Source organism: Callorhinus ursinus, unplaced genomic scaffold (genome assembly GCF_003265705.2).
Source record: "Callorhinus ursinus isolate GAN/ISIS: 27379988/994484 unplaced genomic scaffold, GSC_fseal_2.0 scaffold4, whole genome shotgun sequence".
In the NCBI taxonomy this organism is placed as follows: Eukaryota; Metazoa; Chordata; class Mammalia; order Carnivora; family Otariidae; genus Callorhinus; species Callorhinus ursinus.
The window spans coordinates 20,210,136-20,353,145 of NW_027397066.1; the positions used below are offsets into that span (position 1 = coordinate 20,210,136).

Below are 143,010 nucleotides of genomic sequence, written 5' to 3' on the forward strand. Positions count from 1 at the left end.
GCAAAAGAAGAAAACACTGTGACACCATCTTCGCTAAAATTAGGTGGTAAGTAACGCTGTGAATCCCAGAATCTGAGCAGTTCGGGCTAAAACCATCAATAGCAGTAAGATCACAGGGGAACAGAGGTTTTAGAGGAGCGAGCAGAGGCAAAGTAAGGGGACTAGCGGTGTGGTTCCAAAACCACAGCCGAAACAGACAGGGCTGTTGAGCATTCGACTGGCAGCTGGGAGTAGGAGCCCGCAGAACAGGCCGAGACTGCTAGGCCCACCTGGTCTGCAGAGTTCGCAGAAGTAGCCCCGGGGAGCATGTGGGTCAGGCCTGAGGGAAATGATGGGTGTGGAGCACACATTGGCAAAGGAAGGACTGCGCGGGGATGGGTAAAGGAGAGAAGGTTCGGACGCGGATGGAAGAGGGCACCCAAGGAGACTGAATATGGAGAGTACTAACGCGGTACACAGAAAACCATGTTCTCCAACTCTGCTTAGTAACTGCAGCAGAGAGAACCCCTGAACCACAAAGTTAGGAAACTATTCTGGCCCACCTCACCTCCTACACAGGAATCTTCTAAAAAGACAGGGAAATCCTTCTCACTTAACACCACCACATCTTACACTGTGCTCTAAGAGAAGGATAACGACCTGTATGACATACCTACAGAAAGCGAAGATACCCAAAAACATTGGCAAAGCAGAGGAAACCTGTGATCTAATATTTTTAAAAATTATGAAGAAATTCAAGGAATGATAGAAGCTTAAGAAAGAAGGCTAACATCAATATTGGAAAAGCTCAGATTAGATAGCAAGCAACAGGAGGAAATAAAATGAGAGCTGACAGGGCTCAGAGCAAATACTAGAGTTAAAAATACACTTCAGAAATAAACTGGAAGGAATACAAAAGCAAATAGACAACAAATCCACAAAAACCCTATGGCAAACATCATACTGTCGGAAAGTCTCAAGGATCTGTGTTAGTTTTCTATTGCTGCTGTAATAAATGGGCACAAACTTTAGTGACTCAAAACCAATACAGATCCTTTATCTTAAAGTTCTGCAGGTTGGAAGTCTGATGCAGGTTTCTCAGGGCTAGAATCACCCCGGGCTAGAATCACGGGGTGAGCAGGACCGCATTCCTTTCTGGAGGCTCTAGGGGAGGGAGTCTGTTTTCCTACCATTGCCAGTTTCTAGAGGCCTCACACATTCCTTGACTTAAAGCCCTCTTCCTCCCATCTACAAAGCCAGCGACAAGAGGTTGAATTCTTTTCTCATCACATAGCTCTGACACTGACTTCTGCATCCCTCTTGCATTTTTAAGGACCCTTGTGATTACATTGGGTCCACCCAGATGACCTAGGTTTTCTCCCTTTTTTAAGGCCTGCTGATAAACAACCTAAATCCATGAGCAACTTTAACCTCCCTTGGCCATACAACATGTTCCCAAGTTCTGGAGAGCAGGACGTGGGCATTTCGGGGACGCTATTATTCTGCCTTCTGTACTTTCCCTCAGATCGGTTGTGTGACAAGGGTGCCTGCTCTCGGTGCTCTTGCTCAGTATTGTACTGGAGAGCCTATAACCAGCGCAGCCAAGGCCGGAAAGAGGCAAAAGGTAGGAGGATCAGAAATTAAGAAATGAAACAAGGAAACAGATTTCCTTGAGTTGGGATCCAATCAAGTTTTATTCATTGCATTTGTTTGTTCCATCTTCTAATCTAGAACAGTTCTTTCACTTGCCCACAACAGTAACTTTTGGAACATCCTCCCTTCTGAATTTGTCTAATTATTTCCTCTTACTGTTTAGCTTCATCTTCTATTCCCTACGTTTTCTATAAACTGGAGGTGAGATCGGAAAGCTTGATGCAGTTCAGGTTAAACATTTTGACAAGACTTATTTCGTAGATGACTCTGCACATTTCATACTGCATTTACATCAAGAGTTAGATAAAAGAGATCTCATTTTTATTGAAGAATTCATCATGGTAGGGGAGGAAGTCCCAAAGGAGCCAGAGAGCTATGGCAGTAGGAACTCTGTTCACAAATCAAAAAATATTCTTGTCTGTGCAGAGGGTGGTTAGATTCCCCCCGCCCATTTCTTTGAAAACTTAATTTTTGTCCCATCTTCTTTATCAATGACTTTTTCTAAATTAGCTCTCTTTTTCGATGATGATGATGATGATGATGAAGGATGGATGATAATGATGAGTTGGTTTTCATCAAGCAAATGTGCTAATCTGTCACAATATCAAAAGAATATTGTCATGAGTGATATTCATTAAGCCTAAAATCTCAAGAATAAAATTCATAACTTACAACAAAGCTGTATTTCACTTCTGTGAGCTTTCATTCTTTGCTGTGAGCTATTTTGCTATTACTCGATGCTTTTCATAGGAAGACCCCTAAATATTAAGTGGGCTCATGGATTGAACAATGTAAGTATATAACAAAAATGAATTTATCTAAGCAAACTGCATTATTAATCAGAATCATTTTATTCAGTAAGTTTTTAGCCTGTTTCAAAATCCATGTAAAGAGTTCTTTGAGAAAGTAAATCCTTGAGCTTTAGAGTTTTTATTCTAACACCAAGTAATGCAATAGATTTGACTTTTGTCATTTCAAAATACTGTAAACTTATGTTCTAATGTTGCTTATCTTCAATAAATGAAAAGTCTGCCACGATTCTCTTTTGACTAAGAATTTTAAATTGGAATAGACTTGTGTTTAAGTCCTGGCTCTGCCCCTTATTAGCTCTGTGTCCTTGGACAGAACTTGCAAATTTCCCAAACCAGCTTTCTCGCCACATGTAAAATACACAAGCTAATGGTAACTTCAGAGGTTTGTAACAAGGACATTTAAGACACATTTGTGAAAAGTGTGGTACAAATTCTGGTAGTTAGCGGCGCCTGGGTGGCTCAGTTTTGGTTAAGCAGCTGCCTTCGGCTCAGGTCATGATCTCTGGGTCCTGGGATGGAGCCCCACGTCGGGCTCCCTGCTCAGCGGCGAGCCTGCTTCTCCCTCTCCCTCTGCCTCTCCTCTGCTTATGTGCTTTCACTCTCTCTCTGTCAAATAAATAAATAAAATCTTAAAAAAAATTCTGATAGTTATGCATTAGGTTTCTATCCAAGCATCTGCCTGTATGCATTAATGGCATTTTTGGATTTTTGGCTTTAGATGATGAAATAAGGCTATATCTGTGTTTATGGGTTTGGATTATTGCATAAAGAGAGTATGTGCACGTGCAAATATATGGATTTGAAAAACATCTTTCCTGGAGCATTGGCCACAGATTTGGATTCAAAGGGCTATCTTCAAGCTCTCCGTGGTGTGTGAGAGGGAAAGGCACCTGAGGTCACTGGATGAAAGTAAGCAATTTCTCCAAACCTGATCCTCTAAGAAACTAAATGACATCTCCAAAGGTTATTTGTTTCAAATCCTGACGCCAAGTTCCAGCCAGTTAAATGCTCACGTGGCCGTCGATGGCTGTTACTTCTGCCTGTGGGTTTTTTAGACCTGAAAATTGAAAGCATGTGAAATCAAAAAGAAGCAGTGAGTCTACTCTGTATACAAAGAGGCGTTCATTTTTCCTTTGACTCCGAGAAGCCTGGCTGCTCCTTGGCTCTGTTACACAGTTCCACCTGACAGTTCAGGCTTCTGAAACCATGGAGGCTTGCGGAAAGAGTGGGAAAAGCAGATAGCCCTGCCTTTCCCAAGAGTCAGACAGTCGTCCACACATTCAGGGCTGATCCCTTGGCTGCCAGGGAACCGGTTTAACCGGATTCAGAGACGCTCATGCCTGAATGCCTGTCAGGACAAATACGAAGGCCTTTTATCTCAGTGGGGCTTTGGGACCAATCCAGAGAGCTATTCTATCCTTCAAGTGCTTGTTTTTAAATTGCACTACTTAAAGGTAATCAGGAACTGTATTTAAACCAAGGTACTGGTTTAAACCAAGGTCGCCACTGCCCTAGCATAGGTTGTGTGTGTGTGTGTGTGTGTGTGTGTTTAAGATGTTTATTTATTGGAGAGAGAGAGAGAGCATAAGCCAGGGGAGGGGCAGAGGGAAAGGGAGAAGCAGGCTCCAGGCTGAGCAGGGAGCGCAACGCTGAGCTGATCCCAGGACCCTGAGATTATGACCAGAGCTGAAGGCAGACGCTTAACCGACTGACCCGCTTAACCCCAGGCACCCCCAGCATAGTTTCTAAGCAAGTTAAAATCTATAGCTACACTATCTATCCGTGCTGCGCGAGAGGAGTTGGAAATGCCTAATTCCGGAATCACTAGCTAAAATGCTGCTCGTTTTTCCGGATAGCATCCCCTTTGATACGTTTCAAGGATAAATATTATTAAGTTTCAAACACCCGTGGTTCGGAGAGGGCAAGTTTCATTGTTGATACAGAAATTTAGCATAATCTGTAGAAGAATGCAGTTAAAAAAAGAAAAAGCCTTTGACTCGGACTTGGAAACGTGTTTCATATGTAAATGCTTAGTATGACCTCATTGTTACATTATAACAAAGTAGTCAGATGGCACATGCTTTCTTACAATGAGTACACTTAGATTTAAGATACGTAAGGTTAAGATAAGTAAGGTTGAAAGGTAGCAGAATAGGCCACTCCCAAATATGGCACTTTGGCATAAGGGTGATCTTGAGCTGAAGGCAATTGAGAGGACGCAGATCTAAGAAGAGCCCTCTGCCTTCCCCCTATATTTGCCTAAAAGCAGGACATAATATGTAAAGATGCCACCCCCTCCACCCCCCATACACACACACCTACAAGGACAGAACTTACTGCAGACAATTCTAGACCCTTCCTTACCATTGTTTCCCCATATCCTTGCCTTCCCCCAGTTTGGGAAGTTCAAAATCCTCTTCCTTTGTTTTGTCATGTCTCTAAAAATACACTGTTCTTTTGTGAAGGTGCTATCTAAGCCCCATTTCTAACCAGCCCTTTGAGACACTCATCTCTAAGCTCCCCTGTGTATGCTGGACACACCTGCTAATGAACTTCTGCATGTTTTTTCTCTTGTTAATCTGTCTTTTGTTAGTCTAATGTTGGGGCTTCAGCCAGAGAACCCAAGATGGGTAGAAGAAAAAGATTTTTTTCCTTCCCCTCCAAGGTCAACTAGATTCTAGTGGAGGTTCTATTCATAATTTGGGGTGGTATTTGAGTTTCCCATGCATGTATGTTATGTGTGTATGTGTGAGTGTTCATCTAACAGCGCTACCACTTATAAAGTCCTTACTTTGCCATGGGCTGTGTTGAGTGTTTTTCATGCTGGACATCTTCTAATTGCCCATCCAGATCTGCTTTCCACTTTTCCCCTCCTGCTCTGTGCTCTGGCAGGCTGACCTCCACGGACGCCGTCAACAGGCACCCCACATCTCATCTCTGCTGATTTTTGGCAGTAGGAACCACTGACAGATGAAAGCTCTGGGGTCCAAAGGGGGAGACTGAGGTTGGAGTATATACCCCCCAGCTTCTTCCCTGTGGGCTTGTCATGGTTGACTGAGGTCCTGTGCTGAAGGTCATGGCTCTTGTAGGCCTGCCCCTTCCATGTCTCCCCTCGGCCCTGGAGACCCAGGGGTGGGAATGGCACCTGCTGCTAATAGCCCTAAGAGAATGCACAGTCCCTGGGGAGCTGAACAGAACTTAGCCCCCAAGCTGGTGAACAGCCCCCTTATAAAACACCCCTCCACTTCCCCACTGGAGCATGTCCTCTGTTTCCTGCCAGGATCCTGAATGTCCCACACATGATCTCATTCCATTCTTCCGCCAAGCCAGAAGATTTGTATTATTATCCCCATAGTATGCTGGAGAAAGTCTCGGAGATGTTAAACAGCCTGTCTGAACTTACATAATTCGTTTGTGGATGACGGGGCAGGACTCACAGGAAGGTCTTTGTGACTCAGTCGTACTGCCTGCTCCTCGCCCAGCTGGACGGTATTGCATTACGTCTGTGGTCCCAACCGTCTCCCTTTGTCCTCTTTCTGTAAAGAACGCTTTGTAGACCCCCTTGATTGCCGTAAAATGGAAATTCATACATAATAGATCTACCTCAAGGCCTAATTTTAAATAAAATATATAAAATTTTTTTCTTTGGTTCTTTTCTTTTTTTAAGTAGGCCCCACACCCAGTGCAGAGCCCAACATGGGACTTGAATTCGCGACCCTGAGATCAAGACCTGAGCTGAAATCAAGAGTTGGACGCCTAACCGACTGAGCCACCAAGGCACCCCTGTAAAATATTTTAAAATAAGAGGACAGTTACTCTTATTTTAAACACATATGGAAACGTGTTTCATATGTAAATGCTTAGCATGCCCTCATTGTTACATTGTGACAAAGTAGTTAGACGCACATGCTTTCTTATAATGAGTACACTTAGATTTAAGATAAGTAAGGAAAAACTGAATTTTTTACTTATACACGACATTTTTATTAAGACTTTATTTATGTGAGACAGAGTGTGTGAGAGAAAGAGAGCATGAGTGGAGGGTGGGGGCGGGGGTAGGGGCAGAGCGAGTGGAAGAAGCAGGCTCTCCGCTGAACAGGGAGCCCGATGCGGGACTCAATCCCAGAACCCTGGAATCAGGGCCCAAGCTGAAAGCAGGCGCCCAACCGGCTGAGCCACCCAGGTGCCCCTATATAGGACATTTTAAAATCAGAGCTAAATTAGGAGATTCGTGTAGGATCACTCCTAAGCTGGAATCGATTTTTTTGTTCAAAAATATTCACTCTATCCCTCCACCTCCAAGGCCGAAGAATACTTTTAGTTTTCCAACCCTTGATTTTTGGGCTTGCCAATGTGGCCTACTTTGACCAAGTGGCATAATAGCAGGCAAGACAGGAATAAGGCTTGAAAGGTGCTGTGCAGTGGGACTTGCCCTCTTGTACCTCTGCTCTGATCATGAGAAGAGCTCCTCCCAGCTATCTGCTGGCCCTGCAGCCTGGGCCCATGGTGAGACACCTGGGGCAGACCTGAGCCCGACCCAAGTGCAGAGCTGAGCCCAGCAGACTGAGTCTGAAGCAGAACCGCCCAGCTGAGCCCAGCCTAGATCAGCCAACCCCCAGCCAACCTGAGATGCATGGGGGAGAATGACTGCTCTTTTTAGCCCTTTGCTTTGGACTGGCTTGTTCCCCAGAAGTTGCTGACAGATATAATATGATAACTGTAACAGCTATAAAGGCAGGTACAGAGGGATTGTTTGGGGGGCACTCAGATAACATGAGCCATGTGGCTATCGTTCATGCGAGTTTTCCACAATGGTGAACGATTCTTTTTTTCTATCTGGACAAAAGCAGAGTATAATTTCCCCTTTGATAGGCACAGCAGTTGCATTCCTGGCATATTCAGGTATGTTAAAATGGTACAAAAATATTTTGTGTTTGTGTAAATCAAAGTTAGATTCTAGGTTCAAATAAGTAGAAATATGTTATTTGCCTACATACATGTCTTTCCAGATTCTAAAAAAAAGTTGTGCAAGACTTAGTATAATTCATTCTTAGTGGCATGGGACTGTCCCAACTGTTACAAATCATTTGGCACCTAACCCCTAACCTTCCAAATTCCAGTAGGGCTCCCCCAAACCCATGACAACCAAAAACACCTCTGCACATTTCCAAAATGCTCCCTGGGAGATGGCATGGCCCTTGTTGGAATCACTAGATGAAGAGACTCAGTGGTCCCTTCTGAGTCTGATTTTAGTTGCCATTTAATTGGTAAATATGTATTAAATGTCTGTTATGTGTCAGTACCGTGGATAGACGAAGAATATACAACCACTGCTGTCAAAGGGCTTACAGTGTAGAGGGAAACACAAGCCAGCAATCAGACAATTTTAATGTGGAGTGATAATTAAAACCACTGAGGTACATTTGGGCTGCTGCAGGAGCACCTAGGAGGAGCACCCAACCTAATCTTGGGGGCTCGGGGCTAAATAAAATCTTAAAAAAAACAAAACACACAAGTAGCTTAAATAAATGAGGGTTTATTCTCACATAAAAGAATTGTAGTCAGACCAGTTCCTCCTATCTTTTTGCCTTCTGTCTCTCGGTTACCTCAAGGTCCAAAATGGCTGCTGGAGCTTCAGTCATCACATCTGCATTCCACCAGAAGGAAGGAAAAGCGGCGAAGAATAAGGAGATAAATCTCCCAGTGGAGTCAGTTCCTTTAAGGGTCTTACAGGGGACGTCTTCTTAGTCTGGAGTTGGGATTGACTGATGGTGGGGTACAGTAGGGCTCGCCTGAAAGCAGGCAGTGCCACGGGGCTGGTCACACACCAAAGCTCCCTGTGCATCAGGCTGAGGATCGACTCCGGCTGCAACGACATCTCTGCCTCAGCACTACCCTTGCCCTTTCCAGCTCCCCTCACTTCGTTGCAGGGTTTTTCCTTCCAAAGGCCACTTGCAAAAGAATCTACAATCCAGGGTCTGCGTGCAGGAAGTCCATGTTCATTTTTAGCCTAAATCTGCCTTCTTATAATCTCACCTGGGATCTGGAATACATGGAATTCTCTTCCTTATAGTGGGTCCCTCAAACATTTGAGCACAGCCACAAAACACTAGTGTAATAACTAACGTGTACATATCGCTGGGCTGTTGACAGAGTGCTCCATGTTCTTTTTGTCATGTCCTCCAATGCGCCCAGTCCTTGATGGTAGTCATGGTTATTTTTACAGGCGAGGGCACTGACATTCAGATAGCGACCTCCCCAAAGTCACTTGGAAGATAAACGGCAGAGCTGGGCTCTCTGGGAGGAGGACTTAAGGCACCCGACGAGGTATATTACTTTGCTAGGGCTACCGTCACAAAGTGCCACAAACTGGGGGGCTTTAAACAACAGAAATGCATTCTCTCAAAGCTCTAGGGCTGTCAGCCGTGCCATGCTCCCTCCCAAGGCTCTAGGGGATGATCCTTTCCTGCCTCTTCCTAGATTCTAGCCACCCCAGGCGTCACCTGGCTGGTGGCTGCAGGACTCCCATCTGTGCCTCCCTCTGTCTTCATGTGGCTTTCTCTGCATGTCTCTCTGTGTCCTTTCTGCTCCTCAAAAGGACACTTTTGTCAGATTTAGGGCTCACTGGAATCCAGGAGGATCTCACCTCTATCCTTAACCCATTACATCTGCAAAGACCCTATTTCAAGGTCACATTCCAAGGTTCTGGGTGGGTACAAATCTTTGGGGGAACACTACTTAACCCACCACCCATGGAGCTTTGCTTTTCATAGATTTATTTATTTTTAAGTTTCATTTCTTTTCTTTTTTAAGATTTTATTTATTTAAGAGAGAGAGGGTGAGTGAGAGAGCACAAGCAGGGGGAGCAGCCAAAGGAGAGGGAGAAGCAGGCACCCCGCTGAGCAGGGAGCCGGACACAGGGCTCTTCCCAGGACCCTGAGATCATGACTTGAGCTGAAGGCAGACACTTAACCAACTGAGCCACCCAGGTGCCCCTTAAGTTTAATTTCTCTGTGTTCCCAGGACCAGTCACTGTCACGCACATTAAGCGCACATTCTCTCCTGCCCCTTGTTCTCAGCTCTCATGCTAGAGGGGCGAGCGCAGGCAGGAAGAGACGAGTTGGTACATCCCCTTCCGAGCTCCTGGAGTGGTTCCCAGGGGCTCCTTGTCTCTGCTGTTCTCTGAGGCCCCTTCCCCCTGGGGCTCCTGTCTGTCTGGCCCCAGGATGCTGGCCAAGCCCGGCACATCAGAAATGACTAGCGAGGCTCAGTAGCTTATCCAAGTGTTCTTACTTTCAGGGTGTTTGGTGTCCTTGCTGTTTCTCAGAGATCTGAGGAAAACCGCATGAAGTCCCTTTGGATCGAAGACCTTCCCCAACCAGGTTGTCAGAGTTCATGCTTTCCAGGGGTGGGGAGAGGTTTGGTGAGATTTTCCCTCAGAAATAAAAGCAGAGAGGGAAAGTCAAGGGGATGCATGACTCTCTTGGTCAAGGGGTTGCCACAACAGCACCACAGACCCGTGGCTTAAGCAGCAAAAAGTTATTTCTCATAGTTCTAGAGGCTGAGAAGCCCAAGATCAAGGTGCTGGTAGATTCAGTCCCTGCTGAGAGCCTGCTTCCTGGCCTGTGGGTGGTCTGCTTCTTCCTGTGTTCTCACAGGGCAGGGGGAGAGAGAGAGAGAGAGAGAGAGAGAGAGAGAGAGAGCCAGAGAGAGAAAGAGAGAGGGAGGGAAGAAAAGGGAGGGGGAGAGGTATGGAGGGCGAGCAAACTCTGGTGTCTCATCCTCTTCTTATAAAGGGCATCACTCCTATTTGGGGGCTCACCCTCATGACTTCATCTAAACCTAATTATATTTCAAAGACCTCACACCATAACATTGGTGGTTAGAGTTTCAACATATGAGTTTGGCGGGGTTTGGGGTGGGGGGGACACAATTCAATCCATAGCAATGACCCTGTGAGCAGGGAAGTTAGGATCCATAACCAGAGAGCAGAGACAGCCACGGTGAAGTCTTTGTAGATTTCCTTTGTTTCTGATGGTCTCCCCCGACAGTTTTCCCTTTAAAAAGAGATAGGTCTGTGGGGTGCCTGGCTGGCTCAGTCTGTAGAGCATGCGACTCTTGATATCAGGTTCGTGAATTGGTGTAGAACTTTAATAATAATAATAATAAAATAGGTCTGTGTACTTGCTTTGGGGCAGCAAGAAGAAGGGCAGGTGGGGAGACAGGGTTCCATGACAAGGGCCAGAAAAGATAGCTGCGGAGGGGGGTAGGCAGACTGACAGGGGGTGTGGCAGGGAGAATGGAGAGCAGGGTTGGCTGGTCTTGACTGGCAAAGGGTCTTGAGGCATATTAATACACAGATACATCCATCCCATATAATGGCTACAGCCATAGAGCCATAGAGTTGGCATTCTTGGGTGGTGATTGATAGAACCAGCCCCATCTCAAACTGGCTTAAGGAGACAGAGGAATTTATGACCCATATAAGTGAAAATTTCAGGCATGGCTGGATCTAGGTGCTCACATGGCATCCTCACACATTCTTATTTCCTAGTTCTGCTCTGGCCTTTCTGCCAAGGCAGGTGCCCCTTAAGTGGTGGGAAACCACAACAACCATAACTACCATAAAGACAACAGCCACGTGGTTGCTTCAGTGAAAGGTGCTTCAGGGAGGGATTGTACCACTGGCTCCACCTCTTCACCCCCTTCTGACCCACGCCCTTTGCCAGGCTTGCAGCGCTTGGCCACGTGACTCGCCTGACCCAAAAGCATATGACGGAAGTGATGGGGGAGCTCCAAGCCTAGGCCTCCTGATGCTTGTCCCTTTCTCTTAACTCTTTTTTTTTTTTTTTTAAGATTTTATTTATTTAATTGACAGAGAGAGAGAGACAGAGAGAGAGGGAACACAAGCGGGGGGTGTGGGAGAGGGAGAAGTAGGCTTCCCGCCGAGCAGGGAGCCCAATGCAGGGCTCGATCCCAGGACCCTGGGATCATGACCTGGGCCAAAGGCCATCGCTTAACCAACTGAGCCACCCAGGCGCCCCCCTTCCTCTTAACTCTTGTGCTCTGGCCATTCCCATGAGAAAGACGTTTCCAGGCTGGCCCACCGGTTCCAGGAGGGGGATGAGAGACACATCAGGCAGAGATGAATTACCCCTGCCAAGGCAACCCTAGACAAGCCAGTCACCTGGCCCAGCCAAGATGGGAAGGCTGAACCTGTGTAACACGTGACCAATCAACATGACAGATGCCACTAAGATGACAAAATTTAACTATTGTAGTTTCCTTCCCAACCATTCCAGCAGAGGCCCCCAGTCATCTGCCCAAACCCAAGCCAGCCCCTCTGGCCCTTTGTATTTCTCCCACTACATGGGCTAAAATTGGGGAGGGTTGGATTTCCAAAGGGAAACTGGGGGTCAGTTACAGAATACAGAGAAGTCGCTCAGCTGTTACTTGCCAAATACTCCTTGGGCTTGAACCATTTTCTCTGCAGTAGCTTTGGAGTTGGGAGTGCTTCTACCCCACTTACCAAGTAAGGAGTGAGTCTTCCTGGTCTCTGTGGGAAGCTCAGGGGTTTGTCCACATCCTCCAGGGGGGAGTCGCTGAATCCGAGCTCATTTTAGCGGCTTCAGAGATTTTGCTCTGTGAGACGGCGTGTACCCAGGGTATGTCTCTGCGCTCCTCAGGGACCCATTTCCAGCTCTGCCACTGGTTTCCTTTGAACCTCCTGCTGATGTCCCTCAGCTATCCTCTGCTCAAGGATTTTCGTGTACAAGTAGACAATAAAAAGAAACATTCCCAACTTACTCTTGTGAGCTCCTATTTATGCCCCTCTCAGCAGATATTCAGAGTACATGACTTTTACCATATATGTCTGAATATAAGGTGAGGTGGTGTTTGGTTTTTTTTCTTACCAAAATTATGCCCCAGAAAAGAGGGAACTGCCTCATTTTTGAAACCTTCACATTCTTTCACACTAAGTGGTACTCTCTCATTTGCCTTATTTGGGTCAACCCTTGTCGTACTTTTACTGTTTGGGGAAGGTTACCTGTAAAGCCTGCAAATCCATACTGGTTTGGCCTGCTTCTATAGGTCACCCCACAGAATCAGAGTTATTTAAGAAAGATTCAGAAAATATAGATTCAGTGACTATTTTTGGTGGTGTGATTTCATGAACTCAACTACAAATTTTGTAAAGAAGTCTTTCAATGATCACAAATCTGTACCTACAAGAATTTTTTTTTTAAAGATTTTATTTATTTGAAAGAGAGCAAGAGTAAGAGCGATCACAGAGGGAGAGGGAGAAGCAGACTTCCCACCGAGCAGGGAGCCCAATGTGGGGCTCCATTCCAGGACCCCAGGATCATGCATGACCTGAGCTGAAGGCAGAGGCTTAACCAACTGAGCCACAGGCACCCCTGAAATTGTATTAAACTTGTACATGCACTAAACCTGCGGAGAACTGACATCTTCACTATGTTGAGTATTCTTAATGTAGTAACACAGTCTCTACATTTATTTAGATCGTTGATTTTTTTCATTAACATTTTGTTAATTTTTCATTAACATTTTATTGTGTTCTGCATACAAGTCCTGTACATATTTTGTTAGATTTACACCTAAGTATTTCATTTATCTGAGCAGTTGTAAGTGGTGTTTTATTTCTAGTTTCGGTGTTCATTGCATCATTCCTAGTACATGGAAGTATGATTGAGTTTTGTATGTTTGTTTACCCTTGCAACCTTGCTGAACTCAATTTCAGCTGGAATTCTTTTTGCAGATTCCTTAGCATTTTCTAAGGAGACAATCATGTCATATGCAAAGAGGGAGTTTTATTTCTCTCTCTCTCTGATGTATAAATGTTGATGAATATGCAACTATAACGTGCAACGGGTAGCGTGGCCCAAGAGGTAGAAGAGAACAGTGTGACTCTGACTTTGGGAAAAAAAAGAAGAGGATGTTTTCCTCAAACGCGGTTGCTGCAGCCATCTCTGTTGTCAGGTGCTGGTGGTGGTGATGCTGCCTTTTGGTCTTAAAACCCTACCAAATCTTTGCTCCAAAGAGTCATCTCATCTTCTGGCTGTATTCTTATGAGAGGAAGGTACTTGAGGTGCTGAGGGTAAAGCAGAAAATAGGTGAGCTTATTGCACAGATCCAGTAAATTGCCTGCAAACACCCCCACCCCCGGCCCCTACTACCAAAACCCCTACCCCTGCCCGCCCGCCAGGGATCCCATAGTCGCAGCCAGGGCAGAAGGGACTGCTTTTCGGGGCTCAGTTCCTCCTAGGCGCGCGGGGGCGCTGTGAGTCCTCGCGCGGCGCGGCGGCACTCTTTCTCAGCCTCCTCGGTATGGACTGAGGCTTTCGGGACGGTGGCGGGAAGATGGCGGCCCCCAGGGATGGGCTGGCAACAGTGGAGGCTGAGGGGATCGCGGGGCGCCAGGCGAGCTCAGGAGTGGAGGCGGTATTTCCTTCCGATCCCGCCACACCCGCCCCGCTGTGTCCTCACGGTGGGTGTGCGTCTGGGCTCAGCCGAGCTGTCGGGCGCGAAGGGCGGAGGTTAGCCTGAAGGTGCCTTGGGCTTCTTAGGGCTTCCAGATTTGTATCTTCCTCGGTTTCACCATGTGTGATGCCAAAAAACGCCCTTTCCTGGGGACGTAGTGTTTTCAGTTTACTTAAGAAACTGTCATAGAAAGTCCTCACTGTGGTGGTTTTTGCTCCGTGGCTGTGAACATTTTTTTTTTTTTTCCCTCTCAAGGGAAGAGGCAGAGTCTAGGCGAAGGGGATGCATGTTAGTAAATCCATTGCCAAGTACTTGGGGATTTCATTGGTTGTTTTGCTGTCTTTTTATTTTAAAAAGTTAGGAGGAAGGATAGCATGAATTATCGCTCGGAAACCAGACCCAGTTTTTCTCTTAATTTGTGGAGAGAGGATGTGCCCACATCCGACTCCAAAAGCTCAGATTTTCACTGAAAGGATAACTGGGTGGAGGTGGCAAAGTGCTCCGTTCTCTGGATCCCTTCCATATTTTTCGTCTCAGGACCCAGATCATTCACCGTGTAGACAGCAACTGACAATGGCATTTTCTTTCTGCAGAGACTAGTTTTCAAGAGTTATGCCTCAAGTAATCAGTGCCTAAATGTGATAGGGGGAAAAAAAGTAAACAGTGGGCTTAATTATGACAAATTGTGCATAAAACCAAATCAAATTTTATTTAAGGGCAGTGAAAACTAGGAACTCGATATAGATGACTATTGTTTGACATGTTTTTTTCCCCATTCTGGAACTAGGACCTACTCTTCTGTTTGTAAAGGTGAACCAAGGGAAAGAAGAAACACGGAGATTTTATGCCTGCTCAGCCTGTAGAGATAGAAAAGACTGTAATTTTTTTCAGTGGGAAGATGAAAAGGTATATCAACTTTTTAGACATTTTAAAAAATTTTTGATGTATGTGACAATTTGAGAATGTCTAAACCAATAAAAACATGCAACTTGAGCATTAAATGACGTAAATCTCTTCAGATAGATGAAGATACTATGCTTTTTGATTCGACAGACTGGAGTTTTTACTTACTCTAAACTTACTCTGAGTGCTGATGTTGTAAACGACTGTCTCAAAGACCGTTCCCTTTTAAGACTCTGAGGTGTCAGTACTGGGTGGCTGATCTTTTATTTGCAAATACAAATTTCTCCCTAAAGAGTTTAGGTTGTGATCATTCCAGGCAGTGTTTTAGAAAAACATTTTTTTTTAAACATTTGCATTGAGCATCCATTACAGCTACTGTATAACCGAAGAAGGCACTTAGAGATATAGTTATGAGCTTGGTATCCTCTAGGACTCAGCTCCAGTTCAAGTTTCTGAAAGTTTTGTCTTGAAAAATTTCAGCTTTGTTAGGTTTATTAGAAAACCGTCTTGTTTACAACTCTTCTGCACACCTGTTAAAATCACCATGTGTAAGATAATCTCTCAGTGCTTTAATATGTTAGGTATTGCTTCATACTACTCTAGAACTTTCCCAGTTTAATGTGTTTTGTTTTTGTTTTCCCCTGAAACAGATGCTTGTTTACAACATTGAGCTGCTTTAATTGGCTTCTTGATGTCAGAATGTGATACCAGTTTTTCTAGGATGATAGCAAGTTTGATAGTTTATTAAATGGTGCTTTTATTCCTTTTCAGTTGTCAGGAGCTAGACTTGCTGCCCGAGAAGCTCATAACCGAAAATGTCAGCCTCCTCTGTCCCGAACGCAGTGTGTGGAAAGGTGCTGATGTGTTGTCATTTTTATTTATTATTTTTGTTTTGTTTTGTTTTTCCCTGTGCCTTTGCACTTACTTTCATTTAAAAAAATTTATTTAAAAAATAATAAAATAAAATAAAAAAATTTATTGTGGTAAAATATATGTAACATAAAATTTGCCATTTTAATATTAAGTATACAGTTCAGTGGCGTTAATTATATCCACAGTGTTGTGCAATTTCTACCATTACCTATTTCCAAAACCTTTTCATCACCCCAAAGAGAAACTCTGTTACTATTAAGCAGTGACTCCCCATTCCAATTCTTCCCAAATCCTGGTAACCTCTATTATACTCCATGGATTTGACTATTCTAGCTACCTCATGTAAGTGGAATCATATATTTGTCTTTTTATGCCTGGCTTATTTTACTTACCATGTTTTCAGGGTTCATCCATGTTGTAGTATGTGTCAGAACCTCCTTCGTCTTATGGCTGAATAATATTCCGTTATACACACACACCCATCTTGTTGATCTGTTCATCTATCAGTGAACACTTGGGTTGTTTTCCTCTTTTGGTTGTTGTGAATAATGCTCCAGTGAACATTGGCATACAAATATCTGTTTGAGTCTCTGTTTTCATTTCTTTTGTGTATATACCTAGGAGTGGAATTATTGGATCATATCATAATTCTGTGTGTAGTTTTTCAGGGAACCACCAAACTCTTTTCCACAGTGGCTACACCATTTTACATTTCCCACCAGCAGTGTACGAGGGTTCCACTTTTTCCACATCCTTGTCAACACTTATTATTTTCTGTTTTTTTGGTTGTCTTAGTAGTTGTGAAGTGTTGTGTCATTGTGGTGTTGAATTTTGGGTCTCTAATGAGTAATGATGTTGATTATATTCATGTGCTTATTGGCCATTTATGTATCTTCTTTGGAGAAATGTCTATTCAAGTCCTTTGTTCATTTTTTTTTTTTTTTTTAAGATTTTACATTATTTGAGATAGAGAGTGAGAGAGCACAAGCAGGGGGAGCAGCAGGCAGAGGGAGAAGCAGGACTCGATCCCAGGACCCTGGGATCACGACCCGAGCCAAAGGCAGACGTTTAACTGACTGAGCCACCCAGGCATCCCCCTTTGTTCATTTTTAATAGGATTGTAATTTTTGTTGATGAATAGTGGGACTTCTTTATATGTTAAGGGATGTTATGCCCTTAACAGATACGTGATTTGTACAAACTCTCCTATTCTGTAGATCGCCTTTTCACTTTCTTGATGATGTCCTTTGATGCACCAGAGTTTTTAAATTTGATGAAGTCCAATTTATCAGATTTTTGCTTTTGTTTTCTTTGCTTTTGATGATATAGCTAGGAATCCATTGTCATATCCACTGTTAGGAAGATTTACCATGTTTCTTTTTTGAAATACTAAAAGAACTAAAACATTTTTGGAAGTTGTGAACATCTCTTTTTAAAAAAGCTTCATTGTTGAAATGCTTTATTGGGTGACTGGAATTGAATCCTAGATTTAATTCTTTGGAGACCTGTGAAAAGCCACCTTCTCCTGTGTCGTAGGCCTTGTTCGTAAATGCTGGGAGAAGCTCCTTAAGAAGGCCCTGGTCTGGGTTGCTGGTAACAAATAGGTTTTTACTCTCAAGGCAACTCCTTTAGTTACCTGGGCTGCTATGTTCAGAAGGATTCTGAGGTCTTATCTATGTTAAGTGGAAAGGAGAACTGGGCTCTCTTAAAAATACCTTTCTTGAACTTGTTACATTATGAAGTCTTTTGATGGAGGAGGCTGTTTCTTAAGATAACTTGATCACTCCTAACCAAAGTACTTAATCAGTGATAACTACTTACTACATGGAAATTCAATCAACAACAAAAAATATTTACAAGGGACTTAATGTAAATTGAGCACTACTGTGAGCTGGCTAGTGTGCTGTGTTTGACAGGAGAATTATGTAATCTTGCTAAGGTGGTTCACTTAGATGGGAAAATTAAGACCTGGTGAAGTTGAGTGACTTCATTAAGCTCTCACTATTAGAATGACTTAGCAGTGACTCCGACTTATGCCTCTGATTTTAAAATGTTGTTTTTAAACATAAAAGCAGGTCGTAATTAACATATGTGTAATGATTTAAGGAGATTTAAGAAGATAAAACGTGAGTTATATAGAGATAAATGAGATTATCATAATGACATAAAATAGAATAATCAAAGTTGCACAAAGTAGAAAGTAGAAAAACATCACCCATTGTTTCTCCCTTTGAACCCATCATCTTGTTCATTTTGTAGTATTTTCTCCTGGCCTTTTTTTTTTTTTACCTGTGCCAAAGTTTGTTTTACAAGATCGTAGCCATAATGTATACATAGTCTCTTGTACTTTGCCTTATGGATTTTATCTGATAAGCCTTTTTTTATGTTGTTTTTTTTTTAAAGGTTTTATTTATTTATTCATGAGAAAGAGAGAGAGAGAGGCAGAGGGAGAAGCAGGCTCCCAAGGAGCAGGGAGCCTGATGCGGGACTCGATCCCAGGACCCTGGGATCATGACCTGAGCCGAAGGCAGACGCTGAACCATCTGAGCCACCCAGGCACCCAAGCCTTTTTTTATGTTATGTTACCAAGGATATTGGTAATTCAGTTAAACTCTATAAGAAAATCTAGGTGATCTTGTTTCCTTGTGTAATAAAATTTTAGTCTGGAGCTAAACCACTGTTCTGTCTTTGTACTGCCAGGGTGTGTTTTTTGATAATAATTTTGGAAATTCATATTTCATGTTAATTAGAAAATAAAAACACTGGCTAAAATGTGAAGTATTAAGGAATTTTCAAAAGGTCATTTCTTGGAGGTCATACTTTTCATCTGTAATCTAGTGCTGATTCTTGAGAGCAGGTCTTAATAAAATAATTCTCAACATTTTAAATCATCTGTAACCCATAACCTTGGATTTTGTTGCCCAAGCTTGCTTGCTTACTTGCTTCCTTCCTTCTTTCCTTCCATCCATGTATTCATTCCTTATTGAGGGCTCAAAAAGAACTTAAAATGCTGGTAGTGGAGTTGAGATATGCAAAGATAATGCAATGCTAAGAAGAGTGTGCTAAATGTAGAAAATATTGATAGGAAAAACTGAGTGCTCTGGAAAGTCAGCAATGACGCAGCTACCTCATGCCATCGCCGATCAATACAGTTTAAGGACTTGAACAGGTTTTGAAGGGTGGGGAGAGGTTGAAGCTTTTTGAAATGTATCATTGATTTCGCTGCCTCACTTTGGGATTGATGCTGTCATGCTTGTGTAGGGGCCTTCTGTGGAGTAAGACATTTGAAAGCAGGCTTTCCTCTAAAAATTTAAACTTGCAGCTTTTTAAAATCAAAAGTTTACTAACTTACTCTATGTTATTAACTTCTCTTAGATGAGAAAATTGAGACTAGCCGTTTATCATTGTGTGTAAGTGAACCTAAGGATGATGTACTATTACTTGAGATTGTAACCGTTTTCGAAGGTAACTTTCTACAACTCAGTCATAAATCATCTTATGAAATCCGTAGTCCATTTGAAAGTATCAAAATGCATTTAAACATGATTCTTGTTCTATAATGCAAACCTTCATCTGTCGCTCTTGAAGTCACAATAGCTTTTCATTGATAATTTCTTCTCCAAATTGTTAGAAAGGAACTGTGGTAGCTAGTAAGATAAATTGGCCCGCGTTACTTGATTTTTATTATGGAGCTGGCAGTGCTCCGCAGATGTCTGGGTGCGCTACAGAACAGGATTTGATACTCTTTTTTTTAATCTCACTCTTTGAACCATGCTTTATATTTCATGTGTTCAGTTGACAGATTTACATCTTGTGTCTGAGATTTGACTTCCTGATAGTTTTTAGCTGCCTCTTAACGCCCTGAAATGTCATTCTATTATGTAGTATGTTGGCACCTTATTGTGACCTATGAAGTCTTAGAGAAGATATATTTTAATGCTAAAATAAGCATTAATTTATGTGCATCCATATAGTTTTGTTTAGTTGATATTTCATTTGGTTATGTTTTTTCAGAGCTCATTTAAACTCAGATTTTCAAGGTCTGCTATTAGGGAAATGCCATAAACATAATTCGTCTACTCCAGGAAAGGCAAATGGAACATCAAACAGAGATCAATAAAAATGACATTTCAAAATGCTAGCCTGCAAATTGTGAATCATGCTGAGCCATGCAGTGGAATGAATTTCTTCTGCCTGCTGGGTATGTGTAGAAAGTACAATGAGAAGAGAGCGCTGAGTAAGCCTCAGCCCTTACGCGCTCTCATGTTCTTCCTACCATACTTCTAAAAAACCTTGTTTCTGAATGTTAAATTTAAAGCAGTATACTTGAATGATTATGATGTGCTTTTGAATAGAAAGAAGTATGCCAGAGATCTCCCTTTATCTTTTGTCAAGAAAAGGTTAATAAACTAGCAGAAAAGCTTTCTGAGAAACGGTTTTGACAAGGCACAAAGATATATAAGTGGAGGTTCATTTAACAGTATTCTTCTTTTCCTTTGTTTCAAAGTAATTAAACTTGGTGTCCTAAGCACCGTCAGAGAGTCCTGTGTATGAGCGAATTGTACCCCGGTCCTTCATGGTTTCAAACCGTCTTTCATCTCTTCCTGGTGATTTGGCAGCTTCTCCTGCCCTCAGTGGGCATCACTTGGTGAGAGATAGGCAGTCCTTCTGATTGTGTTTAAGTAACAGAACCTGACACAGCTTTACCTATGGGGATCTTCCTTCTCTTTTTTCCTTTAAGGCCCTTGATTGTTGTTGTCATTCTTTCAAGAATGAGTATTTGCTTCCCTAATATGAAACGTACGCTCTGTTGCTCCGTTTTAGTTCCTGACTACGTGTATAATACTTTTGCGTTTTGGGGACTGAAATTGTAGGTGATGGCAGTGACCCTCGCGTGTAGTTCCAGCAGTGCACCATGCTGAGTTGAGGAGATGACAGCATGAAGGGCTGGGACAGGTTTGCACGTGGGGGGACCATCCCAGCTACGTCATGACCTCTGTCTGGCTGATGGCATTACATACCATATCTCAATGTCATAGATGCTAAAATGTGAAAGCATATGCGTCTTAGAAGCGATGAAATGGAGGGACACCTGGGTGGCTCAGTTGGTTAAGAGGCTGCCTTTGGCTCAGGTCATGATCTCAGGGCCCTGGGATTGAGTCCCGCATCGGGCTCCTTGCTCAGCAGAGATCCTGCTTCTCCCTCTGCCTGCAGCTCCCCCTGCTTGTACTCTTGCTCACTCTCTCTTGCCCATGCTCTCTCTCTCTCTAGCAAATAAATAAATAAAAAATCTTAAAAAAAAAAAAAAAGAAGCAGCGATGAAATGGGATGGCTGGATCTTGCTCTGTGATCCAGTCTGATGGGCTTTCTTTTCGTGGGTAGATTTAGCTCATTTGCAGAGTGGATATAACAGGCATGCTTGATCTTGGTTTTGCTGTATTATTTTATGCTTTCTGGTTTTCTTCTCTGCTCTCTTTCACTATGTGGCATATGTTCTCTTTTTTTTAATGTGTATTTCTTCTATTTTTTTGTTCTTATGGTTGCCTTTGTAGCTTTTTATGCTATATTTAATCCTTCTGTTTTTTTTTTAGATTGTCTTCATACATCTAAAAATGAGAAATGATGAACTTGTATATTTCATCTTCTCATCTCTTTCTCTACAGTCACCATCCAGTTTTGGTTGATTATTTCTTTTTAGGGATAACCTTTATGCCTTTCAATATTGCTTACAGCTTTTACTTGATTTTTCAGTTTTAAATGTTATCATTTGGCCTCTGACTCTTAACACATGAGAAAATCAGTATACTTACATGATCTCCCACTTTCTCTGCGACTTACCCCACCTCTTATATTTGGATTTATATTATTTTCATTTTATACTGTAACTATAATACTCATATTGTTCTGTTTTTATTCTGTGGTTAAATGGATTCGGTGCTTACTGACAGCCCCTTCGCTGTGGTTCCTTCATTTATCTCCTATTTGGCTAAAATTCGTCCTCTACTGTTTTTTTCTTTTTAAATAAAAGCCTTAAAGTAATCAGAAATTGTATTTATTTATTTATTTTTAAAGATTTTATTTATTTTTTGACAGAGAGAGACAGCAAGAGAGGGAACGCCAGCAGGGGGAGTGGAAGAGGGAGAAGCAGCCTTCTTGCTGAACAGGGAGCCCGACGTGGGGCTTGATCCCAGGACCCTGGGATCATGACCTGAGCCGAAGGCAGATGCTTAACAACTGAGCCACCCAGGCGCTCCTAATCAGAAATTTTAAATCAAAATCCCTATGTGGCTATTGTATGGTTCCGTTGACATGAAATATCCTAAACAGGCAAATCTGTTGAGACAGAAAGTAGATTCATGGTTGCTAGAGGCTGGGGGTTGGGGAATGGGGAGTGACTGCTGATGGGTACAGGGTTTCTTTTTGAGGTGATGAGATTGTTCTGGAATAAGATTGTGGTGATTACTCCATGAACGTTCTCCATGAACATTCTAAAAACCACTGAATTGTACACTTTAAAAGGGAGATTGTATGGTACATGAATTAAATTTCAGTAAAAAAATAAAATATGTGGCAATGGAATCAAATGGCTCAAAAACCAAATAGAGGCTTTACAAAGAACAACACCCCTGCCTCCACCTGTGCATTTCCCCTTCCCCAGAAGCAACTATAGTCAGCTCTTTTGGCTAATTATTTTAGAACTTACCTTCCTGTCTCTGAAATATAAAACATGCTCATACTGCTGCTTCTTGATTTATCAAGTTTTGAAATTATCTATTTCCTGTGAAAGTTGAGCGTTTGTCTTTCTCTCCTGCCGTCTCCCCTCCACCTACCCCCCCATCCATACCTTTTTCCTACCCCATTTGAATATGGTTATATCACAATTTTGGTTAGATTCATGTTTTAGTGTTTGCATTATTATAACCATATAAGTGCTGCTCAGAGTTAAACCGTGTAATAAATCAAAATAAGTTTTTTCTTTTCTACACAGCTTTTTGTTTTCTTTGGAGTTAATGATAGTCTTGGTTTTTTTTATTATTGTAGCTGCTGTTGGCTTATTTATGTGCTTATCACTGCTTCAACTGCAAACTCTCTGCCAGTTGTCTAAATCCTTTAAGAACATTCAGATATAGCATAATCCATTGGTTTCATCTTCTTAGAGAAATCTGTCCGAGGGCTTTCAGAAATGCTCTAGTCTGGAATGTCCCCTTTACCTGGCATCCACCTGTCCGTCAGGTTCTTCAGTAAGGACCCAAATTATATGATTACCTAACCTGCGTTCTTCCAAGTCCCAAAATATTTGTTTACTTCCTTTATTCTTAAATGGCACTGATCCAACTATAAAATTATTCAGATTGCATGTTTTCCTTGGGACATTTGCGGGGTTGCTTCACATCCTCCAGAGCAGTACTTCTTAAATGATCTCTGTGAAAGGATCAGTCTTTTGTTTGTTTGCTTGTTTTATGTTCTTGTTTTTATTCTCTACCCATTGGGATCAGATACTTCTGTAAATATAATGAAAATAAATTACTAGGAAAGAAAATGAAAAGAAGAGAAGACATATTACTAAGCCCACATTTTTTTATTAGTTTGAACAGACATAAAAGTGCTCTAATTGGTACAAAAATTTCTAAACATACTCTTGATATCTGTCTTTGTCTCATCAGGAACTGGTAACAGTTGACTGCCAGCACCGGTGCATGGCCAGTCTGTGAGGAACACTGTTCTAGAGTTAAATTTGGTATTGTACAAGTCTGATTTTTACCACCCAACAATTTTGAAATCTGCATTTCTGAAGATACCTTTATCTATGCTGATACTTGGTTGATCCTATGCAGATGATGGAATTCTAGGTTGGAAATATTTTTCCCTCAGGATTTGGAAGGCAATGTTCCATTTACTTTTGTCTTCATTACAGTTGTTGAGAAGTTCAAGTTCAGAAAGTTCATTCCTGATCTCATAAATGATCTGTGAGCCATTTGATCCCTTTGTCTTTTTTTTTTTTTTTTTAGAATCATACTATTCCTACAGGTGTGACATTTCATGATAACCTATCTTGATGTGAGTCTGTTATATCCTATTTTGCTGGGGATTAGGTAAATCCTTTCAAACTGGAAACTCGTGTTGTTCAGTTCTGAGAAATCTCCCAGATTATATTCCTGTTGCCAAAGAATGAAAAACCAAATCGCATGTGATTTAGGGCTGAGTACAACCCATTTCTTGCTTAGTATTTTCTGGGGTCATCTTTGCTTGTTTTCTTTGAGTTTAATTCTTGCCTTTTCATTAAAGCACTTTTAAAGATCTTTTATTATGGAAAATTTCAGGCATATACAAAAGCAGAGAGAATGGTATGAAGAATCTCCCACACCCACACACAGCTTCATCAGTCATCAGTATGTGGCTAATTTTATTTCACTTGTACCTTCTACTCTGACCTTCAGTGTAGATATTATATAATTTTACCCATAAATACGTTTCTATGTATCTCAAGAAATAAGGCCTTTGAAAAAAACATAATCACAATACTGTTAAAATACCTAAAAAAATGAACAATTCTTTAATGTTACATAACATGCAGTTAGTATTCACATTTCTCGGATTAGCCTGTAAATGCCATTTTATAATTGGTTTTACAAATCAGGATCCAGACAGGGTTTATGCGTTGTAATTGTTGATATCTTTAATCATTTGTTGAAGAAACAGAGTAATTTGTCCTATAGAATTCCTCACATTCTGGATTTGTTGATTGCATGCTGTAATGTTTAACTTTCATTCTATCCCTGTATTTCTTGTAGTGCTATTATCAGACTCAAGTTCAGTTTTAGGGGGCAATACTCTTTTGTAAGTAATGGGGTATATTTCCTTTTGTATTACATAGATGATGTCTGGTTATTCACTTTGTGTGATTTTTGAGATTGATCATGTGCACATTAGCCAGTCTATAAGCAGTACAATTGATTTTGTATATTAATCTTTTATCCTGTAATCTTGATGAGTTTACTTACTAGTTGTAGCAACTTTATTTATTTATTTATTTATTTATTTATTTATTTATTTGACAGAGAGACATAGCGAGAGAGGGAACACAAGCAGGGGGAGTGGAAAAAGGAGAAGCAAGCTTCCTGCTGAGCAGGGAGCCCGATGCGGGGCTCGATCCCAGAACCTTGGGATCATGACCTGAAATGAAGGCAGACGCTTAATGACTGAGCCACCCAGGTGCCCCATCAACTTTTTAAAAAATATTTCCTCAGGACTTTCTACATATATGATCATGTTATCTGTGAATAAAATTTTTATGTTTCCTTTCCAGTCTGTGCCTTTTATTTCTTTTTCTTGTCTCATCAAAGTGGTTGGAATCCCAGTCAGTGTTGAATAGAAATGGTAAAAGTAGACATCTTTGCTTGTGTCCCAGTCTTGGGAGGAATGTGTTCAGTCTTTTACCAATATGGTGTTAAGCTATAGGTTTTTCTTAGATGCCTTTTATCAGGTTGTGGAAGTTCTCTTCTGTTCCTAGTTTTCTGAGAATCTTTCTCGTAGATGAGAAAGTGCTTTTTTTCTGCATTTAATGAAATGATATATATATATTTTTAAGATTGTTAATATGGTGAATTGCATTGATCAAATGCAAACATTGAAACAGCCTGGTATTCCTGGGCTAACCTGTACTTAGTCATGCTCTGTTACCTTCTTTATATATTGTGGCTTTGACTTGCTCAAATTCCGTTAATTTTCGAGTTTGTGTTTATGAGGTTTATTGTTCTTTGGTTTTCTGACAACTTTTCTTTTGTTCTTGTTTGGCATTGGGGTCATGCTGGCCTAATGAAAGGAATTGGGAACTGTACTTTCCTCTTCAGTCTCCTGGAAGAATTTGTGTAGAATTGGTATTGCCTCACTGTCTTCTTTTTGGCATTGTTTCCAGTGAGAAATCTGATATTATTCTTAATCTTTGTTCTTCTGTACATGTCTTTTTTCTTCTGATTTTAAGATTTTCTCTTTTTCACTGATTTTGAATAATTTTATTATGATGCATCTTATAGTTTTCTTTGTGTTTCTTGTACTTGAGGTTCTCTGAGTGTCTTGAATCTTTTGATGTAATTTTTGGAAAATTTCAGCCATAATTTTTTCAAAATTTTTTCTGCCCACCTCCCTTGGGGGTCCATTTTCATGTATTTTGGTCCCTTGGTGTTTCATTTTGGATAATTTCTAAGGCTGTGCCTTCATATACACTGTTCTTTTTTCTGTGATGTCTGAATTGCTGTTAATCCCATCTAGGGTATTTTTCAGCTCAGACAATTAGAAAATATCTTTAAAGTTCAATTTGGGTCTTTTTAATATTTTCTATGTTTTTACTTAACAGGCTCATGCTTTTTTCTACCGCTTGAACGTGTGGAGTATAGTTACAGTAAATTGTCCTGATGTCTCTGTCTACTGATTATAGGTAGCATCTCTGTCATTTCTGACTCAGTATGAACTGATTGGTTTTGTTGGTTTTTATTTTGCCCCTAGTCATGGGTCATGTTTTCCCGTTTCTTATATCCCTGGTACTACTTGATTCAGTGCTGGCCCAGTGTCCATTTTACCTTCTTGTATCCTGTGTAGTTTTTATTCCTTTACATATTTTTGAGCTTTGTTCTGGAACACAGTTGTTACTTGGCTATAGTTTGATACTCTTGAGCAGGATTTGGCACACTACAGGGCACAGGCCAACTCTAGTCATACCTGTTCATTTACATTGGGTTTGTAGTTCCTTTTGTGCTACAATCACAGAGTAGGTGTAACAGAGAAACCAGATGGCCTGGTAATAAATAGTGAGCTGATCCTGTACAGAAAAGGTTTGTTGTTCCTTGCTTTTGAAGGCTCACCTTTAGGCTTTTTGGCAAGACTAGAGCACCTTGAGGGGTAGAGCTAATTGCCCCCCCACCCCCACCCCCGAGTTAGTTACCCTCTTCAGCACCGTACCTGATGCTTGTGCTTTCTGAGGCTTCTCACTCGGGCACTTTGGTAGACAACCATTCTGTATCCTGTTGAGTGTCTGGCGATTGTCCTACCTGCTCCTTTCCAGTGCTTCTCTCCCTCGCTCTGGGTTCTTTCTTCACATGCACGTGCTGCTCAGTCGTCAGCGACCGACATGAGGGGAATCATGGCAAACCATGCAGCTCTTTCTCAGTGTCCTGTCCAGAAAGGCCTGTGGGCCGCATGTATGTATTCTCCAGTACTCGGCCCTGTGAATTCTAGCCGCCCTTGCCTCCACCACTTCTCAGCTCTGCCTCATCAGATCGTTGAGCTGTGTTTGGGTTCTCCGAGCCCTGGTAACTGGCTCTCCACAGGCAGTAAACTGGGCAGGTGTAGACTCCCTCATCTGGTCCCTTCTCTCATTCACTGTTGGGCTTCTGGTTGTCCATTATGTTACTTTGTCTGTTTAAAAAAATTTTTGAGGGCCAGGATGGTAAATCTAGTCTCTGTGACTCTATCATGGCTGGATATGGAGGTCTTCGACCCTTAGCATTTAATAACGAAAGGTAAATTCGGTATTTCTGTTGCTGGAGAATGTCCTGGTTCTTTCTACTGCATTTCATGTCTCCTAAGACATGAAATGTCTTAGGCCCTTTTCTCTACTGACATTCTTACTTTGAATTACTATAAAATTTCCCCTGATACCGCTTTCCCTTTTCTTCCCAGCCATAGATAAAGCTGTCAGAAGCACAGTTATCATGGAAATAGAAACATTTAAATTACTGGCACGATAAGCTTATTTCTTGCTGTAGCCATTCAGAATATCGATTTGTCACTGCCTTGGGTGCTTTGAAGTGAAGCTGTGCTTAGATATAAAAAGTTTTAAAACCCACTTTGATTCTCTGTGAAGTTCACAGTTTTTACAGTGCAGTTCTAGAGGTTAGTTCAGTTGAAACTCTGTGACTCTTCTTAAACTGTTAAGAATCCTTTAGTGCACTATTTGACATGCTTAGATTTAGACATTGCCGACCTGCTGTAGGCCTCAATATTGTTGTTTGTTTTTCTTTGGTTTTCTTACTCTGATTTCATATCTGGTACAGCATATACAATATCAGCAGTTTTAAAATAACGTACCTTGATTATTTTTTGTCTCTAATTATCTCTAATAAAATGAAAGGAGAAAAAAAAACCAAAGTGGTAACTTTGAAATCAGATAGGAGGATGACTTGAAAGAGATCAAATGGGCTCAGTATGGTTTTTTTTTTAAGGCTTTGGATATTGTCTTGCTTTTTTGGGGATGAGCTTTTTCAGAACTGCTTTCCTCAGTGCTGCTAAGAATAGAGGAACTTTGTAGGAACAGTTTTTCTTTTAGGAGGTAATTTCTTGCTAAGTATGCCATAAAAAATTGAAGAATGACCTTAATTTCTCATTTGAAAATGACTGTCACATTGAGCCAGACTATTTAACACTTCAAAGTTAGAAACACATGGATTTGTCAATAAATTTAAACGTGATAGTAGTCTCCATTACTACTAAGTTGTTTAAGTAATATATTATGTTCACATTTTAAATGGATATTGATCCTCATTCAGTGACTGAATTGGAGCATCTCAATTCTTATAAAATTGCTGATTCTTTTCTACTTTGTAGGTATGCAGCTGGACATAAATTCTAGCCAACATTCCACAGATTTTTTTTTTTACCTTGGCTTCTTTACATGGTACTCTTAAGGAAGTAATAGTACTTTGTGCATACTAAAAATAGCAAACAAATTGTCTTTAAAACCACAAACTTAAAATATATTACTTTGTGTTTAATTATGTCTTGAAGGTACTTGAAGTTTATTGCGTTGTCCCTGTCTCAGAGAAAGTTTTGTCAACAATGTCAGCAATTGCTGTTGCCAGATGATTGGGAGAAGCATCAGGAGCATCGAGTAGTAGGCGATATTTCTATCACCCAGTTGAAAAGGCCCAGTCAGCTTCTTTATCCATTGGAAAACAAGAAGACAAATGCCCAGTATTTGTTTGCTGATCGGAGCTGTCAGTTCTTGGTAGACCTACTTTCTACCCTTGGATTCACAAGAGTACTGTGTGTTGGAACACCAAGGTATGTTATATGATTTTTTAAAAAACTTCTATGCCCAGTATTTAAACTGTAAGAAAAAATTATCAAGTAGTTATTTACTATGTTCTGGGACATAGCGTTGCAGTTTTAGATATACAAGAGAAGTATAAAGCACCGTCCCTCTCTTGAGGAGTTTGTAATCTATATTACATTTGAGAGAAATCTTTATAGATTTCTGATATATGATAGGAGATTCCTTCTGATTTGATTTTTTAATTGCTTATAATTTTAGACTTCTCCTTTTCAAGCAAGTTCTACCTTTTAAAAAAATATTTAAAAAACTGAAACCTTGGTTATATCTGCCAAATTCTTTTCAGTGTTTCATTGAAATATTAGAAATACCAGGAGAACATTGATGGGGTTGTTTTTTTGTTTTTTTGGGTTTTTTTAAGATTTTATTTATTTATTTGAGAGAGAATGAGAGCCAGAGAGCACGAGAGGGAAGAGGGTCAGAGGGAGAAGCAGACTCCCCGCTGAGCAGGGAGCCTGATGTGGGACTCGATCCCGGGACTCCAGGATCATGACCTGAGCCGAAGGCAGTCGCTTAACCAACTGAGCCACCCAGGCGCCCGGGGTTGTTTTGGTTTATTTGCTTATTATCTGTGGCATTTGTAATTCCTTATTAAGTTTGCTTTCATTAATTGTTTTAGGTTGCATGAGCTGATCAGATTGAAAGCATCAGGTGAAAAGAAGTCTAACATTAAAAGCCTTTTATTGGATATTGATTTTAGGTAGGTTTATAAAGTATGATATTTATTCTTATTCGTTGTCTCCTGTTTCTGTTTAATGTTTTTCTCTTATTGTTTATTACCTATTACAATCCTTTAATGTTCAGAAGTAGTAATTGATTAGAAGCCATCTTTTTAGTCATATAAACTGCCCTTGTAATCTTCCATATTTCAAACAGGAAGGCAGTGGATTTCTTTTTTTTTTTTTTTTTCTTGCTGGGTGTGCTTCCTAAATTTTTTCAATGAATGTGTCTCATTGACTTGGGCTTGTAATTTAGAGATAAATTCTTACTGAATGAAATTTCTTCTCATACACTTATTTTTCAAAGATAAATTCCAGGATTTTATTTCATCATGATGTTTTAATATATTTACTTTAATATTTAATTAGTTAATTCATTTTAATTCATTTTATTTGTTCTCATTCTTTTAATAAATTTTATTTTAACACATTTTATTCATTGTAATTTATTTTAATATATTTTACCAGATGATGTGCATATTGTCTTTCACTGGATATAGCCTGAGGTCAAGGGAGTGCAACCAGGGAATAGACAGGTCTTACAGCAGCGGGTTAGCAAACAGATGGAGTCTCTGGGAGAGGGTCAGAATTAAATGGCATCTGACGTGTTGGGACAAACAGAGATGAGACTGTTGGAGGAGCACAAGTTGTGGTTCCCTTTAGGTGGTAATTTAGTAGCATATGTGTCCATCCACAGTCTCCGGGATCCTATAAACTTGGAGTAGTCTTACTACTTTCTGTAGTTGTTTGAATTCCACAGATTGTGGTGAGACTCTAAAACACTGTGTTGTTAGTATCTCTTACCGGTATATTGAAGGAGGCAGGTACTGTGTTTCCTTTTATTTAATCTGACAGGGTCTGTTTAGCCAATATTCCAGTATTTGTTGGAGAGAACCTATGAAATTACATGTGCTTTCTCTCTAAAAACAAGGTGGACAGATTTTTGAAGTGTAAAAAGTCACAACAAGAAGTACAGCTTTTATAATTTATTTTTTATTTTTTTCAGATTTCCAGGTCAACTTTAGGGTGTCTAGTAGAAGCAGCTACATTTCTCAGAAAGAAGCCACACTTTTTGTAGCCTTTCATTCCCTGTTAACAGGACTAGCACAGTTCACTAATCTCTGTTTAACATGAGTGATGCTTGGCACAACGGAATTCCAATGGTGATAATACAGACTTTTTAAAGAGAAACTCAATTTTTTTTCTTAAATTGAGATACAGTACCCTGAAAACCCACCAGGGTTTAAAAACCCATTAACGTGTATATGCCAGTGGTTTGCGGTATATTTGTTAAATCACCCCCATCTGGAACGTTTCTGTCACACTGAAAAGAAACCCTCTCCCTAATTCCCCCTGATGATCAGTGATCTGCTGTCGTCTCTGTGGGTCTGTCTGTCCTGTGTGTGTTCCATACATGGCATCCTGTCGTATGTGACCTCTGCTTGTGGCTTCTTTCACATATTGCTGTGTTCATCCAGCTCATGGCACGTAACAGTACTTTACTCCTTTTGTGGCTGTATTGACATTCCACTGAATAGATATATCAGATTCTTGTTTTACATTCCTTTCCTAAAGAATGACTGTTAAATTATTGTAAATGTATTATTTTAAAGGTAGAAGTTTAACTTTGGGGTTCTTATCGTAACAATACAAACAATAAATGGTGTTTGCATTGAGTGCTAGTCCCCTGTGAAACTCTGCTCTACCTCAGTCAGTCCTCACAAAAGCCTCCCCTGTACAGTAGGTGCTGTTACCCTCCTCATTTTCCAGACGAGAAAATCAAGTTACGAAAGAGGTGAAATAACTTGACCTCACAGTGATGAGTGGCCAAGTCAGGATTCAAACCCAGTCAGTGTGGCTCCAAAAATTAAGATACCCTCTGGAAGTAAATTTGCTTTTGAACTTGTATATAAGCCTTTTTTAATATAGCCCATTTCTCTGTTGTCGTCCTAACGTCTCTCCCTGTCTCTGTCTACCCCCGTGCCTATTCCATGAAGATTCACATGAGTCAATAACGGGTTTGCAGGTTATTCATATATTTAGAATAAGGCACTCCTTCATCAGGCACATTTCATTGGAGCCCTGGAAATCTGTTTATGTCAAAGAGGACGTATTGGCTCACATGATGAGCTTAGGATATAGCAGGCCTCAGTGCAGGCGAGGTCCTGGGCCTTGCGCATTGTTGTTTGGGCTCTGTCTTTCTCTCTCCACCTCTCGTTCTGTCTTTCTCTGGATTGGCTCTATGCTCCAGTTTACTTCATGCTCCCTGCCAAGGATTTTGGCAGCAGCAGCTTTCAGCTTCTGTAGTCTCAGCTTAACTGTCCAGGAGACATGGCTCTCTTTCCTGAGAGCCCCAGCAGCACAGCTCCTGGGAAGGACTGGCTTGATGGGGGCCATATGCCTGTTCCAGAACCACCTATGTGGCCTGGCAGGTAGGGTGCCCACATGTGGAGTGGGTTCACCAAAGGAAACCCCTCTCTGACCATAGGTGCATCACACACACACAAACACACACACACACACACACACAAGTCACATGTCCAAAACCGAATTATTTAACATAATGAGTCTTAGTTGTCGGTAGCACTCACCTTCCTCCTTTGGGACTTTCACCTCAGTGAAAATGCACAGTGTTATCTCATAGTATGGTTCTTTGAAGTTACCATACAATTTGTGTTCTGATTTCATTCAAGTCAAGCTTTTTCTAAGCTAGTTGTGGTGGACTGGTTTATACACAACCTAGAAAAAAATCAGTGATTCATCTTGACTTGTTCAAATTTCAAGGATCTCTGGTTTACTTTTTTTTTTTTTTTAAGCTTTTTAAAGAGACATGATCTTTAACTCTGTCACCCAAAACATTGTGGATGTTTTTTTTATGACCTTTTTTATGCATATAAACATTTTAAAAAGTAAGAATCAGATAGTCTTTTTTTCCCCACTATGTAGCAGGCATATTTTTGTCTTTTAAATTGAGACATATTTCACATAGAAAAAAGAGGTTTTTAGTATTATTCACAAAGTTGTGCAACCATCACCACTACGTAATTCCAAAACATTTCCATCATCTTTGATGGAGGTGTCTCCATCAAAGTGGTCCCAATTACTGACCTCCCCTCTTTTCTGAAACCCTCTCCCAGCCCTTGGCCACCACTAATCTATTTTCTGTCTATAGATTTGCTTATTCTGGATAGTTCATAAAAATGGACTCATACAGTATGTGGCCTTTAGTATCTAGCTTCTTTCATTTAGCATAGTATTTTCAAGGTTCATGATGTTATACCTTTTTATGGCTGAATAATACTCCATTATAAGGATATACCAAATTGTGTTTATCCATTCATCAGGTTATGGACATTTGTGTTGCTTCCACGTTTGGCTATTTTGAATAATGCAGCTGTGAACATTTGTGTGCAAGTTTTGTGTGAATGTAGGTTTTATTATCTCTTGGGTATTGTGTTAATTTGTTAGGGCTGCGATAACAAAAGAGCCATAGATTGGGTGACTTAAACAACAATAATTCATTGTCTTAGTTATGGTGGTTGGAAGTTCAAGATCAAGGTGTCAGTAGGTTTGGTGACTTCTAAGGCCTCTCTCCTTTGGTTGCAGTTGGCTTTTTTCTCGTGTTCTCACATGGTCTTTCCTCTGTGTGTGTACAACCCCGGTTTCTCTTTGTGGGTCCAGATTTCCTCTTTCATAAGGACACCAGTCATCTTGCATCACAGACTCCCCTAATAACCTCATTTTATTTTAATCACTGTTTTAAAAGCTCTGTCTCCAAATAGAGTCATGGTCTGAGATACTGGGGGCTAGGGATTCAATAGATTAATGTTGAAGGGTTACAGTTCAGCCCATAACAAGTATTTATCTTAGGACTGGAATTGCTGGGTTACGTGGTAACTGTACATTTAACTTCTTGAGGAACTGCTAAATTGTTTTTTAAGGTGACTACCATTTCACATTTCCACCAGCAATATATGGGTGTTCCAATTTCTCCATATTGTTGTCAGCTCTTGTTATTGTCTGTTTGTATTTTTAAATTATTTATTTAATTTTTTGAGAGAGAGCATGAGTGCACACAGGCAGGGGGAGAGGCAGAGGGAGATGGAGGGAGAGACTCTTAAGCAGGCCCCATGCCCAGCGTGGAGCCCAATGCAGGGCTTGATCTCACAACCCTGAGGTCATGACCCTGAGATCATGACCTGAGCTGAAATCAAAAGTCAGAGGCTTAACCGTCTGAACCACCCAGGTGCCTCTCTTGTCTGTCTTTCTAATGTGGTATCTCATTGTGATTTTGTTTTGTATTTTATTGATGGCTCATGATGCTGAGCATCTTCTCATGTGCTTATAGGCCATTTGTTTATCTTTTTGGAGAAGCATCTATTCAATCCTTTGCTCATTTTTTAATTGGTTATTTGTCTTTTTTTGTTGTTAAATTGAAAGAATAAATATATTCTGGATACTAGACCCTTACCAGATGTATGATTTATAAATACTTTCTACCTTTCTGTGGGCTGTCTTTTCACTTGATTATGTCCAGTTTTCCTCCTTTTTCTTTGGTTGCTCATGTTTTAGGTGTCATATCTTGCCAAGTTCAAGGTCGTGAATATTTACACTGTGCTTTCTTTGAACAGTTTTATGATTTTAGCTCTTACATTTAGGTCTTTGATGTGTTTTGAGTTATTTTTTTATATATGGTATGAGGTAGGGGTCCAAGACCTTCATTCTTTTGCATGTGACTATCCAGTTACCTCAGCACCATTTGTTGAAATGATTATTCTTCTCTCATTGAATTGTCTTGGTACCTTACTGAAAACCAAGTGGTCACAAATGTATGCATTTATTTTTAGACTCACAGTTCTTTTCATCTGATCTATGTTTATCCTTATGCCAGTTCCACACTGTCTTGATTACAGGTGTGAGTCTTCCAGCTCTATTCTTTTTCAAGATTGTTTTAGCTGTTGTGGGTTCCTTGAATTTCCATATGAATTTTAGGATTAGCTTGTCAAGTTCTACAAAAAAGCCAGCTGGAATTTTTATAGGGATTTTGCTGCATTTTTTTTTTTTTATCAGTTTGGGGAATAGTTTTAAATATTAAGTCTTCCAGTTCTTGAACATAAGAGGTCTTTCCATTTATTTAGGTCGTTTTTAATTTCTTTAAACAATATTTTGTAGTTTTCAATGTACAGATCTTGCATGTCTTCTGTTAACTTATTCCTAAATATTTTATTCTTTTTGTTGCTATTATACATTAAATTGTTTTTTTAAATTTCATTTTGTATTGTTCATTGCTAGTGTACTGATTTACTTTTTTAAAAAAATTGTGATGAAATACACATAGGTTAAAATTTACCATGTTAGTTATTCAAGTGTACAGTAGTGTTAAGTAAGTTAAATGCCTTCACACTGTTGGGTGCAACCATTCACCAGAACTCTTTTCATCATAGCTGAATTACTTTTAATTTGAAAGATTTACATAGACCCTTAACTCTTAATTTAAGCTATATGTCTTGTAGTTTTACCTTTCTTGGGCCTGTATATTGAAATCTCCTGCACAGAGTAGGGGATGTAGATAAAGTTATTTTGTAACTTATTGAATATACTGATATTTTTTTTCTTTTCATATCAATAAACTTCTGTGGATGTGTGGAAACAAAAACTGAAAGGGTTGTATTAGTTAGCTTAGCTTCTTTTATGCTGAGTCAGTTCTGTAAAAGGTTGACATTGGGTATTAAGAGAGAGTTCGTTGGGGCACCTGGGTGGCTCAGTCGGTTAAGCGTCCGCCTCTTGATTTCAGTTCAGGTCATAATCTCAGGGTGGTGAGACAACGCCCAGCGTTGGGCTCTGTGGTGGGTGTGGAGCCTGCTTGGGATTCTCTCTCCCTCTCCCACTGCTCTCCCTCCAAAAATTAAAAAAAAAAAAAAAAAAAAAAGAGAGAGAGCAAGAGAGTGAGCTCATTTATTGAAACACATTAGTGGCCAGAATCAACTGAGTCTGTTGTCCATACTCACGATATTATGGGGTATGGAGTTGGTTCAGATTTCTCACAAGGACCACAATTAAATCAGGAACAAGTTCCTATGTGAATAGAGTGACAGTGAGTAGTTAACTTTTGGCACTTTGACTTTGGTTTGTTGTTGCCCTACAAAAGGTCTGTCCAAGGCTTCAGAGAACTAACTACCTCAACTCCAGTGTTACACATGCTATAAATATCCTCTTCAGGGGGTCTAAAATATGAAGTTAACATTTGCTAAGATGGATTTTTATATGCTCTAATTTTAGCATGAAAGATGTGAAACTCTATTTGGCAAACTATCATCCAAATAAAGTTATATCAAAAAAATGAATTTCTTAGGTTCATTTCATGGACTAATTTTATTCAGCTCTTGATTACATTTCCTGTGTATAGAGCATGTTTCACACTTGGTAACTGACTCTCATTTAAAGAGAATGAATGGCCAAATTAAATGAATGTCCTTTTGCAGTTTTCAAGTGCATGCATTTCTGATTGGTTTTGTTTGCCTTATTCAATAGAGAGAATAATTCTTCGAGGCCAATTTCATTTTAAGAGGGTAATGTTCAGTGATTTTTCATAATTTAAAATATGAAAAATTATGCTCCCTTGTTTGTATCTGATGGAAACTCAGCTGAAATCTTGGCTTTTTTCTCTCTGACTCTGCCTACTGCTGCCCAGAATGTTTTAGACAAGTGTGCTGTGCTGAATTTTATGTAAATAAAATTTCTTTTTTAATTTTTAAAAAATGACTATTGTGTCTTTGAGAAGCAATACGAAAAAGTGGAGAGGGGGTAGAAATATATTTTAAAAGGGATTGTATTTTCCTTTGTTCACACTTACAAAGCAATGCAAGAAAGAAGAAAATCCTCAAATGATAGTTGATCCACGGCAGTACTACTATTGAGATATACCTATATATAAAATAACTGCTATATCTATATTAGTTGTTTGGAATTGAGTTAATTAGGAAGACATTTGTTTACTAATGGTAATTGACATTTTCCCACAGGTTTTGGAATGTTCATCAGGTTACAGTCTATAGTTTAAATGTATTTTCAGTTATCTAAACCTTTTATTTCTTCAGTGCAAATTTATGTTTTATGAACTCAGCAGATGTACTGACAGTATCTCAAATGATATTAAGGGACATGGTACTTAGAATGAACAGCTGTTCTGTCTCTACAGAACAAGAAGAAAGGGGTTTAGATTATAGGAGAAATTTTGGTTGGACATAAACATGGTTCCCTAATATGAGGAGCATTAAGACATAAATCTTTATAGCTGATATTTATTAAAATAGTGATGCCTAACATTTCAGTATATGGTATGTAGCTGCTTTGTATTAAGCACTTTACATATATTATCTCACTTGTATTTACCAAGTCCTTTGGAGTAGACACTATTATTTCTTCCATTTTGTAGATAAGAAACTGAGGCTCAATAGGTTAAATAACTAACTAAGGTTACATAAGTACTAAGTGCGACACCCAGGCTTTTTTTTTTTTTTAAGATTTTATTTGAGAGAGAGAGCATGTGAGTGAACACGGGGAGGGGCAGAAGGGGAGGGAGAGGGACAAGCTGAGCGCAGATCCTTTTGTGGGCGCTCAGTCCTATGACCCCAAGATCATGACCTGAGCCAAAATCAAAGAGTTGAATGCCTAACCAACTGAGCCACCCAGGCGCCCTAAGACCCAGTGTTTGAAACCAGACCATCTGACTGTAGAGCCTGTATTTTTTTTTTTCCTAATGATTATTTATTTATTTATTTATTTGACAGAGAGAGAGACACAGTGAGAGAGGGAACACAAGTGGGGGAGTGGGAGAGGGAGAAGCAGGCTTCCCGCGGAGCAGGGAGCCCGATGCGGGGCTCGATCCCAGGACCCCGGGATTGTGACCTGAGCCGAAGGCAGACGCTTAACGACTGAACCACCCGGGCACCCCTAGAGCCTGTACTTTTAACCATAGTGTAATATGAAGAGAATAAAGCAGGGCTGCCCGTTAGATGAAATAGTCACCATGGGTGGTAAGACAGTTAGGGACAGTAAGGGAGGAGTAGAAGTAGAAGCAAAGTGCTGCTCTCACAATTTGGTTAAATAAGTTGTGTAAAAAGCATGTGTCCCTGATTTTTTTCACTGGATTATGAATTCTGTAAAAGGATGATGTGGTTCATATGTGAATTGTTTATAGCAAAATTTTGTAAGTTCAGAATCCTATTGTGATAACAAACATTATACAAAAAACTCAGAATTCAGCCAGAACTACCAAGACCCGTATATGTAAAAATGGGGAAAGCGTAGAGACAGATAATTAAGGTGTAAAGAAAGCTCAGTCTTAAAAGAAATCAAATAAATGTAAATTTAAATCATAATGTGCTATAAATTTTTAGTAAATTAGCAAAAATTTATAAAATGTTAATGCCCAAAGCTGGTACTCTCATTCATTACTGATTGCATTTTAAAGTAGTATCTTAGAAGAATAAAATGGTTCAATCAGTAAGTAAATATCTCTCTTTCCTGGCACTAATTCAGTAAATATGAAAGGCACGTACTTATTTTTCTTATATATTGAGAAGCATATTTTATTGAGCTAATCTGCAATAGACAAATGCTTTGTATTAAATGTTTTTTTTAACCACAGAAGAAAATAATTAACAGCTGTTGAGCAGAAATGTTGATTCAGTGTTTTTCTTAAAATTATTAAGTATGAGGTGTATTTTAATTGCCAACCCATCTTAAACTTAAATGGCATAACAATCAGTGCTCTCATTGTTTCTTTATTATTCTGTGGTCTGAAGGAACATGTGAACTTTATATGTGAGTCTTCTGTAGTTTTGTCATTGGCTTATTAACTTGGGAACATAATTGAAGTTTGATATTCATTCATTGTGACTGACTCCCTGAGATTTTGGGGAAGTATTCTTTATATTCCAAAACACTAAGGAATGATGAAATTGCTTTTATTAAAGGTATGATTTCATAGTTTTAAAATTTAGTTTGTATTTACTTACTATATAGCCATAACTGGACAAATAACTACAGTAATACATTATTTTACAGGTATTCACAGTTTTATATGGAAGATAGCTTTTGCCATTATAACATGTTTAACCATCACTTCTTTGATGGAAAGGTAAGAATTACAACCATTATCCTTCTTATTGTGGAAGAACGAATTCCAGAGTACCTCCTCTCTTATTAGAGTCCCTCAAGATCGAATCATGGCTGTTCCACCATTTATTGATTGGCATTTTTTTTTCTTCATCTACTGAGTGTGTAACAAGCATCTAGAAGTGAACTGTGCTGTTCTTCTTTTGTGACTTTTCACTGCTCTTTGGATACAGACCCACTTTCTTACCAAGGCTCCCAGGGCTCTGCCTGATCTGACCCCTGCCACCCCCCAGTCTGTCTTGTTCCCGCTCTGGGGTTTGTGTTTGTGTTCCAGGTGTATGGCTTTCATCTGGGCCTGGCTTTGGCTTTTCTGCCAAGTGGGCTTTTACCCATGCCGTTCCCTCTGCCTTCATCTTCGTTAACTTCACCTTGTCCTTCAAAGCTCTGTTACAAGTCACCTTCTCTAGCCTCCCCTGACCCCCAGACAAGGTCAGGCTCTCCTCTGTAGCTATATGATACTATAATTAAAAAATTCTTTGGGTAGTTGTTTGATGTCTGCCTCCCTGGTAAATGTCATGTCCCAGTTAAGGGGATTTATAGTTTTATTAAACTAATTCTTAAAAATTAGACAGGGTCAAGAGGGACCCCTAATCTGTTAACTCTGGATGATAATGATGTGTCAATGTAGGTTCATTAGTTGCAGCACATGCACCACTCTGGTGGGGAGATGGTGATAATGAGGGAGGCCGTCCATGGGTAGCAGGGGGTAGCTTCTTTCAATAATACGATGTTAGTAATGTCACTGTAAATAAACAGCATAGCAGAGCTGATACTTCTCCTAGTTTGAGCTCTTTGCCAGTTGTATTACAAAATAAAAACTATACCCAACCAAGTAATCACACCTGACAGGAAGTTGGCCGCAACTGTTTGAAATGATCAAGACTACCTGAAGCACATATCCATATATGCACGTGTATGAATTTTTTAAAAAATTGTAAACCATGTATAAGTATATATTGTGTTTTAAGATGTTAATTAATGGTAGAACAAAAACCAAGCAAAACTAAAAAACTACGTATCTAGGAAATGAAAACAAATTTTAAATTGTTGGTTGGGATTGGAAAATCAGTCTCCTGGTTCAGTCTAGCCAATGATGCACTCCTTCCATGAGACTCAGTCCGCATTGAAATATATATTTTTTAGCTGTGATAGCCATGAAAACCAAGTATTGAAATAAATAGCAATTTAGAATTAGACATAGTTAGTTTTCCAAAGGGCTTATGTGGTCAATAATTTCTAGGATTTAAGAACTGATTAGATGAATGTGAAGGAGAGAGGAATTGCAAACTCACTTGACAACAGACGATGGTGGACTTCTCAGCTAGGCCAGTGGTGATGAGGGAATGAGAGAGGTGGGTTCAGTAGGCATTTCACAGATGGACACTGGAAGACTTGGTGGTAAGTGTCCTGGGGGAGAAGTCAAAGATGACTTAGTGGTCCAGCCTGGCTTTGTATTTCATTCTTCAAAACAGGGTAGGAAAGGTTGGAAGTGAAAATTGGAAATGTTGAGTTTGTGGGGCAGGTGGAATATTGATGTAGAGGTATTCAGAATGGCTTCTTGAAACTCTGGGGCCTCAAGCTCCAGGGTGTGGTCAGGGGGCAGGTGCAGTCAGGGCCGGCGTCAGAGTAGGTAAAATAACCACGTCTGTATTACTGGTGGATGCTGCAGTAGTGGGTTGGGTTTGTTTATGTGCTTGTTTTTCATACCATGACTTTGCTTTCTATCTTGAACAGTAATGTGAGATAAGAGTGAAATGATGTTTGAATACCTAACAGTTGGCTAACCGTTGTTTATATTTTAAGAATGTAACATGTAATTAGCCTTTTTCTAGAAAATTCTTTTTAACTTTTATTGAAAGCTTATGGAATTACCTTTTAAGCTTCTAAAATAATGGTTGGAATAAGCTGCCAAGACTGAGCTCCACTTTATTTTTCCCAGAAGAAAACAGTCGTCTAGCTTGGCCTTTCCTTTCTCTATATTTTAGGAGCAGCCTCTGCATAGCAATGCGACCGTAGAGATTGATCTACAGTAAACTATTGTCTTGGATGATTTTACTATCTGCCCTTTTTCTGCCTAGTTCCTGAGTCAAGGTTTTCAGTGGAGGCTTACCATCTACTTACCAATCACTGAGTATTTAAGCGTCTACCAGGCACCTATGAAGGTGTGCAGGGTGCTTTGGGGGATATAAGCTTCTGTTGAGGCCCGTAAGCAGTTCACAGCCCACTGGATTAAAAAGCAGGAGTTCCTTTTGCAGGATTTTCTCATAGAAAATCATATAGTCTTTCAGGTAATAGAAAATGTCATATGCCTTAATGATCAGGGAGGTTGAAGTATGTACAGGGCATGGTTATTTAAAGTACCAAGCACTTTTGGGGCGTCTGGGTGGCTCAGTAGGTTAAGCGTCCGCCTTTGGCTCAGATCGTGGTCCTGGGGTCCCGGGATCGAGCCCCGCATTGGCTCCCTGCTCAGTGGGGAGTCTGCTTCTCTCTCTCCCTCCCCTTATGCCCCTCCCCTGCTAGTGTGCGCACCCACACACTCTCTCAAACAAATCAGTAAATAAATCTTTAAAAAAAATAATAAAGTACCAAGGACTTTTTTCGTGATGATTGAGATGGAGGGAAGAGGTAAGGCACTGTCGACACTGGTGGCATAAGCAAGCATCTGGTTTCCACAGGTGGTCAACATCAGGACCCTCAGCAGGTCCCGACTGGACGTCACACCGTTGATTCTTACCTGGAAACAAATGTACTCTATTGGTTTTTTAATTTGGCTAAGAGTGTAGGTTTCATTTACTTGTTTATTTTCTTTTCCTACCTTTAAGTCTAAGAACTGGAAGGTTTTTCAGTAACATCATCTGTATTTTAAGTCCTTGTTCATGTAGGCAGGTTAAGGAAGTGCCAGGCAGCACTTGAAAAATGATTAACCTTCCTGACACACCATCCCTTGCTCTAGGACTTCCAGTAGGAAGTTAATAAAGACTCTCCTCGGGAAAGCGGATTAGGATGTTGTCGTTTTTCCTCTCATCAACTGAGTCTTCTAAATTGATTTAGTAGTAGAGCAATATATATTTTATTATAAAGTACATATGGGTTTATTAAAGTTTAAAATGCCATTAAACTTTAAAGTCTTAGGCTATTTTGTATACTGTGCTGATTTGCTTTTATAGGTGAGTGCTTGAAAAGGACTATAAAGTCGGTGGGACTGGAGTTAGTATTATAGGTATATCTCTTATTATCTCTTCTCCTGAAGCAGAAAATAAAAAACAGACAGTGCGTAATGTTAATTTTGCAATGACTAAAAACACTTCACTTGGTCTGTTGGGAAAAATGTGTTAATAGCCTGGTTTCATGGCCTGGCTAAGCTTTGTTATTTATGGACTTTCATTCATTTACTTACCGTGCGTGACCAAACACGTCTGTCCGGTACCTGCTGCTCAGCAACGTTTGCGAGGGTGACTGGTAATGTGTGAACTCGTGGTGGTGGACAAACCAGACAGGGAAAAAATAGGTCTTACTCGTCTTTGTGTCTCCAGTGTTTAGCTCAGTCCCCGCTTCTGTTTGTGGGATTGAATTCAGCATTTTAGATAGTCTTCATGGGTAATGAGTTTTTCTCTCTCAGGTTACTAAATTTAGTTTTTTAATTTAACCATTTGAAATGTGTAGTCCTCTGATAGTGATGGTGCTTGAATTTGCAATTTTAAAAACCCGCTTATCAAGGAACCCAAAAGATAAAATCTCTTGGGGGCTGAATGGGAGAGGCTTCAGGATGTCACTGAGGGACTCTGGGGTGGCAGGATGGGTGAAGTTTCAGTACAAACAGTGGGAGTGAGCCTAATGCATTCTCTGAATAGGATGGAGTGCCTCCCTCTAGTCCTCATTTAGAAGTGAATTTTTATTTGTTCCAGGCTGCCCTTGAAGTATGCAGAACATTTTTACAGGAAGATAAAGGTGAGGGAGTCATTATGGTGACAGATCCTCCTTTTGGTGGCTTGGTTGAACCTCTGGCTGTTACATTCAAGAAGTTAATTGCTATGTGGAAAGAAGGTCAAAGCCAAGGTGTGTAATTTATTACTTACTGCAGAATAAACATGTATCTGTGTATCTACTTCCTGTCAAATATTAGCAGAGCTCAGTGAATCAGAGCTCTGATAAAATATACATGTCTTGGGTTCTTGTGTTTTTTTTGTTTTTTTTGTTTTTTTTAAACAGGCTTATTTGAGAATGTGGCAGACTTCATTATCATGATACACTTTGTATTATCCTAATCACGTGTTCTCAAAATGACTTGTAGGTGAGCATAAGGGGACATTATGAAGAATAGCAGTAAACTGTTGTCATTTATTCCATAACTATTTACTGAGTGGCCCCTGTTGTAACAGGTACTGTTTAGATGCTAGAAATAGAGTACTGAACCAGACGGACACATATTCCTGCCCTCATGGATCTTACATTCCATGTTCCTAAAGTCTTGCGCACAGCTCTAAGAGGGTGCCCAGCCTCTGGCTCAGAGCTCTAAACTGTGCCAAGATTTAGGTAGGAAGATCGGTTATGCACTAGCCTTACAGTGGTTATCAGTGACAAATAGACACCCACATAGTAGAGGTGGGTTAGTGGCTGGGTGTTATTATTCAGCTTAAAGTGGCTTAGGCCTTCAAAATATTTTATTTAATTAATTGTGTAATTAGTTGGTACAATCTTTTTAGTTTCCAGCTTGCAAATTGATAAACTGTAAGAGTGTCAGGAATTTGTGATCGAGCTTCTCCTTTATTGTGCTACATAAATAGTGTGCTTTGGAGACAGAATGCAAAAGAAATCTAAAACATGACTTAGTGTTAAGTATTCCACTTATTTTCAGTTCTTAAGTCCACTGATCAGAATGGATAAAGTCAGTGTTACTGAGGAAGCAATGAAGAACAAATTACTTAAATCTTATGGCTTCAGTTGCCCTGTCTGTAAAATGGGATTGTTAATTAATTAGTGATATCTTTGCCTTTACCTAGAATATAGTGATTATGCGTGTAAGGATCACTTTTATATACCCTTTATACCTGCGTTTAGATGTAAAAGAATGTTTCCATTGACTTTTGGGAAAGGTCAAGTTGTAAATGGCATTCTGGTAAATGTTCTCTTCTTTTGTATGATTTAAGTGCATTGAACAATTGCAATTTCTCCCAGTATTAGAAGTATTTCAGTTACAGCTTTTATTTTTTTAAAATATCAATTTCTTATTTTCTTTTCCTTTTTTGTGGTCCATTAGATAGCAGTCACAAAGAACTACCCATATTCTGGATTTTCCCTTATTTTTTTGAATCCCGAATTCGTCAGTTTTTTCCGAGCTTCTGCATGCTGGATTACCAGGTATAGTAAATATTTTGTTTTCTGGCACAGTTGGTGGATATTCCTCTTAAATAAATACTCTGATCAGCCTGTCCATCGATTTTAGGAAATTAAACTATCATAAGCTGTATTAAACACTAAAATTGTACCATGTATTGCTTAGTCCAGAGGTTCCTAAACATAATTCTTAGGGGTGTTTATTAAAGATATAGATTCTTAGGTACCAAAATACACCTACTAAATCAAAATTAGAAGGTAGAGCCCCAAGAAAGCACATTTTACCGAGCTTCCCAGGTGACCCTGCAGCGCGGGTAGGTTTTAGACCCACTGACCTAACTGACCCCAGAGTCATTGTTATGAATAGTTTTGTCTGTTCAGAGGTTGTAGAGAAGTCAGTCGCTTTCTCTGGTCAGTGGAATGTCAAGTACACTTTACTGTACCACTCCGAGGATGCTGGCGGCTCTGAAGGGAGGTGTGTCCGGGTTGGCAGGTGGCAGAGGAGCAGAAAGGCTGAGGCCTGCGTGTGGGGGCGAGAGCGCTGATGTCCGGGTGGAGCTGACCGGCCCTCCCTCCCACCTCTGCCCTCAACTCCTGCTGCTTTAGTGTCCACTTCCTGCTATTCATTTCCTTGGGTTCTGAAGTTAAGCCCTGTCACCAGCACTGTGTGGGGCTGCCAAGTGGCCACTGCTTCCTCTTTTGTAATGACATTTTTCTGTTTGAGCTTTCTTAGCAATGGACTACCTTGATGAAGGCTTTTCAGCCCTGGAACTGAAAATGAACATGTCTTCACTGCCTGTTCCAAGCTAGCACTTGGATCTCATCTTTCTAATCTTGAAGGCATTTACTATTAGGAAAATTACCTAGAAATTCTGAAAGAAACAATGTTACCAAAAAAATGAGAGGACAAACCCCTACCTGCCATTCACCCCAAGTAGCAAATATCATAATTTGACACGTTCTACAGGTTTGTAATCATAGCAGATGAGTCCGAATTTCGCTTTCTTCACTGTCTTATGTAAGTAAGTGTACATTTTTAAATGTAGCTCCATAAGCTTTGTGCTTTTAATCACTTTATTTTTTTTTTAAGATTTTATTTATTCATTTGACAGAGAGCACAAGCAGGGGGAGGGGCAGGCAGAGGGAGAGGGAGAAGCAGGCTTCCCGCTGAGCAGGGGGCCCAATGGGAGGTTTGATCTCAGGACCCCGAGATCATGACCTGAGCCGAAGGCAGATGCTTAACCAACTGAGCCTCCCAGGCACCTGCTTTTTAATCCCTTCAAATTATTTCTTAGCAGATTATATTATCAATTGTTAGCATTGTTTTTCTTAGACACACAGGTTGCTTCCACCTTTAAGGTACTATAAGTAACACTGCCATAATCATCTCTTATTCACATAATTTTTTCCATATTTTACATAACTTCCTTAAAATAAATTTCCAAAACTGAAATAGAATTCCAAAAATTATGTTATCAGATTTAATGGACATTTTTATGGCTACTGAACCATATAACAGTTACTTTCCAAAGTTTATAGCACAAGCCATTTTAACCTTGACTTCTTGAGCTCTGCATTAGGTAAAATCCACATCATAATTCTTCCCAAATCTGGTTTACTTTCCTTTTTAGAGCACATAGTTTTCTGTTTCTTGTCTGAGGGGTACTTCTAGTATTGACATTTGCAGTGCAGAGATAGCAGACATATCCTAAAGATGTTAACTAAATAAACTATTTTCAGTTGGCAGAAGCGCTTGCTGCCTTTGACAGTGAATAATCATCTAGAACAATGTCTGGCACAGAGTAGGTGCCTTACACATGTTGAGTGAAAAATAGCGTGAACTCCGGAATTGAAAAGGAACTGGGTTTTAATCCTGGTTCTGCCACTTACTAGTTAGGCCTACACATTTTATCTAACTCTCTGCAGCTCATGTGACCTGTTAAAAGAGCAGAGTAATACTATACCTGCCTCATAAGGTTTTAGGAGTTATATGAGACAACACATGAAAAGGCTTAGCCTTGTCCCGAACACACAGCAAATGTAGACCAAAGGTTATTGCTCTCAGCACTGTCCAGACCATTCGGATAGTCCCTGGGTGCGGGTAAAACTCTTCTTCGGGGCTTTTTTTTTTTTTTTTTGTATAGTATATGAAACATAGGGTCCCTCGGAAAACTGTTCCGTGCACATTTAGAAATGAGTTTTCACTGCAGGCAAGAGTGTGAAATGGCAAGGAGGCCAAAGAAGGCAGATCCAGAGTAGAGTGGATGAGAGAGGTTCATGTGGAGAAACCAGCCATGGCTTGTTTCGACGGTCTGTGTTACTAGAAAGGAACTTGTGGAAATACTGGAGTCTCAGTTTTGAGAAATAGTTCCAAGGTCCAAGCTTATTAAAAATAATTATACAATTCAGTGTTTTGGTGAAGAAAGTTTCTAACTACGCTTTATCAGACAGGGTATCAGACAAGGTGAAAAGCAGTCTTTTTAGTAAAGAGAAAGCCAAACTTTGGGTGCCTGGGTGGCTCAGATGGTTAAGCGTCTGCCTTCGGCTCAGGTCATGATCCCAGGGTCCTGGGATCAAGTCCCACGTCAGGCTCCCTGCTCCTTGGGAGCCTACTTCTCCCTCTGCCTCTCTCTCTCTGTCTGTCTTTCATGAATAAATAAAAAAAAAAATCTTAAAAAAAAAAAAAGAGAAAGCCAAACTTTGAAAGGAAAAACTAGAATAAAATCTGTGAAACAAAACAGATATTCATTTTTCCTGATTTCTACTAAAGATAAGAACATTACTTGCCCATTGCATGCTCAGTTGGAGAAACTGATTTCACCATATCTCCTTTTGTGTTCATGAGCCTTATTTGTTGTACCTTACCTTGATGATCTTTCATGCTTTTCCTAATTTCTTTCTTTCTTTCTTTCTTGAAAGTTTCTCTGGATTTATTATTATTATTATTATTCTTTTTGAAACTTTTCCTTTTTTCCTTTTCTTTCTCTTGTTATTTTAACCTTATTTTGTAGTAATTTCTTTTTTTGTATATTAGCTGCCTTCATCAAATGAAAAATTTGAAAGTCTCTTGTCCTCCTTCACAGGTCTTTTGCCATACACCTTGATTAGACCTTCTTTCTCACATTGCCTAAGATGATTATAAGCTTCCAAACCACAATGCAGTAAAAAAAAAAACTCCAAAATCACTAAATCTCTTTTTTTGAAATACTTTTCAGGTAAGAGGGAGGCAGAAATGCCGCAGATCTTCATAAAATAGAAATTATGTAGACTCTTCAGTGATAAAGGCACTTGATGAGTACAGAATAAAACAGTCATCAGAGACCTAGGAAAGCAAGAGTTTTATTTGAGGGCAGATTAGAAAGGAAGGATGTGATAAGGAAAAGAAATTTTGACCCAGAGTCAAAAGTGTGAGTCCTAGCACACTGCCTTTTAGAGGCTCTTTAATCTTAAGAGGGAGAAGTCAGTTTATCTTTCTTGGCCTCTGTTTCCTTACGTATAAAATAAAATGATTGAATCAGGAAAGAGATGGCAGATAAGTTTCACTTTTAGTGCTTTAGTGCTAAGCCTGATAAATTGGTAGTGACTTTCTGGAGAATACCAGGTTCAGTGGCGGGGCGGGGGTGGGGGGGGGGGGGCGGTTAGTGTGTGATTGATTAGTGATGTCTGCCACAGGCCGGGTTTGGGCGTGGTAGAATTCAGGTCCTGAATTTACCATATCTGAACTAGATCTCCTCACTTTCCTTCCATCAGGAACATGCTATGATCTCTTGTTCCTACTTCATCTGGGACATTTGTGTGGATTGTTAGAAGTAGAGGCTTTTTTTTTTTTTTTAAAGCTATCCCTCAAAAAATCATCCTGTGTAGAAAACTGTTTTTTGAGGTTAGTTTCATGTTCAGAGGTGAAGATATTTTGACAGGAATTTCTGACAAGTTACAGGACGACAGCTGAAATTCTTAAACACAAACATTTAATGGGTTTGGAGTGACAAGGGCCATAATATATACATAATATACATATATATAGATATAATTTTAAATAAGAGGTAAGTGCGACATGGGGAATATGACTAAAAGACCTTTTTGCTCTGATGGCGATCTTTTGATGCACTGAAATTAAATAGAACACAATCCCGAGGGAGTTAGGAAAATACAAGTACTCTGTCTTCATCTTTGTTTCCCGACCAGATGCCTAGAACATAGTAGGTGCAAAATAAATGTCTGTTGACTTGAACATCTTGGTTTCCGTATAACTGGTTTCAGTCTCATGTCACAGAAGAAATTTGCGTATAGATAAAATTAAAAGTTAAGAATTGCAGAGATTCTTTGCTTTCCCTCATTTCTATACAGTACTTCATCACATTAATCAGTTCCATGGGAGAAATTTTCTATTTGAAAATGCCTCTCATCATCATTGTGAGTGAAATGTCAGAGATAATGATGGGAAAATGGTGTATCAGCTCTACTACTAGTGATAGGCAATTTGCAAAATTGTGTTTGCTTTACAGCACTTCCATAGGACATTTGTTTGTGTGGATGAAGCTATGAAATATGGATGTATGTTAGAGGTACATTAATTTACCCTAGCAGCATGCGTTTTACATACCATATGTTTATAGTTAATTAGCACAACAAACCCGCATTTAAAAATAATAATAATCTCAATTAGGTTATGCAAAATCAAGCAATCAACCACCTTTCTGACACATACGTTCTCTGACTCCTTGGGTAACCATAAAGAGATTGTTCTTTCTTTCCTTCTCTTCCATCTGCTATCTATTGTATTGCATGGAATATTCCATTTACTAGAAATCTTCCTAAGGCCCTCTTTTCCAACATTTGAAGATCTTTGAAAGGTTCTCTTGGGAAGAATTTTTTTTTCTTGTGACACTCACATGTTCAAAATATCTTTGTTGAATTTAATAAAGTGTCATATATTTATAAATTACATAGAGGAGTGCATGAGGGAAAAATTATGAATTTAAATCATTTTTAAAAAACTACTTAATGGTACTATTTTAAGGTGATTTTGAAGTAAAATCTGCTTTTGTATCTTAGCCTCTAACAGGTGACATATATTCATAGAATTTTAAAGTTGGAAAGAACCATGAGGGGTGTACCGTAGGCTAACTTCCCACTGTAATAATCCTCTCTGCTAAATTCATGACAAGCTGTCACCCAGCCTCACTTGAATGCTTTCAACGAGCAAAGTCCTGCAGCCTTACAAGGCAACTCAATTTATTTAATAGCTCTAATCGTTGGAAAATTTTCTCATATTGAGATAAAATATGCTCCCTATTAACTTCTAACCATTGGTCCTCCTTCTGTTCTCCAAAGCAATAAAGGCTAAGTCTCATTTCGATTCCACTGACACCCCTTCAGTTATAAAGTAGCTATCAGATCCTCCTAGTTTGCACTTTTCTGAATAAATTCCCCCAAAATGTTAAACGTCAAATCCTCTTTATTCCCATTACTTTTGGTGGAAACGAACTGGTTTTATCAGGGTCTCCCTTCAAATGCAGTGACTGAATGCAGGGCTTCACATGTGATCTGACCTCATCCTTTGCTTGTTATGTTATCACTCTTCCATAAGGGCGGCCGTGAGCCCATGCCAGCTTTAGTACAGTTAGCCAGACTGTGGACTCACCCTGCTGACAGTTAACCAGAACCCCCAGGTTTGGTTTGGTTTGGTTTGTCCACACTGTCCCTTGTCTAGCTGGGCCTCCTTGTATGGCACTTACTTTTCCCCCCACTGCTAAAGCTTATTGATCAGTCTTCCTGAACTCGTTCACCTGTTAAAGTGGTAGCCGTGGGCAGGGCCGTATGGAGAGCTTAGGAATTTCTCATTAAAGCCCTCTCTTTCCATTGTCAGTAAGTCCTTACATTTTTGTGCTTTGTTTATTAAATAGAGCTAGCTTGCGAGCCAGTTCTTTTGAAAAATTCTTAAGCGTATTCTTGTTTAGCATCTAAATAGTTCATTATAACGTATTTGAAAGTTGGGTTCTACCTTTACTGACTTCATCAAAATCTCACCGTATTCTTGTGGATAATCTAGAACAATGGTTCTCAAACTTTAGTGTGCCAGGAGGGCTTGTTAAGAATACAGATTGCGGGGCCTGACCCCCAGTCTGTATTATGAGGTCCTTTGGTGGGGCGATAATGTGCTTTTCTAACAAGATCTCAGGGGCGACGCTGATGTTGCTGATCCAGTACCTGCACTTGGAGAATTAGTGTTCTAAAGAAAGATGGACTTAGTGACCAGGCGGATTCAGAGCAGGCTTAAAACCAAAGTGAGAACGTGTGTGGATAGCAGAGAGGTTGGAGAAGGAGACGAGAGCAAGAAGCTAATAGACATTGAGCCTGTTAGCTCCAGCTTCCTTTCAGGATGATCTGCCAAGGCTGAAAGCTGAGGTAGGGGTCTTGAGGAGAGGAGAGGTCAGTGTCCGAAATAGTCACAACTGTTGCTGTGAAGCTCTCCCTTCATCTGCATCTTTCTGTCTCTACCGTATGCCAGGCCCTGAACTGGGCATTGTACACACATTGTCTCACGTAACCTTCCCAGATCTCTGAGGCAGGGCTCAGTAACCTCCATTTCCAGGTGAGAATTATGTAAATTTGCCTCACGGCGCAACAGGTGAGTGGCAGAGCCTCTCTGGTCCCCAACCCTGTGCTCGGCCAGGACGTGAGGGGTCAAATGGTGAATGGTGGGGGGTGTCAGAGTAAGGCTGTACTGAGACTCAGTGACCTGCAAACTGACAAGTAGCCCATCTCACACACAAAAATGAAAAGCCCCCACCGAGGCATGACACATCTTCAAGGGTGGAATTCTTTAGCGTCAAAAGCCGAACTTGTAATTCCATAATAGGCCTTCTTTGTGAAGTCTGTTGTATTGGATAAAAGATTATAGTTGTTCTCTTAAGACCAGGCAATATGAATTTATAACAAAGTTTACCTTTTTTATAATGAAATTTCACTGCTATGGAGGCCTCTCTGTTGATTAATAAGTAAACTCTTGCTCTTAAGAATTTCTTTTTAAATACTTTGGTTTAATTCCTCTCTTGGCATCAGCTTGTTCTTTATTGGTTAAAGAATCTTCATAGATGTTTTACTCCTTTGAGTAAATTTTCTTTTTCAATTTTTTAAACTTTCTAGGTAGATTATGACAATCATGCACTTTATAAACACGGGAAGACAGGTCGAAAACAGTCTCCTGTGCGTATTTTCACCAATATTCCACCCAACAAAATAATCCTTCCTAGCGAAGAAGGGTACAGGTAAGATCCTAGTGGGGTTCCATATATCCAACAGGAAAATGCTTTTAATATCGACTCATATAGTTCTCCTGCTACCTTTAAATTTGGTCTCTAATTTTGAATTGAATTTGGATTACACTCCATTTTTATAACAAGTGACATTTATCTGCTCTGTGAATCTTCTTGAAAATATGCAGCTGATTTAAGTCTTTCTTTCCTCCTTAGATTTTGCCCTCTGTGTCAACGATATGTTTCCCTAGAGAATCAACACTGTGAGCACTGTAATTCTTGTACCTCCAAGGTATAGTTTCTACAGAATGCATTTTTATTCATATATATTCATTTTATTTTAGCTTACTTGTTTCATTACATTTGCTTAATGTTATTTTTTTAAGAGATTTTTTTTATTTGAGAGAGGGAGAGCACGCACGCAAGCTGGGGGGAGGGGCAGAGGGAGAGGCGGACTCCCCACTAAGCAGGGAGCCTGAAGCGGAGCTCAGTCCCAGGACTCGGGGATCATGACCCGAGCTGAAGGCAGATGCTTAACCGACTGAGCCACCCAGGAACCCCTAAATTCACTTTTATGTGAGGTACTGTATGACTGCTAAAATCAGGAATATTTCAAATAAGGCATGAGGTGAGTGCTAACCTTTGTTGAGGGTAAAATTAAGATGTTTCCAATAAGGAACTGAACTATGAGATACCGTCCCTATTGTGATGAAATAATAAAGAACATATACTGTGCACTTTTTATGTGCCAGAACCTTCCCTAAGGGCTGTACATGGATTAACTGAGTCACTCTGCACAAAGCCCTAGTAGATAAGTACTCTCCAGTTTTTACAGGTCAGGAAGGACAGGGACATACCTCCTACTTATTGTTTTAAGGAGGTGGGATGACCCGTACGGTGGCCTATTTATTTTAACTAAATCCAGTCAGAAAGAACAGGTGAAGTTTAGTTTGGCTAATACGCACAAATGATTCTCCAAAGGAAAGGCTGTATTTTAATAACTATCATAAGGTACATTTTGCATAACTTTACAATTTTATTATTGGTTATACTTGTTTTTAACTGTGGTAGTACATCTGATTACGTGTATTTTCAATCAGCTTAGATATTATCTGTGTTCTTTATTTAAAAAAAATTATGCCCAGGTCATCGTTATAAAGCTCAAAATGAGGAAAACAAAACTTTATTATTTACCACATAAGTGGTAAAAATAAACAAAAGCAAGGAAGTGACGATCACAGAAACCAGAGTAGGTGTTACTTGGTGGGGAAGAGGAATGCTGGATTGGGAAGGGCTACCCGCAGGAGCGTCTAGGGGCCTGACAGTGTGCTCTTGACCTGCTGGGATTCATCAGTGTGTACTTTATAAGACCCATTAAACTGGACATGTAAGTAAGTGTCTTATATACTTTTCTAGGTAGTTTTATTTCACAGATTTAACATTATCCAAACAGTATCCTATAATCTGTATCTTTTTAAATTATATAAAGTTCTCAAATATGAATTTCATTAAGGATTATGCTGCACAGACAAGTAAAAGTTATGAATCATTAATTCTCTTGAAATTTTCATCAAGTCCTTCTTTGTGCCGATTGGGTTGCTTGAACTGGAGTGGACGTTCAAGATCATGTAGATAAATCCCCTAGTTTTCCAGTTAAGGAAATTGGGGCCCATCAAGGAGGCATTTGAGTTGAGTGGAGAAATGCATAGATTAAAATCAAAGTATTTAATTGTGAAGCCTAGGAAAGTGAGAAGTAAGGAATGAATAATTTACACAGATTTTAATAAGACATTTTAATTTTTAATTGTAGAACTTGATTTTTAATGATACATTAAACATGATTTAAAAATTCTTTTTGTAGGATGGCAGGAAATGGAACCATTGCTTTCTCTGCAAAAAGTGTGTAAAACCTTGTAAGTATTTAGACTCAGTGTTTGAGATCCTATGCAAACATTTCAGAGTTTTTCTTCACCTAAATGGGATTTTTATTTAATTGTATTTATGAGAGAAAAAAAATTAATATAAAGACCTGCATTGATTTACTTGCTTTTTAATTTTGGCAGTTACCAAAATACACACTCTCTCTTTCACAGGGAGACATGACTTTGTAACCTGTTCCAGTGTGGAATTTGGTTTGGCTCATTTTTTTAGGGCTTTGTGTCACTCAGCCAGACCCCACTGTGTCAGTGGGGCTCTCTGCTCATGACTCATTGAAGAAGGGCTGCATTGGTTGCCATGTATCAGAAAGAAGTTAGTTGCTTTATGTGGGATTCCAACCTCTTAACCTTGGCGTCTTTAGCCAAATTATAACCAGCTATGCAGACCAGTCACAATATTTGAAGTAAACACTATTCATGCTTCCCTGTCATAAAGGTTGATCAAATGAAAAATTGTATTAAATGAACTTCTTCTAAAACTTAATTTTTATTTTATAGCCTGGATCCACTGTAGCATTTGTAGTCACTGTGCTCTTCCAGATCATTCTTGCGGGGGCCCTAAAGATGGCTGCTTTATTTGTGGTGAATTAGACCACAAACGTAGTACTTGTCCTAAGATCGCTGCATCTAAGAAAGTGAACAAGTAAGTTGAATTCTTTTATTGCCTAGAAGAAATTTTCCTTGTGTGTCCTCCACAAAAGTATACAATAGAGGATTCAGAAGTGCTGAATTATTTGCTGTTTTTACTGTTACTTACTGTTTCCATAGATGGGGGGGTGGGAGGGCACGAAGATGAGTGAAAGAGCTTAACATTTTACAGGTAAGACATGAAAATCACCAAAGTAGAAGGTAGAAACTGATTAACTTTTTATCTCCTGTGGTTCATGTGAAATTATAATTTGTGGGGAGAGAGTCCAGCCTCTATTGACAGACATGATATTTAAGTCAGGACAGATCAGATGCAGACATGTGACAGCAGGCGAGGCTGGAGAAGGCATTTCAGTTGGAATGTAGTGTGTAGTCCCACAGTGAACACTTCGGAAAATGAAGTTATCTCTTTCAATTATATCAGACCTTCTAAGAAACATTGACTATTTAAATATGTAAAATTTTAATTTTTACTCTTTTTTTCTATGCTTATTTTCACCTCTTCCACCAATATTTGGTGTTGGTTATCACTCAGAACAAAGTTATACCAATGACAACAGCATATTTAGAAAAACCATTGCTATTTCAGCTGGGCTCGTGAATGATTACGCTTAAAAAAAAACAACTAAAAGGGATGATAGTTGAGACTTCTTGTTTTATTGTTATGAAAACCAGATAGCCAGATTTAACATTATGTGAGAATTGGGATCAGCATAAAATTTTTGAGCTATCTTATAACTTGTGATAAAAATAATTTCTTAGTATTAGAAATATCTGATGTTACTGTAACTATTTATGATTGTATTAGAATTCTTTTCCATTTGTTCATTTTTTTTTTTTTTGGTCAGTGGCAGTTAGTTTTTCCCATTAAGGCCCAGCCATTTGAATTCTACCTACTGTTTTATTTTTCCATTACTTTTCATCAAATTTACTTTAAACAATTATTTCCACTAAGTAATCCAGGGTAGAAATGGAAGTTTCTAAATTAAGAAGTGTATTGAAGAATCTTATAAGAGATTTTTTCTTAGAAACCTTTAAGAATAGGGGCGCCCGGGTGGCTCAGTCGTTAAGCATCTGCCTTCGGCTCGGGTCATGATCTCAGGGTCCTGGGGTCGAGCCCCGCATCGGGCTCCCTGCTCTGCAGGAAGCCTGCTTCTCCCTCTCCCGCTCCCCCTGCTTGTGTTTCCTCTCTAGCTGTGTCTGTCTCTGTCAAATAAATAAATAAAATCTTAAAAAAAAAAAGAAACCTTTAAGAATAGAGGACCACCTAATAAGCTATTAGTCTGGGATTATTGCACCAGGTACAGGGTAATTCTGGTTGCAAACAGAGTTAGTGACATGCTCAGACTTTTAGTCTGTGATCTTATGATACAGGGAAACTGAATTTGTATTTTGGTAATGTATTGTAGGCTCTTTGTTGGTCCTCCATAGCCTGGGCTAGTTGGCTTCGTGGTATTCTATTGTTTTCATTGAAGGAAACCATTTAGTATCTTTCAGTATTAGATTTTATCAAGTTTAATTCAAGGAGCAAATCCATTAGGATGCAGTATACCTGAAAAATCTTAAATAGTATTACTTTTTTCTCTCAGAAAAGACTCCTAAACTCCTGTGAACAGTTACCTTCAGGTATTGCTTTCAAAAAATTTTCCTAATGAAATTGACAAGGCAAAATGTTTTTTTCTTTACAATAGTAAAAAATAATTCTAATCATCTTTTTAGCATATGTGGCATAAAAGATATCTCATAGCTGTCTTACATTAACTTGTTTTTCTTGAGTTTAATTTGTCTTTTCTCCTGAACTGGAATGGTGCTGGCTCCCTCTTGTGGTTAATCATTTTTATCAGTACATAAATACCTATAATTTAGAGGACAAACACTAGGTCAGTTCAATTTTAAGGCAAAACAAAACAATGAATTGATTTATACTCAGGCAGTTCAATTTATACTCCGTTGACAGACTTTATCTCTGGAAAGTTTGTTTATTCATATTAAAATGAATATTTTCTTTTGCTTTTGTTTACATATCCACTAGTGAGGTCTGGTTCATGTTTAGTTCTTAAAAGTGGAAAAGCCAAAGAAAACGTGTTTAAATTTTGTATACATACACAGCTTCATTGACTGTGCCATCAAGAGATTCTACTTCATTAAACTTGCTAAGTCATCACTTACCAGGACATTAGCCTTCTTAAAATAATGGCTGGAGGGAAAGGAGATTTACGTAACATACACAGAAGAGTATAAAGATGGCTGTGGTATTTGTTTTATTTTTGAACTGATAGTCTATAATCCAAAATCTAAATATGGAAAAAGGGAAAGTTGTCAAGCAAAATTCTGAAGAATAGTCATGTGGTGCCCCTAATAATAGCTAATATTTGTTTAGTGATTACAATATGCTTAGCACATTATATATCTGGATAATTTATAGCAGACTATATAGTATCAAGGTAATTAAGAGCACAGGTTCTAGAATCAAGCTGGTTCTGCTACTTCCTCATTGGAGGATTTCATAGCCTCAGTTTCTTCCCCAGAAAGAGAGTTGGGGGAAGGAAAATGAAAGGTGACATCTGCCTTGTCTCGGTCTCCCAGATCGTTGGGGTCAAAGATGATGCCCACTCATTTTTGTATTTCCAACACTTGCTGTGTATGTTGTGTGAACCAAAAGTGAGGCCAGAGTTTGCTCCGTGGAGGGATTATATTCTGCTTATGAATTGCAGATTTGGGTCCTGGAAAGATAAAGAGTAAGCTTTTCCCCAGGACTTGGGGTTTGGGAGAAGTGAATCTATGATATCGCCAGTTACCCGTGGGGATTTTCCAGGTTTGCTGGTGCTGGCAGCCCCAGCCCTTTCCTCGGCGTGCCGTATGATAAACTGCACGATTCTGCCGGCGCGGAGAAAGTGAACGAACAGACCAGTAATCTTTCTCAGTTGTAGATCGTCTGTAACTTAGTTCAGAGAGCACCAAAAGCTAAGGATCTGTGTTGTCCTGGTGTGGTTTAGTGTCTTCAGAGTGTGAGTTCCAGCTCGTTCATTGTGAAGCTAGGCTTTCAAGAAGACAAAGACCACAAAATGTGGACATCCTGTGTGGCACCTGTCCAGGCTTTTAGACCCACTGAGGAAAGGAAAGGAAAATTAGTTTAGGGCTTATAAGATGGGCCTCTGTAAGTGTTGTCCATTTGTGCATTGTGCTATTTCATATCTCTGCCTCTGCTAACTGCCAAATGTATTGGTCCTTTTCCTGAAAAACGTCATTCCAGGATTTGGAGACCGAAGTGCTGAGCTGAGCCGTACAGATGCACTGAAACCAAAACAATAGCAAGGAAACCTCCTAACTCACGGGCTTTCCTATTTTTAAAATTTAATATATATCCCAAATGTTATTTGACCACACAATCAACATAAAAATTATTGCCAAGATACTTTGCATTCTTTCTTCAACATCTGGTGTGCATTTTACATTTAGAGCACTTCTAACTCGCTCTCACCACATCCCAGGTGCTCTGTTGCCACACACTGGCTAGAGGCTACCGTATGGTTCAGCACAGCAGTGGTTTTTCCTGGCTTGACTCTTTACCTCTGTGGTGGGTTTGTCCCAAATAAATCTGTAGTAACCGTCTTTCAAAGAAATATCTTTACTCAAGCATTTTGCTTAGTCAGGCCTCTCACTGTCTCCTTGTTATTATGGTTAGGATCTTGAGGATTTATGCTTATGATACAGTAAATTCTTTTCCTTCTGTTTTCTTATTTGGTCAGCTGGTTAATTAAATTCCAACATAATTACATAATTCACTATGCTTATTCTACAAAATAATTTAGCACCTTGTTTTTCAGAGCTGTCAGAAAGCAGAAGCAAAGAAAAAGTAATAAGATGAAAATGGGGACCACTAAAGGACAATCCATGAATCATACATCTGTTACAAGGAAGAAGAACAGGAGAGAAAGAGCCCATCAATATCTTTGCTCTTAAATGTCCAGTGACTTGAGAATAAGAAAGATTTATAGTCCAACCTTTGATGCCATTTTCTGAAAGTGCCACACTGGACTTAAATTCTGTCGCTTTCAAAGGTATGCACCTTTCTAAGGCAGATAATAGGCAGGTGGTATTTGCTGGTTTATGGACCCTTCTCCAGCCTCTCTGGGGACCTGGGGAGGTGTTGCATCCTGAACTGGTTGACCAGATCTCTCTGTGTGCCTTTTTTTCTCTCTTTAAATCTCACCCAATCATATGATTTTGGCCTCTTTTGAAAAATGGGCAAGCGTGTTCTTTTGCAGAAAGTGTCAGAAGAAAAATGAAAGTGAAAACTTGAGGTCTTGTTTACATTGAACGCGAATATGTTAAATTAGGTCCAGAAATGTTTTAAGTTAAATATCAGAACATTGTGTGATGACGTAAACCCCACTTGCAAAGAAAAGTACAATGAACAATTATTATTTTTTTTTAAAGATTTTATTTGAGAGAGAGAGAGTGAGAAAGAGATTGAGCACAAAGGGGGCAGGGTCAGAGGGAGAAGCAGACCCCATGCCAAGCAGGGAGCCCGATGCGGGAGTTGATCCCGGGACTCCGGGATCATGACCCGAGCCAAAGGCAGTTGCTTAACCAACTGAGCCACCCAGGCGCCCCTGAACAATTATTTTTAGACAAAGATAATGGGAAGAGTTTTGACAAAGCTAAAGATATAAAGATTATAGTTATGATTTTATTACTAAATATTTGTTTCTCAAGTACTTTTTACAGTGTCCTTTGATGTAATGGAGTCATTTAAATGTTGTAGGATGAATGAGACATTGAGAGTTATGACTTGCTGTGTCATCTCAGTGTCTTTTAACCTAAGCAGTAAGGTTATTTCTTTGTAAAAGTAATAGCAGAAGGCAGGAGAGTTTGGGGATTAAAACCTCTCATCCCTATTGGGACGAACCCTTCCTGACTCTGTCCTCGACCAGGTCATTCACTCGCAGCCTGTTTCTTTGTTATTATGTAATTATTTTATTATATAACAGTAGTTATACTACAGGCTTGTTTTCGGGGTGACGTTAAATGAGGCACATGCGCCTGGCTCTCAGTTGTGTTGGTGAGAAATGTTAACAAATGTTAACCAGCAGATAGCTGGAGCCCTCATGGTAATCATCTGGTGGTCCAGGATCATAGCAGGGAAGGGACTGGGCTTGAACTCTGAGAACAAACAGTTCGTCTCCCCATTTCTCTGCTAGGTACCTGACATGATCGCCTTCAGATTGCATACTTTTGAATTGCTTGCATTTGCATAATGACTTTTCTCTTATTCCCAAACAGCTGCTTTAGAGCAGGTTTGGAGGCATGCTTGCTTGGGCTTAGCTAGAGCCCTGGGAGTGAGGGTACAAGAGCTGCCCCCCATCTGGCCTGGAAATTCTGTCTGGTCTTAAAGTTAGGACTGTTTGATGCTTGATGTGGAAGGCACAAGCGTGGCCCTGATCAGTGGATAGGGGCGTATATCTGGCGGCATCAAAAGATGAGCTAAGCCCCCTGGACTTAACAAGCATCAGAAAACCCTTCCCTTGCCCCCTTTTCCACGTGGGTTGCTATGGTGATCAGAGGGATGGATTCAGAGGTGACTGGGTGAGATATGAACCTTTTGCAGAATCATTGTGAGTGTTCCCCCCACCCCCGATTCAGCCACAGGCCTAGACTTTACCTGACTTTCATGTTGTCCCCCAAAACCATGGTAAAATCTCTTGAAATCTCCCCTGAAACTCAGACACCTGAGGGACCATGATTCCTGAAGAACTGGGTCCTGCTGGCCAGGGGTTATCATCACCCCATTTCCTGAGTTCTAAGGTACCGTCAATTGTAAAATGCACTGTTGATGTGATTGTAGCCTTTCAGGGGGAGGAACCCCATAGCTCATTAATTTTGTGTATTAAATTTTAGGGGTATCCTGTTTTCAGAAATACTGAAATGTGAAAAAAAAGTACACCTTAGAATTGAAATAGGGTATTACTTATAATCAGGAATTATGTACTTTAAAACTTTAACTGCTTAGGAAGTTAAAAATAAGAGACTTGGTGATTCTGGGGCCCCCTGGGTGGCTCAGTTGGTTAAGCGTCTAGCTCTTGATTTCGGCTCAGGTCATGATGTCAGGGTTGTGAGATTGAGCCCCATGTTCGGCTCTGCATTCAGCAGGCAGTCAGCTTGAGCTTCTCTACCTCTTCTCCTACCCACCCCCCACCCCGCTGCCAATCAGTAAATCTTAAAAAAAAAAAAAGAAATTTGGTGATTCTGTTCTTTGTTCAATTAATACTAATTTTAAGGATTTTCTTTTCTCAGGGCGTAAACTAATAGGATGTAAAAATGTCTCTGGGGGGTAAAGTGGGATGGGAGATGAAGTCATTTGTTCTAATTAGAAATCTGCATATCTGAACATTAAGATACCTACTCAAAACAGTAATAGAGGAAAATCCCTAAATTTGACACATAAAACTTTCTAAGCTTTTTAAAAGGATGTTTTTCTTAAATTATTACAGCTAAATTTCATTGCCCTTCTTGCTTATGTTACAAAATTTAAGGAAATCCAGAGTTACTTTGTAGGCCCTGAATGATCAGATTTCAGGTTTTTCTTACATTTAGTTTGATATTTAGACTAATTTATTTCTTCAGTATGCCCCACTGTTTTCATCTCACCCTCTTCTTTCTGTTTGGAGTGTTTCCCTCCATATGCCATGTATTAAAGTCTTAGGGAGCCTTCAGGCCCTGGCCCAAGTCCCACTCTCTTTGGGAAGGCTTGCCTGAGTCCCCGCTACCAGCCGGTACCTTCCTCTCTGAAGCCTGGGTGTTCGGCAACCACATTTGAGGCACTTTTCATGTATTATTCTGTGATTAGATTTACAGTTCTACTTCCCCCAAAGATTTCAGTTTCTTAATGTCAGTACCCATTTTATACCATCTTATATCTCTCATGCATTATAGGTGCTCAATAAAAATTTGATGAAAGCATGGAATTTTCTAGAAGTTTCCAGATGGTGGGTGCATTAGTTTTAGGGCTGCCATAACAAAATATCAGAGACTGGCGGCTTAAATAACAATAATTTATTTTCTCCCAGTCCTGGAGGCTGGAAGTCCAAGATCAAGGTATTGGCAAGTTTGGATCTTCTGCTGCCTCTCTCCTTAGCTTACTACCTTCTCACTCTTCCCATGGTGTTTCTTCTGTGTGTATGATTCCCCGGTATCTCTTGTATCCAAATTTCCTCTTCTTATAAGGATACTAGTCAGATTGGATTAGGGCCCACTCAGTGGCCTTATTTTACCTTAATTTCCATTTTAAAGGCCCATCTCCAAATTCAGTGCCATTCTGAAGTACTGGGGGCTAGGGCCTCAGCATTTGGATTTAGAGGATATGAGTCAATTCTTAACAGTAGGCATGCCTAAGATATGGAGAGGACTTGGTCTTTGCTCTTTCTTGTATTTATTTTTCATTTTTATTCATTTATTTTTGTTAAGTATGTGGGGCTTGAACTCATGACCCCTAGATCAAGAACTGAGCTGAGATCAAGAGCCGGATCAAGATCGACCGACTGAGCCACCCAGGCTCCCCTTGGTCTTTTCTCTTTCCTATAAGGACCGAAGAAAGGAAGACAGACCTAAACAATATTGGCAGGTATTTAGAGTCAGTAGGAAGACTGTCTTGATACTGAGGGTTTAGATGTGTGTTTAAGGTTGCGATGTGCTCTGTGAGCAAGATTGACAGCCTTTAAGCTTAGAATAATTCAGCTTCCAAAGTTATTTTAAGAAAAACACTTAGGTTGATGTCTGGTCCCTTCAAAGTCATCTACAAAATACTAGGCATCTAGGAGAAGTTTGACTAATTTTTAAAGTAAAATCACAGCCCACAAAAGGTCCTGATGTGATGCTATCTCCTTCACAATGTCCTTGTTGGTGTCTCCACTGGAATAGTATATATCTTGCCAGTGAAATAAAAATATGTGTGTTTGTGTCTTTTCATTTCTTCTTCTTTAAGGTACGTATGCTCTGTATTAGATCGACTTTTTTGTGCTTATTTCCCCTGTACAGATTAGAAGCTCATTGGTAGCAGGGGCCTGCGGACACTGTGGTATGTGTTCTCTAGCTCCTAGAGCTGTGCATTGCACACAGTGACGTCCGAGACAACCAACTGCTGCCCACGTGACTTCACCGATTCCCCCCCCAATGACCCCAGGAAGCAGGTGGCCAGGTTGACACATTTCCTCGCCCACCAGGTGGTAGCTGCTCGTAAATCGGGACTGAGTGAAGAGAAATGCCATGTCATATACTGCTTGAGGTCTCAAAACCTTAACTGTGCCACATGAGGACGAAGCTAATACGCTTAGAGCTGCCTAGGTAAGGAAAGCTTGCCCAGACTGCAAAGGAAAATCCAATTTCACTTATTTGATGGGATTTTAATTGGAACATTAGGACAGGGGTCACGTTAGTCGAGGGTCGGCCAAGGTCATTGCAATCAAGTGCAGATAAGATCTTGACAATTTGATTTCAGGCGGTTTAGTATAAATGTTAACTCAGCAAGAGGGAAAGCAGCACCCAGCGTGAGCAAGCATATCTCAGAGCTCTGAGGGATGAGTTTTATCCCGTTAGCTGGACGGTCACAAGATTCTCACACTATTTAGTTGCTTAGTACCACTGCAGATAGAAGCGTAATAGCTGCTGGTCTTTAAGAAACTGAGCCTGAGGAGATGGGCCAGTTTCTTCACCTGTGAATGTAGGGGCGAGGAGTGGGAGAAATCAGACTTAAATCAATCTCTTATGGTTGGACATCTAAGTTGTTTGCATTTTTTCACTCTCGTAAACAACCTCAGAGCAGAGGTAATGAGGAAGTATGAAGGGGAAGGGAGGGAAAGCAGACCAGAGGAAAGGAGTTGAGTGAGGACTATGTTCAGGTGGAGGTGTGTGCACATCTGTGATGACCAACAGGCACCTGGAATGGCAGGTTCGAAAGGGAAAAGTCGGAGCCTGAGCAAAGATGTGGGAATCACTGTATACAAGAATGGGAGATGGAACTATGTGGGATGTGACTAATCTAGGCCATGTGAGAGGCTGTTATTGTGAGAGGTCTATTTATGACCAAATCTTTTGTTTCCTTAGGATAAATTTCTAGACATATGAATACTGGGTCTGCAGCTCTTACTAGAACCTCTTTCTTCGGATTGGAATTTCATCAGTTGGTCTCTGAATTTCTTTTGCAGAGACAAAACAAAACACCCCAAATTTAGACTCTCTGCCAGGAGGGACCATCTCCCAAATGCCTTTTGTACTTAAAACTTGGGTAATTGTGATTGATTGTCCTATTGAACAGTGTTGATTGGTTGCATCAGCAGGATCTTTCCCATCCTCTCCATCATGTGCCTGCCGTGGGGTTTGGGAGAGAGATGACTGCAATCCTCTCCAGCTCTTGGGGAGGACTTTTAATTGGGGATAATTCCATACCCTTTACCTGTGACTCATTTCAGGTAGGCTCATGATAGGGGTTGCTCTAATTACAGCAAAACTCAGGACTTCAGTCTTGTGATTGGTGAAGAGGTGTTTTTTCTCTCTCTGAACGCAGATGCATGTAGATCCAGTTGCTGTTGATAGCTTTCCAGTGACCACGTGGGGAGCCAGACTTAGGATGATGTACACCCTGATGACTCCAGGTTGCTAGATCTAGCCTGACCTGAAGTTGGCCCTACTTCTGGACTTGTAATTTACATGGGCCAATACATTCTAGTTATTACTTCTGCCACTTTAAGTTGGGATTTTTTGTTACCTAATAAATGCAACCATGGTAGGGCAAGAGATTCTAACACCAATTTTCTACATTTATCTCTTTCCAGCAAATTTGGTCAATTTCTTATTTTGTATGTTTCACCTATTTTATGACTTCAAAATAGACCTCTCACAATAACAGCCTCTCACATGGCCTAGATTAGTCACATCCCACATAGTTCCATCTCCCATTCTTGTATACAGTGATTCCCACATCTTTGCTCAGGCTCCGACTTTTCCCTTTCGAACCTGCCATTCCAGGTGCCTGTTGGTCATCACAGATGTGCACACACCTCCACCTGAACATAGTCCTCACTCAACTCCTTTCCTCTGGTCTGCTTTCCCTCCCTTCCCCTTCATACTTCCTCATTACCTCTGCTCTGATCCAGCAACAACCATTTCTCTGTTCCCTGAGTCTGCATACCCAAATATCCCAACCTTAGTCTTGACTATTCCCGTGCTTTCATTCCCTCAGTCTCATCAATAACCAGTTCTTAGTATTCTACTTCAGAAACGTCTGGAATTGTGACTCCCCCACCGCCACCTAACTAGTCTTCCTGCCCATCTTTACACCTCCAGTCATCACCCCTGTCACATGAGTTCAGGTCCTGAATAACCAATGAACCAGTGTGATGCAACCAACAATATGCGCCCCCCTCCCCCCATAAATCTGTTGACAGCTGCCTGGCCATTCCAAAGCCAATCCTATACCATTTCTATCTCCTGCCCTTGCCTCCTTAAAAAGCACCTGGGTATTCTTCCCTTTTCCTCTTGATTCTGTGCCACAGAAGCATAAGTAAACCAATTTGCCAAAGCAATGTTTTCCTTAGAGAACGGGGAAGGCAAAGAAAAGGAGTAAGGCCCAAAATATCCTTTATGGGTCAGTGGGAAAAGAAAAGGCTGGAAACACTGTGTTAGTGGCTACTTTGTCCTATGACTACTTTGGATAATTCAGTGTCGCCCAGTCCCACCAGTATACCTGTGCTATGGCCACATAAAATCATCTGCTGTTTCCTGGCCACATCTGGAACTCCACTGCTATGCTGTTTCCTGGGCTATAATACCTTCTGGGAAATTCTCCTCTGTGAATGCACTACTCTCCTCTGTCTGGTAGTACTGAGTGTATACCCCTATTAACAGTCCTTCTCATGTGTTATATGAGGGTTCATAATCAGGATAAGTTTCAAGAAAATGGGCATTCAATTTCCGTAAGAATGGATGGATATTGCCTACCCCATCCCCCTGCCACCCTAGCATCCAGATTATCCATTACTGCCACCCCAGAACATTAATGCCTAAAAATGCATTTTATGAATAATAAAGGCAAGTCCATTCTCACCTTAGAAATGTTGCCTCTGAAACAGCCAACAAAACCAGAAGACAGCTGACAGAATGGGAGAAGATATTTGTGAATGACATATCAGATAAAGGGCTAGTATCCAAGACCTATAAAGAATTTGTCAAACTCAACACTCAAAAAACAAATTAAGAGATGGGCGGAAGACATGAACAGACATTTCTGTGAAGAAAACATCCAGATGGCCAATAGACACATGAAAAAGTTTGCAACATCACTTGGCATCAGGGAAATAGAAAACCACAATGAGATACCACCTCACACCGTCAGAATGGCTAAAATTAACAAGTCAGGAAATGACAGATGTTGGCGAGGATGCGGAGAAAGGGGTACCCTCCTACACTGTTGGTGGGAATGCAAGCTGGTGCAGCTCCTCTGGAAAACAGTATGGAGGTTCCTCAAAAAGTTGAAAATAGAGATAACCTACGACCCAGCAGTTGCACTATTGGGTATTTACCTCAAAGATACAAAGGTAGTGACCCAAAGGGGCATGTGCACCCCAATGTTTATAGCAGCAATGTCCACAGTAACCAAACTATGGAAAGAGCCTAGACGTCCATTGACAGATGAATGGATAAAGAAGCAGTGGTATATATATATACAATGGAATATTACGCAGCAATCAAAAATTGAAATCTTGCCATTTGCGATGACATGGATGGAACTAGAGGGTATTATGCCAAGGGAAATAAGTCAGAGAAGGACAATTATATGAGCTCGCTGATATGTGGAATTTGAGAACCAAGGCAGAGGCTCATGGGGGAAGAGAGGGAAAAATGTAATGGGATGAAACCAGAGAGGGAGACAAACAATAAGAGACTCTTAATCTCAGGAAACAAACAGGGTTGCTAGAGTGGAGGGGGGTGGGAGGGATGGGGTGGCTGGGTGATGGACACTGGGGAGGGTATGTGCTATGGTGAGTGCTGTGAATTGTGTAAGAGTGATGAATCACAGACCTGTACCCCTGAAACAATAATACCAAAAAATAAAAAATGTTGCCTCTGGAAGAATTTGGGGGTCGTGCTAAATTGCAGCAAAGGCAAGGGGAAAAGCCTATCTCTTGAGAGGGAAGCAGGTTAGGCATCAGGTAAGAACAGTGCCACAAAATAGTGCCTCAAATATTTGCTGCTGAATAAATGAGTCTACCTCTGACACCTACTTCCCAGGGGCTAGATCCAGATAGAGGGCAAGAAGATGGGGCTTGTTAAACTTGGAGATTCTACCACTTTCTCCTTTGAATAAGTGAAAAGTAGATGGTTTTCTACCATAGATTTTAAGTTCAAGATTCACAGGATGATATGGTCACATTCCCTTAACCGGGGTCATAACTTATGTCAACTTTTGAACATGCTAACATTTAAATTTGTCCTGCATAAAGCAGCATCTTATTGTTGGCCAAGCTGAACTGTAAGCCTTTTAGGGCAGAGCCCATGCTCTGTGCATTTGTGTAGCCCAGATTCTTTCTCCTGGTAGAGCCTCAGACAGCTGTAGGATAAATCCTGGATGAGCCCACAGTCCTCATTTATTACGGTGGGGCTACTACCACCAATGAGTTGTTGTGGCTTAATGGGATAATCAAGGTATTTGCCTACTCAGAGGTTTTGGAGCAGGGCCCTCCCACCTTGGCTGCAAACTGGACTCGCCTAGACAGTTAATAAATACTGGCTCGCATTCCTTATCAATTCTCTTTTAATTGATCTGGGGTGCTGCCTGGGTTAGGGGAGGGGTTTAAAAAAATAAACTCTCCAGGTGATTCTACTGAGCAACTGGGACTGTTAACTACCCGTTTAGAGGCTGTCAAGGGAGGCTCCAGCCGATCACGACCTAGTGTTTGCGTTCCTTTTCTTTTCCTCGAAGTCTCTGAGGCCTCACCCCCAAACCTATGCCCGCCCAGTGACCCGTTAGCAGCGAATTTCCGGGGAAACGTACGAAGCCAGCGGGCGCGCGTACACACGTGGGACCACGCCTTACCTGCGGGCGGGAGTGCGGCCTCGGGAACGCCCCGCGCGCCCCCTCCCCGCGCGCTTTCTGGTCCTCTCGCGAGGAAGTCCAGGCGCCGGAAGTGCCTGCAGCGCTCGGCGGCGCGGCGGCGCGGGCGCGCGACCCGCGGAGGGAGGGAGAGGCCGCCCGGGCCGCGTAGGCCGCGGAGAAGGGTCTCGCAGGTACCGCCGGGGTCGGAGCGCTCGGGGGAGGGCCGGGGGCGGGGCGGCCGCGGGATGCCCCTGCCGGCCTCTGACTGGGGTGTCATTGCAGGGCCGCCCCCATGTTGCGCTTTCCGACCTGTTTTCCGTCCTTCCGGGTGGTGGGAGAGAAGCAGCTGCCGCAGGAGATCATTTTCCTGGTCTGGTCACCCAAGCGGGATCTCATCGCCTTGGCCAACACGGCGGGCGAGGTGAGTGAGCCCGACCCGACAGCAAGCGCGTTGCAGCCTGGCCCAGCCTCAGTTTCCCCTTTTGTGGACTCGCTGGGCCGCCTGTGGACCCCGCCCCCTTCCTTTCCAAGCGGCTGTAAACCTTAGGTGGAAGTAGAAGGGAGCATATACAGAAAGGATCATTTATGTGCCCATTTCCCGTATTTCATGGCGAAAACAACACTTTTCACACAGCATAGTCGCACAGCCCTGCATTCCCCGAGTCTCTTTTAGTCTTTTGTTAAATGGGCTTTTTAAAAGCCCATAATGTGTCACTCATCAACTAGACATAGTAGATCCACAGACCCTGTCCTGAATTTGCTTACGGTTTCGTAACAGAACGAAGATGATTTACTGTCATACCGGAGCTGCGAATGTGCATGCATGTAGCTGCCACAGAGGATAGGTTAAAAAATCCAGAATCTCTTGTCCAGGTTTCCTACTATGGATCGGATCGCCACCTCCTATTAAAAATACCTTTACATTTAGGAAGGGAGTGATGCTTCCCTGGGTTCCTGACGCAGTGTACCTGAGTGTTGTCACTTAGCGTTTCTAGTTCCTATCACACCAGGCTTCGTCAGGTATACCCACTGCATCTGCCTTTCTCCTGAGAGTCCTGGTTACCAGGCAGCCATTGTGTGAGGAAACCTTCAGCTCTGCATCTTTCCTCCTTTGGCCTTTGGGCAGGTTTCCTGAGAGTTACCTGGCCAGGTGAGAGTTGTGTTGTGTGCAGACTGGCGTGGCCACCAGGTGGTAAGGAGCCTGCAAAGCTGCCTCGCTCTTTTGACTAATAGCTTCTCATCAGGCCTTGATGTCTCCTTCCTCAAGGCCCTCCGTGATGTCTTCTGGTCCCTCTCCTTTGCCACTGCGCCTTGGAACTCTTCATGCTTTACAGAGGAGAGCCAGAGCAGCAGGCCAGAAGGGAGAGAATGGGGCATCGGTGCGACTAAATGTGTAGATGTAATAGTGGGCACTTGTTTCCATTTCCTCAGTGAAGAGAGAGAGTGCTGTCCACGAGTGAGGATGGAGAAGAAAATATTGGAAGTTTGAGGGGAAAGGCGGGGTATGAAAAGCTGACAAGGCAGGCAGACTAGGGACACTTACTAAGATTGCTGGTCAGTGTTAAGAGCCACGGAGGTTAGTGGTCTTGTAGTTTGAGGGAATCTAGTGAGCACGGTTGTGTCTCTGCTGTTCTGTTCGACTGCGTGGGTATAGGCATGGTTGGGTTTCACCAGGGTTGTCGTTTTGCAAATGTGACATAGCAAGAAAGATGCAAGGGAGTTAAAGTTACATGTCAGAGGAGCGATGGTAATGATGATCCTCGGATTAAGTATGGAAGTGGGGGCTTGTGTGAGTGAGGGACAATGAGTAGGTGGAATCAGTGGGTTGTAGGACTTGGTGAGGTTGAAGAATTGAAGTTGGGTATTCGTAGGGATGAACTAGAAGGATAGAGACAGTGATGGAAGGTGGGAGGTTTGAGACATTATGGCAGCACTTGTAACTGTAAGGACAAGATCAAGGGCATGACCCCGGGAGTGATTGAGGTGAATAGAAGATGTGATCATTGGAAGAAAGGTAGTTGGGCACTGAAAAGCCAGGACATCATAGCTCTTGAAATCACCAAAAATGGGGATGAATAGTGTTGGAAAGCATGAGTGAGTCAGACAGGAGTCCAGATCTTCCAGGAATGAGGGGGATGGCCTAGGGGTCTTTAGGGAACTGCAGTTAAGAGGGGTAGTGGGTGGTATGGTGTGATTGCATATGATTCAGAGTTAGAGGATTTTAGAGAAGAAAAGTCATCCAGAAATGGCATCGGGGATCAAGGAGGAAACCACCTTCATCTCCTGGCCCAGTAGAATGGGGAACATGGGATGCAGCACGGCTATCACCTGAGAATCCTGCTGGAAAGTGGTGTCCTTGGGTGAGAAGCACATTTCAGAGAAGAGAAGGAAGATGTGGGCATCTTGATGATACCTGATTGTGAATTTCAGAGGGCACAGAGGAAAGGTTTTGGAAATAAGGAATGGCAGAGACAGGCTCGGAAAAGAGCACTGTGTTTAGGGAATGAAGGATTCCCTGTGGGGGCCAGTGTACCAGGAGTGAAGAGTGCTGTGAGCTAAAGGTGGGAGAGGTGAAGCTGTGAGTGTGGGGACCTAAGAAGGTGTGGGAGGGTCTGCAGGGATGCATGCAGTTCCTTATTTTCAATGGTTGTGTAGAGGATGGAGTAGGGACAGCCTTATTTCTGAGTCAGAAGGAGCTCTGGGACACATCTTGACCCTAGGAATTTTCCCGTGTGGAAGTGGAAATTTAGAATGGCTAAGTGACTTGCCCGAGACCTATGGCCAGTAAGCAACACAGCTGAAGTTCCATCCCAAGGTGTCCGATTCCAAGTTTGGTGTTATTTGACTATTACAGCTACTTTTCTGTGATTTATGTTCCTTATTTCTTTTTCTGTCATGATCTTTTTGGACAACCTTATTTCTTTCTGAAAGATAAGTCTCTTATTGACATAGAAGATGGGAAAATGTATAGAGTACAGGGTTAAATTAGGTCTTGTTTCACCCGTCGCTTTGAATATACCTTCAGTTCATTCAGACCTTGTTGTCTTCTAATTTCTTCTGATAGCTAAATATTATGCTTAAGATTATTTTTAAAGATTTATAGTGAGGATCTAGGTTTATTTCAGTTTCGGAAATGGATTTTTAATTTTTTGCCATTGTATCTCTTTTGTCTTAGGTTTTACTTCATCGACTTGCAAGTTTTCATCGAGTTTGGAGTTTTCCACCAAACGAAAATACAGGAAAGGAAGTGACCTGTCTGGCTTGGAGACCAGACGGCAAACGTAATGATAGAATTCTTTGAAAATACATTATTATTATTATTAACAAAAAGTATTTTGTAAAGAAAGCTTATTTCCTGAAAGAATTTATTGTTCTTATTATATTCTTATATACTAAATATCAGCCTGGGAGCTTTGCTTTTTGGAAGCTTTAAAGTGTTTTCATAGAGTTGAGATTAATTTTACTGTGTTGTTTCTTGGCTGAGATCTCTCTAAAATGAAATTTGACTTCTTGGCAAAGGTAACGGTAAAATAAAATCTGGGGAATGTACAACATACTTAGGCTTTGCTCTTGGCACTGTCTTGTCCTGCACTGATGGCCCACGTTCTGTCTACCATTCACTAGTCCGTCGAGTACCACGGTGGTCTTTTCTCCACAAGATGTGTGTTAACATTAAACGTGTAGCTCATAAGTATTCTCTTGGCACGAATGTTTGTCCCGCCTGAAGGACTATTGGCTCTGACCCCATTCCTTCCTCTTTCTCCTCCTGCCCTTTATTTTGTAGCTGCTTACGGCTTCCACCTGTTGTTTTTACAATGACAGTCGTGATTTGAGCTGCTGTACACATAGAGTCAATACAGTAAAATGCTATAAATTATACAGCTTAAAGTTCATCTGTTATCATTGGTGCTTTAAGGAAAAAAGACTGAATCATTTTTGTAAAATATGTATTCCTTATTGCTTAATTTTTTTCTGGTAAATATAAATGAGTCTGTAAAAACACCCGGAAAGCCTGTTCAGCTCTCGTTTTATCTTTTAATAAAAAAACAAAGGGTATGTGTAAAATTAGAGGACTTTTATAAGTAACATCATGAGATCTTGCACTATTCATCCAAAAACACCAGAATCTCAAAAATAAATCATGAAAGTCTGTGTGTGTTGACATGTATAGAAGTAGATGAATTTTTTATCATTAAAAAAATATGCCTCGTGTTTTTGGACAGTGAAATAAGGTTTTTGGGGTAATGATTATTTCAAGATTGCTTTAAATTGTTTGAAGAAGAGGAGATGTGGGTTGCCTCACATCTTGCAAAATCGTGTGTCTTGGTATACCGTGAAATGCATAGCCCTCTACTTAGAAATTTTTAATTTGATGTGTTAGGAAGATGTTAGTGACCTGTGTGGAGAAACTGTACTAGGTAATTCAGCCACAGTGAAAGAAACAAGACTCATCAGCGTTTGATGGTCTCGTTTCCCATTCAGGGTTAGGAACAAAAGGGAATATTGAACCTTCTAAGAACTAAGCAGATGGAATCGCTTCTCACCGTTTGGGCACGTTCACAAGACCAGCATATCTTGGTGATAGGATATTATTGTTTGTCTGTTGAGACCTATTCTGTATCTTCTGCTTGGAAGCAGGGCCCCAGTCCAGAGGCTTTGATGTGGGAGATGTGTAAGACATTAAGGGCAGTACACGAGAAAGTAGTCGGTCACTCATGAGAGTTTGAGCCTTTGAAAATAAGCTTAGATGACAGCATAACTGCATGTAAAGATAGCTTTCCATTTTTAAAAATATTATTTAAAGGAAGGATTTTTGGGTTAAATAATTTCTATGATGATGATGCATTTAAAATGGTGAAACGGGGCAAGAAGTGAAATAGCCATTTCGTTTTCATCGTCTCTTGTTTCAGTTTTGGCCTTTGCTCTTGCGGACACCAAGAAAATCGTTCTGTGCGATGTAGAGAAACCTGAAAGCTTGCACTCCTTCTCTGTGGAGGCCCCGGTGTCTTGTATGCATTGGATGGAAGTGACGGCAGAAAGCAGGTAGAGGACGGAGTAGGGGGACGACTCCAGCAGCCGCCGTGGGGCAGCTGTGCGCCTGCCGGGATTAAAACGCACTCTTGGGAGGATCTGAGTGCTGAGCATGGGCAGGCTGCATTTAACTTTGGGTTTTCGGTTTATATGCCTGAAGGGCTAAGATTTTTCTTTGCTTTTTATTTTTAGTAGTTAATATCAGTGCTTTGTACTTTCTTCTTTCTTTTTTTAACTTAAATTTTAGGTAGTTAGTGCAATATTGGTTTCTGGAGTAGAATTCAGTGATTCATCACTTACATACAACACCCAGTGCTCATCACAAGTGCGCTCCTTCATGTCCATCACCCATTAACCCATCCCCCACCCACCTCCCTCCATCAGCCCTCGAATCTTTATGGCTTGTTTCCCTCTCTCCCTTTTTTCTTTCTCCCCCTTCCCGTGTGTTCATGTTTTCTTTCTTAATTCCACGTTATGAGTGAAATTCTATGGTAGTGATTTGTACTTGCAAGTAATAGAAATTAAAATTACTGATTAGCAAATTGAGGTTCTTTGTTCCTTTTTGCCACCCATTTCTTTCAGAGCTTGGGCGTTTTTTTGCATCTTCAAAATATCCTCAGAGTACAAAAAGTGCTAAGTTGAGCACTCTGGGGTGTTTTGTTTTGTTTGTTTAAAGATTTTATTTATTTGAGAGAGAGAGTGAGCATGAGCAGAGGGAGGTGCTGAGGGAGATGGAGAAGCAGACTCCCCGCTGAGCAGGGAGCCCGGTGTAGGGATGTGGGGCTCCATCCCGGTACCCTGGGATCATGACCTGAGTTGAAGGCAGATGCTTAACTGACTGAGCCACCCAGGTGCTCCTGAGTGCTTTGTTTTTATGCTGAATGAGTTCTTTCTGTGTCTGTGGTCTTGATAGTTTCCTGGTCTCATGAAAGTAACTTTGCCTAGTCTACATTCAAGTCATATACCAGGTTTGCAGTCAAGATGGCCTAAAGAATAAATGGGTTTACCTAATAGTGAAAATAAAAGTTTTTTTTTTTTTTTTTTTTAGGAAATGTGATAATTTTCTTACCAATAGTCTTTCCTTTCTTTTTTTTTTTTTTTAAAGATTTTATTTATTTATTTGACAGAGAGAAACACACAGCGAGACAGGGAACACAAGCAGGGGGAGTGGGAGAGGGAGAAGCAGGCTTCCCGCCGAGCAGGGAGCCCGATGCAGGGCTTGATCCCAGGATCCTGGGATCATGACCTGAGCTAAAGGCAGACGCTTAGTGACTGAGCCACCCGGGCGCCCCAGTTTTTCCTTTCTAATAAACTTTTAATTCAATTTCAAATTAACTAGAGGGGAAGTCTATAAAAAATTGAATAATAAGGATCTCACCTGGTGTTTGAAATTCATTATAGATAAAACATTTATCTATAGTTAATGCATCATCAAATAATCCAGGGTTGCAAATGGTCATGTGAATTTATCAACGCTTAGAGGAGCAGAGTATACCATGTCATTTCTGTCCCATTCAAGTTACCTGCTAAGTGTATCCCTAACATACTTTCTACTAATAGTTTAGAAGTATAATGTAGAGATTCCAGGATCTCTCAGGACACCAAGTTTGTGTTAAAGTGGGAAAAAAATGCGTGCCAAGTCACCTTTTCACTCATTTATTACCACCCTTATTTTGAGGTAGAATTGAGAAAAGGGAATAAGCAAGACTATTTCAAAATGCGTGGTGTCGTCTTAGATACCTGCTGGATTGTCAAATCCCCAAATGTGTATAAGCCATAGAACCCACAGTTAAATAAGATAATTACCGCAGTGTTCTTTAAAACCCATTCATCCTTGGTACTCATATGTATTTAGATGGTTCTTAGATGAGAGTTAAAAAAATCATAAATTCTTGGGACGCCTGTGTGGCTCAGTCAGTTAAGCATCTGCCTTCAGCTCAGGTCATGATGCTGGGGTCCAGGGATCAAGCCCCATGTCGGGCTTCTTGCTCAGCGAGGAGTCTGTTTTTCCCTTTTCCTCTGCCCCTCCTCCTGCTCATGCTCTCTCTCTCTCTCTTGCTTGCTTTCTCTCAAATAAATAAAATCTTAAAAAAAAAAAAAAAATCCTGGGCACCTGGGTGGCTCAGTTGGTTAAGCGACTGCCTTCAGCTCAGGTCATGATCCTGGAGTCCCGGGATCGAGTCCCGCATCGGGCTCCCTGCTTGGCAGGGAGTCTGCTTCTCCCTCTGACCCTCTTCCCTCTCGTGCTCTCTCTCTCTCATTCTCTCTCTCTCAAATAAATAAATAAAATCTTTAAAAAAAAATCCTAAATTCTTAGTATCTAATACTGAGTACATAGAGAAAATTATTTATTAATATTTATTCCTCTAAGTGTGAAGTGGCTGGGTTCCCCCCCGCCCCAGAAACAAGGCCCCTTGTAAATGAAGAATTTCCTATTTTTTTGTTTGTTGTTTGTGATTATTACACTTTATAATAGTAAAATATGTGTGGCATCTGTTTACTTGGTAATGTATATAATATGTAAAACTGGGCAGTTTTTAAAAAAAGTACTTTTTAATGGAAAGACAAGTAAAATCTTTGGTGTTTTAGTAATGCTTCTTCTTGGCTTTTCTTTTCAGTGTTCTAACATCCTTTTATAATGCTGAGGATGAATCAAATCTTCTCTTACCTAAACTACCTACCCTGCCTAAAAAGTAAGTATCAGAGTTTAATTTCATTGGAATCCATCTTTTGCAGATTTCTCTTTCAACACTGTGATGATTTTCTCATGCGTTTTTAAAAATATATTTCTATCGCTTTTTACACTAGTCTCTGTTTTTCTCTAGTTACAGCAACACCTCAAAAATTTTTAGGTAAGATATGCCTTTTTTGTTTTCAAGTAAAATAATCTTTTATTAGTTGAAAGATGTAGTTGAAAGGTAACCCAATTATTTTTATATTTTAGTGAAGAAAATTCTGATGAAATTATTAAGCTTTTGGGAGACGTCAGGTAAAGTTTGCAAATATCTTAAATAACAAGTCTAATTTCTTAAAGTTGGTGTTTGATATTTGAGACAAGAGTTCCGAGTTTCAAGGGCAGTTCCTTTATGTGTCATGTTATTTCCCTGCTGACAAACACCACTGAACAATATACAGACATTAGTGTCTGTTATTTACTTGTTTGTATTGTGTGGTCTTTGATTGTGTCACGTTCAATAATACTATAATGTACCTTTGTTTATTTTAATAAGTAAAGGAGGTTAGATGTTACTAGAGTTTCTAAAATTAAAATTAAATATTTCAAGTTTTTTAAGCCTTTTTAATACATTTAGCATCAGAGCCGTGAAACAACTAATGGCACTTTCTATTAGATGGAAAAAGGATTGTGTTGTTATTGAGAGTATATAAATACAGTAGTTGTTAAAATACTATAGTCTTATTTTACTATAAACCGATGTTTTTTAGGCTAGAGCAAATTTATGTTCCTTTGAAAAAAGGAAGAAGCCCAGTGTAATTGAATATTGAGTATTGGTGAATTTGTTTGGGGTTTCAGTTTCCCCGCAGGGAAGCCTTAGCATGCAGATTATCTGAGAGCAAGAACAATTTATATCTTGGTTTAAGAACTCGGTCTTCTCTGATGTCCTTAGCTTGTTACATTCCTTTTAATTAGGCTTAATATTCTTGTCCTCGGAGGAAGCTCTGGATTTATTGAGCTTTATGCGTATGGAATGTTCAAAATTGCTCGAGTCACGGGGGTAAGTTTTCCTTTAAAATTTTCCACATCATTTCTCTTAGAATATACCACCTAGAATATACCAGCTAACTGATTTATGGAAAAAAATTAAAACACGGGTATTTTTCTCAGTTTCAGTTACTGGAGTTATTCATTTTTAAATGTTAAGAGGATAATTTTATTACTAAGATAAAATAGTGGTGATAGGGTATCTATGAAGATCAGGTACTATTAGTGGAATTAGTCAACTTTTTCTTAACAAAAAGATTGACATGATACACTTGATTACGATTCAATGGTTTTCTAGTCTGTAGTCAGGGCTAGAGCTACGGTTTGTGACTGGAATGTGACGAACATCATGAGGAGCGATCTTCTACTTAGGACCAGATCTGTGCTGGTTGCTAAGTCTCGGTCTTCTCCACAGCTTTTCCGTCCTATTCTTGCCATTTCTGAGGAGAAGAGGATGTATTGTAGGCTCTCCAGCCCTTGATTTGGACCCCCGATGGAAGGGTGTGTGTCCATGAGGGGTGTGGACTGGGGGGAACAAACACCTTCCCTCCTGCACATGCGTGGAAGGCATCAGGCATGTGTGTTTCTGCTTTAGAGAGTTCCATGAGTTTCTGTTGCCTATATTATAAGCAGGTGCAGACTAGCAATAATACTAAATGGACCAGGGGATTTGACTCTTTTTTACAGATCGTTGGTACTTGTCTTGCATTGTGTTTATCCAGTGATTTGAAATCATTGTCAGTGGTCACAGAGGTTTCTGCTGGCGGTGCTTCGGAGGTCTCATACTTCCAGGTAAGTGTGGAAATCTGGTAGCAGCAGACAGTAAATTCATTTTTTAAAGTTGTTATTAAAACAAAGCAAGGAAAAAAAAACCACCTTGGAGCTTCTAAATCTCATATATAGAATCTTACTCTAGTGAACACTTTATTATTCCCAGGGCCCAGTATAGTTTTCATAAAAACAGTGTTTTGATAGTTTATTAATGACCATGTTAATTGGTTGCTATACCAGTTTATCTTTGTGCCAAGTATTCTTTTTTTTTAAGATTTATTTATGTATTTGAGAGAGACAGTGTGAGCAGGGGGAGGGGGAGAGGGAGACAGAGTGAGAATCCCAAGCAGATTCTGTTCTGAGTGCAGAGCCTGTCATAGGGCTCCATCTCACCACCCATGAGACCATGAGGGGTTGGACGCTTAACTAAGCCACCTGGGCACTCCTCTATCAGGTGTGTTCTTAGGACTGTGATCCTAAAAATAATAAAAGCTAATATTTATCTGTTGTTTAATATGTGCCAAGTACTGAGTGATTCAGTATAATTCATTTGAATCCTCACAGCAATCTAATAGGTGGGTCCTGTTATTATTCCTATTTTATAGATAAGTAGAAACGGCAGAACTTGCTCGGTATCACTCATATGGAAGTGATGCTGGGCAGTGTGGCTCCAGAGTCAGTGCTCTTCACCAACACATTCCCTCTTGTGTAAGATGGTCAGTTAATGTTGGGAAAAAGTGGGACGCCTGGGTGGCTCAGTCTGTTAAGCGTCTGCCTTCGGCTCAGGTCATGATCCCAGGGTCCTGGGATGGAGCCCCGCATCGGGCTCCCTGCTCAGCGGGGAGCCTGCTTCTCCCTCTCCCTCTGCCTGCCTGCCTGTCTGCCTACTGGTGATCTCTCTCTCTCTTTCTGTCGAATAAATAAATAAAATCTTAAAAAAAAAAAAAGTTGGAAAAAACCTTTTGCACTGTTTATATTGTAGATTGTGGAAACTGTGTGGGCTCCTTACAGTACTTAGATTGTGGCCTTGCCTTTAGGAAAGTCTTCCTTAGATTTTTTTTTTTTAAGGTTTTATTTTTAAGTAATCTCTACACCCAACATAGGGCTCAAACTCACAACCCCAGGATCAAGAGTTGCACTCCACCAGCTGAGCAAGCTAGGCGCCCCTTCCCTAGATTTTCATGCCAAATAACCCAGCCGCTTAGCTTAAGGATGCATGAATTCTCAAAAGTAGAACAAAAAGATGCAGGATACACTGTGTATGATGCTTTCCAGTATTCATTGTTGTATTCAGAGCATCAGGGAACCCTCGACTTCCTGATTCCCCAGAATAGTTGGTCATATTTACTCTTCATCTTAAGGTTCTGTGAAAATATTTCTAGGATTACATTTGATGCTGTAATAAAATGATACACTATTTCTTTGAAGTTTGTAATGGATATTTTTTTAAATAACAGCTTTATTAAGATATAATTCTTATACCATTATAATGGATATTTAGCTTGTGTTTGTCAGTAGCTTATAGTTCTTTAAAAACTTTTTATGTATATTTGTAATCATTTTTTAAATTTCTCATAATAGTGTTACAAAATAGATTATTTATCTAGCTATGGAGATGGCATTGCTAACCTAGAGAGGTGTGACCTGCGCACACGTAAACATGGCAGATTAGAAAATCCTAAAGTTCTGTTCTTTTAGTCTCGAAAGTACTAGTCTCAAAGGTAGCAGAATTCAGACGTAGTCTTTCTGATACATACTTAGACCTTGACTCTTCTAAATTGTAGGATTTTTTTTTTTTTTTTTTTTTTTTAGCTGGGACTGATTTATCTTTAAAAGAAGTGTGTGTGGTTGTAACTCACTTTATTTTGATTTTACAGCTTGAGACCAATCTGTTGTACTCTTTCTTACCTGAAGTAACTCGGATGGCTAGAAAGTTTACTCACATTTCAGCGCTTTTACAGGTATTTATTTGTAGCTTGTTTTATGTGAATATTTACTCTTAAGTTTCTAACAGTCTATAAATAAAACACTTGCAAATTTTATTCTGTAAAGCTAACTGTGGTATAAAGTGTCTATTCTCATAATCTTATAATGTCCATTAACAAGAAAAAGGAATTTAATTGAAAATCTATTCCCACCAGAAAAGAAAAAAGTAGTTTAAATCTTTTAAAAATAATCCCCTAAGTGAAATAACATTTTGGAATTTGAAAAGGCTTACTGCAAATCAAGCATTATGGGAAACAGCTATTATATCAGTTCACTCTTGTACATAAAAACCCACCCCAAATTAGCCATGGTTCTGTAGGTCAGTGTCTTAGCCCACAGTTTGGGCTGGGCCAGCTAGAAGGTTCTGTTGATCCGGGCCAGCTTCAGCTCTTCGCAGGCCGGCCTGGTCCTGTGTCAGTGGCCAGCTGGCTGGTCTGAGTGTCTCTTAGCCGCGGTGGCTCCACATGTGCCATCTCCCAGCAGGCTAGCCCAGGCTCGTTCCTGAAGTGGCGGCCACAGCAGGGGTGTCAAGAGTGCAAGGGGGAATGTGCAGAGCCTTTGGAGGCCTTGGACTCGGTATCCCTTCTGCTGTGTGTCGGTCATGGCAAGACTCAAGGCCAGCCCAGATTCAGGGACTAGGGAGATGGAGTCTGCATCTGGATAGAGGAGCTACAAAGAATTGCGGCTGTTCTTTTTCAGTCTGCCACAGCCCCTGACTTACTTGATGTCAAAGATTTCTGCACATCGGTGTCTTTTTAAGGATTCTGTTTGAAAATTGAATAGCTGACTCAACCAGCATTTTGACAGTTCGTGTACATGAAACATACATATAAAAAGCTGGAGGATGTCTGTTTTACCAGATAAAAACTTCATTTCTGAATGTTTGATAGTTAAGTGGTTATCAGGCATTAGCTGTGGTCTTCTCTTTCACAGGGTGAGTTAAAAATGATTGAAAGTAAATTCTGGATTTCTTTGAGATAGTTGGCAGGAAGAAGCATGTATTACTTAGCAAATTGATTTATGTAGTTTTTTTTTTTAACTATTCTGATAGCTATTTTTTTCCCCCTTCTTGTTAACAGTATATAAATTTGTCACTAACGTGTATGTGTGAAGCCTGGGAAGAAATACTGATGCAGATGGATTCTCGTCTCACCAAGTTTGTGCAGGTAATGTTTGTGAGGTTTCCCCTGGAAGGAGTGAAAGCGGGTGCGCTGTCCTCATTGACTTTCCTAGCTACCTGACGGATACTGGTTGGGTTTGTAAAAGTTGAAGGTCAAGCTTTCAGATGGCTGGGTCTGATCGCACACTGTTTCCCCAGAGAGAAAGGGCCCTCCTCGCATTGGAACAACCTAGGTGAGGATGGGTCTGTGAACTGCAGCAGGTGGGGCGTGGAGAGTCAGGACGGGCTTTGGAAGAGCTGAGTGGCTACTCTCCACGAACCGATAGTCAGATAATCAGTTTAAATCAGGATTTGAAGGAAGCATAAGGAAAAGGAAGGGAGTCATGCTCCTATAGTTTTAATTTTGAATTATACATATGGTTATAATTTCAAAAATATATATCATGATGTTATCCATTTTGTCTAGGAGAAGAGCACAACCACTTCTGTGCAAGATGAATTCATGCACTTGCTGTTATGGGGAAAAGCAAGGTAGTAAACTCATATTAGGTGCTCTTGCTTTTTCTTCTTTTTTACAGTAGTTTTTTATTTTGAAAGGAATTCATATTCATTGTAAAAAAAATAGAAAATTCTGGTACATAATAAAAATAGTATCTATTTTTCTAGATTTTCTATGCATTTTTTGTAAATGTAATCATTTTCTGTGTCTATAATACATATATGTATTTCTAGATGTGTAAAAAAATTTATTTTTTTATGGTCCCGTCAGTCTTTTCCTTTATGGTATCTGCCTTAGCATTATTCTTAAAAAAGACTTTTCCCATCTTAGGAGTATTCAAAAGATTGTGTTTTCTTCTAGAGTTTTTTTAGAGTTTATGTTTTATTCCATCTACATGTTCCAGATGTGATTTATTTGGTTATATGCTATGGAAGACTAACTTCTTTTTTTCTGAAGGTTTAGATAATTGCCCAGCATAATTTATTGAGTATTACACTTTCTCCTTATGGATCTGAAATGCCATTTTAGCATTCAGTACATCTTAAATATACTTCAGTCTGTTTCTGGACTTGACTTTTCCTGTTTTCTGTCCCTTTGTGACTACAACAGTTTTAATTTTTGTTGGGCTATTTCTTTTTATTTTGCTTAAAAATGTTGTTTTTACTTTTAAAAGTTTTAAGTGCTGCATTCGCATTTTGAATAGAGAAGACTAAAAATACTTTCTTTTTCATTGCAGTGCTGAACTTCAGACCCTCTTAATGAACCAGTTAACAGTAAAGGTGCAGCTAAAATATCTCTGTCTTTAAATGGCTTATGTGCACATTCTTGATTTTTTTTAGAGCAGCACACAATATCTTACTTATATGCTAAACATATTTTTTTCTCTTACTTAGGGCTTAAAGAAGCTTGGCCAGTCTATAGAGTCATCATATTCTAGTATACAAAAATTGGTTATAAGTCATTTACAGAGGTATGAAGGTGATGTTGAATCTTTGGTATTGTGTCTACATGTACTTAGTGTCAGTGTTTCTTCTTCAGCTGGCATTCTCTTTTTTTGAGACTTTTGGCACTTGAGGGGAATCTTGGAGTGCCCAAGATATAAAGAGTCAGTAATGGTAAATCTTGAAATAATTTTCAAGCATCTGTTCACCGGGTTAGGCTCTCTATCTGGGCTTTTTTCCCCAGCCAGACAACCATGAGGTATATTTTGAAAAGGCATATACCTTTTTTTGTTTGTTGTTTGTTTGTTTGTTTGTTTTTTAAAGATTTTATTTATTTGAGAGAGAATGAGAGCACGAGAGGGAAGAGGGTCAGAGGGAGAAGCAGACCCCCTGCTGAGCAGGGAGCCCGATGTGGGACTCAATCCTGGGACTCCAGGATCATGACCTGAGCCGAAGGCAGTCGCTTAACCAACTGAGCCACCCAGGCGCCCCTTTTTGTTTGTTTTTTAAGATTTTATTTATTTGTCAGAGAGAGCGCACAAGTAGGGGAGCGGCAGGGAGAGGGAGAAGCAGGCTCCCTGCTGAGCAAGGAGCCCAATGCGGGACTCGATCTCAGGACCCTGGGATCGTGATCTGAGCTGAAGGCAGATGCTTAACCAGCTGAGCCACTCGGGCATCCCCATATACCCTTTTTTGAGCAGAGAAATGATATTTATCATTTTACAATGTACAAAGCATGTTAGTGTGTTTTTGCATTTAACACTTTGGCAAGGTGTTGATTATGATTATCCTCCTTTTACACAAGAAGAAACTGAAACCCATACTGGCCTGAAGTTCTGTCACTGCCAAACTCTGTCTCTGATCTATAGGTCTCTTGCTATTTCTATCCACAGCTCCCTCAGTGAAGCAGTTTGCATGTGGCTGCTCAGAGTTTGACTTAAATTTTGATAAATCCCTTTATGCTGAGTTCCCTAGCCCTTACTACATCACCTCACCCTTGGGTCACTGCAGTGCCCTTTGGCCTGGTTTCTAGTCCACAAATATATATGTGCCCCTCAAATGTATTCCCCACAGCAGATCTGATCATGTTACTCTTACTTAAAAACTTCCAGGGCCTTCCTCTTGCTCTCAGGACCAAGACCTTTGCATGGCCTTTAACACACCTGCCTCTCTGCTTCGTGCACACTGGTGGGCTTACCAGACTTGACATTTTTTTCTTTCTACTCAGGGCTTTTGTGCATCTGTCTGGCCTTCTGGAACACTGCCACCTTGCTCTTCACTTGAACCCTTTAACTCAAATCTCACTTGCTCTGAGAGGCCTTCCCCAATTCCCCGGATTAGGTCAGGTTATTCCATTACACCTGCACTCGTGTGCATTTCCTTCTAGGCATTTATGATAGTTGGAATGATATACTGTCTGATGTGGTTATGAGTGTTCCCCCCCGCCCCATGAGACTGTTAGTGCCGTAAGGATCCTTTCGCTTTGTTCACTGTTGTGTCCGCAGTATGTAGCACAGTGCTGACTTAAAGCTAGAGCTTAATACATGTTTGTTGAATGTTAAATACATAGCTTTTGGGTAAATAAGATGACCATATGACTGTCTTCAAAGTGCCAGGGCTAACTGTAGAACATAATGTGATCTTGTAAGATTAAATCTTACGGTCCTGTATTTCTCTCATTTGTCCAGATGGCCAAATGGTTCTGTTACAGCTTTTAGAGAAAATTTTGAGAAATGATCATTTCTCATAGAAAGAAAATTAAAGTTATTTTCATTTTTTTATTTCTGAAAATTTGGAAATATTTAGGCGAGGTAGTAGCTGTCTGCCACCTTGATGATGGTAATGATAATAACTTATTTCTGCTCTGTTTTGATAGTGGCTCCGAGTCTTTATTATACCATTTGAGTGAACTGAAAGGAATGGCTTCATGGAAGCAAAAATATGAACCTCTTGGACTAGATGCTGCAGGAATTGAAGGTAGTAATTTAATTTTTTAATAGAATACATTAAACACACTTTACTTACTAGAAAAATGATATTTATTTATTTCTCTTTAGATGCTATTACTGCTGTGGGTTCTTTCATACTCAAGGCAAATGAACTTCTTCAGTAAGTACTGGGGATATCTGGAATCATTGACCTGAGAATATTTTATTCTCATAAACAAGAACCCAGCAAATTGTCATGATTTTCTTAAAATGGGTTTTATACGCTTTTATCAAAGTTATTGCCTTTACGTGATTAAAACAAGCCAATAACACAGCCATCTTATCAGTTAGAGCAGTGTTATACTCTCCCCCGCCCCCCACCCTCACTCCAGTCCCCTCTCCAGGAGGAGTCCTTTTAACTCCTGTAACTGTTTCTGTTTTTAGTTCTTCTGCAGCTTACCTCCAAACTTCTGAGTTGTGTAACTGTAGTGCATTTCTTTTATTTATCCAGTTTTAGAAATTCTTCTTCTGTGTTTGTTTTTCCTAGACTTTGTTTTCTTCTTTCTGCCTTTATCACACCCTTAGATTCTCCCCCTGTCTGCAGGGCAGGATCACGCCCTGGGGCCCCCTCAGTCCCTGATGGCTCCTCTGGCCTCCCCCCCCACCCCCACCCCGGCAGCCCTCAGGCAGGCACTTGGGTGCTTTCTCTTAGGTCCGGACTTCATGATCTCCTTTGCTTCATGCTTCCTTTAATCACTTTGTTGGGAAACATCCTCCAGTAACTTACTCAGGAAGTAGCTATGAGACAATAAACTGTGTGTCTTTTCTCCTACCTTCACACTTGATTGATGGTGTGCAGTGGGTATAGGATGATGAAGGGGAAATCATTTTCTCAGAGAACTTTTAAAGTATTGCCATCAAAGCATACGATGGTATGCTGGCCTTTTTGTGACTGATGGAAGGTCTGGTGCTTCTGATTCTCATCCCTCTGTAGGGGTTTTTTTTTGTTTCTCATCTCTCAAAGCTTCATTTTTTATCCTTGATATGTTGAAATTTCACAGTAGTGTTTTTAGATATGGATCTTTTCATTGTGCTGATAAGAAAATACCATTTGAACCTGAATTCTGTTATTATTTTGGTAATCTCCTTTTCTCTTTCTCCTTTTTTTTTTTTTTTAAGATTTTTATTTATTTGAGAGAGAGAGAGCATGAGAGGAGAGAGGGTCAGAAGGAGAAGCAGACTCCCCGCTGAGCAGGGAGCCCGATGTGGGACTCGATCCCACGACCCTGGGATCATGACCTGAGCCGAAGGCAAGTCACCTAACCACTGAGCCACCCAGGCGCCCCTTTTTTTTTTTGAAATTAGGTTTTTGTTCTAGAGACTTGGTTGGTCAGATATTAGGCGGTGAACTGATCTGTGTCTTCTGTTTTTCCTCACATATTTCTCATATCTGTGTCTTTTCTGTTTCCTGAGAAATTTTCTTGACTTACTTACCCAACATTGTCATTCATCTTAGACATTTATTGAGTACTTAACTATATTTTAAACCTTATTCTAGATGCTGAGGATATAGCAGTGAACAAAACTGCTAAAATCCTTATGGATCTTATATTTTAATGTGGTGAGATAGATAATAAAGAAATGAATGAATAAAATATATAGCAAGGCAGATAGTGTAAGTAGTGGTGAGAAAAACCAAGCAGGGAAGGGGGGACCTAAGGGATGCGATTTCTTATAGGGCAGGCCTCACTGAGATGGTGATGTTGGAAGAAGTGAGTCATTGATATTTGGTAAAAGAGACAGCAAGTATGAAGGTGCTGAGTTTGGAGCGTGCCTTGAGAGCCACTGCAGCTGAAGTGAACTGAGCAACAGAGTGTGAGGGAGAGAGGATGAGTTGAGAGAGGAGGATGGGCCATGTTGTATGGAGTCTGTAGGCAGTCAGAAGGACTTTGGCTTTTACTCTGGGTATAAGAAGCAGCAGTTAAGGTCATGGAGTGAAAGGATATGACTTAGGTTTTTAAAAGATCCTTTTGTTATTTGCTTAGTTTTGAGAATAAATTAAAAGAGGGCAACGACAGAAGCCAAGAGAGAAATGGTGGTTAGAGTCCAAAGAGGTCAGAATCTGGGTATGTTTTCAAAGTAGAAATAACAGGATTTGCTGAATGATTGTGTGTGGATGGTAAAATATAGGAGTCATGGGTAATTATGAGTTTAGGTCCTGAGCACCTGGAAGAGTAGGATTGACATTTACTGAAGTGGAGAAGGCTTGGGAGAGAATATATAAACTGTATATGTGTATTTTATGTTCCTCAATATGGGTTTATCTGGTATTTTTATGATTAGATTCAGGTTATACATCCCTGGCCAGAATACTACATAACTGGAGGAGTGTCCTTCTCAAGGTGTCACATCCAGAGGTAAATGATGTTTGTGTCTGCCCTTTCTTAGTGGTGTGAATTTTGATGACCTGGTCAGTGTGTCAGCCATATTAAATTTGAAATGTCTGGTAGATATCCTCATGGAACTGTCCAAGACATTGTTGATCATGTGAGACTAGTATTCAAGGGAGGGGTCCAGGCTGGAGATGTCAGTTTGGGAGCCATCAACACTTTGGTGTTATTTTGGGCCATGAGACTGGATGAGGTAGTAGTGAGTGTGCTTAGAGAAGAGGACAGATCTAAAGACTTCAGCGATGGACATTCCAACATTTAGAAATGGGGCTGATGGGGAACTAGCAGAGGAAACTAGAGAGGCAGACCAGGAGAGTGGGTGTCCTGTAGGCCAAGCGATGGAAGCATTGTAAGAAGGAATGAGGGATCGGTTGTCAGATGCTGCTAAGTCAAGTAAGATGAAGACCAAGAATAGAACAGAAGTTCAGAGTATTACTAGAATTGATTATTGGTGACCTTGATTGGAGCCATGTCATGGAGTCGTGGAGCTGTTGGGATACAGAATGAGAGCAGATGCAAAGAAACAGCAGATGTCGTCTCTTGAGGAGTTTTGTTGTAGTTGAAAACAGTTGTTGGGTTTTTTTAATCTTCTTACAATGGGAGCAGTTAGAGCATATTTATATATGATGGGGTGTTCTGGAAGGGGAACGATTGATGGTGGACGGAGGAGAGGATTGCTGGAGTAAAAGTACGGGAGGGGATGGCCATGTGGTGCATTGTGGAATGGGCTGGAAGGATCGTGTATCCACAATTGCGGGAGAGAAGGCTGCGGAAACGGTCACAGACGCTAGTATCCGGGCCCATGGGGGCTTGGGGCAGGTTCACTTCCAACTGTTCTTACCATCTTAATGAGATGAGGCAATGTTCTGTCAGCTGGAGGTAAGGTTGGGGAGGTGGTTTAAGAGTAAAGGAAAAGCTGTGAGCCGGTTGTCTCGGGCAGTGGGAGAAAGAACGGGAGAAATAGGCGGATGCTGCTGGTGCTGAGGGCCACTTGGGAGCCCTTGTGAGAGTAGAAGTGACCCCGGTCAGCGTGGCTGTTGGCTTTTCTCCAGCTGGGGTCAGCCAGCTGCGCCAGGGCACAGAGCAGGTGAACACTTAGATTTGCTAGGCTTCATGACCAAAGTGAAGCCAGAGTGAGGGAATTAAAGCGAGGGCATGATTCAAATGAACCTGGAATTTGAGCTGGTTTGGGGGGGAAGTGGGGACACGGTGTGAGTGGGAGACAGGGAGGAGAGGTGGGGAACCAGTGGGCAGTAGTCTTGGGGAGACGAAAGCTGAGGTGCTGGAGAGAGGTCCCTGGGAAGAGAGGTGGTTGTTGGTGAGTGGCATGCTTGACATTGAGAGTCAGAGAGGGGGTGCCCTGGTGGCTCAGTTGGTTAAGCGTCTGCCTTCGGCTCAGGTCATGATCCCAGGGTCCTGGGATCGAGCCCCGCGTCGGGCTCCCTGCTCGGCAGGAAGCCTGCTTCTCCCTCTCCCACTCCCCCTGCTTGTGTTCCCTCTTTCGCTGTGTCTCTCTCTGTCGAATAAATAAATAAAATCTTTAAAAAAAAAAACCCAGAAGTCAGAGGGTTCACGTTGGCAGTGCTGGGGTCTGAGCTGTCAGCTTTGGAATCAGTAGTCAGGTGAGGTGGAGGCCGTGACCGTTACCGGAACCTTTGCATTGAATTCTCTTATCGCAGCAGCCCTAGTCTTTCAGTTCCCAAATGTGTTTTCTTCCTTCTTTAATCATTTCTCAGAGCTGTGCTCTTGCTTTGTAGATGACATCTTCTCAAATCTCTGAGGACATTAATTAGATATTTTTAAAAGCCTGCTGTTCCCTGAATGATCTCCCATTCCTGGGTCACTTTTCTGTCTGTCTTGGTGTCTTGTTTCAAGCTCTCTTCTGGTACCTGCTGCTCCGGTGTTTACTCATGTTTATTCATGAGGCGATTTGAAGTTGCTTGGAATCTGTGCGGACAGGGGCAGCAGAAAGCCGGCTTCGGTGCCCTGTGCGGGATGTGCAGAGCTGTGCCGTGGGCCACCGGTGCCCGCACGGAGCTACCTCGGTTCTTCCCAGTTTACGTGCTTTCTCGGGAGAACCCCGTTCGTTCGTTTTCGTTTGGGAGATAAACCCGTAGGCGTTCACATTTTGGGGGAAAGGACATACTGACTGCTCTGTATTTCAGTTTGTCCTCTTGTGTCCAGCCCCGCGTGTAATCCTGAGGGCTGCTGTCAAGCCTGACGTTGCCAAGGTTGAGTGTCCCTGGGATGTCGCAGGCCGGAAGTCTCCTTGCTGGATGTCCTCTCCGTGTCCTGCATGCGGCCGCCTCTGTTGAGCTTCATCAGCCTCGTGTCCTTTCTGACATTTCTGAAATTAATTTCTTTTCTACCGTCCTTTTTGTTGTTGTGAGTTTATAACACACCCCTCCCCACCGGTCCATTATCATTTTAATGGGGTTTTAGAAGGTAGAGGTTGGAGACACACTTGTGTTCAGAAGACAAAATGAGAGGAGAGATGACATTGCTTTTCCCCTGTGTTGAATTATTTTTTGGGTCACCGTATTTGCAGAGAGTAAATATAAAATATTAAGCTTTTTGTGATCACTTTTCAATATGAACGCAAGGTAGTTTATTTAACTTCTTGCTCGCTGGTGGTAAGTTGAATATAGCATTATTATTTTAGATTATAGATGAAGAAATTGAGGTGGTGAGAATTTTGATGTTCGCCTGTAGCAGAGCAGGGATTGCCTTCCGGGTGTGGGGAGGGGGTCAGAGTATTGATTGGGAAAGACAGAAAGGAACTTTTCTTCCCTTTTCCCATTTTTGCCATAAGAGAGTTTTGATTATGTTGCTTGGTAACATCAGAAATGTCGCAGTCTTTTTATGTCAAGTGTTTTACTCTAGAGAGCTAGATTAATGATACTGACCCACCTGTCATACTAGTATGAAACTAGTATGAAAGGGCTTTGAGATTTAGGAAAGAAAAGTACAGGTATTACTTGCTGAGTAATTATCTTGTAGATGTGAGCTTAAAGAGATTTTTTAAAAAGTGATACCCCTGTCCATATTTAGAGACAGTTTCATCAAAATTACAATGACTTCCACTTATAAGTATTATAATACTTAAATTTGGGGGGTCCATTTCTGTAAAGCTTAAGGAAGTTCAGTTTTTGAGATCAGTTACTATAAGCATCAAAAATCAACTTCCAAAAATAATGTCCACTGATAGCAGAGGCAGTGACATAGTACAAATTTATGATCATGACTTTCTGTTGGCGTTGATGTTTTTTCTTACTGACCAGTATTTTTTTAACTGAGAATAATGCTGAAAACGTTTTTTTCCCCAACTTCTTTTATTTGCAAAGTGGGAAAGGATTTCATACTTTACTGAATGCTGGGAAAGGCTATTACAGTTTGTGGTAAGGTTGTTATAACCAGTCAGAACCCGAGTCATTTGCTTTATTTGTGAAAAGAACCAGGATTTGCTCTTCTGAAGCTTTATTTTTAGGTATGTGTTTGATTTGTAAACTCAAAGGTTTAAATGTCCTCCAGATAGGATAAAAGAGAATGGTAAGGAGTATTATATCCCACAACAATTGAACGATGATACATGAACCACAAATCATAATTTTATTTCTGGTTTGTTTTTATGTTTTCAGAGTTACAGATAGTAGTATGAAGAACCTCAAAGCGTTTTTTTGCTGATTTCTTTTATCTTTTCAGAGTTATAGATAGTAGTATGAAAAACTTCAAAGCGTTTTTTCGCTGGCTTTATGTGGGTAAGTTAATTTAATAAAGCATTCTTGTTATCTTAACACTTCTTTAAAAATTGTGGGAGTATCAATTTAGAACATTTCAGTTATTCTGGTAAAATTTCAAGTAACCGTACGAGTAGAACAAATGGTATAAATGACCCCTCTGTACCCTTCACGGGTGTCAGTGGTTTCAACACGTGGCCCGCCTTCCTCCTTCTGTACCACCAGGCCCAGCCCCCCCAGATGTCACTTGTAGCACTGATTGTCCCTGTCACTCACTGCTGATGGTTAACATTTTTTTTTTGTTAACTTTGTAACTTCTCCTTAGGTTAAAATAACACTTTTGAATCTCTGCTATGTATTAAGCACTGGTAGGTGTTAGGTTTTTTAAAATGAGAGGGCGGGAAAAGCAAAGATCTGGCCTCTGTTCTTGAGTAGCTTATTTTCTGTTCTGTTTCTTGATCTTCTGTTTCTAGATGTATGCCATCCGTTAGGGTAGCCAGTAGCCACCTGTGGCTCTTTAAATTATTTGAAATTATAGGGCACCTGGTTGAATCAGTTGGTTAAGCAGCTGCCTTCAGCTCAGGTCATGATCCCAGGGTCCTGGGATCAAGCCCTACGTCAGGCTCTCTGCTCAGCGGGGAGCCTGCCTCTCTCTCTCCACCGCTTGTGCGCGTGCACTCTCTTTCTCAAATAATAAAATCTTTAAAATAAATAAATTAATTGAAATTATGTAAGCTACATACTTAGTTCTTTAGTCACGCTATGCACATTTGAAGTACTCTGTAGCCACACACTGTCAGTGCCACATTGAACAGCACTGAACAAGAAGTTTCTAGCATCCTTTCCATCAGACACTTGTGCCCTAGCTAACTAGAATGCAGACCACTCGTTGCCTTTCTTTGTGTCTCCACAGTGTCTTTTCATTTGTAGGTAGTTAACCAGGATTTATTGACTTGATAGTGTATTAATGCTTACTCTACAGCATGTGCATATTTTATGTAGGTCCATTTGTACTATTTTTGTGACCCCCCCCTTAATATCTTTGAAATAATCCAGCATACATTCCCTTCCAACACAGGCAAAATTTAGTTTTAAATGGGATTTATCCCACGTTTGTTAAAATTCTAAAGAGTAAATAAAATAGAAGTTAAATTATCTGTAATGTGCTCATATCTTTTAAACAAATGCCCAAATCTTCAATTCTGGTATCTTATAAACAGACTTTGTATTTGTCAGCCTAATGTAATTGCTTGTGATAAAAAAAAGAATGGGATCCGCAGATGTTGGCGTTTAAAATTCTTCATTTTTTTCTCAAAACCGTACCAATGCTAGCCAGAATGGGGAGCCAGAGTGTTTATCAGGCCAGCCTGTTTAATATCAGAGATGCTGATTAGAATAAATTACGATATTAAAACTGAATGAGGTCTTCAAAATAATTTTCTTTTACAGAAGAGGTTTGGTTTTACTTGTAATTACTGGAGTAGTTGAGGCAGTTTATATTCTTATTGCATGTCCTAACTCTAATGAGAAGTCTGATTAGAAGAGAAATGAATTACTGCTCAGTCCTTATCATTAGAGCAGGGCATTACAGAAAGCACGCTGGATCGGAGAACCAGAGACCTCATTATAATCCCGGCTCTGCCACTCGTTAGCTGTACGGCCTTGGTTTGTTCCTTTGGAAAATGTAGGCTCTGAAGGCAGGACTGCTTTTATACCATTGTATCCCCAGCCCCTATAGTATGCTCAATGAATAATTTTTGGACAGATGAATGAATGAATGAATGAGTAGACTAGATCATGGCTTGCTTTTCAGATAATTTAGAAGTTTGAACTAATTAAGAACAGTTTCTAAAATAATCTGTGTTTGCAGAATCACATCTAGCATGTTCATTCTTGACCGAATGCAATTAAGAAGGATATTCAAACACTGTGCAGAAACATGTGCAGCATTCCTCTTGACTTAGGTGAACATAATATAAAAACACAACCCTCAGAAAGTACAAAATGAATCATCTGCAGATATTAAAGAGTCTGTAAACATATGTGTATATAAGTGTATGTATATACATGAAAGTCTTAGTGCAAATATCTTTGTGTTGCAAAAGACCCAGGGGAGAGAAACAAGTTTGTTTGGTATTCTAAGGCTTTTGGAGGAACGAATTGCTTGCAGATTTTAGGAGAAGAAATGCCCTGTGTTAGGAGAGGAAAGAGTCCGATCTGCACACATCGCCTTCATACAAAGCATCCGTCACATCGGTCTGTCCAGAGTGGCAATGGGTTGAGTTGAAGGAGAAAATAAAAAATAATAGTTTAGTAGGATCATTAGACCAGCCATTTTGAACCTGAAAATACAAGTCAAATTTAAAGTCTTCATGCTTTAGTATTTAGAAGGAAAATGTTTTCTTTGGTGAAAAGATTTCTTTGGTTGAATATTGAAGATTTAGTCCAGTGAAACACATTTAGTCTTTGAAATGTATCTATATTAAAATTACGTTTGTAGCTTTCCTTTAAAGACAGTTTTTTTATTTCTGTTGCCAGCAATGCTGAGAATGACGGAGGACCATGTGCTTCCGGAGCTGAATAAGGTAGTATGTGGTAGTACGTTTTCCAGCGTGTTAATGCCGCTCTAGCTGAGCTCAGCTTGGCTGCTCGTCTTGGTATTCTTACACCGTTGCCAGTTTACAAGATGTCAGGCTGTAGACGATAAATACAGCTTAGTAAACCCTTTTTTTTCCTTTAAGAAATTTGTTTTATTTTTCATCACACAAAATACCTTTACCATGGCTATCTAATTTTATAATTTTCATGTTTATGTAAGATTTTGTAACCTGTATTATGTAGGTGCTTGTATTCTTTACCTTCCTTAAGTTTTGAATGCATTTTTATTTCCCTGGAAATCTGGTACTTTACATATTAGTCCCAATGCTGGTGTCTGGTAAACAGTTTTTCTGACTACAAGGATTGTGACAAGTGGCCGTGGACTTTCCTTTAAGTAAGAACTTTCAGACTAGGGCAACATTCCCGCCTGATTTCTGTGTGAGCATCACTGTTGACTTGTAGGTCTTCACTCAAGGCAAGATGACTTCTCTGGACGTACAGTCTCCTCTTCCAGAGCAGGGACCCTGCACACACAGTCTTAGCACAAGGCCTAAAATAATAAACAACTTTAGGCCATAAGGAATTCTGTAGCTATTGGATTAGCTGATTGGAAAATGGGTTTAAGATGTTTAATTACAGGCTTGTCAGAGCCTCAAGATTTCATATTTTCACAGTTGTGTAATCTTTTGGATTTCTTTTGATGTTTCTTTGAAGCAGTGTTGCCTCTTTGTATCATGGCTTTTAGATAGTAAAAAAAAAAAAGTCACATTTATTGTTACAAAAATATAAGATCTATTGGGAAGCTTTCTTTTATCTTGATTTGTTTTTCTTTTCCTTTTTGGTTTTGATAGATGACTCAAAAAGATATCACATTTGTTGCCGAATTTCTTACTGAACATTTCAATGAGGTAGGAAATTGGTATTTATATAATTTTTCTCTTTTTAAAGAATTGCAATAAACCTGGGTAACGGTGAGAAGTAATCACATTTAATCTAATTTAATTGACATTTTTAGCAGTTGTACTTTTTAAACTATTGAACTAATTAATGGCAATACTTATTTTAGAGCCTTTATAAATTCAACTTTTGTTTGGATATGTGTTGTCCAATCCCTAAAAGAAAGATAACTGCCACTAACAGCTCTCTCAAAAAATAAAGGCTTTCGTTAAGCTTAAGAATTTTTTTCTTTCTCTTTTGTGAGTTGACTTAAGAGTTAAACTATGCTTATTCTTTCTAGGCTCCAGACCTTTATAATCGAAAAGGAAAATACTTTAATGTTGAAAAAGTTGGTCAGGTATGGGCTTTTGATTGAACTTGGTTATTACTTTTTTTAGAAATTATTAAAAGCTGGGGCGCCTGGGTGGCTCAGTTGTTAAGCGTCTGCCTTTGGCTCAGGTCATGATCCCGGAGTCCTGGGATCGAGCCCCACATCGGGCTGCCTGCTCAGCAGGGAAACCTGCTTCTCCCTTTCCCACTCCCCCTGCTTGTGTTCCCTCTCTCACTGTGTCTCTCTCTGTCAAATAAATAAAATCTTAAAAAAAAGAAATTATTAAAAACTAATGTTAAAACTTTAGCAGTGTTAGTCTTTATTATTCAAAGTTTCTGGAAAATAACACAATGCCAGCTTACACAGCAGCCCTGTTCTTTTAGTAAAGTAACCAAAAAGGAGCAGTTTTAGACTTTTGGTCTCAGAACTGTTATATTCTTTTTTTTTTTTAAAGATTTTATTTATTTATTTGAGAGAGAGAATGAGAGATAGAGAGCATGAGAGGGAAGAGGGTCAGAGGGAGAAGCAGACTCCCCACTGAGCAGGGAGCCCGATGTGGGACTTGATCCCAGGACTCCAGGATCATGACCTGAGCCGAAGGCAGTCAGTCGCTCAACCAACTGAGCCACCCAGGCGCCCAGAACTCTTATATTCTTAATAATTATTGAAGACCCCAAAGAGTTTTTGCTAATGTGGGTTATCTTTATCAATGGTAGATGTTAGTAGGCATTAGAAATGAAACAGAATACAAAATTATTTAAAAGTAACAATAGTTCCACTTAACCATTACATGTTAACATAAATATTTTTAATGAAAAATGACTATGTTTTATAAAACAGCTTAGTGAAGAGTGGCATCGTTTTGTAGTTTTGCAAATCTCTTTGCTGTCTGGCTTAATAGAAAACAGCTTCTCATTGCTTCTTTAGTCGGTTGTGTTGGGTTTCTGTGGTCAATGTATGTAAAGAAAATCTGGCCTCACATAGGTTTTAGAAAGGGAGAAGTATTGTAATGGCTTTTTCAGATAATTGTGGATGTTTTTTGATGTTATACTAGGTCTTGATAAGAGATAGTGTCTTAAAGGTTGGCTTTAATGTGGAATCTAAAATTGCATCAGTGAACTTTTCATACTCTGATACATTAAAATCCATTCATCTGTCTTGTGCTTCAAATGGATCTTTTACCCATGCATGATTTTTGTAATATTATGTATTGGTCGTTTGGAAAATACTGGTTCATTGAGTTATGCAGATCTTCCAAATGCTGACACATTTCCCCATGCAGTAACCAAAAGTCAGATTTTATGAATATCCGTACCAATATCATCAGAAAATTTTTAAGTACTGTGGCTGTCAAGCACACAGTGGCAGATTTAGATTTTCCAAAATTTTAATTTTTGCCTAAATGTTTAAATTTTATCATTGGCAACAAATACTGCCAGTTGTTTTTCTTAATGTGACAGTCTTGCTTTATTTTCAAGAAACTGTCTACCAAATATCCTCGTACGAATGATCATAGCTTATCTACCAGTCATTCTTTCAAATAAAAGTGGAATTCCGTTAACAGCAACAAAGTGCCTGGCTTAACCCACAACTAAAACAATTTCTTAAATGTTTTTCCTCATGGTCGCCATTGTACTTTGGTATCGGTAAAAGTTCTCTCATAGAGAACAGTAAAAAGATTTGTACTCCAGGGTTGAGATTTAATAAAATTAATTATTTTAATAGCTTCATTAAATAATAAGTGAAACCGTCAGCAAGTGGCAAAAAGGAATACAATGCCCACTAGTGTGGCTTGAGGCCACCACCTTGCCTCCCAGTACCAGCAGTTTTCCCCACCTGTGCTTTTGGCCCTCAGTGCAGACATCAACACAGTTAAAAGGGCAAATACCATTTTGACGTTATGAAAGTAGTATTGACTGCATTATTCCTTAAAGCATCTTTGGGGCTCCCAGGGGTCTGTCGACCACACTTTGAGGACTATTGCCCTGGAGTAGATCGACAGTTGATACTTTTAAAATTAATTTATAACACACACACACACACACACACACACACACACATACACACGCATATAAAAGATTAAAATGTCCTTCATGAAGATGGAACACAAAATTTAAACTCAGCGCGTGGTCTCTGCATCCATAGCATCCTGATCTTCCAGAAGTTTGCAGCTTGCTAAGTGGCTTGGCATTTAGCGGATTTTGGTCACTTCACTTGGAATAATAGCAATGCAATTTCAGAGCACTTGGCAGTAAAACAGAATCACTTTTTAAATAGAATAATGTTAACTATAAAGTCTGTGAAGCCTTCTTCTTTGTTTACAACATTTAAAATTTTGATTTGGTGTTAATTCTAGTACTTGAAAGATGAAGATGATGATCTCGTGTCACCGCCTAACACAGAAGGAAACCAGTGGTATGATTTTCTTCAAAATAGCAACCACCTTAAAGGTATTTAATGAACTTAGTGGATTTTGACCATGTTTATACTTGCTTTGAGACCACTATATTAACTATGAGTGTTGCTGGACAATTACTGAATATTTATTTCAGGTCTTTAGATCATTTGTGCCTATTGTTTTTGATTAGAGAAACAGCAAAATAACAAATAGTATATGACATTACCATGATAGAAAACATTCTGAAATTAACTGCGATGGGGTAATATTGCTTATTCTCAGGTATTCTTACATTGTCTGTTTTGTACCCTATAAAAAAAATAGGATATTGGGAAGAAAATTATAGAGCCTGCTAGTGAGAGAAGTCTTTGGCTGATTCCGATCTGTTAACTCCTAAAAGCATAGTGATGCTTAACTCTTCTCCTGAGATTGTAGGTTTGTGTGTATTTGTGCCTTTCATTCTCTAGGATCTTGAATGTTGGTATAGGAAAATGATCCAGCATTACTCAGGATGCAACACAAAATAGCAACCACTAAATATATCAGAACTTCACTATTTTAGATGCAAATATTTTTGAAGTTGTATTTCTTTGCTTTCTCACAGAGTAATCTGATCACAGCCTGTCAGTTTCTTAGGTCCCTAGGGTAATAGCCCCTCCCTTAATGCCCCCAGGAGCCTAGGGGGTAGACACCTGTTATCCCCATTTCCTAACAAGGAAGCTGAAGGTCAGAGAAGGCCCAAGATTACACAAGCTGGTACCTGATGGAAGTAGGGTTCTGCTGACCTCAAAGCCTGAGTTTTTAACTCGACTCAGTGGTAACCTCTGCCACTCTGTCTGGTTGCTGTTTATCTGAATAAATGAATGAATGAATGAGGATGGATGGGGGAAGGAGAGAATTCTCTGAAGCTCAGAACTTGGCTTGCTGCTCTTTTGTTTTAATGCTAGAAGTCCAAATTCTTTTTCAGAGCAGGACATTTTGTATTGCTTGAGATCTATTAATGTCAGTTAGTTATTGAATGGAGGGAGAATAAAGCTGTTGCTGTTTAATCAGGATGCATCCCCAGCCTGAGGAGGGCTCATGGCAGTGTGCCAGGAATGGTGGCACCTGAACCCTGTCTGGGAGTCGGCTAATACTGGTCCTGGGAACTTGGATGGGCTAAAAATAGGCCCTACCCCTTTTTTCCTCACGTCTTCTGTGACTGAACAGGAAGGCCTAATCTTAGCTAGGAGCATCATATTTAACCAAGATAACACTTCGTATTATTAACTCCCATCTCTTAAATGCTCAAGGTTTTTTTAGTATGTGAATTGGGACAAGCTCATTAATTCTCCCGTTTCTTAGTCTAGTGTGAAGAAATACAGACTCTCATTATGGAACTGTTTCTGTTTTTTTTTTTTTTTTTAAGATTTATTTATTTATTAGAGAGAGTGTGTTGGGGAGGGACAGAAGGAGCGGGAGAGAGAATCCCGAGCAGATTCTGGGCTGAGCGTGGAGTCCACTGCAGAGCTCAGTCCCACAACCCTGAGATCATGACCTGAGCCGAAACCTGGGCTCAGATGCCCCACCGACTGTGCCACCCAGATGCCCCATCATTATGGGACTGTTAAGAAAACTTCCACGAAACTTCTTTCTAGCACTTTGCAAAAATCATGTGCTAACTGTCTGCTACATGTACTTCCTCAGGGTACATGAGGGAGCGTCGGTGTTGTACGATGGGTGAATGCTGGTGCTCTGGGCCGCGGGGGTTGGAGCCTGCTCTACGACTTCCTCGTAGGGTGGCTGAGAGCAGACCATCTAACCTCTCTGTGCCCCAGTTTTCTCCTCAGTAAAACGAGGACGGTAGTAGCGCCTCCCTCGAAATGCTGTTGTGAAGATTCAGTAAATGTAGGTAGAGCACTTGTTGCCTGGCTCATGGCTCCTGAGCAATCAGGATGCTATCATGTGAGCTGTTGTTACTCAGAACACTTTTGACACTAAAATGGGAGGTTTTTCCTCCTGAGACCAATTCTGACACCGACTGGGTGTCCTGCAATTGCGTTCTGATGCTAACTACCCAGACTCCACAACTTCCATGGCTCAGTCCCACAAGACTGCCTCCACTTCCAGCTTCAGGCCTAAGGATCGGGTCCCTGGGTGGCCTACATTTCTGTCCCCACAACCCCTCACCGCCTTTCAGGTTGGTAATTTGCTAAAATGGTTTGCTGCTTTATTATAAAGATACAAGTCGGAACAGCCAAGTGGAAGAGATGCATAGGGCAGGGTATGGGGAAAGGGGCTCAGAGCTTCCGCGTCTGCACTGGGCATGCCACCCTCCCAGCAGCCGGAAGCTGTCTGTTCAGGGGTTCTTTATGGGGTGCGATGGATTAAACCATTGATTCCTGGTGATTGGATTCAACTTCAGCTCCTCTCCCCACCCTGGAAGTTGGGGGATGAGGGCCAAAAAGTCCAGGCTTCTGTCGGGGCTTAGTCTTTCTGGTAATCAGGCTTCATCCTGAAACTATCCAGCGACCTACCCAGATTCGCCTCCTTACACCAAAAGATGTTCCTGTCACCCCTATCACTAAAGAAATTCTGAGGGTTTTAGAAGCTCTGTGCCAGGAACCAGGGACAAAGACCAGATATCTTTCTCTGCTCCCACAGCATCTGTCACCTGTGGGGAGCTTAAAATGTTAACTGATTAAAACCCATTTTGTCCAGCATAGCTGGGATATGAGATGCCTCGAGTGAGGGAAGCCTACAGAGCTCAGGAGAAGAGGGTGGTGGGCCTGGCAGCCCGAGGGTTGGAGTCACAGGTGTGGATTCTTCATCATTTTCACACTGGACAAATTGCCCAAACCTCCTGAGCCTCATTTTTTTAATCTGTTAAGTTGGAGAATGCGGTGCTTACTTTTACAGCTGTTGTGAGCAATAGAAGTAACAGATAGAAAGGAGTCTAGCGGAATCGCTATCAGTGAACGCTGAATTATGTATTACTTTCTACTGGTAAAGTAGCCTTTTGAAAAGTAAAGTGCTTATTTACATAGCACTAGGGTCTTGTCTCTTGTTTCTGTTTTTAGTATTACACTCTTGGAAAACAATACTGGACTGCTCTTGTCACTCCACTGTGGCAGAGTAGAGAACGAACTCTATTATGTGTCTTGTGGTTCCCAAATCACCCCTTCCTTCTTATACCCAGCAGAAGCATACTGTCAGATTTGGGTGGAGAAAATAGAAAAGAGAGTATCGAGCTGCTAGGACTCGGCCTGCAGTGGGTGTGGTGGGTTTTAGTGGGCCAGCAGCAGGGGATGAGGAAAGAAGGGCGGGAGGCCACAGTCATGTGTGGTGAGGTTGTGTGAAGGGGTAATGAAGCGACCAGGGAGATAGCTGCCGCCAGAGATGCGGGGCGGGCTGCCTCAGACAAGAGATTATTTTCTCCTAATCATTTGGTTTAATATAGCTTTGTGTTTTTGTTTCTCTTCTTGTTTGAAACCAGAAAGTCCTTTGCTGTTTCCATATTATCCTCGAAAATCATTGCATTTTGTGAAAAGGCGGATGGAGAACATTATTGATCTGTGCTTGCAAAAACCAGCAGTAAGTTTGAAAAAGAAATGCATGCCTTTGTGGAGGAGGGAGAATATCTACAATATGGGGCTCACTTATGTAAACGATCACAGTTATTCAGGGGAGCCGTATGAAAATGCTGCTATTCACCTTTTGGCTAACAAAAATGGCAGGCTCCTTGGGCTCACCCTAACATTTCCTCTTATCGTTAGTTTCTTACATAAACTAAAAAGTGAACAGATAACAAGGTTATTGAGAGTGTTGGCTTCCTTATTATCTTATTTGTTCCCAGAACAAACTTCTTGTAAATAAATGGTCTTGGCTAGAGAGCTGTCTTGTGTCTAGCTCACTGCCGCAGGAGGGTAGGTCTGTGCCTTGAGACAGGGAGATGGGCTGGGAGTTCTTAGTCTGTGCTTCTTTCCCGTGTTCTTTTCAGAGTTTCTTCTGTCTCTTTTCCTTGCTGTTAGGACTCATTGAAGTTTCTCATGTGAAAGCTTGGTGATCTGGATGGTTTTTTACTAGACTTGAGCAGTGAAGGTCAGGGACTTTCTGTAGATGTAGAATACATACCTGTGTGTATGTAAATGCTTTAATGGGATTGTTTTAATCTATTTTATTTAGGATGTCATTGGAAGATCGATGAATCAAGCAATCTGTATTCCATTATATAGGGATGCTAGAAGGTAATTATGTTTACTTTTTGGGTGGTAAAATTCAGCGGCCAATTTAATTTTTTCTTACCTCTTTTTCTTTTTTTTTAGTCAGGACTGTACACGCAGATTATTCAAATTTCCCTTCCTGTAAGTGTGTGTTTCTCCCCATCTCATGCGAGCAAAACAGTTTCGTTCTCTACTGTGACAGCTGAATATCATGTTTTGACATTAATTTTTTTTCCTTAGGTGGAATAATAAAACCTCAAACCTACATTATCTTCTTTTTACTATTTTAGAAGATTCACTTTATAAAATGTGCATCTTAAGGAGACATACTGATATTTCTCAGTAAGTATTAATCTTAAGTTTGAGTTCGAGAATGAGAATGTATTATTTTTAATAATAAACATACAGTTTCCCTCCCCTACGTTTTGGAGTTCAGTTAAGCTACCTTATGACTTTAGGCTTGTCGCTGAACTGTTCTTAGTCTTAGTTTTCACATCATTAAGAGGATAATGCCAAATCAGGAAGCTATATGATCCCTTCTGAGTCTAGATTATTAATGGTGTACAGGTATAGCTGTGACTTGCAGAATTTCTTTAGCGTTAGGAAAAATACAACAGTGGAACACTCAGGATATTATCTCATGAACTTGTAGCGGTTCAAAACCGTGGTTTGGGTTCCTCATAGAAAGGATTTTTGCCTCAGGCTAGGTATGCCTTTCATTAAACAAGAGGCCTGCCTATAGAGACTTCTTTTGAGAATCTGAAGTAAAAGTTCTAAAAAATAAATCTCATACAGAATACGTGTTTCTCAATGTATTCGTTTTTAGTATCTCAAATGGTTTTTAATGTGAATTTGAAGGAAATGTTTTGAGACCCAAGATGGGGCCAAAGAGAAGTAATTTGGTTGTCCCAATTGTCCTTAATTTTATAAGGTATCTACCTACTTGAGTGACTAAGATTTTAAAGCAAGTTGTAATTTTGATGGAGGTTTGTCTGTCCAGGTATTTAAATTAGCTGTCACTGTTGCAGAATGAGCATAATGGTATTTTGGGTCTGGGACTTGGCTGTTTAGGTAAATATACTAACACCGACAATCATATTCTTTCAAGCATTTTGATTATTGGCTATCCAGGTTGTTCCACAGTCTCTTTTTTTCTCCCCTTCTTTCTTCAAGGTCTGTAAGTAACGGTCTAATTGCTGTTAAGTTTGGGAGCTTCACATATGCTACAACCGAAAAAGTGAGAAGAAGGTAAATCTTGAATCTTGTTTGGATGAGATTTTTTTTTTAAGGTTAATTTTTTTTATTTTAATATGTTTTTAAATGTTTATTTATTCATGAGAGTCAGAGAGAGAGAGAGAGGCAGAGACAGAGGGAGAAGCAGGCTCCCCGCCTAGCAGGGAGCCCGATGCAGGACTTGATCCCAGGACCCCGGGATCATGACCTGAGCCGAAGGCAGACGCTTAACCATCTGAGCCACCCAGGTGCCCTGGTTGAGATTGTTTACATGTACAAATGATATGTACAGAAATGTGGTTAGACTCAGGTACAGTGATGATGTCATGCCCACGAGGCCTTTGTAACTTGCAGCAGAGGGCACAGAATTGCTCACATAGCTTATACTTTGATTGACTTCACAATTGAATAGAACTTTACTGCCCTTTAGGGGTTTATAGAGCCCTGGTTTCCCGTGATTGATACTTCTGAGCTCCCCTGTCTGTTATGAAAGCAGGGTGGCTCCAGGGGGCATGTGGCTGAAGTTCCTATTACGACCAACACTAACGTGAAGTGGCCTCATTCTCCCTGCTCTGGGATGTTCTTAGGATATAAAAGGGTAACAATACCAAAGTCGTCCCTGAGGCTGTGGGGTCGACACTCATCACAGGCCAATTTTTTTCTCACTCTCTTTTCCTTACATAAAAGGAGATTTTTATGAGAATGTCTTTGAAGTTGTTGTGACTTTTCCTCTGTCAGTCTTATTTTTACTTCTCAGTCTAGTTAGCTCTGTTTGTTTAGGCAGTATATCTACAAGGTGCCATTCGTGGAATTTCCACAGCCTTAAGGCCTGACTATTGGTATCAGGAGTTTTCTGGAACTGTGAACCAACCTCACCCTCCCAGATTTTTCTTTTTTCATGATGACCTGTTTTTAGGGCCTAGTTCTATATTTGTGAATAATCACTGCGATCGGTAACTGATTTTAATGCAAACTCATGATGTATTTTTAGTGTACTAGTGTAGAATGTCACTTGGTTTTTGTTGTATTAATTTTTTGCGTGGTACCACAGTACTTCCTCAGTAGTCCTGATCATCTGTGATGTAACAGAACGTCCTTCACTTCTAGTGCCTACAGCTGCTTAGACGCACAGTTTTATGATGATGAGACCGTAACAGTAGTTCTGAAAGACACTGTGGGGCGCGAAGGGAGAGATAGACTCCTGGTCCAGTTGCCGTTGGCTTCAGTGTATAATGGCGAGGATGCTGCAGAATATCAGTTCACTGGGGCTTACTCCACAAGGTAACTAACTCATCAGTAAGAAAGTCTTGCTGACCTAACGGTTAAATGCTTTTGAATGTGTATTGTACATTCTAGCTCCTTAGGCATGCTAGACAGTGCTTACTAGGGATAGGAAAGTCAGCTGAGCAGAAGTACTTTTCTTTAAAAAAATACTGACTTCAATAGCTCTTCTGCCCTTTTGCTTTACAAATAAATCAAGAGTATTTGCTCAAATAAGGTGGGGAATTATTTGGAGTGGTGAATGGGACTTCTATGCTATTTTAAAGGGTAGCATTAACCCCAGTTAATGATAGAATTGGTTATTTTAGATTTGCTCCTAGTGGTTTCCTTCCAGAATTAGGACATCAGTAGCCACATGGAGGTACACAGCTAACCCTAACCCTTCTCTAATTTAAAAAACGTGTCTGTTTGCTTTCCTTGAGCTGGAATCAGAAACCTTAGTAAGGCACCATTCTGGCTATTTGGAATTGCAGTATTTTCCTAGGATATAGGAAAATACTTTTTAAACAGTGGCTGATAGAATTATTTTGGAAATGGGAATATTGGTAGAAATCGAACCCATGGTGGATCCTAATACTACCCCTTGTAACCAGGGAGAAGATCGCCTTTTCATTCCGGGGTTGGTTTTTCCCCTCTCCAGGCTAGATGAACAGTGCAGTGCTATTCCCACACGTACCATGCATTTTGAGAAGCACTGGCGATTACTGGAAAGTATGAAAGCTCAGTATGTTGCTGGGAATGGTTTTCGCAAAGTGTCCTGTGTGGTAAGTATTTACAGATTGTTTACTGACTGAGAGTAACAGGAGGAAGTGACTTTGGATCTATAAGGTCCTTTCAGAAAGTGTAAGCATTTCGTGGTGTATTGCCTTTATTGATTATGAACATGTTGTAGTCTTAGCTATGTAGCGTTCTCATTCTCAGAGAGCTGACTGAGGAATACAATTCTAGATGTTATTTATTTATTTATTTTTTAAGTCGTCTCGACACCCAACATGGGGCTCGAACTCGTGACCCTGAGATCAAGTATCTCATGGTCTTGCGACTGAGCCACTAGGCACCCCTAGATTTTAAGTATCATGAAATTGTCACTGTTGTATATAGAGATTCTTCTCCAGCAAATGAGGCTAAGTTTAGTGATTTTGTTGTAAACTGATGGGAAAATAACTTTCATACAAAGCCATTCTTTAAGCTTCTGATTTCTTATATATTATGTATTAGTTCAGCCATTAATTCAGAGAGTCTTTATTTGACCTTTTCTTCTCCAGTTAAGCTCAAACCTCCGTCATGTAAGAGTATTTGAAATGGACATAGATGATGAATGGGAGCTTGATGAGTCTTCGGATGAAGAGGAGGAAGCCAGTAATAAGCCCATGAAGATAAAGGAAGAGGTGCTGTCGGAGTCAGAGGCGGAGAACCAGCAGGCCAGAGCTGCTGCCGCAGCTCCAGATGTAGTCATCAAGGTGGAAAAACTTGACCCTGAGCTGGACTCCTGATCTAGTTTGCCCTTATTTTGTATGTTCTCGGTATGTCAGGGAGGACATGGGAGATGGACAAAGATGTTTTGGACCACTTCTAATTTTCTTGGTATAACAAAGAAATAAACCATACATTTTATTTTTCCTTATTCTGCCTCAGCTTCTCAGTAGTAGAGTCACTATGATAGACTTTTTTTTTTTTTGCTGAGATTGCTTTTCAATACTGTGTGCGTGCAGAACTCATGTTTAAAGAAAACATAAATTGAATGTGAGGAAAATTTCAGTCTTTTCTCTTAAAAGGTGTCAGGAATCATTCCTATATCAAGAAGAAATTACATTTAAATAGTCATTCATCACTGGAAGTCTTGATGCTTTAATATTTTAAAAACGTAGATAACATTTATTCCTCCTTTTCCATCTTCCCCTTTCTAGTTGATTCTCCGTCTCCAGAATGCTTTCCAGAATTATGTTTTCAAAGTTATACTGCCTTACTGTAATGCTAAATAAGCCAGAAGATGGATACTGTCCTTATGATCTAAACAGCAAAAACACTGCTTGACACCTACATAATTATCTCATTTTGTTACTGGATTTGAGCTCTGAATCCTTTGAATTGGCAGCATTTAGATGTGTCTTTTTCCTCTGTTTATAATTGGTCAGAGACACGTGGCTTTCTGTGCAACGCCTTATGAACACAAGAAACATGGGATCAACTAAGCCTAACTTAACATTAGTGCAAATGAGCTCCTATTGATTTCCTGGTGCTCATTCCTAAAGTTGAGTAGTATTCTCATGAGACTTTCAAAGAGTTTCCGTTTTATATATGAATTCTAGTATCAGTTCACCGATAAATGAAAGCTTCACTTTTTGAAGCTTTAAATATCTTCAGGCAGGAAAATATACTATAACCACATGAGTGGGTAGCTGCCAGATTCTGTGTCATTTGTCTGTTTCTTTAATAGTACCTGTTGCACTTGGATTTTAGGTACATCATGCTTTAGATACTCCAGGTACCTCAGTTGGTCTGATCTGTGTCGGTTTTGAAGGGAAAACTGACAAGAAGCCACTGTTGTGTGCGTGAGCTTGGCGATTAGAACTATGATCTTCAGGATCCTGGCTGTGACCGCGTGCGGCCTTGCACATAGCAGGCCTCGAACACGCTTAATATGTAATTTACATAAATGCTTCTTGGTGGTTGGTCAGTTTCATGGCATTGTGCAGATGTCTTGAATTAGCTTTTGTGAGCAAGAAAGGTAATCTCTCAGGCAACATTACAGCTTGTTAGAATAAATTGCAATTTCACAATGAGCCACCAGTTCTTTATTAGACAGTAATCTGTCCCATGTGACTTCAGCATGAAATTTATAAAGATTTTTTGATATGTGCATGCTTGCTTTCTGCAGTTCCAGCCTATGGATGAATTGAAACCGAGACTCCCACACTCTGCCATCATCTTGAACCAGGCATCAGTACTAGTTCTACTGATGTACTAGCTATCCCTTATCATCGAGTTAAATAATTGTGAATCATTCCTAATTTTAGGAGGATAGTTTCTTCATTAATGATTTTAATGTATATGATAAATAATTTAGGAACTGGATTTGTATTATATCGAAGTAGAAAAGTTTGAACTGATATCTGAATTCCTTTTTAAGTTTTAATAAGTGTAGTGCAGATAATCTGTTTTATCATTATATTTTTAGACGTAGGCTATGATTTCCACACTGTCAGAAACTCTGCTTTTAATACTTAGAATTTGAGCATTATAGACTATCACTTCTGGTTTATTTAGCAGCAGATGTGGAATTTGAGTTTTGAATTGAGTGAATGACAAGGAAAGTGGGACATGTGGGATCCTGAGTGCTGGGCATTGGCACACACAGGCTGTGCGTGGAGTTCTGGGCCCTGACCTTCATAGAGTGGAGATAATCAACTACCTGTCTCAGGGTTTGAGGACTAAATGGGTGTCCTAGAGCTTTGTGGTTGGCACATAGGAGACACCTGATAAAGATCAGCACTTAATAAAATTCTGTGCTGCTCTTTTCCAGGATAAAATGTGTTGATATTTTAAATTCTCAAATAGCCTTTTTTTTTTTTTTTTTTTTTTTGGTGCCCGACTTAATGGGATTGTGATAATAGTCTTGCTAATTCTCTGGCTCTGTAGGTTTGGTTTTTTTTTCCTTTTGTTCTTGATTTTTTTTCCAAAATAAAAAATTTTACACTTAGCAAAATGCTAAAACACTTTATCTTCTTTATTTAGAGCATTTGAATATAAATGTGAAGAAAATTATTTATTATAGTATAACCTTGGGTTTATGACCCCATAACTAAGGAATGCCTCTTAGATATAGGTACAGACATAGATGTCTGAGTTAATCTAAATACTTGCAGTTCTCGAGGAAATCCAGCAAGCAAATGTGCTACATACTTCTAGAGGATGCCATAATTGAAATCGTGGGTTGCATGAGTTTTCCAGGGCAAATCAGTTTCTTTGGTACCTCTTGCATTTGTGACAATTATCATAGACTGATTGCATTTATTAGAATATACATTTGTCCAATATACCATTTTTCATTCTCACTGAGCAGAGGGAGATGGTACTTAGGATTATACTAAGTCAAGGTCACAGAAACCTTAGAGCATGAGAGTAAGGATTATTTTAGAGCAGGAAATAGTACGTGAAGTCTTAGGAATATTCAGTTTAGAAATTCTCAATTATTAAAGGGTTGGTCCTAAGAAAATGAATTATTAATTTATAGATAATGTTTTTCACTTTCTGGGCTCACTGGAACAGGATCTTCCATGAAGCACACACCATCACATCAAAACTTCCTGGGCCGGTGATTAATAATACGCATTTATGGGGGCCACCCAAGACCACTTGGAATGTGGAGACAGGGCCCAGGCCTGCATTTTTAACAGCTCACCTGATCTTATGCCCACTGAAGTTGAGAACCTTTATAGTCTATGGAAGCTATTTTTTAGTAATTAGACGTTTATCATTTTTTAATTAAAAGCTGCTGCCTTAGATGCATTGAAAACGGATATATTTTTTTCCTTACAGATGACCCTGATGTGATTAATTTTACATGCAACATGCTCACAGTTCTGTAAATCTGTTTAAACAACGGCGGGCCTAAGTATCCCAAGTCTGGGCACTGCAGCGTGTAGAACCCAATCCCAGAAGGCCACAGTTCAGCCTTAAGCCCATGTTCCACCGAGTAGTAGATGCCGAGTGTGTCTGTGTGGGCCAAGCAGGCTGGCTAACCGGCGATTACGGCTCATCAATGACACCCTCGCTCTGGGGTGTGCAGTCAGACTAAGCACACAGCACCCCCAGGCGCTAAGTGGCCTGTGTGGTGGCTGCGGTACGGGTGGTCAGTCCACCCCGCGGCATGGCCGTGTGACACTGTGCGGACTGGCTCCATAGATGCTTTCAATGTTAAAACAAGGAGACAAGTTTGTAATTCGTGCCTCCTGCCCTTCCAACTGCCAGTGTTCCCATATCCCCCCAGCCAGGCTGGAAACCTTAGGAACTGTTTTTATTCAGTTCTGTATTCCTGATTCCTGTTGCAGAGTGACCATGATTATTTTAATTTGTATTTTTTCCACTTTTCAGATAGCAGAACTGGGTATTTATTTTCCTTTTTTTTTTTTTTTTTTAAAGATTTCATTTATTTGAGAGAGAGTGAGCACAGAGAGAGAGGCAGAGGGAGAAGCAGACTACGCTGAGCAGAGAGCCTGATGCGGGACTCGATCCCAGGACCCTGAGATCATGACCTGAGCTGAAGGCAGACACTTAACCGACTGAGCCACCCAGGCGCCCCAGTAGAACCGGATATTTAGGAGCCCAACTAGATACTATAAACTGATACCCACGACTGTCAGCATGTCAAATGATGCTGCGAAAATGTTCTCACACTGATAACATGTTGCTTCCCCTTTTTCCTTCCACCACTTAGTTTGCACCACTGTGTCCTGCCCGCCTGTTGCAGGAAGAGGTGTGAAGGATAAAATTTAATATGTGTATGGTACGGTTTGCTGTCTTAGCCTGTAAAGTCAAGATCTCTGAGTCACAGAGTGCACATGGAAGGGGCGAAGACCATGGCCGTGGGGGTCCTATGGGGTGTAGAGCTCATTGTCTCCCTGCTGGGGGAGGAGCCATCGGAGGAGATGTGGAAAGAGTGGTCCCCGGAAGCAGGTGGAGACCCAGGTGACGCCTTTAACGGAAACCTGGTCAGGGGAGCCTTCATGGCCAGTGCTGGCAAGAAGTGGAGGAAGGGAGTGATGAGGATTGGCTAGTATGTCTGAACACTTGAGTCATGGTGGTTGCATCTGGAGCAGCTTTCAGTCCTGTGAGCATGTTGCCCCCGCAGTCTTCCCTGGCAGCCATCTTGGGACTTTCCTCTGGCACATACTGGCTTTCTTTCCTCTTCTTGGAGGAACCGGATTCTTTCTGCCGTTTGCAGAGCTTTGGGACATGCCGTTTGCCAGGAATGCCTTTCCCTCACACTTCACAGGCTTACTCCTCACATTAAATTCCTCAGCCAATGTCTTCTTCGGAAAAGCCCACTGAGATTTCAGGAGTCTCTCCTCCCCTTCCCTGTCATGCCAGATGTCCTGATTTGCAGTTACGGCCTAATCTGGTGCTTATCTTATTGCCTAAATTGGATTATAAACCCTGTGACAGAGATCATGCCCATTTGTTCACCTCTTCATACCCAGTGCCTACCGTAGTGCCTAGCACGTGGTAGTTGCTCAAGAAATACTGGATGATCGGCTTACCAAGCATCCTAGCATACAGCAAAGTGGACACTGGTTTGAGATCCGAAAGAAATTATCCTGAAATTTTAACATTACAGTGCTTCGAATTTGTTCACAAATGGGTGGTACCCCCAAAATTGCAAACTGATTGACAGATTACATTCGTCTCCATAAAAACCATCATGGTTGGCCCAGGCTGCGCCCCTGAAAGTGACAATTACCGATCTTCCGGGAGCCTCTCCTCCACCCAAATACTAGTGACCTTACACCTAGATTTCCAAATCAGAATCCCTCATCTTCAGCTTCCACATAAATTTTAAGGCCTCTGTTTTTGTAAGCTTAAGAAATCATGTATTTAAAAGATGACTTTTAGTTAAAAAAAAAAATCAGTCATGACACCGACAGGCATAGTTTCCCAGGGTGGCGGTGGCAGGAGCCCGGTGGGAGTGGGTGTGGGTGTGGGGCAGGGGTGAGGCGAGAAGCAGAGCTGCCCACGGGGGCAACGCACGAAGAATTTTGCTGAAGAGTAGGAGGGGGCATGAATGGCATCAGGGAGCTTTAAAAAAGACCGATGACACAAGGCATATTTATACATCCACAGCAGTGACGTGCTGAAGGGGGAGAAACTGACCATGTCTCGAGAAAAGGGGAAGCGTGAGAGTGAAATCCTTAAGAAGGCAAAAAGCCTGCGAGCCAGCGACCAGGGGAGGGCTCAGCATTGGGCTGGAGCACGATGTCCCTTGCACCCTAACGGGGGCTGTGTGGGGACACAGGCGGGCGGTACGTACAATTTCCCCTGGGAACTAGGTGTCACGGTCTCAGCAGAGAGCCACGAGCAGTGACTTCCCCCCTGCTTGCTGGGGAACTGGGAATGTCGAGGGCGCCCTGGAGACATGGTGTCCGTTCCACGGGATCATTTTCTCCCGCTGGGGTGTTGGGTTTAATCCGGGTTCGGGTTTTGTCAGCCCATTACGACCAGGCAGAGGGGGCGAGGGGTGTTGGGAAGGTGGTACCACAGTGACAGGGCGGTGGCTCGGAGGGTGGAGAATTGTGGAATTTTGGAATCAGCGGTGGGAGCACAGGGAGAGACGGTGGCTGGAGAGGACCATTTGCAGTGACCCTTCCAGAGGAGGTGGAACGCCGCGTTTCCTGCAGTGCGACTGTGGTGCTGGGGGCTGTTCCCCGCCCCCCCGCCGCCGGCCCCGGCAAGGAGGAGGGACTCACCAGAGCTGGGTAGGTCAGGAACGGAGTGGCCAGGGTTTCAGGAAGGCCGTGACAGTCACCAAACAGTGACAGCAGTGATGGTGGGGAAGGTAGGAGGGCGTGGACCTGAGGTCACCCGGGAGTGGCAAGGATAGGAGTGATTGCGACAGAAGAGAACCGGAAGCCGTCTGTGCTTCCAAAGGCCTGGAGGGAGTCAGCGACTCACTTGCGGTCACTTGGGGGCTGGTGAGGCTGGGCTTCGAACCTAGGCAGGCTGAGGCCCAGCCCGGCTCCCGAGCCCCAGGCCAACTGCCCCAGAGGAGCTGGAAACACGTGCCCACGCTTAGAGGGACGCGGTGCAGCATAAGATATGAAGCCACACGTGAGCGTGGAGAGTGTAATTCGCGGATCAGCCACAGGTTAGTACTTCTTCCATCTGGGCCGTCCATTAAAGGCTGTAGCTGAGGTGAGATCAGAGGCCGCAGCTGCCCCCGCTGGCTCCAGGAGGCCGTGGCTCGGGTGGCCGTCCCGCCTAATCCTGTCCTCGGTGCATGCTGTTGGCGGAAACAGTTATGTGGCAGAACATGGCGACTGCTTAGGACCGTGGGCTCGAGTGAGCCCTGGCTCAAGGGCCAAACAGGGCCCCGGAGGAGCTCACACTGAACCATCCGCCTTCCCCCCGCCGTGTGAAGGTGCATGTCAGCGTCTGCTGGCTCTGCGTCTGCAGACCTGGCCCTGGGAACCCGTGGGTCTGCCAGGTTGTATGTGAAAATCCCGAGTGCTTGGGGTTGCAGGCGCTCTGGGGCCAGGTCTGAGGCTGGTCGTGATCAGAGGGTCCCTTCCTGCACCCGTGGACGCCCATCCCCTTCCTCCTTGTCTACATGCGGCTTGTCGAGGTTCTCCTACGCAGACGTCTGTCCCAGAGGAGGAACAGCATGGGAAGGACCGCGGGATCCCGTAGAATCCTCTGATTAGCTCTGCGATCAAGGCATTGCTACCCTTATTTTACAGAAAAGAAAGTAAGTTCAGAGGGTTTCGCTGTGTCTCAATCGCAGTCGTAGGTGGTAGAGCCAGGATGCAAAACTGACGATCGAAGCCCAGATAACAAAGATTGCTAACCGTGTTTGAGGGCTTGGTAGGAGCCGGGCGCCGTGCCCAGCACCGCTCGTGAATAGGGCATTGATGCCCCGCCACAGTCCCGCAAGGCAAGTGCTCTTACTGACACCATCCCTGTTTCACAGATGAGGAAACTGAGGTGGAGGGCAGTTTTCTAACCTGTCCATGGTAACGACACGGGCAGCAGGGGGTGGGGTAGGGGTGTGAGGCCAGGCGGTGCGGTGCAGGACCCTCGCATCTGGGGTCTGTGTTGTTCGGAGATCCCCCTCCCCCCCCCCGCCACCAGCTGCCTTGCCCACAGCCATCTCCTGAGCACGGTCTTCCCAGAGTGGCCTGGTCACCATCATATCTGTGCCTCGTGGACCGATGACCACGAGGCTTCCGCTCAGGCTGAGCCCCTTCATTCAGGATTGCTGTCAGCTCTGTGAGGAAACAGGCCGCGAGGGAGAGCAATGCTTTTTCTCCTGCAGACATGGGGGTGGCAGGTGGTCGAGTCAGGACACGAACCCCAAGTTCTGACCCCCAAGAGGAGGGTGGTTTCCTCCCAGGCAGTACTGCCCACAAGTAGCCACCCGTGTCGTCTTCCTTTGCCTCCTGAGGAGGTTCTGGAATGTGTGTGGCCCAGGTGTCAGCGAGAGAGCCGTGCTTTCTCCCCAGCAGGGCCCAGTTCATCAAGATTGTGTTGCATTTCGTTGGTCTGCAGACTTGCAGTGGGTAAGGGCCCACAGAAAACGGAGAGCAGGCGAGCTTGGCGGGGGGGGGGGGGGAGGCAGGGAATTGAACCTCAGAATGAAAACATGGGCCGAGCAGAGGGCGGATTTGCAGTTTGCGGTGGGAAAACCATAGAAACCAGAACGGTCAGCTGTGAACCCCGAGGAAGACAGCCTCCAGGAAATACAAACTAGGAAAACACACTTGGGCCATTAATTATAGGCTAGAAGCTGTGATAATGCAGTGTCAGGCAAACACCGGGGACGTCTTGTGTCTTTAGACAAAGTAGCTCAGAACATCACACACCCATGATCCTATTTACTCTCCCGACGTGCAAAGGGGGGTTTGATGGGGTGAGACAGGCTGGGGGGTGGCAGAGCGGGGCATATAACAATGCAGCTTCCATTTGAGAAGTGGAAGTCAAAGGAACAAATTTGCAGATTGGCTCAGCAATGCCACTCACTCAAGATCCGTGCCCCCTGGGAAGCCCTGCCCCTGAAACTGGTGGGGATCTGGGCCCACTCCAGTTCTGTTTGGGAAGCCACAGCGCCCCCTGGTGCCTGAGAAGTCTAACTTGAGCCCCCAGTGGGCCAGTGCCTGAGGCTCCCAGCCCGCAGGGCCAGGTCCACAGAGCTGAGCCATCCAAGGTAGGAGGGACTGCTCCCCACGGCCACGGCCACCACCACGGCCACGGCCACGGCCACGTGCATTTCTGAGGGTGCTCTATGGGAATGCCTCCACCCAGGAGGGTCGCCAGGCAGTGCTCTGCCAGGGATGGACATCCCAGAGGGGGAGACTGTGTGGGAGGGTCCCCGCCCGGAGGCGGGGTCCCTGAGGTCTTCTTGGCTCGCCGGTGGGAGGATGGTCGGAAATCCCAGCAGAGGGCAGTAGTTGACTTGTTTGCGCAGTTCCTGTGAGGCTCGGCTGGGCGACAGGTGGGTGTGACCTGGGGCCTCGTGCGCGGAAGGGCCAGGCTTAGTTGGGGCTAAATGAAGACCAGCCAAGTGAGCCCAAGCAAAGGCTGTTTACTCCGAGCAGGGGGTCAGCTGCTGTCACCTGTGTGTTGGCAGAGAGACTCGAAGGTGGTGGGGGGGTGGGGAAGCTTTGTAGGGGAGCCGAGGGTAGGGCCCTGGCCGGGAACCTGAAGGCGGGCAGCCTGGAAACTGGGCAGCCTCTGGGACCCGTGCGGGGCGCAGGTTGGGCGCTCTCTGGTTGGTGCCAAGTCGGAAATGGGAGCAAACACTAAGGAAGCTGCTGGTTAGTGATCAAGTCCCGGCCACTTGGGGTGGGTTGGTACAGGTGTTATCGTTTGGCCCCCTGGACTGTCACTAGAGAGAGCAGCATGACTTCCTGCAGGAGTGACGGCTACCAGGCTGGCTTCCTGGGCTGAGCGTGGTGGCTGAGGCGCTGGTGTCCTGGGCAGGCTGCTGCAGGCTGTGGGTCAGAGCCCCCCTTTTATATACGGTCCGGCTGCTGACCATCCATCTGTATGTTCAGGCTGTCACCCCGCTGTCGCCGCCTGGGGATTCTGGACAGGGGTTTCCATATTTCCACGTCACCCTGGGCCACGCAAGTGCCATCCTTCCTGTGTTCCTCTTTGGACTCATGACCAGGCAAGCTTTCATGTGGTTTTGGGGGCGGGCTGATCGAGCTGCAGTTTTCAACTTTTACTTAGAATGGGAGACAGTACTGTCCCCAAATACTGAGGGCCTCCCGGGGGGGCCCAGGCCCGGGCACCCAGGAGAACGCCCTCGGGGCCTGGCTGACGTGCCCTTTTCCTTTTCAAGCTGGCAACCCCTCCGGTTTGCTCTTTCCATCCTGCCGTGGCCAGGCTGTGTGAGTCTGGGCCGTGTGAGTCTGCTGTGGGTGCAGGCCACAACGATCATCTGCTTCGGCTCCAATCTTACTAATTTGGGTCCTGTTCATTTTAAGTAGAGAAGTTTTGGTCTATTTTTGAAAAAAAAATTTGCTAAGCCAATGCACTGTACAAAAAGTTTGCAGGGAGAAGGGTAATATTTCATTGGTTGCCAGGAAAATTTTCAAGGACCTCAGCAGCACCGTGTTATATACAAAACCAGTGTAAAATTTTTTTTTTTTTTTTACAAGTGTAAAATCTAATTTCAAGGCATTCTGTGGCTATTCCTGTGTTGGAAGAGGTCATTAAGAGGATGTGACCTCTGGTTGACCCGTGAGCTGGGCCCAGGCAGTCCCAGGCTCCCCACCCCCTTCCCTGACCTTGGAATGTACCTTCTGCCCACCGTTCCCACAGAGGGAGCTGTTTCAAGGAGGTAGCCTTGGTGTTGAGACCGTCTGGATGGTCTATGTAACTGAACCACATCAAGGTCTCCACATGGTTTTACGGATGTGGTGGGCAGAAGTGGTGGTGGCAGGGGCGGGGGGTGCAGATCTCCTGGTCTTGCAGCTTTATGACACCTGCCACCTACCAGCCTGGAGTGGCCTGACTTTTTCTTCAGTCTCTCCTTGCCCTCTGTGCATGGGGCCAATTTTGAATTTCACCTGGGCAACTCCCAAGGTTTGCAAATCCACATCCTGGCAGTGGCTCTCCCGGCCCACCACTTGTCCACAGAGTCACGTCAAGGCCCCCTCAAATTCTCAGAAGCAAGAAAATGGAAACTTCTTACAATAATTTGCTAATCTGGGCTCACTGCAAAAAAAAAAAAAAAAAAAAAAAAAAAAAGCGGTGTGTGGCTTTTTAAACCCTTGCACGGAAGTGTTGAGGCTTCTCTGTCTGTATTGGTCTCTGCTCCCCGTCACAGTTCTCCCAGGGTCACCCAGCTCCCCTCCACCCCCCGCCCATGCCAGGCCCTCTGTCTCACCACCCTGCACGAAGGCTGCCTCCTCAAGGAGCAGTCCCTCAGCCCCTTCCCCAGTCCTGACAGAGCTCTGGGGGGCAGACGGAGCCAGCTCGCAGGCCACACTCTGCCACTTAGTAGCCACGAGGCCTTAACCAGTCTGCTTAATGTCTCTGAGCCTCATCTTCCTCGTCTGTGAAATGGGACAGTGGTCCTGCACCGCAGGGGCCCAGGCGCAGACCCACGTTCTGCAAACCTGCTCACTTGCGGGGCTAGCTCTAGATCATCACCGTCACCTCACTGCTTTGGTTCAAGTTTGCTTTCTGGTCAAAGAAAATATTCCCATTTCCTATTACTTTGGACATCAGTTCTGGCTGTGCGTGCCCTCCAAACTCTCAAAGGGTGACAGTCTTTTTCCACTGAGGGGTTTCAAGAGAATATGCCACCGGGGGCTGTGGAGCTGCCAAGGAGGTCCTCCCTAAAGTTGTGGAAAGGCAGCGGTTTGGGTTGGAGTAGAAATGTGGCCTCCCCCGTGGCCATTTTCAAGGAGCAAGAGCTCATTTGCATGCACAGGCCTGAGGGAAGGAAGAAGCCGCCTTACTCAGTCACACCTCCGAAGTGGAGTATCCGGGGGAAGGGACGTGGACACTGTAAATGGCATGGATTAGTAACCAGCAGCCAGGGGCACTGCCGCCTTCCTCCACAGCCGGTGTCCCCCCTCCCCAGTCCCCCCGTGACGCTATCAGTTTCAAGACTGTTGCATCTGGCTGGTCCTGGAGTGGGTGACTCGTGGGACAATGCGGTGGTGATGCTTTGCAAACACCTGGTGCTTACCTTGGTGCTGAGTGGCCAGAGAAATGCAGTCAGTGCGGGCGCCTGGGTGGCTCAGTTGGTTAAGCGACTGCCTTCGGCTCAGGTCATGATCCTGGAGTCCCGGGATCGAGTCCCACATCAGGCTTTCTGCTCAGCAGGAAGTCTGCTTCTCCCTCTGACCCTCTTCCCTCTCGTGCTCTCTGTCTCTCATTCTCTCTCTCTCAAATAAATAAATAAAATCTTTAAAAAAAATAAATAAAAGTCTTGCTTTCCTTAAAAAAAAGAAATGCAGTCAGTGCTCACCAAATGCCTTGCCTGGCCATGTGTCCCCTGCCCCAGTTTCTTGGTGACCTCGATCTCCACCCCCCCACCCCCCCACCCCCCGCCTCGGTACTTTGCAGCCTTCACAAAAGTCTCTGGGAAGCCTAAGGAACGCCTGAGTGACAGACTAGAAAACAAGACTCAGATGCACTTTCTTTTGATTGAACCAAACCCAAGGGTTTTTCAAACACAAGGACCAGGCGTCTTAAAATTGATGTGGGAGATGACTGTCAAAAAATGTACGCAAACCAAGCCGAGCCTTTTGCCCTGCTCTGGTCTTCCCGAAGCTGTCACGGCTGGAGCCTGCACCCCCTCCATCAGCACCCCAGGATCCCCTTCACCTCTGCTTCCTGGATCCCTTCCCTCCTCTTTCTGAGTCAACACCCCCCGCCCCCTGTTTTGGGGGGAGCACATTTTCCAGAAGCTTCCTGAGGAAGGGTACATGACAGTAGACTTTGAGACATCTTGTCTCTGCAAATGTCTTTGCTGTGACATCCATTGTCACTTGGGTTGGGTGCACGTTTCCAGGTTAGAAACCGTTTCCCCTCGGGGTTTAGAAGGCACTGCTCCCTTACCCTCTCCCAGCCGTCTGTGTTGCCGGTGATCTGTGCTTCCTACGTGATGACCTGGGTTGTGGTTTTGTGTCTGTTTTCTCCTCTGGATGCATTTAGCATCATCCCTCCCCCCCATCCAAGTATTCTGAGATCTCACTGATGTGTTTCCATGTGGGACTCCTTGCATTCATTTATTGGGATCTTAATGGGGCTTTTGTCTGGAAAGCCAGGCCCACCATTTACAAAGAATAATAAAATATGCAGTAGGCTTTGCTGTAAATTCTATATGGCCAGTCGATTCGCAAAGACTGCTTTCCTTGCTGTTGCTGAACTCTTACACTGTAACCGGCCGTTAGCTGCAATCCAGGTGCGGTTGGACAAAATCAGATTATGAGCAAATCCCCATTTATTAGCCAGGTCAGCAAAGGGGGTGTTCGTGTCATCGACGAACACGTGTACTTCCGGAATGGTTGTTGCTTGATGTTTCCGTTTGTGTTCAAGAGTAAGACAAAGTCAGACAACGAAGTGCCTCACAGACGCAACGGGCGTAAACAACCTCAAAAGCACAGAGAATAATAGTAACTCGTAAAATGTTACAAACTGATGAGAAGTAAGGCATTTTGAGAGTTCCTTACATTTGTTTCTAATACAATTTATTTAATTGTAAGTTTACATAATGTCACTTTTTTCTTTGTAGCTGTGTTTAGAAACCACCTTGACAAATTCCTGAAAATTTAAAAAGTGGCTGTCACAAGTCAGAATAAGACGGCCCCCGCTCACCACTGCAGCCTGTGTCCTTCAGCTCTGAGACTTAAAAAAAAAAAAAATTATGATTTCTTGATTTGTTTTTTCTTCTCTTCATGTTTGTCTGTTCTCTTCTTCTGGACTTTGTGTGAACTGATTTTCTTATTTTTAAAATCTTTTTTCTCTTTCTTTTTAAAAAATCTCCTTGCTTTTTGGCTTTATTTTCTGAGAGATTTCCTCAACTTTGTCTTCCAATCTTTTAATTTTAATTTTTTTCTAGCATATTTTAATTTCCAAGAGCTCTTTCTTGTTCCTTGATTATTATAATTTTCGTCCTCCACCCCCACCTTCTTCTGCGAGATCCTGTTCTTGTCTCCTTGTCTCATGGGTATCTCTGTCTTGTCTGATGTCCCTGAAAATGTATGTGATTGCAGTGTGTGTGTGTGTGTGTGTGTGTGTGTGTGTGTGTGTAATTTTTATTTCCAAGTATAATCTTTAGCTTGACTTTGGACACATCGTATTGGAGGTGCCTTTGATATATCCAGGTGTGGTTGTTGGCTGTCAGGGGTGTTCAGAAGAGTGGTTTAAAACTGGAATATAGGGGCACCTGGCTGGCTCAGGTGGTAGGGCATGCGACTCTTGATCTCGGGGTCATGAGTTCAAGCCCCATGCTGGGTCCAGAGCTTACTTAAAAAGAATTAAAAATGAAGAATGAAAAATAAAAGTGGACTATAACTTCAGAAATTGGCCTGGGAGTGATGATCTAAGGAGAGAACAGAGAGTAAGACAAGCACAGGGTCTTGGTAGAACCATAGACCTCCCAGATGTGGGAACTCTGCGAAAGGGATGGACCTGCAAAGGAACCCAAGAAGGAGCAGCTGGGGGGTAGGAGGGAGCCCGGGCACACAGGTGTCAGAGAAGCCAGGTAGAGCCTTCAGGAAGGAGAGGTGGTCAACCGTGGAAGATCCTGAGAGGCCCAGTAAGATGGGGAGTGAAGACTCCTCAGGTGAGAAATCCCATGGAGTAGTTAGTGGCTCGTCACTTCTTTGTTTATTTTTTAAAGATTGATTTATTTATTTGAGAGAGAGAGAGAAAAAGAGAGTGGAGTGGGGGGCAGAGGGAGGGAAAAGAGAGAGAGAGAGAGAGAGGATCTCAAGCAGACTCCCCACTGAGCGTGGAGCCCAATGCAGGGTTTGATCTCATGACCCAAGACCATGACCCGAGCCGAAATCAAGAGTCAGATGTTCAACCGACTGAGCCACCCAGGCACCCCTGTGGCTCGTTGTTTAGACCCAAGTGTCTGCCTCTATTCTTCATTTCCGTTTTATTCCATGACTTTGGAGCTCATACTTCTGCGAGAGGCAGTATGTCCACATCAACACCCTCCTTCCTTTCTTGCCCCTCCTGCTTGTCCTCCTCACATGCATCCTCATCCTTAACACCTACCACACGCGGCCCTGGGGACTGCATCCCTTTAACACCGTGTTGCCCTTAACAGGATGCACAGACAGCCTCGTGGGTGACAGTCGCGGTACTCCGAGGACACCGTCTTTAAGCCTCAAGGCAACGCTGTGGTCAGCGTTTCCTAGCAGAGTCACGGGCTCCAGAGGTAAACTGACTTGCCCAGAGTCACCCCTTGGGGAGGGGCCCACAGCAACCCCAGCCTCATCTGAACAACTTTGAAGTGCTCCCAGCTCTTTCCTTCTTAACAGCACATTGCTGTGAACGGTGGACACTGAGGCCCAGCACTACTGTGTCGAACCCCCATGCTTAGGATGTTCTGTCCTGCTTTATGAGGAAATGTCAACCCCTTGGCAAGACCCACTTTAACTCCTCAGGGGCGCTGTGACAAGGGTGAGAAGTCACAGGTCTTTGGTCTCAGGCTAATTTCAGACTGAGCTAAAGAGAGCTCTCAGGCCCTTCCCTCCCTTGCATTCCTTTCCCCACTTACAGACACAAGCCTCATCGTCCCTCCTCCCATAAAATGGTGGGTAAAAATAGTGAGCCCGGGGCTTGCTTTTGAGATCCCACCACCTGGACAAGTGTTTATCCAAAAGCATGAAGATGTTGGGTGGACCCGTGGTGTGAGGGTGGGCTCCAGGCTTGGACCGGCTGGCTGTGAGGCCCGGTGCCTCCCCAGCCTCCTGGGAGGCCTTGGCTAACTCATGAAGCCCTTGGCTCCTTCAGCTGGAAACTGGGGGCAGAGAAGCCTTACCCTTCAGTTGGGCCTGCGGAAGGTGTCAGAGAAGTAGGTGAGCCAATGGGTGGAAAGCGTGAAGCTCCCCTTGCTCTCGGAGAAAGTGCTCAGAAATGTCAGCTGCCCCCGTTCCTCCCTGTGGGCAAAGGGAAGGGGTGAGAACTCTGGTGGTTCTAGACTCCCCGCCACCGGTTCCACCCCTCCTCTCCCACACAATGCCTGGGGAGTGACCTTGAGTAAGTCACCTAATTTCTCTGTGCCTCAGTTTTCTTATCTGTAAGTTGAGGATTACCATGCTACCCACTGCAGAAGGTTGTGAATACATTTTTTAAGATTTTTTAAAAATTTATTTGAGAGGCGGAGGGTGGGGGGAGAGCAGAGGGAGAGGGGCAAGCGGACTCCCCACTGGGCAGGGAGCCTGACGTTGGGCTCGATCCCAGGACCCTGGGATCGTGACCTGAGCTAAAGTCAGACACTTACCCGACTGAACAACCCAGGCGTCCCTGTTGTGAGTATTGAATGAGTTAAAACATGTAAAGTGCCTGTTACAGGGCTGTCTTGGCCGGATGCCCCCACATCGGCAGTCGATTCTGTAACGGTGATGCTGGTTATTTTGCACGCGGGTGTCCTCTGTGAGCAGCGCTCCGCTGGGCACTGTGTGGAATTCATAGTCCTCACATTCCCTCTCCCAGAAACCGAGGGACTAGCATATGATAGAGGACAGAAAAGCTGTGAGAGGTGTTAAATAAAGATACAGGCTCAAGTCTTTTTAACATTTACGTGAGAACATATGTACGTTCAGCTAGGAGCTATATGATTTTTCTATGCCTTCTGGCTAGGAGTGATTTTTTTAAAATAATAAACATTTATGTATTTTTTTCCTAAATTTCCAAAGTAATATATCTTTGTGGTAGAATATGTGGAAAATACAGAAAAGATCAGAAAAGCAAATAATAAAAACACACCCACAACCCATCATCTAGAGAGAATGCACCTGGATATTTATCCATCCAAGTTTGTTTCAAGTCCGTACATATATTTTAGTAAGACTGAGATCATACAATACATATTATTTTGCAACTTGCTTTTTTATTCAACAGGATATTGTGAGTGGGATTTCAAGGGACTCGGGCTTACATGTCTTTGAGGCTCTTGTTGATGTTTAGAACAAAGTTTTGAGCCTCTTGATCAGGATTTCTGAAACTTGAGTTAGTTATGGGCTCCTTTATTGGAAAAATTTCATGGACCTCCAAGAATCTTCCATCACTGAACCTTTGGGGTATCCTTGGGACCCAGTCTGAGAAGCAGTATATTAGATGGGATTGATAAATGAAGAGAAGATGAATAAATGGCACTTTACATGTTTTAACTCATTCAATATTCACAACAGGGGCGCCTGGGTTGTTCAGTCGGGTAAGTGACTTCAGCTCAGGTCATGATCCCAGGGTCTTGGAATCGAGCCCAACATCAGGCTCCTAGCCCCGCGGGGAGTCTGCTTGTCCCTTGGCAGATGGCCACACAGGGTCTATTAAAAAGGCTTCCTTTGTGTTGGACGAGGGTGTTTGTGGCAGTGATCCATATCTGTAAGTGCAGGTATGGTCCAGACCAACAGCCAAGCATGTGCCGTTCCTGCTACTTGCCATCCATTCTAGCTTTTGACTCCTGTTCAGACTCCTATTTGTTCCTATTTGTAGCACCCAGGCTACTCCATCTGTAGGTGTTTTCAACTATCCATGACTCTAGTCATCAACCTGCTCCGCCAACGTGAAAATATGTGAGATTGTCTATACCATTCTAACCCAGCACCATTGAAGCCTATATTTATCCTGTATTCCTATTAAACTAATGGTGTCTTAAAATCCTTCAGTGAAGTATTACATACATTAAGAAAAGTAAGCACATTATCACTGTATAGTCTGATGAATTATCATGACCTGAAAACTTCCAGGTAACCAGCCCTCAGATTAAGAAACAGGATATTGTCAGTATCCCAGAAGCCTCCTCAATGCCCCCTCCCCAAAAGGTAACTCCCATGCTGACCATCCATTACTTTTGCCTGCCTTGAACTTCATATAAGCAGACCTATATGCACTCTACATTTTTGTGATGTGTTTAATTTCTTTCTTTCAGCATCATCTTTGTGAGATTCATTTGTGTTATGTGTAGTGACAATCTGATATTCTCATTGGCTTCTCCTATTCCATTGTCGGAATATACCAGAATTGATTTATCTATTCTATTGCTGATAGACATTGAGTTGTTTTCAGCGTCAGGCTATTCGAAATGAAACGACTGTGACACTCATGTACATGTATTTTGGGTAACACATATAAGCATTTCTGTTGGCATATACCTAGGAGTGAGTCATGAGATGTGTGCCAACAGTTTTTCCAATGGTCGTACTGCAGTATAGGAATGTTCCAACTGCACCATCTCTTTGCCGAGACTTGGCATTGTCCCCCTCTTTCACCTCGGCCTTTCTATTTGGTGTGTGGTGCTATCCCATTGTAGTTTCACATGCATTTCCATAGGACTTGTGAAGTTGAACACCTTCTCATATATTTATTGGCCATTTGTAAGTCATCTTCTGTGAAGAGCCAGTTCAAGGGTCCTGCCTGGGGAAATGGAATGGGGAAGAATCCAGAGATGGACCAGGGTAAAGCAGCGAGAACTTTGGGGCCACCATTTTATTCAAAACTTGTGGTATCTGTAAGGACTGACTCCAGGGTCACTGGGAAATAATACCCCATTATTCTGAGATGTCCCTAGCTGCAAAATTCCTTTGTGTGACATGGTGCCTTCCAGGGGACTCGATATCTCACGTGAGCTGGGATCCATAAGGCAGGTGATAGCTCATGAGGAGTGTGTCCTAGCCTGACTCATGGAAAGGCTGCTGTTTGTCCTGGGCCATTGGAATGTCAAGCTCCCACCACCAGTTGGAGCCAAGCGTGACTCTATAATACTCCAGAAGCCGTGTAGACTGTAGTGCTACTGAATCTAAGAGAATCAGCCCTGCCGGGCCCGAGTCATATATTTGGTCAGACATAACATAATCCTCCCCATTCTACTGAGTCTCATTTCAGTGCCCAGCCCACCCTGTGATGCTTATTAAAATGATGAACTCTAACACCTCTCTTATTCTTCTCTATAGTTCTATTTTTTAGAAATGTTTTAGAAATGTTAACATAAAATTGTTACATAGATCAACCCATTTATGATAAGCCAGCAATGTGGTGGAGCTTCTAGTGGATTTTCAGGTCCTCCAGCCTCCGCTGGGTAGACTTCACTGTCCCAGGGCCAGGCACCGCCGGCCACCGTTTTCATGCAGGAACCACAGTGCCGGATCCCTGAGGCTCGTCTTTCCATTTGGTTTTGCCACAGAAGGCACAATGGAAACCAGTTCTGTTTTATGGTTTTGGGGAATCTCTGGAATTTTAAATGCTGTCTGGTTACATTTTTTTTTTTTTCTGATTAATGTTGTATTGGGTTAACCCACATTAAAATATTTCTAAACATTCTCCCATTTTAAAGTGCTGTCCTGTGCTGGCTTAGTTCAATCTTCTTCACCATTTTCCTGCACAAGGCACCATCCTGGCTCCTGTATTTCCTGTGGATTCTGACCTTCTTGGTGCCTTTAGCCAAGTCTCTGCAAACCAGATCTGAGCCCAGGGAGCTTCTTCTCTTTATTTCAGAGGAAGCAGATAATCTCCCCTGGTATGCCGCGGTGTAGACGGAGAAGCACCCGGCTCAGGATCAGACTGTGCCCGTCTGTGTCTCAGTGCGCTACATAACCAGTTGTGCAATTTTGAGTGAATCGCTTTCCCTTTTTTGCTGCTCAGTCTGCTCACCTGTAACATGGGTCTCTGCACCCCACGAGGAGAGGGTTCAATCAGATAATTGATGCAAAAGCAAACCGTGAACCTGAGGTTACCAGGCAAATGTGAATTATGTTTTACATTGAGGCGTGGAACTGATACACTTGGTCAACCAAACCAGTGACAGGAGACCTTGGCAAAGTGTCAGGCTTGGGGGCCAGAGGCAGGGACAATGGAGAAGGCAGTAAGAGGGACATGGAGTAGACTCTGGAAAGCCAGTGCCTAGAGCTCTTTTAGGAGTGAAAAAAACCTAAAAATCACAACTTACAATGAGAAGTACGATTTTCGAGCCATCCAGAGACTCGTGTCTGCCAACCGGGGCATCGTTTCTCTGTAGTAAAACCATGTGGGATGCCAACTTTTGAGCTGTAAGTTGGCTGCCTTGCCTGAGTCTACCTTCTGGTAGACTCCAAGGCTGCCTTGGAGTGCTGTGTGGGCCTGGCCGCCGAGGGCCTTCAGTGGTTGTGTTTGGTTTCTGCAGAAGGGGAACACCAAGGCCATGGTGAAGGTCCAGCTTGAGAAAGAATCTGTTTATTTCCAAAAACAGGAGAAGAAGAAGAAGAAACAGAAAGGCTGAACGATCAACGAATCCATTTTCCTGATGCTAATGTTACCAACTTCTCCAGGAAGTTCTAATGTGGGCAACCCCAAAGTGATAAGAAAGCATCATCGGCACATTTTTTTTCTTCCTGGACTGGGGGGAGGGGAAGGCAGAGGGCGTCACAAGGTTCTAGGAGAGGAGTCAGCTAGTCAGCTGTGTTAGCCTCAACCTCCTCACCAGGGGGTTTCACTCCCACTTCTGCTTGGTACACGCGTGCAGGACCCGGGTGGGCCATGGTCAGGGTCCTGGGCCGTCTCCTTTCCCTGCACCGTCTGGCTCTCTGCCTGGGCTCCCCCAAACTAGAGGGGACGTGCTTGGGGGTCAGGAGCAGCTCAAGAGAGTTCTAAAAAATTCAAAATTTTACTTTTCCCTGTATATGCACACTTGGGTATTTGCACAAAAACTAATTAGCATGGATTACTTTTGTAATTTTAAGAGTAATATTCAGAAAAATAAAACTCAGGAGATTTGGCTGATTCTTTCTCTTACTCAACCAACATTCCCTGGGCACATGCTGGGTACCAGGCTCTGTGCTGGCTCCAGCAGATGCAAGATGGAGACCCTGGCCTTGCCCTTGAGCAGCTGGAGGAGGACACAGATGGACAAGTACCTAAGTGAGATAAGAGGCGTAGAGGCTTGAGTACGGGAGGTACCAGACAAAGGAGTGAGAAGGGTAGCCTGGTCTGTGGGAGCCTGGGAAGGCTTTGTCAGGATGTAGTGCTCAAGCTGAATCTAGAAATAAGAGCAGGTTGTCCGTAGACAGACAAGGTAGGGAAGGGCATTCCAGACAAATAGCACATTCTGTTGCGAAGCCTTGGGGCCTGTCAATGACTGGGTCACCTCCCCAGCCCATAAGTGCTCAGTGTGGCTGGAGTATTCTTGGAGAGAGGAACAGGACATCTGGCTGGCGAAGTGGGCAGAGACCAGATCAGGGAGAGACTGTGTGTCATGCTAAGAAGTTAGGATGTCATTTATTCATTCAACAAACATTTATCGAGCACTTCCTATGTGCTCTCACCACTGTGGGGACTGGTGATACATATCCATTGACACTCCATCCTTGCCCTTATGGTCTTACGTGCTCATGGTGGGAGGGATAGACCATGAAGTAAAGAAATGAGCAAGATTATTTCAGATAATGGCGCTTCTTATAAAGAAATGTGAAGCAGATTAAGGAGCTCAGGAGGAAGGAAGGAAGAGGGAAGAAGTTGCTATTTTAGGTTAGGCAGGGCCTTCCAGAAAAGATCTGAATGAGGTGGGAGGGGAGTCCAGTTGAATGTCTGGGATAGATTCATTCCTGATGGAGGAAGCAACATCTGCAACGGCCCTGTGGTGTGTGCAGGGGAGCAGGGAGGGGGCAAGTGGGGGACCTGGGTTCCAGCGAGCAGGGAGAGGGCAAGTGGGGGACCTGGGTTCCAGCTGGTTTCTCCACCTCTGTCTTCACAGGGTTGTCACTTCAGAGGTTATAACACTGCACCCCCCATGCTTTGAGTGGACACCCTAAGGGCTCTGAAATCCAAAAGTCACGTATTGATTTTGGTAACTAATTTGGCACCAAACGTGACTTGAATTTGGTGGCCGAACCTCACCTGGACAGTTCTTATTTGGGCTTCGGTTCTTACTTAGCCCACCGAGCATGACGATGAGTCTGTTTTACTGCCGAAGTACGAACGTGTTGAATTGTGGCGAGCTATGTTGCAATGTTTAGTTGCGGGTGCTGTCCTGGATCCCCCTGAGGTGTCACAGATCATGCCATACCAGCAGTGCGTGGACTCTCTCGAATCAGAGCCTTTAGGATTTTGTGGTTTGTAGATTAGGGATGTGGATCTGTGTATGTCTTATGACAGGGAAACAGTGGGGCGTCATGCCTCTCCAAGTCAGGCCTGGCTTCAGCTAGCACGTACTGGCTGCGTGGTCTTGGCAAGCCCTGTAACCTCCTGGACCCTCTGTTTCTTCTTCTGTAAAATGGCAGCCAGGACATTGCCCCATGACAAGGGCTCCCCCTGGCTGTCTCGCTCCCTGCACCTCTTATTAGCTCCTCACAGGCCCCTCTTCTTGGACTGCTTCCCCCGCAGATGTCTCCATGCCTGGCTCCTAGCCTTTGTTCAGATGTCTGCTCTGCTCAGAAGTCACCGCCCTAGAGAGGCCTCCTGATCCTGCAGATGAGGCCCTGGACTCCCTCCCACGCCTCCTGTCTCAGTCCTGCCTTCTCCCACGCTCCCACTTTGCTTTTCTACCAAGCATGTGTCCCCACCTGCAATTACATCAGCTGATTATTTGTTTCCTTGTAAGTCGCCTGTCTCCCTGCTAGAAGGTGAGCTCCGAGGAGGCAGGGAGTCATTGTCAGATTCACCGCCACCTGGCCAGCACGTGCTCGGTGTGGGAGCACAGTGGGGGGTGGGGAGCAGCCCCCTTTGTAAAGGGGGCCTTGCGGAGCCCAGGGATGAAGGCCGGCAAGGCCAGGATGGAAGGACGGACTCGCCCCCCCCTTCCCGCCCTCCCGGGGTTCTGTCTTGCCGTCCTGTGTCACCTGCAGTGAGTGAGTTCTCACCTTCCCTCTAGCAGGGGGTGAGGGAGGCAGAGAACCACAAGTGTGGGAGTGGGGGTTTCTGAGGTCGGAAACAAACCACCACTTTGGTTTTTCTTGTCAGGACCCAAGGCCAAGCTGATTAGATAGGTCCTTAGAGGCCTGTTTAGTGTGGACTTGGAGAAATAACTTGGAGGGGCATTGCTTTCTGCCCCAAAGTGAAATTCTCGAAATCCTGGGGGTTGGTCTTTGCTTTCGGGAAAGGCAGGCAACAACCCCCGCCCCCCCAAAACCTCCCAAGGGTGGAGATCAGCTGAGGGCTCGGAGGGGAGCCAGGCCCTCTGGGGGTGACAATGACAGGAAAAGCCTTCGCTTCTGCATGGATGTCCTCAGGCTTCCCGGTACCGGGGCCTTCCAGAGTTAGCTGGTGAGGAAGATGAGGTCTTCCGGACTCCTTTTGTCGTGCTCAAAGCCTCTCCAGGGCTTACGCAGAACTAAGTCAAGTGTTTTTGGAGGCAGGTTGCGTATGAGATGGTGCTTCAAACAAATTGAAGCAAACACTGTATTTAACAAGGGTGCGTTCTCCAGGACTCCAGGCCGGGCTCGGGGGAGCCTGGGGTGGCTTTTAGAGAGCCTGTGGGGAGAGGTTAGAGGAGGTTGCAAGTGTTTAGGGACAAGCGAGCCAAGTTAGTTAATTAAGGGGTGATAAAAATATTCAGCCCTGGGGGCCCAGAATGAGATTCATGAAATATTAGAGACCTTGAAAATTTATGCAAGGTTCCAGGGAGCAGAAGAGCAAGTAATCTAATGAGCACCCGTGTACCTGCTACCAGGTTTATAGAATTTTAACATTTTGCCCGATTTTCTTCAGTTTTAAAAAAAGCAATACAGACACAATTAGAGCCCCCTTCTGTACCCTTCCCTGATTCTTCCCTCTCTCCCCTCCCTCTGAGTTTAGTTATTATTCCCAGGCATGTTTTTATATTATTAATTCAAATATTGTCTCCCTAAATAATTATGCTATTGCATGTGGTGTTAAAGTTTACATATCTTAAAGTTTTTTATTCTATAATAATTATATATATATATATATATAATCTCTAATGTGTATATATATATATATATACACATTAGAGATTGTTATACCACTATATACAGCCTGGTGCAACTCACCTTCTTTTTTTTTGCTCAACATTATCCTTTGGCCATTTGCCTGACGTTGATACATAGAGCTAGAGTTCAGTCACTTCGTGTCTGTAGAACATTCCATCGTGTTAATACATGGCAAGCTGTTGACGCTGTCTTCTGTCAATGGGCATTTAGGCTGTTGCAAGTTTCTGCTATTACAAACAATATGTTAATGACCATTTCTGTCCCAGTGTCCTCGCACTCTTGCTAGAGTTTCTCTAGAATATATATCGCAGAGTGGAATTCTAGTTCAAGTTCTCTGCAGACATCCCACCGTCCTTAGTCTTGCCAGATGGGTCTCCAGTTGGTCAGTACCCATTTACACCCTCAGCGGAGCGTCAGAGTTCCTCTCTCTACCTCCTCACCACCTCTGCAGTGTTGCCAAAATGTTTCACCCCCTTGAGGGGAAGGTTCCGGGCCCTGGTGCCCCCCAACAAGGGCTGACAGCTGAGGACTCCAGGAAGCTGAGGAGGGCCCTTCAGTCGTCAAAGGGGAGCAGAAGCCCCGGATACCCTCCCCTCGCTCCCCTACCCGTCTCTGTCACTGAGACCCCGAACCTGTGCCAGGCCAGTTGGATTGTATCACGTGGGCTCCCTGCTTGTAAATAGTAACTGTAACCCCTTTAGTAAACTCAACTCAACCCTCGGGGCATGCCACCCCTCTCCTTCCCTGAATGATACACTTCTTGAGGTTCTAAAAATAATTGTAATATTTAGGAATACTACTATCCTCCATCGAGCTCTCGCCACAAAAGGGGAAACAACGGGGCACCACGAGGTGACCCTGAGCTCTGAACCAGGCCCGCCACTGGGTTCGCTCGGCAGCCACGAGAGCGGCCCACAGGGGATACAGCTGCCGGGCGGGGCAAGTGCGCCAGTTCCACACCGCAGACCTGCGCCGGGGGTTCCTGCAGGTGACCCGAATCTGTGGATTCCAGGGGGCCACTGTACCCCCCTGAAAGCGTTCTCCGGGAGCGGGAAGTGATAGTACAGGTGGGGGGCAGAGAGGCCAGCAGCCCATCCAGTCCCTCCCTTTGGGGGCTCCTGGCGCTGCAGTGGGGCGGCATCAGGGCCCTTCCCGGGGCGGGGGTGGGGGGGGCCCTGTGCAGCCCGTCCACAGCCTCACAACAGCATGCAATGGCCTGCCTCGTCTTCGCCCGGTGCCCTGGGTGTCCTGAACCAACAGTGCAGAAGCTCCGGGCCCCCTGGATTCGGCAGACCTAGGCTCAAGCTCTGTCTATCCTTAGTCTACCCTGCAAGGCTCCGTGGCCCAAATGGCAAGTCATCTAAACTCTTCATGGGTTCAAGGAGGGTAGACGTGGTGCCTTGGCACCATCACTTTTGCTTCCTAATCTCTGGCTCCTTCCTTGAAATTGCTCTCCATGACGCCTCGCCCCTCCCTCCGTCCTCCCTCGCCCCCCTCCGTCCCTCCCTCGCCCCCCTCCGTCCCTCCCTCGCCCCCCTCCGTCCCTCCCTCGCCCCGCCCTCCGTCCTTCTTCGCCCCGCCCTCCGTCCCTCCTTCGCCCCTCCCTCCGTCCTCCCTCGCCCCCCCCTCCGTCCCTCCCTCGCCCCTCCCTTCGTCCTCCTTCGCCCGTCCTCACCTCCCTTCCTTCCCCTCCATTCCTCCATCTCTTCTTCTCAACAGCCATGGGGCCAGGCAGCCATGGAGGGCTGGGCGTCTGGGATAAAGATGACTGGGCCCAGGGCCCAGCAGGGTTAGCGGCAGGTCACCAGCAGGGGCAGTCACCTGCCGGCCTCGACAGAGGAGCCACTCCCAGGAGGCCAGGAACGGCTGGCCTGGACTGCGGCCTTCCCTGGGGAGGTTACAGCAGGAGGGCTTCGGAGGGGGAATTCATCTCTGAGCAGCGAGCCAAGGCCCTGCAACTGGAGAGTCTGTGCCCCTGGCCGTGTGCTGGGGGGCGCCTGGCCTCATGGCTCTCCCGGAAGGAAATAACCACTGAGCCCTTTAATGGTGCCTCTGGCCTCCCCAGCCCCTGGTCTGGGGGAGGAGGAAGAGACTGAGGAGGGTCAGGAGAGTGCGCCCCCCTCCCCGCTACCCAGAATCAGTCTTCTGCTCCCGGGGTGGGAGTCAGGCCGAGCTCCCCAGACAGGGCGGTGGACAGAAAGGCCAGACTCTGGAAGGACATGAGGACCCACCGGGCCCTGCAGGTCAGCACCGTCTTGGTTGGGGAGCTGGCCTGGCTCGGCGTGGCCTCTGGGCAAAGTGCGAACCCGGACTTTGTAAACTTTGGTTTGAACTCGTGGGATCATATAGATGTCTGGGTTCCTTGGTGAACACTGTTTCAGAAAGATCGAAGCCATGTGGGTTTGCTAAGAAAGAGGAGTGTTACCAAAGCAGGCTTGTCAGAGAGAGAGAGACAGACAGTGACAGAGAAACCGAGATCCAGAGAGAGAGAAAGAAGGGGAGTGAGGGAGAGACAGAGACACAGAGAGGGAGACAGAGAGAGACAGAGACGGGGAGACAGATAGACAGACACACACACAGAGAGGGAGACAGAGAGACACAGGGAGAGAGAAGAGACAGAGACAGAGAGAGACAAAGAGAGAGGGAGAGACAGAAGCAGAGACAGAGACACACAGGGAGAGAGAGAAAGGAGACAGAGAGAGAGAGGCAAAGAGAGAGAAGAGACACAGAGACCCACAGAGACTCACAGAGACAGCGAGGGGAGAGAGGCCGGGGGAGGTGGCTCCCTCTAGTGGACAGCGGTGGTGACAGCGTCAAACAGGAGCAGTTATGACAAGGGGATTAGGAGGTGGAGCAATGACCCGGAAGAGCGACAACCCTGGCGTGTTTCCGCTCCTGGGAGCCGGGACGCACGGCCCTCCGTGGCTTCTGTGACAAGCGACCGCTCCGCCCTAGCCCCTCTGCCCCACAGGATCGTAGCACACACTCTTTGGATGGCACCGTGAGTCCTTTATCAGCAGGAATCCATTTAATGATAACAACCCTGTGAAGTGGGAACTCTTGTGAGCTGTGATTTACCGAAGAAACAGAGGCACAGAGAGGTTAAGTAACTTGCCCGGGAACACACAGCCAGGAAGGAGAGAGGCCAAGGGCCGCGGGCTGCAGAGTCTGGGCCCTGACGGCTGGCTGGGTGGCCCGAGGTGGAGGGGTGGGTTTCTCCAAGCCTCCTGTGGTGTGTGGCCACGGACAGGACAGGACCGCCGGCGCCGTGTCCCTCGTCACCCCGGGCGTTAGGGCTGCCCCAGGCCTTTACTCTTTCGGATTCTTCTTCTCACCCGGTGCCCTGCGGAGTCGGAGGCCCAGGCGCTGCTGTGGCCTCCTCTGTACAGATGGGGATGCGGGGGCTCAGAGAGGGACAGGGAGGGGCTGTGGGCGAGGTCCTCTGGCTCCTCTGGGCCACTCTCCCAGGCGCCCCACAGCGGTGACCCCGAGCCACTGCTGCTCCCCACGAGGCCCTCTCTCTGAACCAGCTTCCTCTGCCCCGAGGCCCCTTGTCCACCCTCCAAAATCGCTCCGCTTCACCCCGGGCCCTGGCCTCGGAACTTTAAAATCTTGGTGGAAGTGTGACAGCTTCTTTCGTCTCTGGGCCGTCCGTGGCCTGGGACATGCGAGATAAGGGAGGGGGGCATGAGGAGTTGGTGTTTCATGGGGACAGAATTCCAGTTTGCAGCATAAAAAGTTCTGGGGGCGCCTGGGTGGCTCAGTCGGTTAAGCATCGGCCTTCGGCTCAGGTCATGATCCCAGGGTCATGGGATCGAGTCCCATGTCAGGCTCTCTGCTTGGCGGGGAGAGTCTGCTTCTCCCTCTCCTTCTGCCCCTCCCCCTGCTTGTGTGCACTTGTTCTCAAATACATAAATAAATAAATAAATTAATTAATTAATAAAATCTTTAAAAAAATGTCTGGAGATGGACCATGGTACGGTTGCACAACAATATGAATGTATTTTGTACCATTCAACTGGTAACATTTTTTAAAAGTGGGGTGAAATTTTCCATTATGAGTATTTTACCACAATTTAAAAAATAAATGGAAGAACAACTAACTGAATGAGGTTAAGTTCACGCTGGATGCAGTGGAGGGAAACATCGGGATGAAGAGAGAATGAGACCTCACGGTGGGAATGAAGCAGCCAGCCGGCAGCTGGGGTGCCTAGGAGGGCTCTGACCAGGCAGAGATGGGGGACGGGCCATCCAAGTGAAGGACAGTTTGGGCAGGAAGCAGAGGGGAGAAGACTCGGCCTCACCTCGAGGAACAGCACGTCATTCGGTGCGGCCTCATTCCAACTGTTGGAGGAAGAAAGTCGCAGAAGATGGTCAAGACCCAGGGAATTTTGGCTCACATTAATGGAGCACTTCCTAGAGACGAGGTATGAAGTCACCAAACCTATCAGTACATACCCATCGGCATGGCTACTATGAATAGAAAGAAAGAAAAAAAGAAAAAAAAGGAAGGAAGGAAGGATGGAAGGAAGGATGGATGTGCATCACAAGTGTCCACTGATGGATGAATGGTTAAACAAAATGTTTATAGCAGCCTGGGGAGGAATTATTGTTTCTCCTGGGATATGAGTGTGTGTAGATATCTACACACACACATACATACAATGGAATATTTATTATTCAGCCTTAAAAAGGAAGGAAATTCCGGCATATGCTACAACATGAATGAACCTTGAGAACATGATGTTTAAGTGAAATAAACCAGCCACAAAGGGACAAACAATGTAAGATTCCATGTCTGTGAATGAAGCACCTGGACTGGTGAACTCCATAGAAACAGAAAGTTGGATGGTGGTTGCCAGGGGCCGGGGGAGAGGGGCATCATTGTTCAGTGGGCACAGAACTCCAGTTTTGGAACATGAAAGGGGTTCTGGAGATGGATGGTGGTGATGTTTGCACAACAATGCGAATGTACTTCATGCCACTGAATAGTGCACTTGAAAATGGTTAAGATGGCAAATTTAATTTATGTCTATTTTACAGTAAAAAAAACCAAACCTCTCAACAACTCTATGATTATTCCCATTTTATAGACGAGGAAACTGAGGCATAAAGAAGTTAGGAGACTTTCTTAAAATCACACAGATGATGAGTGACAGAGCTGGAATTTAAATCTGGGCAGTCAGCTTACTGCAAATATCCATATGGCCTATCCTGGCTCACTTCAGGGCTCTGCTCAAATGCCCACCCCGCTTCCACACCCTCCCTCAGCACCCTGCATAAAATAGCAGCTGCCCCTGCCCAGCACACCCCCCCCCATCCTTATTACCCTGCTTTAGTTTTTCTTCTTGGCACTTCGTATGAGTTGGCTTATACTTATTTGGTTACTTTCTTTTTTCTTTGAGAGAGAGAGAGGGTGGGGCAGAGGGAGAGGGAGAGAGAATCCTAGGCAAGCCCCACACCCAGCGAGGAGCCTGACGCAGGGCTCGATCTCACCACCCTGAGATCATGACCTGAGCCAAAATCAAGAGTCGGATGCTCACCTGACTGAGCCACCCAGGCGCCCCTGTTGGATTACTTTTTAATGTCTGTCTCCTGGCTTCATGATGGCAGGGAATTCGACTTTTTGTTAACTGCAGTACTCGTGTCAGGGACATAGCAGGTGCTCAGTAAATACTCGTTGAGTGAGTGAATCAAACATATATTGCGTGCCTTCGATGTGCCAGATGCCAGAAACGTTAATATGTCTGTGAATTCTAGTCCCTGGCTCCAGGGCTCCTGGTCCGGTGGGGAGATGGACAAGCAAGCAGATACTTACAGTCCTTGTGCCCAGCACGGCCTGGGTGGGAGCCTGGAAGGCTTCCTGGATGGGAGACCGCCCCCTGAGCTTAGTTCTGAGGAATGAGTCAGGGATATCCAGGTGAAGAAGAGGAGGAAGGGCTTTCTAGGCAGAGGAAACAGCATGTACAAAGACCTGGAAGCAGAAAGAGCACTGACCTTTGGGAGAGCCCCGCCAGTTAGTGCACGGGAGGTGGGATGACGTCGGAGTCATTGAGAGAGGCCCGGGCAGGTCCTCAAGGGCCGTGTTGGCCCACTAGCGGACCCCCGACAGGTCTGGAGAGCTGTTCTTTGCACGGTCTCATTCCTTCCTTCCTATGTTCCAAGGGGATGCCTTGGTTTATATTAGACCCATTTCCACCTCGGTGGGGCCTGGGATTCCATCAGCGATGTTTAGAGTCCTGTAAATACAAACCTCACCCGGGAAGGGATGGGACGTTTATCAAGCTTTGCTCCCTAGTGTCTGAGTCTTGCTTTGCCTTAGCAATGGAATCTGCACAACCACCCTGAGTGGGGAGGAGGAGAGAATGTCTTGGCGGGTCCTTCTGGGAGGCCAGGACACTGGTGCCCAGCTGGGGTTAGGGCATTGCTCAAAATTATACTGGTGCAGTCAGGATTCAAACTCCAATCCACTGATGGCAGAACCTGGCTGTTCCTGCAGCACAGAGGACACGCTTCAGCATTCTGACCCCTCCTGACTCTCGGAGCCCCCTGCCAGATTCGGTCACTTGCAGCGTCTCACCCTGCAGCCACAGTGGAGCCTGATCCCAATATCGGGAGCAGACAATCAGCTGATGGCAGTTCTTCTTTCCAAAACCTCTCAAAAGATTGTGAACCATGGCTAACACTCTTCTCGGCTTTTATCAGCTAGCAAGGGCAGTGAAGGACCCCTGGGTTTTGCTGATAAAACCAGGGATCTGGCACCCATCCTGCAGCCTGGGGAGGAATGACTGTTTCTCCTGGGATGATATGTCTGTCTTTTTTGCCAGGGATTGGCCAGGAAAAGGCTGCGTCATGCATGTGGCATCCACAGCGGAGCCATGAGGGTGTGGGTGGAGCAAGGGTGGTGGATGCAAAGGAGACTTTTTAAAAGATTTATTTATTTTAGAGAGAGAGAGGGCGGGGGGAGAGGGGCAGAGGGAGAGGGAGAAAGAATCCCAAGCAGATTCCATGCAAAGCCACAGTGCAGGGCGTGATCCCACGACCCTGAGATCATGACCTGAGCTGAAACCAAGAGTCAGATGCTCAACCGACTGAGCCACCCAGTCGCCCCACAAATGAGATTTAGACACTGAAAAGGCTCTTCTGAAGTGGAGACAGAGGGCAGGGTTGGGCATGTAAAGTCAGAAGTGATTGGGATGCCTGAGGGGGTGATGTAAGATCACCTTCCCCGTGACTCATGGACACAGTGCATTTTTGTGGTTGAAAACTTCCCACCTGCCCTCCAGGGAGAGACAAGGTCCGTGCACTGGGCTCCTGGGTCTGGATGAGTTATTTCTCTGCAGGGACTGTTGGTGCCGTGGGGGGGTGGGGCGGGGGGTGGGGCAGGGCGGACCAACAGGTGCACCAGTGGCAGACGGTCTGTCTTCTGGGAACAGTGAAGAAAAGAGCTGTCAGAGCTCTGTGGTTTCTCTGGGGGACGAATTCTTCGTCACAGTCAGCTTGAGGAGGGAAAAGGACATTGGATGACCCAGGGTGATCCAGGACCCACCCCTATGGTAACTGTATCATATGTTCACTTATATCACTATATATCACTAATTAAACAAGAGTATATTGGCTTTGTTTGCAAAGCTGTGAAGGAAAGTGTCCACTTTTATCAACTGGAAAGTAACTTTTCAATGGCTATTTTATAACTTCTGACTTCACTCCTAATGTTTTCCATGGTGCCCCCTGGAGCCCCCAATTATTGACACACTCCCAAGTAAAAACCAGGCTCTAGCTTGAGGACCCCATTTCCGCTGTGACTCTCTGCACCCCACACCCAGAGTGGTTGATACTCTCTGTGCTTCCATGGGGTATTTTAGTCCTGTTGGGGCTCTTCGCCTCTCCCAGGGCTCACACTTGCCCCCTCCTTGTCTTGGTCATTTGGTCACCTCTGCATGATCTCCTGGGGCTGCAGGCACCTGGATCACCATTTTCTTTCCCAAAGCTCAGTGTCCTCTCTTGTTCTCCTTGAGAGCAATCACACTCCATTTCCTCCCTTCTGAGACTCCCCAAACCTCCTTCCCATCCTCATGCTCAGCTCCCCCATGCAGCTTTCTATTTCATTGAGAAAATATACACAAACGCAAAAGATGCTCTTTTTTTAAATTATGTTCAGTTAGCCACTGTATAGTACCTCACTAGTTTTTCATGTAGTATTCAATGATTCGTTAGTTACATATAACACCCAGTGCTCATCACAACGCGTGCCCTCCTTAATACCCATCACCCTGTTACCCGCTCCCCTCTGAAACCCTCAGTTTGTTTCCCGGAGTCCATGGTCTCTCAGGGTTCGTCTCCCTCTCTGATCTCTCCCCCTTCAGATTTCCCTCCCTTCCCCTATGGTCCTCTGTGCTATTGCTCATGTTCCACGCATCGACATGGATGGAACTCGGGTGGGGGGGGGCGGGTTATGCTGAGTGAAGTAAGTCAAGCAGGGAAAAGATGCTCTTACCAGCCTCTCTTGGCGCATCTGCCTCCGCTCCCACAGCATGGATGACCCCTCCACGTTCTTTCTGGACCAGTCCTACCAGCCCTCACCCCACATGGGTCTCCTTGTTCCTGTACCCTTAGGTTCTCGTCCTCTTCTGATTGCTTCCCGTCAGCATACAAGTGTGCTATAACACCCCCAATTTTAAATAAAAGAGCCTTCAGCTGCTGCCCTCTGTCTCCGTCTCCCCACCCTCCCCCTGCCCCATGAAACCGGAAGCAACTGTCTACACTTCCTGTTCTCCCCTCTTTTGAACTTGCCCCAAACTCTCCTCCGTTTCCACTGCTGCCTAGAAAACTAGCCTCGTCACGCATCCCAGTGATCTCAGCAGGGCCAGATCCAGGGCTCATTTCTCACTCCCGACTATACCCTACCTCCCCCACTGCAATCAGCTGCTAAATCTTGCTGATTCTGCCCCTCGGACCTCCTGTCTGCCCCCCTCCTTTATCACCACTGCCCCAGCCCTGGCTCAGCCCCCGGGCCCTGTTCACCTGGCCTGTGGTAATAAACTCCCTCTTTACCTTTCTCCCTGCCAGTACGCGTCCCCTCTCCAGATGTTCCGACCTCCCCAGCAGATGCCAGAAGGACCCAAATCACCTCCAAGTTCCCAAATCCGATGCTTAGGAATTTTTAAACTTCTCCTTTTTTTTTTTTTTTTTTTTTTTTTTTTTCTCTATTTTTCTTTTAATTCTCTCCCACTTTAGATGCGTCACTCCCCTGCTCAGAATTCTTCAGTGACTCCAGCCGCTGTGGGACCCGGCAGAATCTCTTTTTTGTGGTATACAGGGTTCATCTCGGTCCGGCTCCTGACTACTGCTAGGCCTCACCTCTTTATTCGTCTTTCCAGCTCCCATGGTCCCCCCAGTTGTCAGTCTCTCACCTGTCTGCATCTCCGGCTCCCATGGTCCCCCCAGTTGTCAGTCTCTCACCTGTCTGCATCTCCAGCTCCCATGGTCCCCCCAGTTGTCAGTCTCTCACCTGTCTGCATCTCCGGCTCACATGGTCTCCTCTGCCCAGTGCCTCCTCCTTCGCCAGCCTCCGTGTCCACACACCCCACTTTCCATGGGTTTTCCTTTTACAGGATGGCTTGCACTTCGCTCTTCCCGCCAGACCCTAGCTTCTTTTCTCGGTGTCCCTAGAGCCTGGTATGACTTGGCCAAGGGTAGGCAGTCAGTCTGGGTATTGAATGGGTGGATGATGAGATGGCCCATGAAGGAGGCACTCCACTCTTCAGGAGCATTGTCCCGGTGTTTCCACGTGGCACATGGCCGGAGTAATGTGATTCTGAGGAACTTTGTTGAGGATTTTGATTAGACTCCCGCATATCAACAAAGGTGCTATTGGAACTTTTCGTTCGTTCTACTAGAATCCCATCAGTCTTTACTGAGGAACAGAGCCCAGCCTCCTGTAGGGTGAAGGGAGGCGAGCTTGGATATTCCAATCCATCTAGTTAGTGTCCTTGACAATGGGCGGCCCAACAGCCAAGGGGAGAGTGGATGAGGGGAGCTCTGTACAGAGTAGGGCGGAGCCCCGGGCTCTGGAAGCTGGAGTTAGGTTGAAGCAAGTCAGTGGAACAAACAGATAGCCATGGATCCACGGATTCTCAGACCTTGTAAACACATGGGTTGATTTAGCATCCCAGACACCCAGTGCCCTGCAACTTTGAACATTTCAACAGCTGACCCTGCTGAGTCTGGTGCAGCCTAATCGTTGTCACTCTGGGTTATAACTATTGTGGACACTTTGTCCTCCACACAGATGGGACAAGTAGGGGACCTTTAGGGCAGTGCCCAGGCCCTGGTCCATCTCCTAGGACCTCACTGAGTTGATGGTGCTCCGTGGATCCCCCAATAAAAGTTTGTTGAATGAATGATAAAGCACCGGCCACCTATTATAGATAATTTAATAGGCACTGTGAGGGATATAACGATGACTGGGGAATACTTCCTTCCCTCAAAGACCCTACAACCTACTGGAAAAATAAATGTGTTGATTTGAGCTTAAGAACCCTGTGGAAGAAAATTCTCTGCAGTGTGATTCTGAACCTATCCCCGAGGAAAGGTGAGGTCCTCTTTGGAAGTCCTGTTATTGGTTCTTCTTCCCTGAGGCAATGACAGAGAGGTGAAAAAGGGACTGAAAGTCTCTCTGGTGGCTTCGTTCCTGCTACAGTTTGGGGACCCTCGTGGGGTACCCCGGGGTGATGGGGTGTGTCGAGGGAAGGCGTGAAACACAACTGCCTGGATATTCCTTCTTACGCAAGTGATATCTTTTCTTTGTTGACATTTGCAAATCAGAGATAAGTAAAAAGGAAAAACGTGCCCCAAATCTTATCATTCAGAAAAAAAAAACAAAACAAAACTCTGTTTATCGTTTGGAGTAGTTTTAGTCTTTTTCAGAAACAAGACAAAATCTTTATTGCTGTTTTTGTTTTGTGTACAGGGATTTTTGTTGTTATTACAGAAGCCAAGAATGGTCCTAGTGGAAAGGGTGGAAAAGATAAATTAAGTAAGAAGGTTTGCCCTCAGGCTCACCAGTGAGCTCCAGCGTCAACATTTCTGAGTGTTTCCTTTGTGTCTCCCATGCTCCTTCCCTCCCCACTTTAGTTTCTGACAGAAAACAAAACAAGGAAAACTCCAACGTTTTTTCTCTTTATGCTGCACCAGATTAGAAAACACAAATAAGCAAATAAATGAGTACAAATAAAAAGAAAGAAGAGAAAAATGATCACAACCATCAGGTCTGTTTCCGAGCCCATCTGTGTCTCTCTGTCTCGTTCCTTCCCTTCCTTCTCTGGTTCTTTTTCTTTCTTCCTAGTTTTCTTGAACAGAAAGGTGAAGCCCTGGGCTCAGTAGAACACACAGCTAGCTATCTTGAACTTGCTTTTCACCTGATGCCCACTTTTACCAGTTTGGGGAACAGTAGCTGAGAAAGAATGGAGCCTACATGAGTCTCCTCACTGACTATAGAAATAAGAATCGATTTTGGAGGGACCTTTTGTGCTCCTTAAAAAAAGAAAAAAAAAAAAATCCAGAGAGGAGGGCTTGGGTTCAGCAATGAAGACCAAGCTGAACTTGCCCCAGGGAGCTTTGTGGTTTCCTGATGCATGAAAAGGAGAAGGGACACTTCTTTTCATTGATTTAAACAAAAATACTAACTCTTCAAATTCTTTTGACAACCTTGGCTCATCCATCCGGATCCGGGAAGACCTAGAAATGGGAGAAGACGGTATGGGGGGGAATCCCCCCAGGCGTCTGCGGGGGCACTGGGCTGATCGAATGGCAGTCTCTTGGCCATTCCACCCAACCTGTGACCAGCAGGAGTCCCAGGAGGGGCACGCTGGGGCCCTGCAGTCACTGGCCTGTGTTGACAGTCCCTCTGGCCCACCTGCGCCCCCTCATCTCATCCAGCAGGCTCCTGTTAGGATGTGCAGTGCGCTCTATAGACCCTGTGCTGGGCTCCCCGACAGCTGGGCAAGCATCACGTGGCTTCTGTGCTCATCACTGGAAACATGGCTTGTTCGCTGTCTTCCCTCCACCCTGCCTCCCACCCCTTTTGCTTTGGGCCAGCTATTACTAATTTTATTTGAAAAAATGAACCACTATTCCTTTTGGAAGTTTTAAATCTTTTAATGAAGCTACAACAACGCTTTTCACAGCCGTATAAAGTACAGAGCTTACGAGGCCAAAGAGGGCTGCCGTATTTCCCTCCTATAGTCAACAGAGGGGATTGAACCGAGGGAATGGCTTTGTGGGATGGAAGAACTAAGAAGCCAGACAGGATGGGGCGGCCCCGAACAGGGGTTAGCAACAGCAGGATGCTCCTGCCATCCCCAGAGACCTGGGAGATGGTGTAACTGGACCCCGGGGGCGGGGTCATGCCAGCCTAAGCCAGAAGTTGCTGGATTTAAGGCAGAGATGTGGCCACTGCTGAGGATGTTGCCCCAGAGAGCAGAGAGGCCGAGTAGAGAAAGGGCTTCCTCTCCAATGGCTTCGCTCCTCAGTCTCTTGCCAGTGTCTTCCGTTGACTAACCTAATCTTTCTCAACCTTTTTTCTATTTTCGTCTCCCCAAGGGGACATTTTTTGCCTAACTGCCTCTCCCCCTACAATGTTCATACCCTGGAGAGGCTATATATTGATTTATGTATGGCATATATAACTGTGCTTTATACTAAAAAGAATATGATTTTTTTCACACCACCTAAGAACCAACTTTTGCCCATGTGGGGGTGATCTGGCCCCCATTGAGCATGGATGGCAGAAAGCAGCTAGCTCAACCCCGTTGTGGAGGAGAGGAGAGCCCGGGGAGGGCGAGGAAGGGACTGCATCAGGCGTGTCGGAAACTGTCATCTATCCTCACATGTTTTTGATGGTTTGACTGGATGTAGGATCTGGAATAAAAGTCATTCCCTGTCAGAAATTTGAAGGCTTTGCTCATTATCTTCTAGCTTCCAGTTTGAAGTCCCATGTGTTTCTGATTCCCAACTGGGATGCTTTTAGGATTTTCTTTTTAACCCTTTTGTCCCGAAATTTCATGACGATGGGCCTTTATATGGCACTTTTTATTATTTATTTTTGTATTGAAATGTCATGGACATATTGCATTGTGTAACTTTAAGGTGTCCAACCTGTTGATTTGATACATTTATATATCACAATATGATTACCACTGTAGTGTTAGCTAACACCTCTGTCACTTTTCTATGGGGCAGTTTTTTAATTCACTGTTAGGTACTGGATAAGCCCTTTAAATCTGGAAAATGTTGTTCTTCAATTTGGGGAGCATACTCTTCTTTCTTTGATAAGTTTCTCCTTTCTGTTTTCTCTGTATTTTCTTCTTCCATCGAACATATATGCATATGTAATCAATCACTATAACTTTTATTTCCAAATGCCTTTTCTGTTTTTGGAGTATCTCTTTTTCAAGTACTCTGTTCTTGTTCCATGGGGCAATCTGTTCTCTTTTGTCTTTGAGATTTTGTGGGCTCTCCAAAGTTTTCTTCTGTTCCCTGAGGTGCCTCTACTCCCAGTGAGTTTCTTCTTGGTGTTGGTTTTGTCTCTGACTTTCTTGTGGGAGGCCTTCCTCGGATGTCTGGTGCACCTTGAGTGCCTGTCCATCTTTAAGAACGAGGCTCTAACAAACCAAAGGGAGGACCGGGTTGACCTGTGGGAATCACGGTGGGACAACTGGGCAGGGGCCAAGGTTTTTCTTTGTCAAGCCTCCAAATGTAGCACGTGTGGGTCTTTTCTTCTAGGCTGGTTTCTGAGCTTGATCCCTCTGGTAAAGTACCCCCCAGACTTTAACTTGGGGCATGCAAGCCTGGCTGCCAGTGTTCTGGAAGCTGAGGGTACGTGGGAATGTGGGAGCATGAAAGGGGATGGTCTCACTTTTCAATAAGTAGAGCTCCTCTTACCACTTCTGTTTTTCACTTGTGCATGGCTTTTCAACTCTGTCTGCTGTGCTCCAGGCCATTTTCCAGCTTGACTTTTTGTCTTAATTGCTCTAACTTTATTCTTACCCCCTAGAGTTCACATGAAAATAGGCAATTAGGATTCTGTGACATGAGTGTAGTGATAAGCACAGGTGGTATGGGGAGCTCCAACAGTCAATGCCAAAACTGGCCAGGCTTATGCAACCAGGTCAGGGAGGACTTCCTGGAAGAGGTGACATCATGGCCCTGCAGGAAGGTCTGTAAAGAGGTAATTTAGGTTTCCTAGAGAGGTTGAGTTCCAAGGCCAGGGGGAGAGGGGAATCAGCTTAGCCTCTAGGTTTACTGTGGGGGCCCTGAGCCTCTAAAGCTCTCCTGTTTCTTCTCCATTTTCCCTTCTTCTTCTGGCCAAACTTTAGAGCTCCTCTGAGGGCCTGGCCAGAGAGGTCCAGAGGGCCATGTGGATCAATAGATTCCCCCAATAGAACCACGATGCCTTTACTGGTATCCATCAAAATAACTCCCAGATATCCCCAAATGTCTCAGCCCTTCATCCATGCTCCAAGGTTCTGGGGGGGGGGGGAGTGTGGGTAGAGTGGGATAAAACCCAGGCCCTAGGAGCATTGTTCTGAATGTTCCAGAAAATGTGGGTTGCAGAATGATGGATGTCATTATCACTACTTGCCCTAGAGTTGGCCACGGTGTCCCCAAAGGCTCTGATCATCGTTTTCTGACAGGTAACAACAGCCTTGACTATGCTATGTGCATCGTGTGGGCTGGCTGGGTCACTCATGTAGGTCTTCACTGTGACCCAATTCGGGGCTCTTTAAAGGGCATCCCACAACCATTCAAGCATTACTTGTGGCAGTGACTTTTTCTGGCTGGCTTTCAGGTGGCATCATCCTTAGCCATGTGCCTCAGGAAATGCGTGGTAGGAACACAAGGGTCTGGAGAGCATAGACCAGAAAAGGAACAGGATGTCACCACGGATGGCTTTGCAGACCCTGGGATTCAGGGCCTACTCTTGACCTCGCTCCAGACGGAATTAAATTGGTGCTTGGGCCTGGAAGGGAGGTAGGATGAGGGCTACAGGCTTAAACTGTATTGCCCGTCATAAACTCAGACGGACTAGGAAAGGGCTTTTACTCCCAATTTCCAGGTGATGATAGTGCTGGAATCAGCAGGATTTGTCCAAGGTCACAGCACAAGTTTGGAAGTCATGGTTAAAAGTCATGGTCTTCTGACCTCCAGTCCCTTCCTCCAGCCAAATTTAAATATCTTCTCTCATAATCATCATTAATATCATCAAAGAGATCACACAACGATATCATAACACAACTGGTTACTCAGTTCCTGCTCAGCACTGTGGGGTATTTTATATACACAGTCTTGAGAAACATTTTGGCTGAATATCATCAGGACAGATAGCAGGGGCTCCTGTCTATATATTATGAACCAATTTTTCAGACATTGCCCTTTTTTGAATCTGTGATGGACAAAGTGGGTCAGAAATACCCATTCAGCACATATTTATCAAGTTGCAACTACAGTTCAAGGCCCTCAAGAAGGTCACGGTCTAGTGAGACTGGAGAACCACACAGCAGACCAAGCAGAAGACAGAGCTGATCCCAGGGTGGGGTCATGTGGGGGCATAGCAGAGGGGCATCTAGACTGGGAGAGGTGGCCAAGAGATGTACCTGAACTTAGCCTTGAGGGATGAAGTTCACCGGATGAAGGGAGATAGGCAGATGGGGAAGCAGTGATGGTCGGGGGATCCATAAGGACATTCCAGGACAGGAACTGGCACCTGTAAAAACATGGCGACCTGCGCCATTTTTGCACCCCAGAGTCCAACAATACCCGCTACATCGAGATTTGGGATAAACATTTGTTGGATGAATGAGTGATCAGATACAGATGTGATTTGATTTGAGGACTGATTCCCAGGCAAGGTCTTCCCTGCTCCTTGAGTTGTTCTGCATTTGATGTGGTTGGAGTGGGCTGTGCGTGCACTCGGTCAATCCAGGGAGACACTGAGTTGCTTGGTCCCAGTTGAATCTGGGACAG

At 43.0% G+C, this 143,010-nt stretch overlaps 2 protein-coding genes and 1 long non-coding RNA gene across 8 annotated transcripts; 2 read left to right on the forward strand and 1 right to left on the reverse strand.

Moving 5' to 3' along the window:
• The first annotated feature begins 13,816 nt into the window (after positions 1-13,816).
• Positions 13,817-65,876, forward strand: ZCCHC4 (zinc finger CCHC-type containing 4). Of its 4 annotated transcripts, XR_012377865.1 has the most exons (15): positions 13,817-13,953; positions 14,734-14,852; positions 15,621-15,703; positions 28,503-28,778; positions 29,447-29,527; positions 38,616-38,688; positions 42,632-42,782; positions 43,984-44,084; positions 51,210-51,331; positions 51,536-51,611; positions 53,181-53,232; positions 53,755-53,899; positions 57,717-57,965; positions 62,127-62,247; positions 65,031-65,876. XR_012377865.1 is itself a non-coding variant. In XM_025887714.2 (13 exons), exons 1-13 carry the CDS (start codon positions 13,827-13,829, stop codon positions 57,865-57,867), a joined length of 1,557 nt encoding a protein of 518 aa, XP_025743499.1. In that variant the 5' UTR covers positions 13,817-13,826; the 3' UTR covers positions 57,868-61,887. The 4 variants fall into 4 exon arrangements, 2 of the variants coding, with proteins under 2 accessions (XP_025743499.1, XP_025743500.1); XR_012377866.1 differs by lacking the exons at positions 62,127-62,247; positions 65,031-65,876 and adding an exon at positions 61,942-62,069; XM_025887714.2 differs by lacking the exons at positions 62,127-62,247; positions 65,031-65,876 and having other exon boundaries at positions 57,717-61,887.
• On the reverse strand, positions 35,500-65,075 carry LOC141372580 (uncharacterized). Its single transcript, XR_012377867.1, has 4 exons — positions 65,006-65,075; positions 41,313-41,460; positions 40,019-40,133; positions 35,500-35,621 (listed from the first exon to the last, which is right to left on the reverse strand). It is a non-coding gene; the product is annotated as an uncharacterized lncRNA (long non-coding RNA).
• A 1,202-nt stretch (positions 65,877-67,078) lies between the features above and the next one.
• Positions 67,079-103,781, forward strand: ANAPC4 (anaphase promoting complex subunit 4). 3 transcript variants are annotated; one of them, XM_025887276.2, is made up of 29 exons: positions 67,080-67,185; positions 67,277-67,415; positions 70,170-70,275; positions 71,905-72,037; positions 74,644-74,718; positions 74,851-74,877; positions 74,970-75,014; positions 75,675-75,759; positions 76,434-76,538; positions 78,395-78,478; positions 79,583-79,669; positions 80,090-80,154; positions 80,859-80,901; positions 81,016-81,092; positions 82,940-83,040; positions 83,121-83,172; positions 89,144-89,199; positions 91,717-91,763; positions 92,628-92,684; positions 93,014-93,070; positions 95,400-95,493; positions 98,917-99,014; positions 99,606-99,667; positions 99,746-99,784; positions 99,884-99,985; positions 100,817-100,891; positions 101,984-102,157; positions 102,798-102,921; positions 103,423-103,781. In XM_025887276.2, exons 2-29 carry the CDS (start codon positions 67,287-67,289, stop codon positions 103,648-103,650), a joined length of 2,427 nt encoding a protein of 808 aa, XP_025743061.1. In that variant the 5' UTR covers positions 67,080-67,185; positions 67,277-67,286; the 3' UTR covers positions 103,651-103,781. The 3 variants fall into 3 exon arrangements, with proteins under 3 accessions (XP_073747595.1, XP_025743061.1, XP_073747594.1); XM_073891494.1 differs by lacking the exons at positions 102,798-102,921; positions 103,423-103,781 and adding an exon at positions 100,991-101,124 and having other exon boundaries at positions 67,079-67,185; positions 101,984-102,146; XM_073891493.1 differs by lacking the exon at positions 93,014-93,070.
• The last annotated feature ends 39,229 nt before the right edge of the window (positions 103,782-143,010 follow it).

What these genes read in the sequence shown, in the direction of transcription:
- ZCCHC4 (XM_025887714.2), top strand. Translation starts at nt 13,827, where the DNA reads ATGGCGGCCCCCAGGGATGGGCTGGCAACAGTGGAGGCTGAGGGGATC. An exon ending in CGCCCCGCTGTGTCCTCACG is followed by an intron (nt 13,954 to 14,733) that starts GTGGGTGTGCGT and finishes TTCTGGAACTAG; the next exon opens with GACCTACTCTTCTGTTTGTA. An exon ending in CCTAGCGAAGAAGGGTACAG is followed by an intron (nt 51,332 to 51,535) that starts GTAAGATCCTAG and finishes TTTCCTCCTTAG; the next exon opens with ATTTTGCCCTCTGTGTCAAC.
- ANAPC4 (XM_025887276.2), top strand. Translation starts at nt 67,287, where the DNA reads ATGTTGCGCTTTCCGACCTGTTTTCCGTCCTTCCGGGTGGTGGGAGAG. An exon ending in TTGGAGACCAGACGGCAAAC is followed by an intron (nt 70,276 to 71,904) that starts GTAATGATAGAA and finishes CTCTTGTTTCAG; the next exon opens with TTTTGGCCTTTGCTCTTGCG. An exon ending in AAATAGCAACCACCTTAAAG is followed by an intron (nt 95,494 to 98,916) that starts GTATTTAATGAA and finishes GTTTGAAACCAG; the next exon opens with AAAGTCCTTTGCTGTTTCCA.